Here is a 144,179-nt window from a genome sequence, read left to right as displayed (position 1 = left end):
TCCAATGGAAATCTATTTACGTTAGGATACTATCGTTACGATTTTGTCCTTTTTTTTCTCGATCATGTTTCATTGTTACTTTTTCTTGAAGGAAGAATTAACCATTAATCATAATTGGTTTTTCTTTTACTAAAAAAATGTATACATTTTCTATATTTAGCTACGTAAATTTGAATTTTTATATTGAGGTCCTTCCTTCTTTCAGTTGCTTTCTACCTATCCCCACCATATTTCCGAAAAAATCAATAGTGCATCTACCTCTTTATATGTATGTAACACTGTTCGCTTATTTTTTTAAGTATTGCTAAACTAGTAATTCGTTTTTCTTTTTGATTTTTTTCTGACAGAGGAGTTTCCATTCTAGTTACTACACTACTAGAAATAAGGGAAAAACCGACCAAGCTATACCGATCAACGTTGGTTGGTCAAACAAAGCGACCAAAAAATCGTCCAACACGGACGGAAACAAAAAAAAAAATTATATTTTTTTAAAATTAAATACCAACCAAAGTTGGTCGGTATAATGGTCAAAAAGTTGACCGAAGTGGTCAGACTTACTTAGTCAAAGCAACTTTTTGATTACCGACCAACTTTGGTCGGTAATGTGGACCCAATTTTTTAAATTTTAATAATTATATTATTATTCAAAATATTTTATAAAATTTAAAGAATTTATATTTAAGATTACCGACCAAAGTTGGTCGGTTATTGCAGGGGAAGCATTTACCGACCAACTTTGGTGTGTATATTTTATTTTCTGGAAAGTAACCGACCAAAGTTGGTCAGTTATTAGGTCAAACATGGTCAAACTTTTGAATCACTTTAATATTTACTATCTAAATAATATAAATGTAATTCGTTAACACTTTATTTTGTAATACAAATAATGAATACACTAACATATACTATAACAAGCTATATATAGTTAAAGTAGTATAACGAAGTGTGTGTGTGTGTGTGTATATATAGGTATAGCCGTATATATATAAGAACACGAAGCGCTAGGACCACATGGTCGACCCATATCGATTAACCTATGTCATGCATTATTAGTGATGAATTAATGAAATATAGAAGAATTAATACTAAACATCTTTGACATATATATATATATATATATATATATATATATATATATATATATATATATATGGATTACAAATTAAAGAAACGAAAGAAATTATTAGCATTAAGTAAACGAGTTAATAGGTCAAACATGGTCAAACATTTAATTTGAATCACATTAATATTTACTATCTAAATCATATAAATGTAATCTGTTAACACTTTATTTTGTAATATAAATAATGAATACACTAACATATACTATAACATGCTATTTGTAAATTGATTCATCAACTTATAACTTACTTAGATGCATCGATAAATATTAAAAATAAAATATTTCCACCTATATCGATGAATATTAAAAACAAAACGTCTCGACCTATTTCGATTAATTTATGTCATGCATTATTAGTGATGAATTAATGAAATATAGAAGAATTAATACTAAACATCTTTGACATGTGTGTGTGTATATATATATATATATATATATATATATATATATATATATATATATATATATATATATATATATATATGGATTATAAATTAAAAAAATGAAAAAAGTTATTAGCATTAAGTAAATGAGTTAATAGGTCAAATTAACGACTAAACGTATTTAAAATAGAATAATATTGGTTTATCAATTGATAAATTTTTCGTACGTAGTAATGTATGCGATTGATCATCAATTACAATATAGTGTGTGTGTGTGTGTGTGTGTGTGAAAGTACTCATATACTTAATTATAACTTAGAAAATTTACTTAGATAGATGCTATTATAATTTATTAAAAGTGATTAGTTAATTTAATTATTTATAAAGATTATACTTATAGTTTATAATTATTTATAATAATTGTATATATGAATAAAATAAATGTTTATAGTTTATAATAATTTTTTTATAGTTTATAATATTTTAAGAAATAAAAATACACAAAAAAATAATAATTTAGTAGTCAATAGTCAAACGGTCAACACTTAATGTACCGACCAACTTTGGTCGGTAATTCTAATATTAGATCTGAAATACAGGATTTTTCCTCATTTCTCTTACCTCTCTTCTCCAAATTTTCATACTCCTCACTCAATACCCTTCCCCTCTCCTTCTCTATTTCCTTCACACAAATCCCATTCCCCACCCCACGTAGCCACTGCCCCGCATCGCCACTTCCCCGCCGTCGCTGTCGTCGTTGCTAGCCACTGCCAAGCTGCCACCCCTTCTTCTCCACCTCCTAAATATTCTAGGTTTGAATTACAACTTATTTCTTTTGTGTATAAATTTAATGTTTTGTTAATTAGTTATGAATTAGTTAATTAGTGTTTCAATTGATTGTTTAACTTTGTATTTTATTGAAATCTAGGGTTTAGGTCTTGTTTTAATTGAATTGATTACATATGGTGTAAATTGAATGTTTAAGTTTGTATTGTTTTGAATAGTTTAGTTACAATTGAATTATTAACTTTGAATTGAATTTAGTTTTTAGGATTTGTTCTTGTGAATTGAACTTTTAGGGTATGAGTTGAACTTTAAGGATATGAATTAAACTTTTTAGATATGAATTGAACTTTTAGGATATAAATTGAACTTTTAGTTTATGTTTAAACTCTTAGGATATGAATTGAATTGAGTTTTTAGGATTTGTTCTTGTGAATTGAACTTTTAGGGTATGGGTTGAACTTTTAGGATATGAATTAAACTTTTTGGATATGAATTGAACTTTTAGGATATAAATTGAACTTTTTGGATATGAATTGGATTTTTAGGATATAAATTGAACTTTTAGTTTATGTTTAAACTCTTAGGATATGAATTGATGTCACGACCCGAAATTCCCATCTTCGGACCGTGATGACGCTAAACATTTCACTTGCTAGGCAAGCTAACGTTAGAATAATATTATCTATTTTTAAAATAATATTTAAATTTATTAATAATCAAAGAACAAATGTGGAATTAAAGTCTGAAATGTAGTGAATAATCCATAAAAATAACGGTGTCTAAATACCATCCCAGAATTGGTGTCACAAGTGCACGAGCTTCTAGAATAATACAAATAAAGGTTTGAATAAAATAAAGCTGTCTGGAAATAAACACACAGCTAAAGTAAAATAGACGGGGACTTCAGAACTGCAGACGCCATGCAGTTATACCTCAAGTCTCCTCCGAGTAGCTGAAATCCGAGCAAGTCTATGGCACGCCGCTGGGACCAACTCTAAAACCTGCACAAGCAGTGCAGAGTGTAGTATCAGTACAACCGACCCCATGTACTGTAAGTGCATAGCCTAACCTCGATGAAGTAGTGACGAGGCTAAGGCGGGTCACTTATATTACCTGTACGCAATATTAGTAACAACAACAATAATAGAAATAAATGAGGTAACTCATTTATAATAATTGAAGCCAACTCAGCAGTCATAACCAATTATTATTTCCATTAATTCTGTTGCAGCGTGCAACCCACTCTCACAATATATTCACATTCAATTCTATTGCAGCGTGCAACCCGCTCTCACAATATATTCACATTCAGTTCTGTTGCGGCGTGCAACCCGCTCCTCCAATATATTTATTTTAATCAAGTCTGTTGCGGCGTGCAACCCGATCCCCAATATATATATATATATATATATATATATATATATATATATATATATATATATATATATATATATATATATATATATATATATATATATATATATATATATATATATATATATATATATATGTATGTATGTATGTATGTCGACTCTTAAATAAGTCTGTTGCGGCGTGCAACTCGATCCTCCAATATGGACTTTTAATAAGTCTGTTGCGGCGTGTAACCCGATCCTCCAATATATTGATTATAATTAATTCTGTTGCGGTGTGCAACCCGATCCTCCAATATATTCATTATAATTAATTATGTTGCGGTGTGCAACCCGCTCCTCCAATATTTTTATTTACCAATTCTTATAGAAGAAATTTCCCCAATAAATACAATAATTAATATAAAATTATAAGACAACAAGCATACAATAATTATGATTTAATTATGAAACAAACAAAGGCAAATAGCAAATTAATATGAAAATCAGAGAGAAAATACGCAGTTTAATATTTAATATACTAAATGTCAAATAGCAATTAAGGCACATAATTCAAATAGCATGTAAAAATTAATGCAGGAATTCAATAATTAATATTTGACAAAGAATAGGAGAGAAACAATTATTATAATAATTAATTCGTGATTTAAAATAATTTATTATTTTTCAAGTAAGAATGCAAACAATTAATTTGACGACGTATAGACACTTGTCACCTCGCCTATACGTCGTTCACATGCAATTCACATAACAAATAATTTGAGGATTCTATTCCCTCAAGTCAAGGTTAACCACGACACTTACCTTAATTTCGCAGGCCACTCACTGCTCAAGTACCGCTTTCCCTTTAGAATTCACCTCCAACCCACTAGTATCTAATCATAATTAGTTTAATATCATCAATTATCGCTAAAGGAATCAACTTTAATGCATAATTACAGTTTTCCTAACTTTTTCCAACAAAAGTCAAAAACGGACCTTGGGCCTGCTTGGTCCAAACTCGAGGTTCGGACCAAAATCCGTTTACCCATTCTCCCCCGAGCCCGGATATACAATTGGTTTTGGAATCCGACCTCAATTCGAGGTCTAAAGCCCCAAATCTCGAAATTCCTAAGTTCTACCTAAAAATTCTAATTTCATCATAAAATTTCTAGATTCTAGGTTGAAATCTTGTTATAAGATGTAAAAGATTGAAAGAAAAGAGTTAGGAATCACTTACCTATGATTTGGGGAAGATTTGGTCTTTGAAAAATCGCCTCTTGAGGTTTAGGGTTCGAAAAATTAAAGAATGAATGAAAAATCCCGTCTAAGTCCAAAGTTATCAGTTGCGGACGTCACATTTGCGACCTGAGCTTCGCAAATGCGAGATCCTTCACATTTCCGCTGCCTTCGCATTTGTGAAGAATATGTCGTATTTGCGACAATTGGCCCATCGCATTTGCGGGCAAAAATTTGCATTTGCGAACATACCCTTCCCCAGACCCTCATCGCAATTGCGAAGAAACTCTCGCAATTGTGAGAATATGCTGGCCCAGGCCTTCTTCGCAATTGCGATAGATACCTCGCAGTTGCCAGGCCTGCTTAGTTCGCAATTGTGAAGCCTGATCTCGCAATTGCGAAGCCCAATCTCGCAATTGCGAGATCAGAGGCCTGCTACAGACACCAGTTACACCAGCAATTCTCTAAGTTCTAAAATCATTCCGTAGCCTATCCGAAACTCACCCGAGCCCTTGGGGCTCCAAACCAAACATGCACGTTTCAATAACACCTAAAACTATGGATTTAGCACCAAAACTCATGAATTCCTCAAGAACATTTCAAAACTACTATCTTCTCAACCGGACGTCTGAATCACGTCAAATCTACTCCGATTTCTATCAAATTTTACAGACATGACTTATATATTATATTAAACCTGTAACGGGCTCCGGAACCAAAATACGGGCCCGATACCAACGAGATCAAACATTAATCAATTTCTTTAAATCCATAGAATTTCAGTGTTACAATTTTCATCAAAAATTCATTTCTCGAGCTAGGGACCTCGGAATTCGATTCCGGGCATACGCCCAAGTCCCATATTTTACTACGGACCTTTAGGGACCGTCGAAACACGGGTCCGGGTCTATTTACTCAAAACATTGACCAAAGTCAACTACAAATTAATTTTAAATACCAAAAATTATTACTTCATAAATTTCCACATAAAGGCTTTTCGGATTTACGCCCGGACTGCGCACCCAAATCGAGGTAAGTAAAAATAAGGTTTTTAAGGCTAACAAGCCCAAAATAGAGTCTTAATTTACAAGATGAACCTTTGGGTCATCACAATCTCCACCTCTAAAATAAACGTTCGTCCTCGAACGGACATAGAAAAGTGCCTGAACTGGCAAACAAGTGGGGATATCTACTCCGCATGTCCGACTTGGACTCCCAAGTAGCTGCCTCAATAGGCTGACCTCTCCACTGCACTCGAACTGAAGGGTAACTCTTTGACCTCAACTGACGAACCTGCCGGTCTAGAATGGCTACCGGCTCCTCCTCATAAGTCAAATCCTTGTTCAATTGGATTGAGCTGAAAGCTAACACATGGAACACCGGATGAACCGCTGATAAACTAGGTGGTAATGCAAGCATGTAGGCTACTTCACCCACCCTTTCAAGAATTTCAAAGGGTCCGATATACCTAGGGCTCAACTTGCCCTTCTTTCTGAACCTCATTACACCTTTCATAGGTGAAACCCAGAGCAATATTCTTTCTCCAACCATGAATGCAATATCACGAACTTTTCGGCCGGCATAACTCTTTTGTCTAGACTGAGTTGTGCGAAGTCGATCCTGAATAATCTTGACCTTATCCAAGGCATCCTGTACCAAATCGGTACCCAACAACCGAGCCTCTCCCGATTCAAACCAACCAACTGGCGATCGGCATCGCCTTCCGTATAATGCCTCATATGGAGCCATCTGAATACTCGACTGGTAGCTATTATTATAAGCAAACTCCGCAAGTGGCAAGAAATGATCCCAAGAACCTCCAAAGTCTATAGCACAAGCGCGGAGCATATCTTCCAATATCTGAATAGTGCGCTCTGACTATCCGTCTATCTATGGATGAAATGTTGTACTCAACTCCACCCACGTGCCTAACTCATGTTGTACAACCCTCAAGAAATGTGAGGTAAACTGTGTACCTCGATCTGAAATAATAGACACGGGCACACCGTGAAGGCGGACAATCTCACGAATGTAAATTTCAGCTAACCTCTCTGAAGAATAGGTAACTGCCATTGGAATGAAATGTGCTGACTTGGTCAACCTGTCCACAATGACCCAAACTGCGTCAAATTTTCTTTGAGTCCGTGGAAGCTCAACAACAAAATCCATAGTGATACGCTCCCACTTCCACTCATGAATTTCTAACTTCTGAAGCAAACCACCAGGTCTCTGATGCTCGTACTTAACTTGCTGACAATTCAGACACCGAGCTACATATGCAACTATATCCTTTTTCATTCTCCTCCACCAATAATGTTGCCGCAAATCTTGATACATTTTGGCGGTACTTGGATGAATAGAATACCTGAAACTGTGTGCTTCTTCAAGAATTAATTCATGAAGCCCATCCACATTAGGCACATAAATACGACCCTGCATTCGCAGAACCCCATCTTCCCCCACAGCAACTTGGAATCACCGTGCCGCACCGTGTCCTTAAGGACAAGTAAATGAGGATCATCATACTGTCTCTCTCTCTCTGATGCGCTCATATAAAGAAGACCGAGCGACTGTGCAAGCTAGAACCCAACTGGGTTCTGAAACATCTAACCTCACAAACTGATTAGCCAAAGTCTGAACATCTGAAGCTAATGGCCTCTCACCAACCGGAATATACGCAAGACTGTCCATACTCACAACCTTTCTACTCAAAGCATCGGCCACCACATTGGCCTTTTCGGGATGATACAAAATGGTGATATCATAGTCTTTCAACAACTCCAACCATCTTCTCTGCCTCAAATTAAGATCCTTTTGTTTGAACAGATACTGAAGTCTACGATGATCAGTAAATACCTCACACGAGACACCGTAGAGGTACTGCCTCCAAATCTTCAGCGCATGAACAATGGCTGCCAATTCTAAGTCATGAACAGGATAATTCTTCTCGTGAACTTTTAACTGCCGCGACGCATATGCAATTACCTTGCCATCTTGCATTAATACTGCACCAAGCCCAATGTGAGATGTGTCACAATATACCGTATACGATCCTGAACCTGTGGGTAATACCAACACTGGCGCCGTAGTCAAAGCAGTCTTGAGCTTCGAAAGCTCAACTCACACTCATCTGACCATCTGAATGGGACACCTTTCTGGGGCAATCTGGTCAATGGGCTTGCTATAGATGAAAACCCTTCCACGAACCGATGATAATAACCTGCTAAACCCAGGAAACTCCGGATTTCTGTAACTGAAGTAGGTCTAAGCCAACTCTGAACAACCTCAATCTTCTTAGGATCCACCTTTATGCCTTCTGCCGATACAATATGCCCCAAAAAAGGCAACTGAGTCTAACCAAAACTCACATTTTGAAAACTTGGCATATAACTGATTATTCTTCAAGGTGTGAAGCACACTTCGAAGATGCTGCTCATGTTCCTCTCTACTACTGGAGTAAATCAAGATATCATCAATGAATACAACCATAAAAGAATCTAAATAAGGCTTGAACACCCGATTCATCAAATCCATAAATGTTGCTGGGGCATTTGTCAACCCAAATGACATCACTAGGAATTTGTAATGCCCATACCGAGTTCGAAAAGCTGTTTTAGGGACATCAGATGCCTTAATCTTCAACTGATGGTAACCAGACCTCAAATCGATCTTCGAAAATACCTTAGCACCCTGAAGCTGATCAAATAAATCACCAATTCTTGGCAGCGGATATTTGTTTTTGATAGTGGCTTTGTTCAACTGCCGATAATCTATATACATCCGCATAGAGCCATCTTTTTTCTTTACAAATAATACTGGTGCACCCCAGGGCGAGACACTGGGTCTAATGAATCCCTGATCAAGCAAGTCTTGTAACTGCTCTTTCAATTCTTTCAACTCTAGCGGGACCATACGGTATGGTGGAATAGAAATGGGCTGAGTGTCCGGAGTCAAATCAGTACAGAAGTCAATATCTCTGTCGGGTGGCATCCCCAGCAAATCTGCAGGAAATACTTTTGAAAATTCACGAACAACTGGTACTGAGTCCATAGAAGGAGCATCCGCATTGGGATCGCGAATATAAGCCAAATAGGCTAGACACACTTTCTCTACCATACCCCGAGCTTTCATATAAGAAATAACCCTACTGGCAGAATAACCAGGAGTTCCTTTCCACTCTAACCGAGGTAACCCCGGCATAGCTAGGGTCACTATCTTGGCATGACAATCCAATATAGCATGATAAGGGGACAGCCAATCCATACCCAAGATGACATCAAAATCTACCATATCAAGAAGTAGAAGATCCACACTAGTCTCAAGATTATCAATAGTAACCACACACGAATGATAGACATGATCTACTACAACAGAATCTCCTACCGGTGTAGATACACACACAGAAGCACTCAGACAATCACAAGGCACAACCAAATATGAAGCAAAATATTAGGACACATAGGAATAAGTAGATCTTGGATCAAATAGAACTGAAGCATCTCTATAAAAAAAAACTGGAATAATACCTGTGATCACAGCATCAAATGACTCGGCCTCAGGCCTAGCTGGAAAAGCATAAAATAGGGGCTGGGCCCCACCACTCTGAACTGCGTCTCTGGGACGGCCTCTAACTGGTTGGCCACCACCTCTAACGGTCTTACCTCCACCTCTAATGGCCGGACCTCCCCCTCTAGCCACATGACCCCTACCTCTAGCTGACTGAGCAGGCGGTGAAGCAATCGGTGCCGGTATGATGGCACGAGAATCTTGCCAAGATCTATTACTCGCCAATCTAGGGCAATACCTCCTGATGTGACCAATGTTTCCACACTCATAACACCCATCCTGATGCCGTGGCTGCTGAAGCTGAAGCTGACCTAAATGGGCCGGATAATCGTTGTAGTAACTCTGGAGTGGTGATGCACTGATAGGAGCTGAATGTGCACTGAATACTGGCTGCCCAAAGTAAGGCACAATAGGACCGTGACTCCCTGAAGCACCGGGAGATACATGAAGTGTTGAATGAAACGGTCTGGGAGGATGACCCCTACCAAAATTACCTCTGCCTCCAGACGAGGCACCACTAAAACCACCGAACTGATGAGGCCTCTTATCGGACTTCTGCCCTCTCTCCTGTGCAAGAACCATCTCGATCCTCCTTGCGACATTAGCAGCCGCCTGAAAAGAAATCTCACTTCTGGTCTCCTTGGCCATCTGAAGTCTGATAGGGTGAGTGAGTCCCTCAATAAACCTCCTCACTCTCTCTCCCTCCGTAGGTAGTAAAAGGAGAGCATGGCGAGTCAAATCTATAAAACGTGACTCATACTGAGTAACAGTCATACTGTCCTGCTGTAGACATTCAAATTGCTTGCGAAATTCCTCTCTCAGTGTGATAGGGAGGAACTTTTCCAGAAATAGCTGAGAGAACTGCTCCCTTGTAAGTGCAGGTGATCCGACTGGTCGGGTCAATGTATAATCTCTCCACCACATCTTGGTAGAACCCGTCATCTGAAATACAGCAAAATCAACCCCATTGGTCTTAACTATACCCATGTTCTGCAGCACCTCACGGCAGCGTTCAAGATAATCATGTGGGTCCTCAGAAGGTGTACCACTGAAGTGAACTGGAAAGAGCTTGGTAAACTTATCCAGTCTCAATAAGGCCTTAAAAGACATGGTGGGCCTATCACCGATCTGTGCCGCAGCAACTGGCTGAACTACCTCAACTGGCGGGGCTGCTGGAGCCTGATTCTGGGGAGCCATCTGCTCCGGAGCGGGAGTAGTGGGAGTTTGTGCTCCTCCCCCAGCCTGTGAGACGGCTGGTGCCACTGGAAATGTACCATTCTGGGCCACGCCCTCCATAAGACTTACCAAACAGACTAGAGCGTCCTGAAGTACTGGAGTGGCTATAAATCCTTTCGGGACCTGAACTGGTCCAACTGGTACATTCTGAACTGGAGCCTCCTCCTGAAGGTCCACCTGAGGTTCTTCAACATGTGCAGCTGCTCGAGCTCTGGACTGAGCTCTACCTCGGCCTCTGCCTCGGCCTTTAGCATGACCTCGGCCTCGACCTCTACCCCTGGCCATAGTTGCCACCGGGGGTTCTGGTCCCTGACCATCGGTAGAGGTATTACGTGTTCTCACCATCTGCGAGAGAATAAGAGTAGAATGGTTCAATCATCAATGATAGAATAAAATTGCACGACAGAATAAGAAAGAAGTGATATTGTTCCTAAACTTCATAGCCTCTAAGAGACAAGTACAGACGTCTCCGTACCGATCCTTCAGACTCTACTAAGCTTGCTCGTGACTCGTGAGACCTATGTAACCTAGAACTTTGATACCAACTGTCACGACCAGAAATTTCCACCTTCGGACCGTGATGGCGCCTAATATTTCACTTGCTAGGCAAGCCAACGTTAGAATAATATTATCTATTTTTAAAACAATTTTTAAATTTATTAATAATGAAAGAACAAATGAGGAAGTAAAGTCTAAAATATAGTGAATAATCCATAAAAATAACAGTGTCTAAATACCATCCCAGAATTGGTGTCACAAGTGCACGAGCTTCTAGAATAATACAAATAAAGGTCTGAATAAAATAAAGCTGTCTGAAAATAAACACACAGCTAAAGTAAAATAGGCGGGGACTTCAGAACTGCGGACGCCATGCAAATATACCTCAAGTCTCCTCCGAGTAGCTGAAATCCGAGCAAGTCTATGGCACGCCGTTGGGACCAACTCCGAAATCTGTACAAGAAGTGCAGAGTGTAGTATCAGTACAATCGACCCCATGTACTGGTAGGGGCGGACCCACATGGAGTCAAGAGAGTTCATATGAACCCACTTCGTCGAAAAATAATACTGTGTATGTAGGTATATTTTTTCTGTCTTCAAAAACGTAATGCTATAAAGATTATTTTGAACCAAGTTCAAACAAGTAAATCGCCTAGCCTGCTGGTAAAGAGGATTCAAATTTTTCACATGGTCCTGAGTTAGAAACCAGTTAGTCGCATATGCCCTATATTTTTGGTTTTTTTAATATAGGTCTCTTTTCCCATAAAAACGACGCCGTTTATGTCTTTTTAAAATATTCCCCAATTTCCCAAATCAGAAAACGATCAGAATCTCTAATCCCAAGCCCTTCGGTGCCCCTCTCTCTCTCAATTTCAAAGAGAATCGCTTCCATAGTCACCACTCACCTCCTCCGTTAGTTAGCCCCTGCCGAGAAGGTCATCTCCCTCAAAGACAAAGGGCTTCATCTTGGTATCTAACTAAAAGTTCACGTGATCAATAACAATAAGAACCAATTCTAGTTTTCCAATTTCTAGTATTTATTCCTCTTTTGTATAAAGATTTAATCCCAATAAATTTCCTTCGCCTCTATGTGATTTCTTCTCTTTGTTGTAGTTCAATTTCAAAGAACATTGCTTCATAGTCGTCTCCTCCATTAGCCATAAGCCACTGCCGCTTCTCGAATCTCGTTGGGTCGCCACTCTCCGTCTCTCGCCGTCAGCCCGTCAATTGTCACTATCAGGTTTCTCACTTGCTTATATTGCAGATTTTTGTAATTTATGCTTTGGAAAAAAATTCAGATTATTTTAATGGGTTTTGGCTGAGAAACTCAATTTCAATTTGAGATATACCATGTTAAATATTTTTTTAATATAATTTTTAATCTTAATGGAAAATGGGGAAAGGTGAGAAATTGATAGTAATAAACTTGCTTATATTAAGAAGTTAAGCACCTTTTCTCTTTAGTTATGAAAAATCTCAGACTGTTGCTGTTGGTTTTGAGTGAGAAATCCTACGTACACATGATATTTTTTTGGGTGTGTGTACTTTTGATATGGTCATATGGAATGGAAATCAGTAATGTTTCTTTGATGCAGTCAAGGACATTTTCCTTGGCTCGTTGTTGAATCAACAGATTTCCCTTTATAAAATAATATTTAGCATGTTGTTATCCATAAATGAAAGTTTCATTGCAATAGTTTTGTAATCTGATGAGTGATCGTTACTTGGGTTGTCTTCGACCACATTATTTCTTCTAGTTTAAATTTAAGGTTAAACATATACAAAATTATTCTTCTAATTCTAATTCTAATTTGGTAATCCGGTTTGTGTTACAATGAAGAGATTTTACCCTCCAGTATCTTCCAAGTTGCCACAACCAAGTTCATTCTTTCCAATTACTACTCCCGTGGAACAAAATTTGAACCAATTAGAAGAGCAACCTCAATCCTCTAAAAGATAAAAACAAGGAATAGATCTTGATTCTTTACCGGCTGATCCAAAGGAGAGAATACCCATTAGATATTATCATCCAAATGAGCGTGATGAGATTAGAAGAGAATATCTCTGAAGAGGTCCTTACCAACCCCGATATCATAAGTTTCCTCAAAGAGATTTTTCGGGCTTAAAGCATCATTTCAATCCTAAATGGTTTGATGAATATCGTAAGTGGTTGGAGTACAGTGTGATAGAAGATGCAACTTATTATTTGTGTTGTTACTTGTTTCAAGATGAAGACATTCATCAAGGTGGAGGCAATGTATTTTCAAGTTTAGGATTTAAGAGTTGGCAAAAAAAGAAGAGATTCGGTATTCATGTTGGTAAGTCGAGCAGTATTCATAATCATGCAAAAAGGAAATGTAAAGATCTCTTAAAACAAAAACAGTCAATTCAAACTTCATTTGATAGGCAATCCAGTCAAACCAAGCTCGAATACAAAATTCGCTTGAAGGCTTCAATTGAGGTTGTTAGAAATTTGGATATTACTGCTATGGATGGTCCGATACTGAATAAACGAGTATCTCCTGTGAGACTCCTATTGACTCAAGGGTTGGAATTTCGTGGACATCGTGAAGATGAATTATCATTAAACAAGGGTAACTTTCTTGAGATTCTTTCATGGTATGCAGAGAGGTGCGATAAAATTTGTGATCTTGTGTTGAAAAAGGCTCCAAAGAATGATCAGTTGACCTCTCATAAAATTCAAAAAGACATTATCATTGCATGTAAAATTGAAACAGTTAAAGCAATTATGGACGATCTAAATGGAGACTTTTTTGCATTGCTAGTTGATGAATCATGTGATGTATTATGCAAAGAGCAATTACCTATTGTCTTGCGATATGTTAATAGATGTGGATCTATGGTGGAGCATTTTATTGCGATCGTTCATGTTCGTAATACTAGTACTTTATGTTTAAAGGAAGTAATTGTTGATTACCTTGCTCAACATTCTTTGAGTTTATCTTATGTGCATGGGCAGTGCTATGATGGAGCAAGCAACATGCAAGGGGATTTACGTGGCCTCAAAACTTTGATTCAACAAGAAAGTAAATCTTCTTATTTCATTCATTGTTTTGCACACCAACTTCAATTGACTCTTGTTGCGGTATCCAAAAAGTGTCTTGAAATGGGAGAACTTGTATTGTTGGTTTCTAATGTATTAAATATAGTGGGAGGTTCTTTTAAATGTATGGATGATCTTCGAGAATCTCAAGCAGAAAAAGTTCAAGAGGCATTAGACATGGGTGAACTTGAAACTGATAAGGGTTTGAATCAAGAACTTGGTCTTGCCAGAGCTGCCGATACTCGTTGGGGTTCGCACTACAAATCTTTTAAGAACTTTATTTCTATGTTTGGCTCAATTATTAATGTTCTTGATACTATCGTTGTTGATGCCCGAGCTTTAGAAGAAAGAGCTAAGGCAAAGGGATATCTTAACACTTGTCAAACATTTGAGGTTGCTTTCATGTTGCACCTAATGAGAGACGTTTTGGGGATCACAAATGAGCTTAATACATCCTTACAAAAAAAGGAGCAAGATATTGCAAATGCTATTCTACTTGTTGAAGTGGCAAAGAAACGGTTGCAAAAGCTAAGAGAAGAAGAATGTGATTCACTTATTGATAAGGTGTCTGCATTTTGTGTCAAGTATAATATTTTGATACCAAACTTTGATGACTTCTATGTTAACTCCGGAAGATCTCGACGTAAAGTTGCTAATTATACTATTTTACATCACTATCGTGTTGGTATATTTTTTAAGATTATTGATTGGCAAGTTCAAGAACTCAATGCTCGTTTTAATGAGGTGACAATGAACTTGCTTGTTGGAGTAGCTTGCTTAAATCCAGTTGATTCATTTTCTAATTTTGACATAAACAAGATATTGATAATGGCTGAATTGTATCCTGACGATTTTGATGAGAATATAATGGTTACACTCAAGAATCAACTTGAAACTTATATTGTTGATGTTCGTGATGTTGATGAAAGGTTCTCAAATCTACAAGGACTTGTTGATCTTTTTGAAACACTAGTTAAGACAAAGAAGCATTTGAATTATCCATTTGTGTTTCGCCTTGTGAAATTTGCTTTGCTTCTACCAGTTGCCACTGCTACAGTTGAAAGAACTTTCTCGGCGATCAAGTTGATCAAGAGTGAATTGCGAAACTGAATGAATGACGAATTCATGAGCGGTTGTTTGGTACCTTATGTAGAAAGAAAAATATTTAACACCATTTCTGATGAGACTATTATGAATACGTTTCAGGAAATGAAAACTCGTAGAGGACAGTTGTAATAATATATTTTATTAATATATAGTTTTTGTTGACCTCTTTGTATATTTGCTTCTTTGCATTTTGAACCCGCTTGATAAAAATCCTGGATTCGCCACTGTGTACTGGTAAGTGCTAAGCCTAACCTCGACGAAGTAGTGACGAGGCTAAGGCGGGTCACTTACATTACCTGTACGCAATATTAGTAACAACAACAATAATAGAAATAAATGAGGTAACTCATTTATAATAATTGAAGCCAACTCAGCAGTCATAACCAATCATCATTTCCATCAATTCTGTTGCAGCGTGCAACCCGCTCTCACAATATATTCACATCCAATTATGTTGCAGCGTGCAACCCACTCTCACAATATATTCACATTCAGTTCTGTTGTGGCGTACAACTCGCTCCTCCAATATATTCATTTTAATCAAGTCTGTTGCGGCATACAACCCGATCCCCCAATATATATATATATATATATATATATATATATATATATATATGTATGTATGTCTACTTTTAAATAAGTCTATTGCGGCGTACAACCCGATCCTCCAATATATTCATTATAATTAATTCCGTTGCGGTGTACAACCCGATCCTCCAATATATTTATTATAATCAATCATGTTGCGGTGTGCAACTTGCTCCTCCAACATTTTCATTTACCAATTCTTATAGAAGAAATTTCCCCAATAAATGCAACAATTAATATAAAATTATAAGACAACAAGCATACAATAATTATGATTTAATTATGAAACAAACAAAGGCAAATAGCAAATTAATATGGAAATCAGAGAGAAAATATGCAGTTTAATATTTAATATGCTAAATATCAAATAACAATTAATGTACAAAATTCAAATAGCATGTAACAGTTAATACATGAATTCAAGAATTAATATTTGATAAAGAATAGGAGAGAAATAATTATTATAATAATTAATTCGTGATTTAAAATAATTTATGATTTTTCAAGTAAGCAGGCAAACAATTAATTTGATGACGTATAGACACTCGTCACCTCACCTATACGTCGTTCACATGCAATTCACATAACAAATAATTTGAGGATTCTATTCCCTCAAGTCAAGGTTAACCACGATACTTACCTTAATTTCGCAGGCCACTCACTGCTCAAGTACCGCTTTCCCTTTAGAATTCACCTCCAACCCACTCGTATCTAATCATAATTAATTTAATATCATCAATTATCGCTAAAGGAATCAACTTTAATGCATAATTATAGTTTTTCTAAGTTTTCCCAACAAAAGTCAAAAACCGACACCGGGCCCGCTTGGTCCAAACTCGAGGTTCAGACCAAAATCCGTTTACCCATTCTCCCCGAGCCCGGATATACAATTGGTTTTGGAATCCGACCTCAATTCGAGTTCTAAATCCCCGAATTTTGAAATTCCTAAGTTCTACCGCGAAATCCTAATTTCATCATAAAAATTCTAGATTCTAGGTTGAAATCTTATTATAAGATGTAAAAGATTGAAAGAAAAGAATTAGGAATCACTTACCTATGATTTGGAAAGATTTGGTCTTTGGAAAATTGCCTCTTGAGGTTTAGGGTTCGAAAAATTGAAGAATGAATGAAAAGTCCCGTCTAAGTCCAAAGTTATCAGCTGCGGACGTCGCATTTGCGACCTGAGCTTCGCAATTGCGAAGCTCGCAAATGAGAAGGGGTCATCGCAAATGCGAGATCCTTCACATTTCCGCTGCCTTTGCATTTGCGAAGAATATGTCGCATTTGCGACAATTGGCCCATCGCATTTGCGGGCAGAAATTCGCATTTGCGAACATACCCTTCCCCAGACCCCCATCGGAATTGCGAAGAAATTCTCGCAATTGCGGGAACATGCTAGCCCAGGTCTTCTTCGCAATTGCGAGGCTTGCTTAGTTCGCAATTGCGAAGCCTGATCTCGCAATTGCGAGATCAGAGGCCTGCTACAGACACCAGTTACACCAGCAATTCTCTAAGTTCTAAAATCACTCCGTAGCCTATCCGAAACTCACCTGAGCCCTCGGGGCTCCAAACCAAACATGCACGCAAGTCTAAAAATATCATACGAACTTGCTCGTGCGATCAAATCACAAAAATAACACCTAAAACTATGGATTTATCACCAAAACTCATGAATTCCTCAAGAACATTTCAAAACTACTATCTTCTCAACCGGACGTCCGAATCACGTCAAATCAACTCCGATTTCTACCAAATTTTACAGACATGACTTATATATTATATTAAACCTGTACCAGACTCCAAAACCAAAATACGGGTCTGATACCAACGAGGTCAAACATTAATCAATTTCTTTAAATCCATAGAATTTTAGTCTTACAATTTTCATAAAAAATTTATTTCTCGATCTAGGGACCTCGGAATTCGATTCCGGGCATACGCCCAAGTCCTATATTTTACTACGGACCTTCCGCGACCATCCGAACATGGGTCCGAGTCCGTTTACTCAAAACATTGACCAAAGTCAACTAAAAATTAATTTTAAATTCCAAAAATTATTACTTCATAAATTTCCACATAAAGGCTTTCCGGATTTATGCCCAAACTGTGCACGCCAATCGAGGTGAGTAAAAATAAGCTTTTTAAGGCTAACGGGCCCGGAATAGAGTCTTAATTCACAAGATGACCCTTTGGGTCATCACAATTGAACTTATAGTTTATAATTAATTATTTTTACTATAATTTAATTTTGGTATAATTAGGAAAAATTAATTATATTAATTAACTAAAAAGATTTAATTAATTTATAATTATAGAATAAATTAATTTATTCTTATTTTATTTGTATAGATGGAAAATCGTACTTGGATGTATAATAGGAATTATCCTTGGGGATTGCAGGAGAATTTTGTAGAAGGGGTTGATGACTTTATTAGACATGCAATGTCACTTTCACCATACCAAATTGAAGGAGTAATTAGGTGCCCTTGTGTCTCGTGCGATTGTGTGAAGTTTAAAAAATCGGAGAAAGTTAAGCTTCATCTTTATAGGAAGGGGTTTATATAGAATTACTTTGTGTGGACTAATCATGGAGTGATCAATGGTAACCGTGAAATATTTTATAACATGGTTGTTGGTGAAAGTAGTAGGTCGATGGAGAATACAAATCATGATTCTAGAATTCAGGATATGGTTGCGGATGCTTTTGGGATGCACTTCGGGGGTGGGCCCAATGAAAATGTTGAACAAACTCCTAATGATGATGCAAAATATTTTTATGAAAAGTTAGATGAAGCTAGTTGTCCACTACCTGAAGGAAGTCTGCACTTTGAGTTGTCTGTTGCAGTTAGATTACTAAGTATCAAATCTGATTGGAATATTTCTCAAGCAACCATGGACTCTTTCATTGACCTTATGACTGAACTAGTTGACCCAAATATCAACTTACCTGGTGATTTCTATAAGGCAAAGAGATTGGTTTCTACGTTAGGACTTTCGTCAATGAGAATTAATTGTTGTGAAGATGGTTGCTTGTTATATTATAAAGATGATGCAAATTTAGAAAGTTGTAAATTTTGCGAAAAGCCTCGTTTCAAGAGGCTTTCCAGCGAGAATATGGTCGTTGTAAAGGCGATGCATTATTTACCTCTTATACCTAGGTTAAAGAGGTTATATACGTCGATAAGTTCTGTACCTCATATGAGATGGCACTTTGAAAATAGAATACCACCTGGTGTTATGTGTCATCCTTCAGATGGAGAAGCTTAGAAGCACTTTGATAGGACATCCATATTTTGCTAGTAAACCAAGGAACATTCGGTTAGGTTTGTGTGCGGATGGCTTCACGCCTTTTTCTATATCTGTGATACCATATTCATGCTGGCCTATCTTTCTTACACCTTATAACCTGAGTTGTGTATGACTAGTCCATATATATTTTTAAATTGTATTATCCCTGGTCCACGTAATCCAAAAAGTTTGATTGATGTATATTTCCAACCTTTGATTGATGAGCTAAAACAGCTGTGTTATGATGGTGTTGAAACATATGACATATCAACCAAGCAGAATTTCAATTTGCATACTAATTTAATGTAGACTATTAACGATTTTCCTGCGTATGGAATGTTGTCTGGGTGGATGACTGCTGGGAAGCTAGCTTGTCCTTACTGCATGGAAAATGGTAAAGCATTCACTTTGAAACATAGCCGAAAGCAATCATGGTTTGATTGTCACCGTCAATTCTTGCCTGATGATCATGAGTTTAGAAGGATGAAAAATGCATTCAAAAAGAATAAAGTGGAATATGATTCTCCACCTACGATACTTTCAGGTGAGGAAATTTGGGAGAGGGTCCAGAACTTCAGTAAAGTTACTGAGGCTCCACCTTATAGATTCCCCGGATATGGTGTTACTCATAATTGGACGAAATAGAGTATATTTTGGGAGTTGCCTTATTGGAAGGATAATCTTCTCCAACACAACCTTGATGTCATGCATATTGAGAAGAATTATTTTGACAATTTGTTCAGCACAATGATGGATGTTAAAGGTAAGACAAAAGATAACTCGAAGGCTAGAATGGACTTATAAGAATATTGCAGGCGACCTGAATTACACTTGCAGACAGCAAACAATGGTAAGGTATTCAAGCCCAAAGCAAGTTACACATTCACTTTGGAGGAAAGACGATAAAATTTGTGATTGGGTTACGAAATTGAAGATGCCTGAGGGTTATGCGTCGAATCTAGGAAAAAAAGTTAGATATGGAGGTAGGGAAATTGAGCCATTTGAAAAGTCATGACTGTCATGTTTTCATGGAGAACTTAGTGACTATTGAATTTTGTGGTTTGCCTGAAAGAATTTGCAAACCCATCACACAGATTAGTTTGTTTTTCAAAGACTTGTGTTCTACCACATTAAGGGAAGAAAACCTACTTCGAATGGATCAGAACATTCGTGTAACTTCTAATAAAATGCAAAAAAAATATTTCCATGTGGTTTCTTTAATATGATGGAACACCTTCCAATCCACCTTGTACACGAGGCACGACTTGGAGGGCATGTTCAATGCCGATGGATGTATCCCTTTAAGAGGTAATATTATAAGTTTGATGTAATATTTTATTTTATTTAAATGTTCTTGGCTAACATGACATTATGTAGGACAATTGGCAAATGCAAACAATTTGTTAAGCAGAGGAATAGGATTGAAGGATCTATATGTGAAGCCTATCTTGCAAAGGAAACTGTTTATTTTTGTTCTTATTATTTTGAGAGTAACGTGCCATGTTCTAGGAATAGGCCCAATAGGCACACCGTCGAATGTGTGAATGATCCATTATATCCATTAATGTCCATATTCAATCAACCAGGCCGATGTTTTAAGGATGTTAGAAAGAGAAGTTTGAGTGATATGGAATACAAGTCAGCTACAACTCATGTGTTGCTAAATTGTCCCGAATTGTACCATTTCTCAAGTAAGTTTTGATTTATTAGTTATCAAAATGTAATTACATATTGATGCAACTACTAAAAATATTTGATGTGTCACAGTCACTTCGTGGGTCAATTTGGCCATGATGTTGTATATACCAGATTTGATACGTGGTTCAAACAGTTTGTAAGTTTATCCTGCTAATATTCTTCTGAAGTTTCCGCTATATATATATATATATTCGGTTATGCTAACTTATGAATTTGTTTAACACTATATAGGTAAATAATCCAAATAATGGTGTAAATCAATTTTTGAAAGATATATCTTGGGGCCTGGGCTTCAGGTCACAACAATGTCTAAGTACGTAGTGAATGGTTATAAGTTTCATACAGAGGATTGCTCTAAAAATAAAAATAGCAACAATAGCGGGGTGTGGGTTCAAGGTGGTGATGGCAACCAAGTTGGAGATATAGATTATTATGGTGTTGTAACGACCCGGCCAGTCGTTTTAAAAGTTGTAGCCTCATTCCCCTATTTACTGCTCATTCTGTGCTTTATAACTATTATGTGACTTGCTGGGGTAGTCGGATCAGGTCCGGAGAGATTTTAGAATGAATTGGAACACTTAGTTCCAAAGTTTTAAAGCTTAAGTTCAAATAGTGACCGGATGTCGACTTATGTGTAAATGACCCCAGAATAGAATTTTGATGATTCCAACAGCTCTGTATGGTGATTTTGGACTTAGAACGTAATCGGAGTTTTATTTGGAAGTCCGTAGTAAAAATAGGCTTGAAATAGCTAAAATAGGAATTTAAGTTTGGAAGTTTGACCAGGGAGTTGACTTTTTGATATCGGGGTCGGAATCTAGTTCTGAAAATTTTTATAGCTCCGTTATATCATTTATGACTTGTGTGAAAAATTTGAGGTCAATCAGACTTGATTTGATAGGTTTCGTCATCGAATGTAGAAGTTTGAAATTCTTAAGTTTCATAAAGCTTGAATTGGGATGTGATTGTGATTTTAGCGTTATTTGATGTGATTTGAGGCTTCGACTAACTCCGTATGATATTTTTGGACTTGTTTGTGTATTCGGTTGGGGTCCCGAGGGCCTCGGGTGAGTTTCGGATGGTTAACGGATCAAAAGTGGGACCTAAACGGCTGCTGCAAATTTTCTTCTGCCAGGAATCAAGCCGAGGATCGAAGGCCAGACTCGAGGGTCATGATCGAAGGCAAGGCTCGAGGGCCATGATCGAAGGCCAAGGCTCGAGGACCATGATCGAAGACACGATCGAGGGCCATGATCGAATCCGTGATCGATGCCCAGGATGAAGGCTCCCTAAGCAGTTTTATAAAACTGGGGACTTCGTCCCATTTGCCATTTTTGACGAATTGGAGCTTGAGGAGAGGTGATTTTTGATAGATTTTCAAGGAAAAATATTGGGATAAGTAATTTTAACTCGGATTTGGTCAATATACACGAATATATCATTATTTTCACTAGTTAATTAGTGTTTTGAGATTGATATTTGGGAAAATTTTAGAAATCTCATAGAAACGAATTTTTGAAACTTCGGTGTCGATTCGGAGTCGGATTTGAGTGAAACTGGTAAGGTTGGACTCATAATTGAATGGGTTATCAGATTTTGTAAGTTTCGCCAGATTCCGAGACGTGGGCCCCACGGACATTTTTGAGCTAATTTCGGATTTTATTGAAAAAATATAGTATTTTCTTATGAAATTGATTTCTATAATTTTTGTTGACTATATCAAATTATTTTGGCTAGATTCGAGCCATTCAGAGTTGGATAATCGAGGAAAAGGCCTACTAGTGGATTAAATTAGAGCAAGTCGAGGTAAGTGACTTGTCTAACCTTGTATGGGGAAATTCCCCTAGGATTGGTATTGATGTGATAATTATAATGTGTTGAAAGTTGTGTACACGAGGTGACGACTTTGTACACGGGCTAAATGTGAAAGGTTATATTTTTAAATTGTGTAGATCACTGTTGCATATTAATTAAATTATTTTATCTTGTTATATTCTTCATCACTGATCTGATTTATATACTTTAAATTTGCTTGACCTTCTCCTTCTAATTGTTTTTACCTGTTTAGCTGAAACTTGGGTTCTTTTATTCTGTGCATTATTTAAAGGTAGAATTTCTTTAATTTAAATATTATTAAAAATGAAGTATTTTACATTTTAAAAAAAATTGATATTTAGACAAGGTGTTAAATTTGTGAAATATTATTTTTGCCGAATATTTTGTGAGATTTTCGTACTCATTGTGATGGAGCCGTGAGCTCTTTATTGTGAAAATATATTGTTGTTGATTTATTTTGGCAAGTTGAATTATTTGGGCACTTGAGGTGCAAATTGTGATATATTGTGATATTGATACGCATGCGGTGGTATAAGGTCTGGGTGTTGAAACGCACGCGGTGAGATAAGGGTGGCTTGATACGCGTGGCTAGTAGGGAAAGTACTAGAAATCATGCGGTGTAATAAGGATGGCTAAAACGCGGGATGCTATTTCGGGAAAAATATTTTCTTTAAAATAAATTGTGAAGGCTCCCGCGGTGATATAAGGAAATGAGATATTGTGAATTTATTTATAATTTGGGACTACGAGGCGATACCTCGAGAGTACCCTTGTTGATATTGATTTATGGCCGTAGTTGCCTTTGATTATTGTTGTGATTTTCTTAAAGTTGAAAAGAATTCTATTTTGTTTCCACGAGGTATTATTTGCTATTATTTTGTGTAATTAAATGGTGACATACTATTTGATTCATTTCCATTGTTATTTTATTTTATTATATTGTTAAACATTTTACCATGCCATTATTATTTTCCAGTAGGGTCTGACCTGACCTCGTCATTACTCTACCGAGGTTAGGCTTGGCACTTACTGGGTACCACCGTGGTGTACTCATACTACGCTTCTGCACATCTTTTTATGCAGATCCAGGTATATCCTACCAATCCAGACATCAGTGAGCTACCTGTGTACGGAGACTTCGAGGTATATCTGCCAGCGTCCGCAAACTCTGGAGTCCCCTTCTATCATTACTATGTTGCTTCCTTATTTTCTTTTAGACCTTGACATATAGAGACATTGAGGATAAATTCTTATAAGCTTGTGACTTATTTCTGCCGGGTTTTGGGAGTTGTAATTATTTGAATTGCAGTTTCATTTATTTTAGATTTCTATTGTAAATTCCGCATTGATAGGCTTACCTAGTCTTAGAGACTAGGTGTCATCACGACCTCCTACGGAGGGAATTTGGGGTCTTGACAGGTGTGGTCAAAGACATATTACAACTAGAATATACAAGTTGGCCATATAAGAAATTGATACTCTTTAGATGCAAGTGGTTTGACCCAAATCCAACAAGAGGTACAAGAGTACACTACCAATAAAACATAATTGAGGTTAATCATATGAGAGAGTATGATCGCTATGATACTTTCATTATTGCACATAACATTAGGCAAGTGTATTATGCTCCTTATCCATTACGGCGGAATAAGTCCGATTGGTGGGTTGTTATAAAAACTAATCATGTAGGTAAGGTGGAAGTCGAGAATGTGTTAGATATTGCATATCAAAACGATATCTCCAGTTTTCACCAAATAGCAGACGATCAGTTAGAAAATGATTTGGAACATCCTGAACGCATATTGGAAGAAGTTGATATAAATGAAGTAACAATTATAGAAAATGAGGACAAAGAATCAACTGATGAAATTCAAACAAGTGAGGACGAGGAACAATACGTCGACGATGATTAAAAAGTTAGTTTTTTAAAGCACTCTCATTTTATAACTAGTTTCTTATATGTTTCAATCTAAATATGTATTATATTATGCAGATGGCAGGCAAGGGTCAAGGTAACAATGACCCTAACAGTACTCGGGGTCGAGAAAAGGCTTGGAAGGGAAAGAGGAGAGTAGATAATAATACTCCCTCTTTTCCATCCTCTTCAGATGCCTATGTCTTATCCTCCACCGCACGGCTATACTGAGCTGCCACAACATCACGAGGCCTACACCTTCATCCAGACACTAGGTCTTCCATCACAGGGCCATAAGACTATACGTCCGACATATAGTCCAGTTGCCTCACAACCACATGGATCGCAGCCACGTGGATCGCAGCCATCTGCATCACATCCACGTGGATCGCATCTCTACATATCACAGCCACATGGATCACATCCATCCATGTCACAGCCACGGGGGTCACAACCATCAGTATCACAACCACATGGATCACATCCATCCATATCACAGCCACTCGGGTCACGGCCATGTCACGACCCCAAATTCCCTCCGTAGGATGTCGTGATGGCACCTAGTCTCTAAGACTAGGTGAGCCTATCAATGCGGAATAATAATAAATATCTTAAATAAATAAACTACAATTCAAACAATTTTAACTCCCAAAACCCGGTAGAAATAAGTCACAAGCTTCTAAGAATTTATTCTTTATGTCTCTGTACATCAGAGTCTAAAGCAAATAAGGAAGACAACATAGTAAGATAGAAGGGGACTCCGGAGTCTGCGGACGCTGGCAGATATACCTCGAAGTCTCCTCGTATAGCTAGTTTACTGATGCGTGGTCTGATAAGATGTACCTGGATTTGCACAAAAAGATGTGCAGAAGTGTAGTATGAGTACACCACAGCGGTACCTAGTAAGTGCCAAGCCTAACCTCGGTAGAGTAGTGACGAGGTCAGGTCAGGCCCTGCTGGAGAATAAATAATGGCATGGTAAAATGTTTAAACAATATTATAAGATAAAATGACAATGAAAATGAATCAAGTAGTATGTCACATTTAATTACATCAAATAATGGCAAATAAATACCTCGTTGAAACAAAACAGAATTCTTTTCAACTTTAAGAAAATCACAACAATAATCAAAGAAAACTACAGCCATAAATCAATATCAATAAGGGCACTCCCGAGGTACCGCCTCGTAGTCCCAAATCATAAATAAATTCACAATATCTCATTTTCTTATATCACCGCGGGATCCTTCACAATTTATTTAAAGAAAACATTTTTTTCCAAAATAGCATCCCGCGTTTTAGCCACCCTTATCACACCGCATGACTTCTAGTAGTCACCCCTACTAGCCACGCGTATCAAGCCACCCTTATCTCACCGCATGCGTTTCAACACCCAGACCTTATACCACCGCATGCGTATCAATATCACAATATATCACAATTTGCACCTCAAGTGCTCAAATAATTTAACTTGCCAAAATAATTCAACAACAATATTTTTTCACAATAAAGAGTTCATGGCTCATGCCAAAATAAATCATCAATAATAGTTTTTCACAATAAAGAGCTCACGGCTCATGTCAAAATAATTCATCAATAATAGTTTTCCACAATAAAGAGCTCACGGCTCATGTCAAAATAATTCAACAATAATATTTTTTCACAATAAAGAGCTCACGGCTCATGTCAAAATAATTTAACAATAATATTCTTCCACAATAAAGAGCCCACGGCTCCCTCACAATGAGTATAAAAATATTCAGGAGTAAATAATTTAGGAAAATAATATTTCAAAATCTTTACTACATTGCTTCAATATCAAGTTTTAAAATGTCAAATACTTCATATTAATAATATTTAATTTAAAGAAAATCAACCTTCAAACAATGCACAGAATAAAAGAAACCAAGTTTCAACTAAACAGGTAAAGCAATTAGTAAGAAAAGATCAAACAAATTTGAAGTATATATATCTCAGATCAATGATGAAGAATATAACAAGATAAAATAATTTAATAAATGCGCAACAGTGATCTACACAATTTAAAAATATAATCTTCGCAATTTAGCCCGTGTACACACTCGTCACCTCGTGCACACGACTTTCAACACATTTCAATAATCACATCAATACCAATCCTAGGGGAAATTTCCCCCACACAAGGTTAGACAAGTCACTTATCTCGACTTGCTCCAATTTAACCAAGTATTATGCTTTTTCCTCGATTTTTCGACTCCGATCGACTCGTATCTAGTCATAATTAATTCGATATAGTCAACAAAAATTATAGTAATCAATTTCATAAGAAAATATTATATTTTCATTAAAATCCGAAATTAGCTCAAAATTTGCCCGTGGGGCCCACATCTCGGAATCCGGCGAAACTTATAAAATCCGACAACCCATTCAATTACGAGCCCACCCATACCAATTTTACCAAAATCCGATAACAACTCGACCTCCAAATCTGAAATTTTTATTTTTGGAAGATTTTGCAAAAATGTTGATTTTTCTTCCATAAATTCACGGATTCATGATGTAAATGAGTATGGAATCATTAAATATAATCAATATAGGATAAGAAACACTTACCCCAATGTTTTCCCATGAAAATCACCCAAAAATCGCCCAAGAACCGTGCTCCAAAAATCTAAAATGAAATGAATGAAAGGACCATTTTTGGTCCTTAAGTTTCTGCCAATCCGTCACTAAAAGTCCATTTTCCGTCACTAAAAGTCCATTTTTCGTCACTAAAAGTCCACCAAAAACTGCTCTACCAGCCTTCCTTCAATACATCATAACTTTATATACAAATGTCCAAATGATGCATGGTTTAACTTTCTGAAAACTAGAATCTAACGACTACAACTTTTATGTTTTGAACCTTCTCTGATTCCTTATGAATTGCGAGATATAAGCTCCCAAATTCGGCTCCATGCATCAGAATTTCTGGCGAAACTACTCTACTAGCCTTCATTCAATCCGTCATAACTTTCTGTACAAATATCAAAATAATGAATGGTTTAACTTTATGGAAACTAGAATCCAACGACTACAACTTTCATGTTTTGTAACTTTTCTGATTCCTTATGAATTGCGAGATATAAGCTCCCAAAGTCGGCTCCACGCATCAGAATTTCTGGCGAAACTGCTCTACTAGCCTTCATTCAATCTATCATAACTTTCTGTACAAATGTCCAAATAATGAATGGTTTAACTTTCTGAAAACTATAATCAAACGACTACAACTTTTATATTTTGAAAATATTCTGATTCCTTATGAATAGCGAGATATAAGCTTCCAAACTTGGCTCCACGCACAAAATTTCTGCAACAGAAATTTCCGGCACTCTTTGTCCGAAATCCATTCCGTTTACCTTCCGAAATCCACCCGAGACCCTCGGGACCTTAACCAATTATTCCAATATGTCCCAAAATACCATACGAATTTAGTCGAGGCTTCAAACTACATCAAACAACATCAAAACGACAAATCGCACCTCAAATCAAAATCAATAAACTTTGAACTATCAAATTATATATCTTGTGTCGAAACACATCAAATCAATTCGGAATGACTTCAATTTTTGTACACAAGTCATAAATGACATAACTGAGCTATAAAAATTTTCAGAATCAGATTTCGACCCCGATATCAAAAAGTCAACCCCTCGGTCAAACTTCCCAAAAATTCAACTTTCAGCATTTCAAGCCTATTTCCACTACGGACTTCCAAATAAAATTTCGATCACGTTCCTAAGTTCAAAATCACTATACGGAGCTGTTGGAATCATCAAAATTCTATTCCGGGGTCATTTGCACATAATTCGACGTCTGGTCACTATTTGAACTTAAACTTTAAATTTTTCATCAAAATTCCATATCTCGGGCTAGGGACCTCGGAATTTGATTCCGGACATACGCTCAAGTCCCATTTCACGATACGGACCTACCGGAACTGTCAAAATACTGATCCAAGTCCTTTTGCTCAAAATATTGACCAAAGTCAACTAAGTTGTATTTTAAACATCTAATTCATATTTTAATCCATTTTTCACCTGAAAACTTTTCGGAAACTTTTTACGGACTGCACACGCAAGTCGAGTAATAATAAATAGTGCTTTTCGAGGTCTTAGAACATAGAATTAATTATTAAATTTAAAGATGACATTTTGGGTCATCACAGGCCATTAGTATCACAGCCACATGGGTCGCATCCAGCTATGTCGCAGTCACAGGGATCGCAGCCATCTTCATCATCGACTCCATCTATTTCAGGCCTTCGCCTGCGAGAAAGTAGCTCTGAGCCCCCTACACCGTCTACACATGCCTCTGATACACATGCTGAGGATGATGATCTAGAGGTAGTGCATTATGATCGTTATGGCAGGATCATCATAGTCCTTGAGGGTGACGGGTAAGAGTTATTTGTTATTTTTACGTCTATTGTTCTATAATGTTTTTACTAATATATTCATGTATTTTTATTGTTAAATTACATGTTCAGGCCGGGTAAGAAGACTACGAAGATAATCACCAATGCCATCAAAAAGCTTTATGATGGCCCTTATGCGACTTGGACTAATTTCCCATTCTCGCTGAAGGAGCAAATTTTCGATCAGTTTAAGGTATAAATGTTCTTTTAAGCAGTTTAATAATTTATATTTATGATATTTCCATCTAATATTTAACTTTTGAAATGCAGAGAAAGTGTGTATGGGAAGATCGCTATAGCGCGAAAGTGACTGTAAATTTTTATCATAAAGCTCGCAAGAGATTGGCGGATCATTTCTCGGATGCTAGAAAGAAGAACAAGAGGCCTAACTGGTGTCTTGAGCATTTATGGAATGATTTGTTAAGGCAATGGCTTACCGCGAATTTCTTAGAAAGGAGCAAAAAAGGAAAGAAAGCTCGCTCATACGAAAAAGGAGGCTCCTTGTACACTGGAGTGCTATCAGCCTGGGGACAATAAAAAGAAGATTGGTAATTGCTTAATTAAATTAAAATTATTTTACTTTTCTAAGTATATAAATTCTATTTATTAACTAAATTAATTTGTTTCAAGAAAAGAAGTATGGGCGTCCAATGAGCCATGATGAGCTATTCAAGAAAACGCATATTGTAAAGAAGAAGAAAGAGGGAGATGAAGATAAATGGGTCGAGGACCGGGCCTCGACTGCATATGTAAGCTTTCAATTTTCTTTAAGTGTTATATTTTACTTTTATAAGAATTTTTAAATACTAATTTAATTTAAAATAATGTAGGATCGCTACCAAAGTAACGTGGAGGACTTCATTCGTAGTCAGCCAGCTGGTGAATCGGGCGAGCCAACCCAACCTTCGGACGAGGATGCTGAAAGAATATGGTTAGAGGCTGTTGGCGGTCCAAAATTGGGGAAGGTATACGGGCTTCCTACTAAAATATTTCATCACGATAGGTGTGGAATGCAAGGAATAGGGACTTCCTCGCAAGGCGAGGAACTTAATAGGGAGAGCCTCTCGGCTATGCGGGAAACAGTGACAAAGCTCACATCCGAGCTAGAAGCGGCCAAGGAAAGAGAAAGGCTTAGATATGCTCAATTCCTTGGCATGCAAGCTCAGATCAGAACTCTCCTATCTACTGGAGCTTTTTCGTTGCCCCGGTATCGTGAGTTATCGCCAGAGGCTCGACCTCCACGTGATCGTTCCTCTCGTCCTCCTCGTGATCGTTCCTCCCGTCCTCCCCGTGATCGTTCTTCCCGTCCTCCACAAGACCGTTCTCTATATCGTCTTGTAGATGAAAGTTCATCAGACGGTGACGATGATGTTGTAGAAAACACCCATTGACAATTACTTTGATATACTTTGAACTAGACTAATAGAACCAGTTTTGGATTAGATTGAACAATTTTGAATTTGTTGTAATTAGTATTTGCTTGGTTTTAGATTGTGATGTTTAATTGAACTTTAATTTATTAGTTTTAAAGTATTAATTGGATGTTTGGTTGGATTTGTAGTGATTTAGTGGTATTAGTATGCTGTTTATATTTGACAGGTGGTGTAGCTACCTAAATAGGCATATTCTGCCAAAATTAAAATCAGAAAACCGACCAACCTTGGTCGGTTACTAATAAAAAAATTAAATTGCACATTACTGATCAATGTTGGTCGGTTAATGTACAATGAATTCCCAGAATTTAACATTACCGACTATCTTTGGTCGGTTTTCTGCCGGCCCAGTCCAAATTAGTCGGTATTTTTATATTTTAATTATTTAAAATAAAATATATTTTAAAATACCAACCAAAGTTTGTCGGTTTTTTTAAATTTTAATAATTTATACAAAAAATATATTTTTCAATACCGACCAAAGTTGGTCGGTAGGAAAGATTAATAAACTTAATACACCGACTAAGTTTGGTAGGTAAAATTAAATTAATAAAATAATATTCCGACCAAAAAATCGATACTTTTTTGGTTTGGTTTGATTTTGGTTTTGAATTTTAAAAACCGATCAAATTTGATTTGGTTCTGGTTTTAATCACAAAAATCCGAACCAAATCGACTATAGAAGTAACTATTTAAAATTTATTATTACACCTATATATATGTGTGTGTGTGTGTGTGTTCTTTGATATTATAATACTCTAGTCATTTGCCTTTCAATTCTAGTTTGATTGGTAGTTTTTTTTTTTTGCTAAGCACAAGAATCTATTTCATGTAAAAAATAATTTATTTTTAACTGAGTCCCTAAAGTATTCATCACTATTTGAGTCAACTATCATCAACATATCTTGGTAAATAATAGATTTTTCAAAGAGCAATTGGTTTGATAGTGTTACGTTGAAAATGTAGTTGCTGGAAAATGTGTTTGGTAGTGTATATCTCATATTTAAGAAAAAATCGATAAATAACAAAAAAAACTAAAAAAATCGACAAAAACCGATACAAATCGAATGGATAAAAATCCGATTTAATTGGTTTAATTTGGTTCCAATATTTAAAAAATCAACTTGCTTGATCTGAGTTTCTTTTTAGGGAAAAATTGATCCAGATCGAACCATAAACATTTTTATGTCGGGGAAGAAGTACTTTCTACTTTATAGATCAAAACCCTAGAACTTGACAATCAAAATCTATGAGAAACCCCAACTTGTTTTCGTATGTAAAGTGATTATTCACTCCATATAATATGTTCCGTTCCAATTTATTATTTCATAACCCACAGATCAAATTGAGATTTGAAGTAGGAAGATTAAAATTACTTTATAATCGGTCTGAAGTCAAATATATATTTTCATATCTTTTGAAACAAAATTATATATATAATAATTACTGATCACGGATCAATGTATATAAAAAATAATGTAGAACTTTTGTGGTCAAAGAAATTTTCATGCACTTCCAAATAGTAACAATATCACATAGAATAGAGTAGAGAAATTGGCAAGTAATCCATATATTCCCGAAGACGAAGATGGACATAAATAACCATGCCTAGCTAGAACATAACCAGGAAAGGAGTGACTTTGAACCTACTTAATTTTCAAGGTTTCAGTCACCACCACAACCGCCACCACAACTGCTACCTCCGCCGCCGCCGACTTCACAACCGTTGCCACCTTCAGAACCACCGGCACCTCCAGAATCGAGGCCACCTTCAGGACGGTGACTGGTGTGTAGACTGACATAGCTATCACTAAGGTTGTCGATGGTGTAATAATGGACAGTGTCGTCACGGCGTTTGATTTTTTTGCAATTTCTAGGAGGAGGAGGTCTGGGCTTGTTGATTTTCGTTATCTTTGCCACCTCTTTTATCCTTGATAAGCGTGAACCCATTGCTTATATATGAAGGAAATAAAACAATATATTACTGTACGAGAAACTGGTGCGTACGTAGACGAAGAAGATATAATGATTGGTCCCAGGGGTAATATTTTTCATATTTGTTTCTTGCTGTAGATAGATATAACTGAAAATCTTGTAGAACAAGAAAGCTTTAGCGAAAAGTTCAAGGAAGATTTTTGGTCATCCTCCTCCAACCCAAAACTCGGATATCTAGTTGTGTAGGATTCTATATGCATGATTCACCTACTTCTATTCATTATTTAATATTTTTAGTTGATCTAAAATTTTATTATTTCCTTATATGACTACATTAGAAAGCCAGTAAATTCCCTTTACCAACTTTTAGTTCTTTTTTTATTAATTTATATTTCAAGTTTTTAAGGTACTGACTTTTTTATTACTACTTAATGTTCAAAAATTCATTATCTTTTGTATTGTGGCATGCTCCACTATTTTACTAATGGAATATCCTTCACTATTTTACTAAAAATGGAACGAAATGATCTTGTTTTGTTTTTCGGTTGAAAAAAGATGTCTGGAGCAATCAGAGAAGCACTTTGATAAACAGATTTGATCTTGACCGATTCAATTAAGATATTAGTGTTTATTCTATACAATAAAGATTGTATTTTTTTCACTTCATTCAAATAATAGTTGTACCCTTACCGAATTCTTTTGTTTCTCAATATGATCTCTATCATCATCTCTATTCCCCTTATCAATTCTCCTATCCAATATAGGTCAATGAATTTCTCTTCCATTATCTTATCCTTATCCATGAGGTTCCAACATTTTATCCTTAATTGACCTAGGAGTTGTTCCCGGGCATCCTAAAAAAAACGTTTATTATACAACCCAACCCCATCCCTTGAAAATAAAGATAGCACCGAAGAAAGGAAAGAGCGAGATGATGATTTTTGTTGTTCCCGTGAAGCGAAGATCATTCGCTTGGCGAATAAAGTGGGTCACCCTCTTTTTGTCTTCGGCCAAACACTTTTTCTCGCTGGTCGAGCTTTCTATAAAAAGCGATGCAAGAACGTATTCTTTTATCTAAGCTTCTCCCATGTGCATTAACTCCCCCCATCGTAGATGGTTCAGCCATGCCCGGTGCCACGAAATGATTGAGAACTACGACGGGGTGGGTCGAAATGCATTTTGTTCTTTGTATTCAATAAGTATTGCCTGACCAAGCACCAGGGACGGCTCTAACGGTGTATGGGGTAAGGCAAGTTGGGGGCCGCATTTTTTAGGAATAATATATATTTTATAGGTTTATAGGTTTTTCTTTTTAAAAAAATTAAATAATATATATATATATAGTACTTTTGGACTTTTTATATATAAAAAAAAGATTTTTTTATATATATATATTAATAAAGTAAAACTTAAAATAGTAGAAAAATAGTTGTCACTTTGATTTGATTTGACAACTCTATTTTTTACTCTTCTTCCCAAGTAATCCCAATCCAATGTTTCAATTTCATTTCATTCTTCATATTCCAGAAGACATATCTTCTTCATTCCTCTTTATTCATGCTCATCTTCTTAGTTATTTCTATTAGATTTTTTTCTTTCTCCAAAACTCCAACAAACCAACTAGATATTTTGGAATCAAAGTCTTCAAACTTTTTGAATCAGTCAGTCATTGGGTAATATCATTCTAACTTTCTCTAGTGTTATTTTTATTTTTATTTATTATTTTATTAATTTTACTCTGTACATATTATTTATTTAAAAAATATATATATAAATATGCATCCGGTTATTCAAAACCATCTTGGCACCAATAGCTAGATTCTAGAAGAATAAATTTTAAATAAAAATATATACTATAACATTCCTATAAATGCTTAGGCCCCATATTAAACTTTCGTCTTAGGCCCCACATGCGCTTGAGCCGCCCCTGCCAATCACCATCGATAAAGAAGAATCTTTCTAAATTACTTCATGTCAGCGGGGTTTTCAGGCATCCGAAATACTCCGGGATTGAAAATGACATAGCGTTCCTGATAGAAAATGACGACTCATTCAGAAAAACAAACTTATTCAAGTTCTTTTTTCTAAAGAAGTCCCGCTCCGACCGCCTGACGAATCATCTACTTTACGAAGCAACTTACTATCATTCAGAACGGAGTTCGTACAACATGATGTTATTATCAAAAAATATAGTGGAATAAACTAAATTGGTAGATCAACTCGGGTACATTTAATCAGAAGTTTCAAGCTCAAGTATTAAAAATAAATAAATTGCTAGTAGGAAGTGTTTTTACGATAATTTGCGCCTCCTCATGGCCGGTTTGAGCACAAGCAGAAACACAGTGAAATGTTGCTTCTTTTTCACTTCACCTTTTGCGTTGACGTTTCGGTTAACTTTATTAAAATTCTGTTAGCCTTAGACTAAAACTGACTAACTTTGTAAACGTAAAGGACTATTAGTGTCTATGATTATAACATAAGGGACCAAATTACGTCTATCCCCATATTTAAAGGACTATATGTTATCTTTTTTCTCACATAAAGAGATTGCTCCACCAAGAGTATCGATGGCTGACAAAGAAATGGACGAAAATAGCTCAACACCAACTCTTCTGAACAGCAAAAACACAGTAATCTCCAAAGATTTGTCTGCAGAGTCAATTTCTAAGCTCAATGGATTCTTAAAAATTATGGGGGTCTTCAACCTTACTTTTCCTGCCCAGTATGATACTAAGGACTCTTTCTCTGAACTCACCCGTTGCTGCCTCAAGGTCCAACACATCCACCGTGGCAAGATTTCCTGTTTTCTCTCTGTTAAACCTCCTATAATGGTAAATAATAGTATAATTTTTTACTATTGGGTCTTTATTACATATGGTATTTGGTTGAAAAATTTGAGTCTTTTTTTTAATATTGTTTCGGTTCCTATTTTCTTGAAATACGTCAGATGTTTGTATTACATGTTGTTTTAGCTTTTGGGATCCTTTTCCTTTTCAGCTTCTTTAGATTCCCAGTTCAGTAGAGGAAAGGATTTCTCTACTATTGTTATCCAAAATTGATTACTAGGAGTATTAATATAGATGATACCGCCTTGATCGGATTAAGAATTCTTATATTAGGTCCGGTGTTTTTGCAATTTAGAGGAGCTCTAACTTTAGAAACCCCTAATTTGTCTTAAAATAACTAATTATTCTCTAGTTTTGGAATGATTCACCCAAATGGAGCAAAATGATTACATAGGATTCATACCACCAATCCCAACTAGTTCTGGATTGAGCCATAGTTGATTGATCTATTGATGACAATGTTAGTTCCTAAATTTCTGAATGTTACTATCAAATCATAATTTATGGACAAAACATCCCCAAAGAGTGAATTCCTTAGTGATTGAGGTGTAGTTAATTGATTGATTAGTGCGTCGAAGACTATCCGTGTTCAAAATAAAGATTTTAATTTTTCTGGTGGGTGGACAGCAGCATCTGCTAAATGCTGACACTACTATGCCAGTATCTGATTTTCGATAGGTTAGGTATTGAATAGGATTGAGAAAGATGATGAGGTTAATGGGATCCTAGTTTTCTGGGGAAGGTGTATTAGAACAGAGACTGGTTGTATGGACATATTGGTTCTATTCAATGGCTTCAAAAAAATTGTCTATTCCGCATGTCTAATTATCTCAGTTCATTCTGTTTCATTTTTCGTGGAGGGTTGGAAGTGTAAAGGGAGAGGTTAGGGGAGAGATATTATTTTGATGATATTTAAGTGAGACTTAAGGAGATACTTGAAGTTGAGAGGCTTCAGGACTTGCCTTTGGATTTTTGTTATCAGATAGCATATGCATTTTATTTAGCATGGCACTGATATTACCATTTGATCTATTCTGTCAAACGGAGTTTAACTCATTTACCTTGGTATTGAAACAACTGCTTCTATTCCACTTAATTGGCTAAGACGGGAAGCCTAAGAGTTTCATCTGTACTTTTATAGCATTGCCAGCCAAAACAAAAAGGGAAAAAGGGGGCAGGGTTTAGGGGGGGGGGGAGGATAAGATTCAAGAGGAAAAAAAAGAAGTGATTTCAAACCATTTCCATTGTTTAATAGACTTGACATCTCTATCTGACCTCCTTCACGATCCATGTATACTTTCTACCTTGTGGAATGCTGCAGAGAAGTTTTACTGGATACAATTAACAACTCCCAAGTTGCATCATATACCATTGCATCAAGTGTATACTATGTTCTCTTTGGTATTTAGTTGTTTCTGACAAATTAAGAGTGCTGAAACACATGGGTTTTTCCTTGCAGAATATCTATGGTTCACTGCACGGAGGAGCTGTTGGAGATGTAACAGTAAGGATAGCAACTGCCTGTGCCCGAACTATTGTTGGAAAGGATAAAGAGCTCTTTCTTGGAGAATTGAGCATATCTTATCTCTCTGGTGCTCCTCGAAATGTGAGTCTCGTGGTATTTGTTTTTTCCTGTCAGCGTTCTCTGTGTTAACGCAATGCTTGTAGTTTAAGCATCAAGGAAGATCATATCGAGATTTGTATGGGGTTCAACTTTTGTTTACACCTGTGACCTGCCACAGTGCTGAGTGTTTCTGAATCTCCTTACAATTTTATAAAAACTGCACAGGTGTTATTTGTTAACAGCAAACATGGCGAACCCCTGTAGAAATATTGGATGAGTAGGGACATGGCTGTCATGTTGAATTATCTTGTTTTACCATTCTATTTGCTTGCTGAGATCTGAAAATATATTTGTCAACAGAACAAGTTAGTTACTGTCTGCAATATTTCATTTCTTGTTGTATAATCCGCGTCCTGCCTTTTCTCTAATTATCCTCCTTTTGTATTGGAGGTACCCACAGGCAGAAGTAATAGTTAATGCAACCGTTATTAGAAGTGGAAGAAACTTGACTGTAGTTGCAGTGGATTTTAGACTTAAGGATTCTGAGAAACTGAGTTACATCTCTCATGCAACGTTCTATCACATGCCTGTAGCAAGTTTATGAACTAGACTTGATCCAACACATTAAGTCAAGACATCCTGGTACGTGTGTTCTTCAATATGTCTCCTGAAACTTTTCTGACCTCCCAATGTGCAAAGTTGCCTATTTTTTTACTGAATCTAGTTATAGTAAGTAGTTTCCAGGTATCTGATAATGCCAATCCAATTTCTTCTCATTGACAAGGTTTGGAGCTGAACAACATTACTTAGCTACTCAAATTGTTTATTGAAGAACTTCTAACTTGAGGAGTTTACTCAGATTAAAGCATACTATTTTTTTCACCTACCCTGATGACCTTAATCAGCTCGGTTCCAAAACTTATGTTTCGTTTGCTGTTGTTCACATGTAATTGTGTTCTGGTGTTCAACAACCCTTTTAACACCTTAAAAGTAATGATATGTATTTAAACATTTTGCACTCGCATGTACTTTTCTTTCATATAAAGTACCTAAGCAAAATCTCTCTGTCTACAAAACAGGTTGAAGTCACAACGTTGAGGGCTTACAAGAGTTTCACGATTTTATCAGAACTGGGAAAAGTTCAGCTGTGTTGCTGGAGCAAAAGATATTTCTGTTTCCCTGTTTGCGGTGCTTAGAAACGATTGTGTAAATAAAGTTGTGTGCCAAATAGTGATAATCTGTGGGCAGAGGCAGATAACTGATGGCATCATAGTCCTGTTACAAACTCAGTAATGCAATAACACTCTTGTTGAGAACTGAGCATTGACAAGCAAAAGGTCCAAAGACAATTTCAGTTAAACATCTTAACCAGCATTTTCAGCATTTGTTCTTAAAAAGAGCTGGAAAACCAATTTGAAAAATTACCTTTAAGAATTGCAAAAAAATTGAATTCCGAAATCTTCAAAGTTTTTCTATCCTTTTTGCGCAATATAAAAATCAAACAATTTGAAACATGAGTTTGAAAAGCCAGCATGGTATCAGAGGCGGATCCAGGATTTAAATCTTATGTTGCAACTTTTAAGTATTTTAGTATTGAATCCATTATATTGTTAAAGTTATGGGTTCATATCTAATACTCCCTCCGTTCCAGTTTATGTGAACATTTCCTTTTTGGTCCGTTCTAAAAAAAAATCTCTTTTTAAATTTGGAAACAATTTAGTTTAAACTTACAATTCTACCATTAATATGAAATTTTTATAACCACACAAATACTCTGGCCCTTTTTTTTGATTTGTTTAGGAATACAAATTTCAAAAGTCTTTATTTTTTCTTAAATTTCGTGTCCAATCAAACATGTTCATATAAATTGAAACGGAGGGAGTAGTATTTTTATAATTTTAATGAATTTTTACTTTGCGTTGAAAAATTATGAATTCAATTGAACTCGTCGAATTAACGCCACATTAGCCATGACTGTTGTAATATGGACATGGGATCTATCGCTCTAAGGGGATCAGAAGGAAATTGGTGAAGAGAAAAAGGCTACCGAATGTGTTTAGCCATAAAGCCAATTTATTATTACTGATTAAGCATGATGTCAGGCCACGAGGGTTCCAAGCCAAGTTAGTCAATTAATTGGTGTACCCATATAATTGGTGTAAAACTTAGAATAGTTGATGCTCGCCTTATTTTACTCTCCTTGCCTTCCAAATTAATAGTCTTGCCAAGTTTCTTTTTAGTTAAAAGTGTTTTTGCATTTTCTTTTGAATGTTATTTTTTACTTCCTCCGTTCCAATTTATCTGAACATGTTTGATTGGACAAGAAATTTAAAAAAAATTGGAAATTTTTTAAATTTGTGGTCCTAAACAAGTCAAAAAGGGGTCCAGAATATTTGTGTGGTTATAAAAGCATCTCATTAAGGGTAAAATTGGAAGTTTAAACTAAATTGTTTCCAAATTTAGAAAGGGGTCATTCTTTTTGGAACGGATCAAAAAGGAAATAGGTTTACATAAACCGGAACGGAGGGAGTTAAAGTTAAAGTGTTTGGCCAAATTTTTAGAAGGACAAAAATATTTTTGAGTAGAAGCCAAAAAAGGGTTTTGAAAATAATACACTTAAAAGTATTTTTTAAAATCATGGCCAAATATTAATTGGTGTTCAAAAATACTGTTTAAATTAAAAATGCTTCCCCTAAAATAAAATAAATATATATTTTTGGGCTATAGGTACGGTGAAAAAGAGGTCAATGAAATGAATAGATAGTCAGAATTTTAGTATTCTTAAACATACGTTTGAAATTTGTTGATGAGATAGCAAAAATCTTTATGAGAGCGGGAGTTGGTGGGCAGAGAGTGAAGAAAGCAAAAGAGATGGGGGAAGAAAGTTCAAAACCCAACGATTTCTACACAAAAGACACAATTATCTCCGAAGAATTATCAGAGGAGGCGGCTTCGTTTGTGGATCATATCTTCCGCCATGTGTCACTCAACGCACCCAACTTTCCGCCCCAACATGATGCTAAAGACTCCTTCTCTGAACTAACTCGCGGCTGCCTCAAAGTCCATAGCATCCACCCTGGGAAAGTCTCCTGCATTCTTTCTGTCAAACCTGCTATCTCGGTATTTCATTTCTAAAGTTTCAACTTTTATAGCATCTTTTTTCTCTTTTCTTTTCAGAAGATGGAATCTTCAATTTTATTCAGTTTTGGGTTAAGTTCTAGGAAAAACCCTTACAAAATTGTAGCTTCCCAGTTCAATGGAATAAAGAATTTCGCAAATTATTGGAAGGGTTGAGAGCATTGACATTCTGGGGTGCATAAAGCATACACCTCTTTATACAATTTATTGAGGTATTGAAGGATCATCCTGTTTGGAACTTATATATTAGTTGCTTCAGTCTGCTTTTTTTTTTTCGGGGTGGGGGAGTGGGGGTGAGGGGGTAGAGGATTACTGAGAATGTCTGGTTGAAGCTACCCTAATAAGAATATAAACACCACATACAACTCTCTCATTTTTTCCCCTCCGAAATTGCGGACATATAGGTGAGGTTGTAACGAACAGGACAAGAAGAAAAGGAATAAAAATTTAACAAGGAAAAGGATAAAATTTTGGTAATTCCAATGATAGTAAATTCTGTTACAGCCCAGAATCTAAATAGGCAACGTTTCTATTGAACAACTGTCCTTAATTTCTACAGACCAAGAACCTTCTAGAATAAAGCCACGTGGCTATTAATTGCAAACCTGTCCCTAGGGACTTAATTGAAATAAACTAAACTTACAGACCAGAATAGAGATACCATGACTCTAATAAAAATAGACGACCAACTGCTCACTTCTATTTCCTATATTTGACTGCTTGTTCGTTACAATTCCTTCCTCCTTCAAAGAACCTTGATCCTTCAAGGTTTAAATTCTGGAAATTGCGACTTCAGAAAATTATAATCCTCCCAAGTAGCTTCTTCAGGAGATAAATTTGCCCACTGGACCAACACTTTGGCAGCAGCTCGATTTCCTTTCTTTACCATTCTGCGTTCCAGGATTGCCACTGGTTCAACTCTGATTTGGCCATTATCGGAACAATATGGAGGATCAATGGATGGTACTATTCTGTCGCCCACCTTCTTTTTAAGCTGAGAGACATGGAAGACGGGATGGATACGTGATCCTGGTGGCAATTCTAGTTCGTATGCAACAGCCCCAATTTTTCGAATCACCTTATATGGTCCATAGAACTTTGCTGCAAGCTTCAAACTTTTCCGCACAACTACAGATATTTGACGGTATGGTTGAAGCTTTAAATACACCATATCCCCAACTTCAAAACTCCTTTCGCTCCTTTTTGAATCAGCTTGCTGCTTCATCCTTGATTGAGCCTTCAACAGATTCTCCCTTAAGGCCTTTACCATCAACTGGCGATTCTTCAACATTTGATCTACAGATTCGACCTTGGATTGGCAAATCAATTCAAATGTGGGCAATGGTGGATCATACCCATATAGTGCCTTAAATGGTGTCATACCAATCGTTGAATGGAAATTGGTGTTATACCAAAATTCGGCTAAAGGCAGCCATTTACTCCAATCCGTTGGTTTGTGGCCGGTCATACAACGGAGGTAAGTCTCTAAGCACCTATTCAACCTCTCAGATTGACCATCCGACTGAGGATGATAAGCACTGCTGAACCTCAATTTCACCTGTAACTGACTGAATAATTCCTTCCAAAAGAAACTAGTAAAGAGAGGATCTCTGTCGGACACAATTGAACAAGGAACCCCATGAAGCTTACAAATGTTGTCAACAAAAACTTGAGCTATTTGTGAGGCCGAATAAGGATGAGTAAGTGCAAAGAAATGGGAATACTTGGTGTACCTGTCAATCACAACCAAGATCACTTCCTTCCCCTGGGATTTAGGTAAGCCCTCGATAAAGTCCATAGCAAGATGTTCCCAAGCTTTCTCTGGTAATGGTAATGGCTGGAGCAGGCCTGGGTAGGCCACCTGTTCTCCTTTATTCCTTTGGCAAACTTCACACGTTTGAACATAGCTTTTGACATCCTTAGCTAATGAAGGCCAGTGAAACAATGCCCTCAGTCTCTGTTGAGTTGCGTAAATTCCAGAATGCCCACCCCAAGAAGTATCATGCATAGAATGGATCAGCTTCCCTCTAAGTTCTCCCTGATTGCCCACCCAAACCTTACCATTGAAACGTATAATCCCTTGTTGCAGAGTAAAATTTGGCAAGGCATTAGGATCTACTTGTAATTTAGTCAGCATCTTTTGGGCCTCCTCATCATTATTATAACTATTAAGAACTTCTTGAACCAATGCAGGCTGCACCACTGTAAGCCCATTACAGATAGCCTGGGTCTCGAACCTTCTTGAGAGAGCATCAACTGCTAAGTTTCAGCTCCTTTTTTGTATTGGATTTCGTAGCTTAGGCCCAACAGCTTAGTAATCCCTTTCTGTTGTAAGGATGTAGTAATACGCTGCTCACTCAAATATTTCAAGCTAAAGTGATCAGTTTTGATCACAAAATGATTTGATTGCAAGTAATGGCGCCACTTTTCCACTGCCATCAAAAGAGCAATTAATTCTTTCTCATAAGTGGAAAGTCCCAAATGTCGAGGACTAAGGGCCTGACTCAAGAATGCAATAGGTCTGCCATTTTGGGAAAGCACAGCCCCAACTCCCAATCCAGATGCGTCTACTTCAACGACAAAAGGCTCACTGAAGTTTGGCAATGCAAGAACAGGGGCTTGGGTCATCGCAGTCTTCAACTCTTCAAAGGATTTAGTAGAATTTTCGTTCCATTCAAAGGCTCCTTTCTTAAGTAAATGAGTCAAAGGCTGACTGATTAAAGCAAAGTTCTTAATGAACCTTCGATAGTAGCCCGTTAATCCCAAAAAAACCCTTAACTCTTTGATAGACTTGGGCGGAGGCCTGTTAATCATAGCTGCTACCTTGGCCCTATCTGTTCTCACCCCTTTACCAGAAATAACATGGCCCAGATACTCTATACTGGCCTGAGCAAACCTGCACTTTGATTGTTTAGCAAATAACCTGTTAGCCCTCAGGACATCAAACACAATTTGTAGATGATTCACATGATCTTCCAGTGACACACTATAAATTAATATGTCATCGAAGAAGACTAAAACAAACTTCCGCAAATATGGGCCAAAAACAGTGTGCATAAGGGCTTGAAATGTTGCCGGTGCATTTGTCAGTCCAAAAGGCATCACTCTAAACTCCCATAACCCATGGTGAGTTTTAAAAGCAGTTTTATACTCATCCCCTTACTTCATACGTACTTGGTGATAGCCTGAACGAAGGTCCAATTTAGAGTAATACTGAGCTCCCGACAATTCGTCCAATAAGTCCTCAACCACTGGTATTGGGTACTTATTCTTAATTGTGGCCTCATTTAGCTTCCTATAATCCACACACATGCGCCAAGTATCATCTTTTTTCTTAACAAGAATGACTGGCGAGGCAAAGGGTGACGAACTAGGGGTGACTGTTTGAGCTTCCAGCATCTCATTAACTATTTTCTCAATGGCATTCTTTTGTTCAAAAGAATACCTATATGGCATCAAATTAACTGGTTTAGTTCCAGGAACTAACACAACTGAATGATCACAATCCCTAGAAGGGGGCAGTTCTGTGGGCTCCTTGAAAATGTCACCATAGTTTTGAATTAATTCCTCCACCGGAATTGGCATCTGCACCACCTCTTTACTGTCCTCCAAAGAACACCACAATCCCACATAATTATCAATCCCTTCACTTAGTAATTTGTGGAATGCCTTGGCCGCCACCTCAACATCACTGAAAGAGTTCTGATTGCCTAACAAGGTAATCAGCTTAGCATCCTTTATAAAAGAAATGCGGCCTGGTATGCAGTAAAATTGGTGTCGATGAATCCAACCAATCTATCCCCAACACAATGTCACAACCTCCAGCTCTTAATACTCTAAGATCAAATTCAAAGAGTTCACCCTGCATCTCCCATTTAAAACCTCTACAAATCTACCCACACCTCATAGTTTGCCTGTTTGCTACTCGAACAATCATGCTCCTTTTGATGGGCTCGGCCGTTAAACCCAAGTGCTTAATTAGCCAAGGATCCACGAAACTATGAGTTGCTCCACTATCTATTAACACTGTAACATGCTTTTTTTTTACCATTCCCGAGATTCGGATAGTAGTGTGACGAGAATCAGAATGACCCCATATGGTTTTATTACTGCCTCTTCAGGACCTCCTGTCTCAACTGGATCTCCCTGGGCTTCGAAAAATTCTTCTTCTTCCGACCCCTCCAGACTATTCAATGCCTTGGTCTTGCACTGATGTCCCAGGAAATACCTCTCCTTACATCGAAAACATAACTTCTTCTCAAGTAACTCCTCTAAGGTTTGATTTCTGGAGGTTGAGGCCCTAGTGTTTATAGGAGGAAGGGCCTTCAAGGGTATGTTATGAGAGGTGTTGTGAGGGGTATTAGTGATGGCTAAAGGAGCATTGTGAGGGGTATTTGTGATGGCTAAGGGGGCATGAGTATTGGATCGAGGGCTTGGAGAAAAGGTGATTCTAGGCTGTGACGATGAAGATCTGGGCTGAAGGTTCCTATAAATTGAAGCAAGGGTCTTCTCGTGTAACTTAGCAATTTCAAAAGCTGCTAACATGGCTAAAGGAGCATTGTGAGGGGTATTTGTGATGGCTAAGGGGGCATGAGTATTGGATCGAGGGCTTGGAGGAAAGGTGATTCTAGGCTGTGACGATGAAGATCTGGGCTGAAGGTTCCTATAAATTGAAGCAAGGGTCTTCTCGTGTAACTTAGCAATTTCAAAAGCTGCTAACATAGTTTGAGGATCGGAAGCCCTCACCAGTGATTGTAAATCAGGTTTCAATCCTCCAATAAAACAGTAAACAAAATAAATTTCAGTGAGTGTGGGATTGATCAGTAACACATAGAAACGCATTTCTTCAAACTTGTTGAAGAAACTCTCAACATCGGCCCACTGTTGTAGCCTATTAAATTCCATAACCACGTCCATTGGCCTTATGTTACCATACCTACGACAAACATCCAAGCAAAACTTTTCCCAAGTTACTACACCCCCATTCTCCATGACATACACATCAAACCAAGTGTCCAATTTATCTTTAATGTGTATAGCAACATAGGACATCCTGGATTCTGGAGCAATTTGGTACAGCTCAAAAAATCGTTCACATCTTCTTAACCACCCACGAGGATTATTGGTGTCAAACTCAGGAAAAGCCAGTTTAATTTTGGGTAATTTGTTTTGACTATGATTGTTGGCAGGTGTCAGGATATTGGGTTGAAAACTGGGCTGCACAATGGCTTGAAACAAAGAACCCGACCCTGGATTTTGGTGAGCATAAGGTTGGTTATAGGTTGAGTTTACAGGAGCTGCAGCAACAGAGGGTTGAAGTCGGTAGTTAAGCTGAGGTGTGGAGAAACTGGTGTGTATTGTGGGTTGAGCAAAAGAAGGAGGAGAGGAGTAGTTCATTGTGGTGGTGCTAGGTTGGAAAAGTGAAACAGGTGCCGGAGGATATAAAGAAGTGGGTGTATAGTGTGTTATAGGGATGGGAGCACAGAAATTTGAAGGATTGAAGGGAGCTAACGATGTTGACATTACCCGACTGACTTGAGGAAGCATCGAGGTGTGTACGCTCGCCGGAGTGACCGGGGATGAAATTGGCTTTTGAAGTCCAACAACAGAGGACTCTCCCTTGTCCCCAATAGAACTTCCACCTTCCATGGCTAGTCGGGAACGCGCAAATACAGCTGATTCGCCTCTTTGCTCACCGTCCAAATGACCAAGCAGCGCTTCAAAACGACGATTGCTTTCTGCTTGTCGTTGAGTTGCTTCCGAGCTGATCCTAGCTTGGTTCAATTCGATCTGTTCTAGACGTTTCTGATTTTCTCCCATGTAAGCTTGAAGCTGAGCTTCAATACGCTTCCACCTTCATCGGTTTCTTTGAATTCTGGAGTTTCTACCATGATTGGAACTCACAGCCGCCGGAACGCCGGCTCTGATACCACTATTGTAACGAACAGGACAAGAAGAAAAGGAATAAAAATTTAACAAGGAAAAGGATAAAATTTTGGTAATTCCAATGATAGTAAATTCTGTTACAGCCTAGAATCTAAATAGGCAACGTTCCTATTGAACAACTGTCCTTAATTTCTACAGACCAAGAACCTTCTAGAATAAAGCCACGTGGCTATTAATTGCAAACATGTCCCTAGGGACTTAATTGAAATAAACTAAACTTACAGACCAGAATAGAGATACCATGACTCTAATAAAAATAGACGACCAACTGCTCACTTCTATTTCCTATATTTGACTGCTTGTTCGTTACAGAGGTTGAGCCTTAGAGCAAGGAGAAAGTTGCTCTTTTGATGACGTCTTCTTAACATGAGAGTCAAACCCTTTCCTAGTCTTGGATTACCCAATGTTGGATTATCATATTCATGTTATATAGTCCACGATTCAAATGTCTCATCCTGAGCTTGTGGAGATATTTAGAGTCGCATGTAGTTGAGGGTATAAGTTGTTGTCTCCTTGTATGGTTTTGGTCAATCTTTAACTCATGAGTTAACTTTTGGGGTTGAATTAGAGAAATATTGTATACGGAATGTCTGTTCTCTCTTTAAACCTGTACTAGCCAGGATCACTTCGTGGATAAGCCCTTTGAGTTGCAGACATATGGATATTTTTGGAATATTACATTCCAATAATTTTTGCAAGATAATAGAACAGTTATCTTTGATTTATATTTTTATCTTCTTCTAGTTGCTCTACAAAGTTGGAGGGTGACCTCAGTCTTGAGTGTTGCACTTGATTCCTTTCTCTGCCATCTGATCTGCTCACCTTCATTGAGAGCTTGAGAGTAATAAGGATTGATGAAGATATTTTTTCATGCATAAGGGTCTAAAGGATGAAAAGAAATCAAAAATCATATCCCTTCTATGTTGATGCTTTCTCCAATTTCAATCAGATATCATCTCAGTGATCTCAACATGCACTTATGAAGTGTCAAATATTCTTGAGTAATGACGATAATGCAACCCCGTTATCTGTATTTTAGAATGTTTATCAAAGCATGCATGGAGGAGCAGTTGGAGCTGTGGCAGAGAGGGTGTCAATTGCATGCGCCAGAACTGTTGTGGGAAAGGATAAGGAACTCTTTCTTGGAGAACTGAGCATGTCATATGTATCTGCTGCTCCGAGCAACGTGAGTAGTAAAGCTTTCATTGAATGTCCTCTTACCTCAATGTGGCAATGTCAATGGGTTTTATTGTATAGGAATTTTGTAAGAGCAAATGCACATCATGTTGTGTACCCCTCCCCTCCCTCACCAACAAAAAACAAAAACAAAAAACAAAAAATCTCATTCTGTTATCTTTTCCTGATTGTATTGTCTCCTTTTGTGTTTTGAGTCGTTGCTAGTCAGAGGTGGTAGTAGATGGATCTGTCATTCGGAGTGGAAGGAACCTGACTGTAGTTGCAGTTGATTTTCGGCTCAAGGACTCACGGAAATTGGTTTATACCTCTAATGCAACATTCTATCACATGCCTGTTGCAAGTTTATGAGCTCAAACTCAACACATTAAGTAAATACATTTGCTAAAAGCGTTCAGCAGCTCCAGCTAATGTACAATAACAAATCATGGATACAGGCATCACTAGACGAATTTGAGACTGAGACTCTTTATCTGTATCACCACAGCAACATTTACATCTCGAATTATCTGAGATTCCCTCATTTTTCTTGTCTACACAATTGAAGCTCTGATTTATTGAAAGAGAATGAAGAGAACAGTCGTGTACATCAATCTTGTATTAGCTGTGTGTCCAATGAAACTCCAATTTAACTGCAGTGCTGTATTACTACTTATACTGCGACAATGACAAGGAGATACAACTCACATCCTCAATGGAATAAGAGAGGTCTAGACAAATAAAGGAGGCACTCTTGTTGTGAGAATACACAAGTTTTTAATTCTAACATTCTCATCTTATTTTGGAGTAACAACTCTTTGTAAGAATGAGAGGGCATTTTTGGTATGTTATTATATACCTTTAGTTTAAGATCACATGGCTAAAGAAAATAAAGCTGTATGATGATTAGTGTGGTATATACCTCTAAATTTTACTCTCCCTAACTTCTAAATTTAGCATGATGGAGAATGATTAATGAAAGTTGTTTCTTAGATAACTAGAATTGGTAGTTTCTTCTTTAACAAACATTAAATTTGTCGATTAGATAGCAAAGTGCTTGGCTATATACCTCTATTAGTATGAGGATGGGTAGATAGTGAAGAAGGTAAAAGAGATGGGTGAACAAAGTTTTAAACCCAACGATTTCTACACAAAAGACACAATCATCTCCGAAAAGTTATCAGAGGCGGCGGCTTCTTTGGTGCTAAGGACTCCTTCTCGGAACTCATTCGCGGCTGCCTCAAGGTCCACAGCATCTTCCCTGGGAAAATATCCTGCATTCTTTCTGTAAAACCTGCTATCTCCGTAAATTCATACAACACATTCTTCAAAGTTATATCTTTTATTGAATCTTCTTTTCCGAAGATGAGCTCTACGGTTTCATTGAATCTTAGTTATAATATTTTCTTGCATAAAGATCTAAACAAGTAAAAGAAAGTGAAGACAAAAATAAATGGTTTATTCGTATAATTGACCCCTAACGTGTTTTTTGAGACTGAGGCATAGTAGCTGTTATATTGAAAAATCACGTCCCTTCTATGTAATGCTTTCTCTAATTTCCATCAGAACATGCACTTCTGGAATGTGTAATAGTATTTTATGTACTGACCGTTATTGTAGAATGTTTATGGAGGAGCAGTTGGAGCTGTAGCAGAGAGGGTATCAATTGCCTGTGCCACAACTGTTGTGGGAAAGGATAAGGAACTTTTTCTTGGAGAATTGAGTATGCCTTATGTTTCTGCTGCTCCAAGCAATGTAAGTATTAAAGCTTTCATTTAAGCTCCTCTTATCTCAATCTCACTGGATTTTATAGGTATAAGAATTTGTACCACATTATGTGTACCCCTCCTCCCTTTCCCCCCTTCCCTCAACAACGACACTGACACTCATTCTGCTCTTGTTCTCTGATTATATTTGTCTCCCTTTGTATCTGAATCGTTTATAGGCAGAGGTGGTAGTAGATGGGTCTATCATTCGGAGTGGAAGAAACCTTACTGCAGTTGCAGTTGATTTTCGGCTCAAGGACTCTGGGAAATTGGTCTACGCCTCTAATGCGACATTCTATCACATGCCTGTCGCAAATTTATGAGATCAAGACTCAAACCACTTTAAGTAGATACATTTAATAAACATGTTCAGCGGCTCCGGCTAATGTACGATGACAAATCATGAATATAGGCACAACTAGACGAATTTGAGACTGATAGCCTGTTTGGCTTCAAAAATCAGCTTGAGAAATGTTTTTTTTCAAAAGTACTTTTGGTGAAACGCAGTTTGTGTTTGACTAATTTACTTAAAAAACACTTTTGAGCAAGAATTAGTGTTTGGCCAATCTTTCAAAACTGTTTCTGCTTCTACTCAAAAGAACTTTTTTTTTCCTCTAAAAGCTTGGCCAAACACTTAACTTTGGGAAAAAAAAATGCTTTTGGTTTGGAGAAGCTAGGCCAAACAGGCTATGAGACTCTTATCTGTATCACCAAAGCAACAATTTACATCTCGAATTATCTCAAATTCCCTCATTATTAGGTTTGTTTGTGTTTCGTTTCAGTCCTTGTAACTAAATTTTGCTTGATGAAATACACAATTGAACCTCTGATTTATTGAAAGAGAATGAAGTGCAAATTCGTGTACATCAATCCTGTATTAGTTGTGTCCAACTGCTGTACCACTATTTGTACTGCAATAATGACAAGGAGATGACATAAAGTTACTTGGATTCAAAACGAGTGATGCAACTAATGGCATCCTTTACATAGGATACCTGATAGCAGTAAATGTCTCTTCTGATGAACACAGACTCAAGCCATGCCGCAATCATTTTGTCAAAGACCAAATCCCAAATGTTTCATTACTCCTCACACTCCAAAATATTTATATGCGTCTCTTCACCCCCGATATCTGGAGTTTACCCGGTACCTACAGTTCCGGTATCTGGAGTTTACCTGGTACCTATAGTTTGAAGTGTTAGATATATGAAATTTTACATTGGAAACCAAATGTCGAATTAGTAAAGCAGAATTTATAACAGAAACCAAACGTTGTATTTATAGTGCAGAGTTTCTACAATAAGACTATTTACAGCAACAGAACTACTTCTTAGTGATAACCATACAGAGAGTTGATTGGTCCAAATTCAATCTAATTTTCCAAAATCTAACATAGCCCAACATGAAGTCTTACCTTGGTTAAGTAGGATCTGGCAAAATTCATTCATTCTGGGCCACCTCCCTCGAGGATCAAACAAAATACAAGTTGAACCTAGTTAGATGACCCCTAATTATAGTGACTAATTTTGATCTTACCATAGGGAAAATTTTCAGATTAACCCCACCTTGATTCTATAGGTACCAGGTTAACTCTAATCACCAAAATTTGATAGATAAAAGATCACATTGAACCCTAATCTCCTATCGACCAATAAGCCACACCCTTGGATGCTCCTGATTTTAACCTAAACAGCTAAACTGAAGTGAGAATATCTCTAACTCAAGTAAATTTAAATTCCATACTTGACCTACTAGGACTGTTTAGGCTCTCATGCTTGATAAGCTAATTTGAACTTGCACAAATAATAAATGAATGTTTCCAGAATCTTATAAACTGATCTTCATTATATTGTGACATCAAGAACGACGAACAACGTTACCACAAGAAACGTGTTCTGATTTTCCCTATAGCCATACTAGTTCCTAGCTTCACTATCAGGTTGAGATTCCAAGAATATTGATTACTTTTGTGATTTAAATCTTGTATCACCTAAGAGACTCGAACTAAATACGGGTTGAAAGACCATAACAGCTTAACCACCATCATATGCCGTAAAATTAAAAAGAGTCACGTACTTCTTAGAATCTGGGAGAAACTGTCACTGGATCATGCCTCATGGGAAGATAGCATTAACAAATTCCTCAGCATTGAACGGTTGGAGGTCATCTACACCTTCCCCAACACCTACAAACTTTACAGGAATACCAAGCTCATCAACCACACTGACCTGCAAACATAAAAGAATGAGATCGTTTAACTAACTGCAATTTGTCAGATATTTGGAGAGAAAAATTAACCACAACAACAACAACAAAATCATAAAAAGTAAAACGAGCCAAGTTTGGAGAATTCAAATTATACCACACAGCCACCTCGAGCAGAACCATCAAGTTTAGTCAATATTAGGCCAGTGACTCCAACAACCTAGAGAAGAAGGCAATTTCATAAAGAACCTTGAACTAAGGTAACTTATAAAGGTTCAAAACAACAAGCTGACAAGTGTCATTACGTCATTAAACTCTCTCGCTTGAGGAAGCATATTTAAACCAGTAGTTCCATCCAGAACAAGCAAGATTTCCTGCAAAATTGCGATAAGTTTCTTGAAGTTATATAGTAGGTCTAGAAAGAATATTAGCACGGTAAATAGACTGAGACTGGATATAGATACATGGGATCTTCTAAAGAGAACTTATAAATTAATAACAATAACTAATAGAACTTAAGATAACTGGGAATAAAGTACTAAGTAGAATCTGCCAAATAAAATCTTATTTGTGAATGTTGAATATTCAGAAGAAAGAGTAGCAAGATGCTAATCTTATGTTCTCTACTGCTCCTCTGCATAAAATTATGCGAATTACGCCAATATTAGCTTACAGACCTGCTCCACTCAAGACACCTTTCGTGATCTCCAATGTGAGACACATTTAAAGGTTCCCTCATGCAACACCCTAAAGGAAACAGAGAAGACAGACAAATACATAGCAAAATGAAACAACGAATATTATCTATAGATATCACTATTAAGGGACAAATGTCATTTTAATGAGATGAACTATATTATGTAGAAACAAAACAATGTCAAGGTGCGAATGCGGATAGTCTCAACACTTGAACCCTTTTCTGCAGACACTAGTTTGCATGGAAGTGCATTGCACATGGACAACTATTTAGGAATAAATTATTCAAAATAATTAGCAAAAAGTTCTTGAAAGCATTTCCGAATGTTTTTATACTTAAAATGGTTGAATAAGGAGCTGCATAGTAAGAAATTTGTTCAAATAATTGAAGGACTAGGACAATATAGACCAAAACCCCCACTGGTACTTCATTACATGCTATATGTTTTTTCAAATATGCATATACAATTGGTTACATCAGTTCAAAGTCTATTTACTGAAGAGGTAATAGGGACTCTATTGTACGCTTAAACACAAGTTTTCCAAAAGATGGGACAAGTCATAATGGAAGCTTGACAGTATAATTAAGAAAAGCGAAGCTGAAAAATTCAAGTGTAGTGTAACATACATTAGGTGCACCAGTAACAATTTTACTGACAACTTTCTTGCATGCCACCAATTCCTCCATCAAGCTATAGTTGGTGTGCAGACCTGGTGCAAAGTTTAATCTTCGTTACTCAGAGATACTCTCCAAGTGTGAATAAGAAAGCTGTTTTCATGTTCACAAAACTTACGGCCAGATGTGTCGCATAAAACAATATCGAAACCCTCTTCCTTTCCTCTTTTAACAGCCTGTGAAAGAACTACTCAGGAAGAACTTCAAGATCATTTAGTGAGAATATTTTAAAGTTTACATTGTCATTTGTATTTGGTTATATCTAGCATTGCAAACACTTGCGGATTAAACATTGTAGTTTAGTACCTGATGATGCCTTAGCTTTCTCTTTTTCAGCAACAACAATCTCACAACCAGTCCTTTCAGCCCAAATTTCTAACTGATCACTAGCAGCTGCTCTAAATGTATCACCAGCTGCTAATAGTATCTACAAAGTTCACAGAAAGAAAGTGTGAGATGCAGGAGCTATCCTATCATGAGTAGAAGAAGAAAGATAATGCATCTAATTCAAATTACTTGACAAAGAGAAGAATGTTTGAGTGAGTTACTAGGAGTGCATAACAAATACGAATTTCCTTTGTGACTAAATATCAAAGGAGGGTAAAATAATGAGACTTACACAATAAGAAAACATAAAGATGAATGGATCATAAGAAAACTAATTCCAACGCTGTCTTCAAGGCAGAGGGGAAGGATCATGAAATGTTTTAAGTGGTCAAAGTTAAATAGCTGAAAGCTTATCCCAAGATATATTTATTTGTAATGTGATGAAGGTCTGCACAAGGTTTGAAGGGAGTCATAGGAATGTATGCCTTCTTTCCGTCTTAACCAAGGTCTCCACAACTACTCCACTGAAATAATAAAGTTGGTTGCCCAAACCAACTCAACAACAACAACAAACCCAATCCCACAAGTGGGGTCTGGGGAGGGTAGTGCGTACGCAACCTTACCTCTACCTTGTGAAGGTAGAGAAAGTGAGAGACTGTTTCCGATAGACCAACATAAAAGCTTTCAACAATCTCTAGAGTTTAAGCTTGCCACAAAGATATACTTAAAATGCAATGCAAAACCTTGACCAACAAGAATATTGGTTATTATTGTTTCAAGCATAAAACTAATGCTCAGTGGAGAAATTTAACTGCAAATTTGTGTTAACTATGCAGTATTGGTCAATTCTAGTGATATGGGAAAATGGCTAGCACTAATAGATCCGCAGCACAGCAGACAGAAACGAGATAACAGCTTGCCTCACCTTAGCCCCTTCTTTCTTCAATCTATTCGCCAGCTTTCCTGCATTAGGAGAACAAGAGAAAAGCTCACAAGTTACTGCCACTGTTTCAATTCTTGAATTGGTGATGGACATACCAGAAATCTTTGATCCTTTTACAAGCGTTATCACTATAAATGTTTTCTAGAGGATTATGGAAAAAAAATTTACAAGAAGTCTCAAACTATTTGACAAAAATGGATCTTGGAGAAATTACACTGCTGCCACAAACATACAACAGCTTGTCTACTTTTCCAACCAACAAACCATGATTATACAAAAATTACTTCCCTTACCAAGAGATGTTGTCTTTCCACCTCCATTGACGCCCACAATCATGATCACAGCTGGTTTCCTAGTACAGAAAAGCAAGTTCTAAATCTAAGTTCAGTCTACTAAAAAACAAGCATAAAATAAATGTAAAATTAAAATCTGTATTCTATAAAGCAGTTGAAACCTGAAGCCCAGACGGAGTTCTGTTTTAGGTGCCTTGCTAGTCAATAGATCCAAGATACTCTTCTTAAGAGCACTCTTCATACCGATACAATTGCAATCCACAATGTCAATGCGTCGATAAGCCAAGAAAAATGGTAAGTTAACAAACTAGCATTAAAATAAATGTGTAAAACTGCTTATTTTTTGTATAGAATTAGTTGTTATTAACAGTGGCGAAGCCAGAATTTTCGTTAAGGGGTGTCAAAATATATAAAAGTAAACATACCAGGAAATTAAGGGGAGTCAATACATAGTATATATACATATAATTTATTTTTTTACCTAGCTACACAGTTTATTTTTCCCGCAAAGCCCTTCCTATAAAGTGGCTCCGCCACTGGTCATTAATCTTTATGGTATTATACATATATCAGTGTGTTACAACAAAAATGAAAATATCAGCATAATTACTTTTATCTCACTTCCTGATTTGATTTTCCCCCCATATATATCCTCTCGCAAGCTCTCCACAATCTTTATGGTAATCTTCGGGCCAAAATCAGACACCAACAGAACCTGAAACCACAGTTAAAGATTGTCTCAAACCTCAATAGTTGATGTGCCGGAATAATGATCCACTTACCTTAAATAATTGCACAGATTAGTATTTGGACATAAGTATATTTCGTAATGTGATACACCAAATAGTGGCATTAATCTCAGAATAAGGATCAGCAACATTCTTTTGAGATTAGTTTCTTCCCAATGAAATTCATATATAAAGAGGTAGAATACATGCAATTGTAATTCAATCTACACATAATTGCAACATTCCCACCTTCTGCAGCATTTATAGTCAGTTAAAGGCAGCAATAAACTAAGGCTACGCTGCGCTAAGTATCAAAAACATTATTAAATTCCCATTTCAAACAAGACTCTAAAAAAATTCTTCTGCAGCAATAAAGTTTAGTTTTAACATTGTAAACTCGTAGTTAGTCAAACCAGTTTAATTTAATATTTTAAACCCGTATCCAATCAAATATCATCTTGTATAAAATAAAACACTTTCTGTAGTGGCTAAGATGTGAGACTTTAATTTTACAAAAATTCACCTCTTCAAGTTCATCAAGAACACGGTCAGTGTCAGAAAGGTTCCAGTAAAGGAGGAGTTCATCTATAACTGCTAAATTGTCTCTCGTTTTTGAGAATCCTGAGAACAGTTTCTCCACGTCGCTCTTTGCTTTCTCTTTGAGCAAACGACCCAACTTAGTGAAGAACCCAGTTCCACCAGCTGAGCATTTGAACCGGGATTGGTCGAACCGGGTTTTATATGTGAAGTTGTGGAGGAGAATTGAACCGGAGCTTGATGGTGGAAGCACCGGTTTATTAGAGGGACGTTGATGTGGGAGACGAGAAGATAGTAGAGAAGCCATTTTGTTTTAGCTCAGAAGCAGCAGCAATGGAGAAGATAATGCTGCTCCGCACGACGTCGTTTATTGTTTTCCAATCTATTCTTCTTCTCTTTTTTCTTTTTTTCAGTATTCATAATTGGGTTAATCTTGTAGAAATGACACCAAGGAGCCATTTGTTGCACCCCTATTCTTTCAAAATTTACAAGGTATTTAAATACTATTTAAAGTTTAACTAATTTTGATAAACTATAATGAAAATTATGTGATTCCTTTTTTTTGTCCCTAAAAGAAAGATATTTTTCTATATTTAAAAATAATTTAACTTTAAAAATTTTGTTTTACTTTTAATGAGATGATTTATAACTGCACAGATATTTTAAAATTATTTTAAATCATAAGTTTCAAAAAAAAAAAATCTTTCTTAATTATCATATCCACTTAAAATGCATCACAAAAATTTGAGTGAAGGGAATATTGTAATAAAGTAATTGATAATAACGAATAATATGTTAACAGGTAGAAACCAAAACTGGATTTGTAAGGCATTTCTAAGACTTGCAGAGTGCATTACTGAGAAAATTAATGGAGATGACTACTCAAAAAAAAAAAGATAGTCTGATCTTGACTGAAGATTTGTTCATTTTGACAAAGTCGCATAAAATTAATAGAGACAAAACTAAGAACAAGAGGAATTAGAAGTAAGATGCATAGATTCGGTTGGAGCATATGCTAACGCAAGAATATGATGTAAGATTTTGGAACCAATATGACACTATCCTAATGACTAGGACCATATAAAAAGAAAGCGTCATCCTAAAGAATTAATTTAGGAGTCCTTGGCTAATTTTGAGAGGATTAATTTAAAATTTATAATTTGAAAATTGAAAGGTTTTTGTGGGGCTTGTAGCTTAGGGGATCAATCGAGTTCATAATTTCGAAATACAATGAATTTAATGCTAACGATTAACCATCAATTCTAAATTTATGAGTCTATCTCTTTTTATCTATATATAACATGTTTGGATAAATGTAGTTTTAAAAAAAATTGTATAATATTCTGTGAGTCGAGGAAGAAACTTCCTTTGCAACACACACTCAAATCAACAACAACAACATACCATTATAGTTTCACAAATGCTGTTTGGGGAGGGTAGAGTATACACAGACTTTACCCCTTCCTTTACAGCTTGTTTGGAGGGTTGTTACATATCGTTTCATAATGTATCGTATCGTATTGTATTGTATTATACGGTATTGTTTGATGAATACAATATTTGGATAGATTGTGTCGTTTGTCGTCGTTTTATGATATCACACACCAGCAATATGAATAATAAACTTGCAATATTATTAAAAATAAATTATGATACGGTATATAAAAAGGTAGGATAAATGATAAAATAAAATTATTTAATAATAATGAAGGGTGAGATTGAGAGAAAAAGACAAGGTAACGACGCGACCACACCAAATCAGTCGTTACATAAAGTGGCACATTTCGTCGTTACGTAACGACGGATTTAACGATGCAATACAATAAAATTTAAGTAACAATCTAAACAAACATCGTATTTAAAGTAACAATATTATACAATACAATAGATAACAACCCTCCAAACAAGCTGTTAGAAGGCAGCGCGGCTGTTTTCGGTAGATCCTCGTCAACACACACTCAAATCTCTTTATGGAAATCTTTTTGGAATATCTTTTCACAAATACTTCCTGGAAAAGAATTTAAACTAATAAGTTTTGTGAAGAATTATTATGGGATTTGTAAGTGTTGCATAATATGTCACCTTAAGCATTTGCATAATCTAAATTTATAAAGTTTACTGTCTATATGGGTGCCTGAATGTTCTTGTGCCTATAGCTTCTGATTCTATATTCTGGTTTGTAATAAAAGAAAATTATTAAATAGTACTTTGCGTCTATTTTAATTTTAAATGTTGGGTTTTCCTTCCTCAATAATTTCATAGTTAAACACCAGACCCTACAATTAAAATATAATTTGGGAACCACAAGGGCTGGCGTCTCTCTTCAGTCTAGTCAACCATTAATATATGGGCTGGTGCACCGTGGTATGTTGGAAGTGAGGCAATTTTTCTCCTTTTTTGTTTTTTTAATAAAATTTTCCAATCATATAGAGTTGTTTCCGACAAATCGTGCAGAATTTTTCTTGATATGTAACTGTCAAGCCTATAGAAGAACATTGTGGTGGCCACGGACTACACGGCAAAATACAGAAATCTATTTAAAGTTTTTATATACTTTTATAGTACTGTTTTTAATCCGTATAATTTGTGATTTAAGATACTGCCTGTCATACATTTGATATCTTTAATTATAAGAATTTTGGCCTAAATTCGTTTTCATTAATCCTTAAACATCTCACTTAGTCAACACTCCATTAATCAGAACAATAAGGTAGATTTGGAACTTTAAAAAATATGATAAATGACTTCTTATGAATTATTTTTAAATGTCAAATACTTTGAAATATATTTACTCTGGCAAACGGTTTAAATTTGGCCAGAAATTTTTTTATGTCATAACTATATATAGTAAATCGCGTTTCTAGGGTAACCGTGGTAAAAGTTATTACCTAATTGCTAATTATGGGTTAGGAAGCATTTTCATAGAAATTTCTCAAGCTTTAGCTGAAGGACTTGAATGAAATAAATATCATAATCTCAGTGGACTTGTGATTTGTATAAACTGATTATATCATTGTTGTTATTTCACAAGAAGAAATATAAAAGTAATCAAGAAAGAAAAGTCTTTTCTGATTAGCATTTGATTATAACTATAGCAGTGGACTGATGGTTGAGACATTCTCTCTCTCTCTCTCTCTATATATATATATATATATATATATATATATATATATATATAAATATATATAATATTGATGCATTTAACTTAATTGAAAATTAAAGCTGGAAACATGGCAAAATGAAAAACAGATAAAGAACTTCGACTAATCCTTCTTCGACAGAGTTGTTAGCCATTCCCTTATCCACGTCGCAAGGTTAATCACTTTGTTACTTGTGATGACCCAAAAGGTCATCTTATGTTTTAGAACTCGAATATGTGCTCTTAAACCTTAAAAATTTTATTTTTATTCTCTTCGATTTACGTGCGCAGTCCGGGCATGTTTTCGGAAAGTTTTTATGTTGAAAACTAATGAAAATAAGAATTTATGCCTTAAAAGTTGATTTTAGTTGACTTCGGTCAACATTATTGGTAAACGGGCCTGAATCTGTGTTTTGACAGTTCTGGTGGGTCCGCATCGAATTATGGGACCTGGGCGTATGCCCGGAATCGAATTCGGAGGTCCCTAACTCAAGTTATGAATTTTTTATGAAAATTTAAAAGTTTGAAAATTAATTATTTTTAAGAATTGATTGATATTTGGCATTGTTAGTGCCGGGTCCGTATTCTGGTTCCGAAGCCCGATACAAGTTCATTATGATATTTAAGACTTGTCTGTAAAATTTGGTGAAACGGAGTTGATTTGACATGATTCGGGCGTCCAGTTGAAAAGATATGAACTTTAATTTAAAGTGTTCTTGAGAATTTCATTTGATTTGGTGCTAAATTTAGAGTTCTAGGTGTTATTTTGGCAATTTGATCGCGCGAGCAAGTTCGTATGATATTTTTAGACTTGTGTGCATGTTTGGTTTGGAGCCCCGAGGGCTCGGGTGAGTTTCGGATAGGCCACCAGATGCTTTGGACTTTGAAAATCTAGTATTTTGCTACAGCATGTCCTTCTTCGCGTTCGCGAAGGTACTCTCGCGAACGCGAAGAGTAAACTGGGCAGCTAAAGTTTTCTTCTTCGCAAACGCGAAGGCTTCGTCGCGAACGCGAAGCGATGGGGGCGTTACCCTTCGCGAACGCGACAAGCTCCTCGCGAACGCGTAGTGTTAGGCACACCTGGGGGAGGGTTGGTCGTTCCTTCATCGCGAACGCGAGCAATGCCTCGCGAACGTGAAGACCATGGAGAGTAGCCATCGCGAACGCGAGCAGGATCTCATGAACGCGAAGGCTTGGCAGCCAGTACCCTTCGCGAACGCGATGCACACTGTTGCCCAGTGCATAAAACAGAATCAAACACGGGTTTAAGCCATTTCTTCAATATTTTTCAAGAACCAAACGAGTAGAGGCGATTTTCAAGAGTCCTTTTCTTCCCCAAAGTATTGGTAAGTGATTCTAAACCATTTTCTTTCAATTACCCATTACATTTCTTGAATTATCAACCTAAAATCTAGAGTTTTCATCGTAGAATTAGGGGTTGTGGTAGAAACTAGAAATTTCAAAAATTTGGGGATTTATACCTCAATTTGAGGTCGGATTCCAAAACTAATTATATATTCGAGCTCGGGGGTGAATGGGTAAATGAATTTTGGTCCGAACCTCGGGTTTTTATCAAGCGAGCCCGGGGTCGATTTTTTGATTTTTTGGAGGAAAATTTGGGGAATTTAATTTATGCAATATAATTGATTCCTTTAGCAGTATTTGATATTATTGAGTCATTTTTAAATAGATACGAGTGGTTTGGAGGTAAATTCCAGAGGAAAAGCTATGATTGAGAATCAAGTGGCCTTCGGAGCGAGGTAAGTGTTGTGTCTAACCCTGACTTGAGGGAATTAGGAACCTTGGATTACTTGCTAAGTGAAATTCATGTGAGCGGCGTATATGTGAAGTGGTGAGTACTTATGCGCTGCCAATTTACCTGTTTTCTATGTTTCTCTATTTTTCCTATATTGTCTCATTCCTATGCCTAATTGCAATGTGTTATAAGTGTTGTGTCTAACCCTTATAACACTGACTTGAGGGAATTAGGAACCTTGGATTACTTGCTAAGTGAAATTCATGTGAGCGGCGTATATGTGAGGTAACGAGTACTTATGCGCTGCCAATTTACCTGTGTTTCTATGTTTCTCTATTTTTCCTATATTGTCTCATTCCTATGCCTAATTGCAATGTGTTATACTAATGTTGTTCAATTTATCGTTCTTATCACGTTTAAGGATTTTCTAGTGATAATTGAGTTTTTATTTCAAAGTTGAGATTGATGTTATGGAACCAAATATTAAAGTAAGGTTTGTACTTGTTATTCTATCTCCCTATTATTATTTATGCATTGAATTATGGTAAGGGAGAGTGTTAATGCACGAAGGGTGATGCCATGCCATATTGTGAGTGTTAATGGTGATGTCGTGCCATATTGTGAGTGTTAATGCACGAAGGGTGATGTCGTGCCATGATATGTGAGTTAATGCACGAAGGGTGATGCCGTGCCGTTTTCTATTAATTTTATGGTGAGATTGAGAGTAAAAGCACGAAGGGTGATGCCGTGCATTTTTCCTTACTGTATTCACTATTCCTGTTGATTCATGGTATATTGACTACTCCGGTGATCGTTCTGTTGTAGTTCTTTATCTTCCATTTCCCTCAGTATGTTCCTCTCCCGACATTTCCTGTTTAGTTCTTCATTTTTGTTATTTGTACATACACTGTTAAATTGTACAGGTTGATTTGTAGGTACCTTGCCTTAGCCTCATCACTACTTCGTCGAGGTTAGGCTCGACACTTACCAGTACATAGAGTCGGTTGTACTGATACTGCACTATGCACTTTCTGTGCAGATTTTGATACCGGCTCGGGTTGATCAAAATTTTGCTATTGGTCCGCTGTCCGGAGACTCAAGGTAGATCTGTCGGCGTTCAAAGACCTTGAAGTCCCCGTCTATATTTTCTGTTCTACTGTTTCTTTCATTCAGACAGTTGTATTTCTTTCAGACTATTACTTGTAGTAAATTCTATAATGCTCGTGAATTGTGACTCCAGATCCGGGTGATAGTAATTAATACAATTTTATGATATTCCGCACTTATTATATTTTAACTTAGTTAATTATTATTAATTCCTGAATGGAAATTAATAAAAAATTGGTTTAATGATTCTCTAACGTTGGCTTGCCTAGCAAGTGAAATGTTAGGCGCCATCACAGTCCCGTCTGTGGGAAATTTCGGATCGTGACATTACTAACACTTAATTGAGTGACTCAAAAAAAATTACCCCCAACCTAATGATCAATATATATAGTTTAACCAATTACAACATGTTACTTATATATATCTTATTTGTAGACAAGCAATCCACGTTATGTAATTTTTATTTTGTTTGTAGTTGAATATTTATAAACTTAACAGTAAAACGTTATTCACATCATCAGTAATAACACTTAAAACTCTATCTGTTTAAATGTCCATCTATAACATTTTATATGATATCTTGCTAGTCTACAGATAAGCATTACACCGTAACCTTTCCAACAAACATTTATTTTAGCACCAAAAGTTACGGTGGGTTGGTAATTATCCCTTTCTCCTTAATCAAATAAAAGGTGTCGAGCTATTAGAATGAAGTCGCTATTAATAGGAAGCGCTAGCGCTTTTACTCTAGAGTGGAATTTTCGGCGTGAAGCTATGGACTTTATATTTGTGCAAATCTCTCTAAATTATATACATATATACTGAGTACTGACAGTGACATATGTTTTCACATAATAAATATAATTTAACATGTAATAATAGATTAGTAACAATTTTTACATGTTACCAATATAATTGATGTTCATTATAAAAAGTTGAAATTAAGTTGTATGCCTTGATAGTTGATATAGTGTAAAAATAGCTAACAATCTATGTAGCTTAAACCCTTTATAACATGTTAGTCCAAGTAATGTTTGTCAATGCATAAAAACGTAAACGTCAATGTTAGTCCTGTGATTAACCTTTTAAATTGATTTTCTTGCCGCCCTTTTAAACTATTTTTCTCCTTCGGATATTGGCAAGCAATTTGTTATTGACCAAAATTAGGAGAAATAGTCAGTTTTACCATGTCAAATATTACGGAAGCAGCATTCCTCTTTCTGTCTCCTTTCTCCCCTCCCTTCCTCTAACTTCTCTATATATACACCACCATCTCTACCATTTTTTCTTCCATCTTTTACATAAGTTTCAAATAGTATTCTGATTTTCTTGATTACGATGAAGCCATCGTCCTATTTAGCGTCGCGAGTGTTAGAAATCACAGTGATATCTGGGGAGAATCTCCGAGAAAGCAGGAAGCAATGGGTGAAGAAGAACGCTTTCGTAAATATCAGAACAACAGATTCATGCAACAAAACAACTAAAATGGATAAAGACGGCGGAAGTTACCCTGTATGGAACGAAAAACTGATCGTTGATTTGCCCATGCATGCAATAAATCTGACGGTGGAGGTTCAATGCAAGACTTCTTACGGGATCAAAACCATTGGGATTGCAAGAGTTCTGACGTCGGATTTCATTGGTGGATTCTTGCCAGAAGATTATCTGCACTTCTTGAGTTATAGGCTTAGGGATGAAAAGGGTGAGAAGAATGGGATTATCAATTTCTCCGTCAAGGTGAAGAATGCACCGCCCCACACTACCGGTTGCGCCTCTGCTTATTCCCAGCAGTGGACGGCAGCTCCGGTGGCTGTGAGAAGCAAAGGTTCTTGTGAAGTTGTAACCGGTATTCCCTTTTACCCTAGTTATTAGGTTTAATTTGGAGAATTTCTTTTAATTGATGAATTGAATTGTATATATAGATAGGTTTTAGATGAATTTGATTGCCAAGAAAGGATTCTGATTTTTTCATTGAATGAAATATATATATGTTACTTTTACATTTGTACTTATCTTCAGTTGTAATACTATCTAAAATACGGTTGCTTGGGCAACCAACAAACAGTTTATAGTGGCAAGATCAAGCACAGAAGCTTCATCGATTTCATCAGCCTAGCAACTGCTAGTTGAAGTTTGGTCGCAGTTTTGTTTACTAGATTTTGGTGTTTTTATTTCAATCACATTCAATGAATGTGGAGTGCGACAATTTTGGTGCCGTACATCTTGCCAATAATCCAGTTTTCATTAGGCAGAGTTGGATTATAATTTCATTTATGAGACTGTTAACCAAGGTGCATGCTTTATGTATCATGTGCATACATCACAAAAAAATGACTGATATTTTTACCAAGATTCTCTCCAGATGCACGTACATCTCAAAGAATTGATTAACAATTATCATATTCGTTCTTTCAAATCTAGATTTTTACTAATGAAATATAAAGAAGTAGATGTACAAAAAAAAGTAAAAAAGATTCAACACAGTGTAATATATTAATGTAACATGTCAATTGACTCTCCTCGGACAAGTGTAGCTCTACCGCTTCAATCATACTTTTCATTCATTAAGGCATTTGCAAGAGTGCATAACTGAGAAAATTACTGGGAAAGACTTTAAAAAACGGTCCATCTTCTGGACTAGAACTTTAGTCCACTTTAATAAAAACAAAAATTAGAACAAAAAGGAATTAGAAGACAAGTAAGATGTGCGCTTGGGCACGCATGCTAACATAAGAGAATATGATGTATGATTCCCGAAGCAATATGACACTAATTATCCAGCCTGGCGTCTCTATTCAGTCTAGTCAACACAATTAAGCGTAATCATGGAATGTTGGAAGCGGAGGCGATTTCTTTTCTATTTTGTACTTTTTTTGTTTTAAATCAAACAAGAAAAATCTCAACTGTTTTTCTTGATTTTTGGCTGTCAGGACTAAAAGAAACAATTTTTTTGGGGTGACCACGGACTACACGGCAAAATAGAATTTCTCATTCACAGCTCATTTCTATTAATTCCGATATAGTAATAATAACAAGTCGTGCTTCTATGGTAATCGTGGAGAAAAAGTTGATGTACCTAACTACAGTTAATTAGGAAGCATTTTCAATGAAATTTCTCAAGCTTTAGTTTAAGGACTTAATTAAATAAATATTATAATCCCTTCAGCAAAAAAAAAAAACAATATCATAATCCCTGTGGATCTGTGATTTGTATCACTCATATATGTCACTGCTGCTCCTTCACAGCAAGAAATATAGCATAAACAAAAAAAAAAAAAAAAAATTGTGGTTAACATTTATAACTATATAAGTGGACTGACCGATACTCATTTTTTTTATAAAAAAAAATTAATCTATATATATATATATATAAAGCAGGGAAAAAGAATGCTGACTTGGCACCTCTCTTTGGCCAAAAAAAGTACTTATCTTTTCTCTCATTTTTTTGCATTTTTCTCTTATTTTTCTACTAAATATATGTTTTCTTCTTTCCAAGAGAAAAAGTGAAACAGCTGCAATTAAAGTTGTAACATATGCAATAATACATACTGCTAATTATACTACAATAATTGCTCAAATACGTTACTATCCCTTCCTATTACTCAAGTTATCAATTGTATTGGTTAGTTTTTTTTTTCTTTTGGTTACTATAAATACTAAGTAATATCTTCTCAATCACATAACTCTCTTCTCTTCATCTATAATCATTCATTTTCATTCTCTTATTTTTGTTTGAAGCTCTCTCTATAGAAAAAATCTTTTTTTTCCCTCCCGAAGGTTCTTTCATTTTTAAATCTTTTGGTTGTTCATTAAGGAATGAGGAATAGAAGAACATATGTCGCTACAAATCACAGTATTGAGGAGTCAAATACAAGCTTGATGAAGAAGCTATCATCAATAATGTGTGCATATTTTGTTACTCTTAATCTTTTGCAGGCTTGTAATTATAGAATGAGTGCATATGTAATAGTTTTGCCTTTTTTTGGGTGTAAAAATGCCTTATTTTTGAATATTAGGAATGATTATACTAAGGGGGAAAAAGGCAGATTTGTCCCTCTACTTTAGTAAATTATCCACGTTTGTGCCTAGTTCTACTATCCGTCCAAAGACGTCCCTACCGTTAAGAAAGTAGACAAAATCGCCCCTAACCCTAACAGAGATCCAACGTGGCACCGGGGCCTTTCTCTTTGACTGCCAACTAGGCAAATTAAAAACCCCATACCCATTCAAATAACCCACTACCCGGTCGAACCAATTTTCCCTCTTAAAACAAGTTTCTTCTTCCACCCCACCCAAAACGACACCATCACAATCCTAAAGCAAATGATTTTCCATCAATGTAAAGCTTACTCAACAACTTCAATGCCTACCCAAACACACAACTCAGCATCTGTGCATTCAGGAACCTACACCAAAAGCAAAATCTCCAAAGTCAGGTTCACGCACTTAAGAGAGATAAGGATAGAGCCTTCATTGTTTATTCTTGTTAGTCCCGCCAATATTGTTGTATTTGTAAATAATAATTCTGCAAAATATAAGTTATCGTAATGAAACAGTAATTAATTCGAGCCCACTGAATTCACAGTATTTCCTTAAGGAATTTAATCCTCTCCTAGTACCCAAGGTTATGGATTATTTCCTTCCAGGATAGAACGAATCATACACTGGTGTAGCGGCACTTCAAACCCCAGTGTTTCAGCGAACACAAAGTTCGGTAACAAATCACACTTACAGTTGCTTTGTTTGAAGTTAAAACAATGAAGAACAAAGGAGTAGAAACTCAGAAAATCATATGAAAATGCTGAGAGGAAGGAGTGCAATGTATAGCCAAATCTGTTGAGCGATTTCAGTTTTGTGTCTTGTGTGTGTCTTTCTTCAACAGCTGCTGCACATATATATAGCAGCCAGTGTTGAAGAAGAACGACCGTCCACCCTCCATGGTGGAGCATGCATTAGCATGTTTGCGGAGCAAGCACTTGGCCATGGTGGGAAGAGCATTAGGCGGCTTGTTGTCGCAGCTGGTGGTCAGTACACAGATTGAAACATATCTGTTACAAATACAGATAATCTTACGTTAATATTTACTATTAACAAATAAATTTGGTCCAAAAAATTAATCAATCAATCGATCATTTGGCCAAATTCAAATCCAAATCCAAATCCAAATCCGAATCCGAATCCAAATCCGAAGCCGAAGCCGTAGCCGTAGCCGAGCCGAGCGAGCGAGCGACGACGACGGCTCGAGGCTTACTTTCTTCTTAACTCTTTAAGAGCTACAAGAAGAGCAATTATATATATACCCACCAAAAATCTTTTCCTCTTCCAATATGGGATAATGTCTCATTGTCAAGAGGGAAAACTTAAAATTTTACTCAAAAATTTTATTTTCCCTCCATTTCCCATTCACCCTCATTTTAAGACTATTTCATCTTAAAAACAAAACCTCAACAATCCCCCACATGAATGGGGAATGGCTATATCACGGAAGTATGCATGGAAAAACTGTATGACTTGCAAGCAAGAAATAATCGCATCTGGATAAGTAGATTTTTCTTTGAACTTTCCGTAGTAAACTTATGTCGGATATACTCGATCAATCGGTAGATTTGATATCTTTGAACCGTCGATCTTTGGTGTATACCTAGACAACCATAAGTCACACAATCAACCCTTAACCGTCTATGGTTCTCATTGTTGTGTTCGTTTCAGCCATGAACACCGCCTGGTTTCATAAGTGCGTAGAGAACTGGCCTTACAAAGTTCTCCTTGAAGCGGCTAACACTTCACACTTACATAGGTGATTCCTAAACGTGTCATCCTGTAGATACACTATTTGATATACCCCGTATCAAATTTAGAAATTATTAAAAAGCCTTAATGCTTTATCCTTGGTACTGAACATTGTCTCATCACGAGAACGGACTAAAATTTTATTTGACAATGTTGAACCGTCATTAATGACTTTGTTTGATCTCCTTGAACCTAGATCTTGGGATCTCCAGTCTTCTAGGTAGAGTTACCGCCACAATGACTTGTTCTCGGCCATAGCTCCATTCCCCTTGATGATTTCTCAACTAACTCTCTAGTTAGGCCTTTTGTAAGTGGATCCGACACATTATCACTTGACTTTACATAGTCAATCGTGATAATTTCTCTAGAGAGTAATTGCCTAACGGTTTTATGTATTCGTCGTATATGACGAGATTTACCGTTATACATAACGCTCCCAGCCCTTCCAATTGCCGCTTGACTATCACAATGTATGCATATTGGTGCCAACGGTTTAGGCCAAAATGGAATGTCTTCCAAGAAATTCCGGAGCCATTCAGCTTCTTCACCGGCTTTATCTAAGGCTATGAATTCAACCTCCATTGTAGAGCGGGCAATACATGTTTGTTTGGACGACTTCCAAGATACCGCTCCTCCACCAATAGTGAATACATACCCACTCGTGGACTTAGAATCAGTTGAACCGGTGATCCAATTTGTATCACAGTATCCCTCAATCACCGCAGGGAATTTACTGTAGTGCAAGTCAAAGTTCTGGGTATATTCTAAATATCCCAAAACTCGTTTCATTGCCATCCAATGAGATTGTCCTGGATTGCTCGTATATCGACTCAGTTTACTTATAGCACAAGCTATATCTGGTTGTGTACAATTCATGATATACATTAAGCATCCCAACACACGAGCATAATCCAATTGTGATATGCTTTGGCCTTTATACTTTGCTAATGCAAGATTTACGTCAATTGGAGTCTTTGCAACTTTAAAGCCCAAGTGCTTGAATTTTTCAAGTACTGTCTTAATATAATGAGATTGTGACAATGCCAGACCTTGAGGAGTCTTATGGATCTTAATTCTCAGAATTAAATCAGCAACTCCCAAGTCTTTTATATCAAACTTGCTATTGAGCATACGCTTAGTAGCATTTATGTTGGCAATGTCATTACTCATTATCAGCATATCATCCACATATAGGCAAACAATGACTATGTGATTTGGAATATTTTTAATGTACACACATTTATCACATTCATTTATCTTAAAACCATTTGACAACATTGTTTGGTCAAATTTCGCATGCCATTATTTGGGTGCTTGTTTTAGTCCGTAAAGAGACTTAACAAGTCTACATACCTTCTTTTCTTTACTTGAAATCACAAACCCTTCAGGTTGTTCCATGTAAATTTCTTCCTCCAACTCTCCATTTAAGAAGGCCGTCTTAACATCCATTTGATGAATTTCAAGACCATACACTGCAGCTAATGCTATTAACATCTGTATGGACGTAATTCTTGTAACTAGAGAGTATGTATCAAAGTAGTCTAGACCTTCTCGTTGTCTATACCCTTTGACTACGAGTCTTGCTTTGAATTTATCAATAGTGCCATCATCTTTGATTTTTCTCTTAAAAATCCATTTAGAACCCAAAGGTTTATTTCCAGGAGGAAGATCAACCAATTCCCATGTATGGTTGTTCAATATGGATTCTATTTCACTATTGACTGCCTCTTTCCAAAACAATGATTCCGAAGAAGTCATAGCTTCTTTAAATGTTTGAGGCTCATTCTCCAATAAGAAAGTCACAAAATCTGGTCCAAATGAAGTAGACGTTCTTTGACGTTTACTACGTCTTGGATTCTCCTGATTACATGTACTTTCTTTTGTTTCTTCCCGAGGTCGTTTAGATCCTTCACCAAACGACTCACATTCCTTTTTATACGGATATATATTTTCAAAGAACTCGGCATTATCTGATTCTATAACCGTATTATTATGAATGTCGGGATTTTCTGATTTATGAACCAGAAATCGATATGCTTTACTATTTGTCGTATATCCTATGAAAACACAATCAACGGTTTTCGGTCCTATCTTTACCCTTTTGGGTTTAGGAACTTGCACTTTTGCCAAACACCCCCACACTTTAAAATAATTTAAGTTGGGCTTCCTTCCTTTCCATTTTTCATATGGAATGGATTGTGTTTTGCTATGGGGCACTCGATTTAATATTCGATTAGCCGTAAGAATGGCTTCCCCCCACAAGTTCTGTGGCAACCCAGAACTTATCAACAACGCGTTCATCATCTCCTTTAAGGTACGATTCTTTCTTTCAGCAATCCCATTAGATTAGGGCGTGTAAGGGGCTGTTGTTTGATGAATAATTCCATATTCTAAACATATTTCTTCAAAAAGAGATTCATATTCACCACCCATATCACTTCTTATCATTTTTACTTTCTTGTTAAGTTGCGTTTCAACTTCATTTTTGTATTACCTGAATGCGTCTATTGCTTCATCTTTACTATTCAGTAAGTAAACATAGCAATATCGAGTACCGTCGTCAATAAAAGTTATGAAATACTTCTTTCCATCGCGAGATGGTATTGACTTCATGTCACAAATATCTGTGTGAATTAAGTCTAAAGGATTTGAATTCCTTTCAACTGACTTATAAGGATGTTTAACATACTTAGATTCCACACATGTTTGACATTTTAATTTTTTCGCATTCAAACTTAGGCAGTACTTCCAAGTTAATCATTTTTCGCAAGGTTTTATAATTGACATGACCCAAACGTACATGCCATAAATCATTTGACTCAAGTAAGTAAGAAGAAGCTGAAATATTATTATTGTTTTCCACAACCATTACATTCAGATTGAAAAGGCCCTCGGTGAGGTAACCTTTTCCTACAAATATTTTATTCTTACTTATAACAACCTTGTCGGACACAAAAACGCACTTAAAACCGTGCTTAACAAGAAGTCCAGTAGAGACTAAATTCTTTCTCATTTCGGGAACATGAAGGACATTGTTCAAAGTCATGACCTTACTAGAAGTCATTTTCAGAAATATCTTCCCATATCCTTCAACTTTTGCTGTTGAAGCATTTTCCATATAAACTGTCTCTCCGGGTCCAGCAGGAGCATAAGTAGCAAAAGCTTCTCTAACTGCACAAATATGGCGAGTGGCTCCTGAATCAAACCACCACAGTTTAGGATTTCCCACCAAGTTACATTCAGAAAGTATGACACACAAGTTATCAACATCATCATGCTTTACTACCATATTTGCTTGACCCCATTTCTTGTCTTTATTCGGAGTACGACATTCCGTAGATTTGTGTCCGTTTTTCCCACAGTTGTAGCAGTTTCCGCTGAACTGCTTCTTGCTTGGGTTGTATTTCGGACCAGAAGCCTTCTTCCTCTTTTTGTTAGCTTCAACAATATTTGCTCCCATTATTGTTGAATTTTCACGGCCTCTCCTTTCAGCAGCTTTATTGTCCTCTTCGATTCTCAACCGAACAATGAGATCTTCAAGGGACATTTCCTTTCGTTTGTGTTTCAAATAATTTTTGAAGTCCTTCCACAACGGAGGTAACTTCTCAATCATTGCTGCTACTTGGAATGCTTCATTGATGACAAGACCTTCAACAAGTAGATCATGAATAATCACTTGCAATTCCTGGACTTGGGTAATAACAGACTTGCTATCTATCATTTTGTAGTCCAATAATTTTGCGGCAATAAATTTCTTCATCCCGGCATCTTTAGTTTTATATTTCTTTTCAAGCTAATTCCACAATTCTTTTGACGTCTCCACGCCACTGTATACATTATACAGATTATCATCCAGTCCGCTAAGAATATAATTCTTGCATAAAAAATCAAAATGCTTCCACGCTTCAATCACGATAAAGCGTTCATTCTCTGGAGTTTTATCTGGCAGATCAGGAACATCTTCCTTGATGAACTTCTGTAGACATAACGTAGTTAAGTAGAAGAACATCTTCTGCTGCCAGCGCTTGAAATCAATCCCGAAAAATTTTCCGGGTTTTTCTGCCGGTACCAATGCCGGTGTTCGGCTTGTCGATGCGTTGGCAGTCACCATCGGAACAGCTTGGTTTTCGCTTTCAGTCATCATTTTTTTCTGTAAAAGAATGACGCAAACAAATATTAAATAAACGTTTTCAAATTGGAGTAAAAATCACGTAGATTTTAATCTCCAACAAAATGTCACGAAGGCTTTTACTCTCCAAAACAGGAGTACACAAAACCACAAAGGTTTTAGTTTGCAGAATAAGAAGAATAACACAAATACAGAAATAAATATTAAATTCCTTAAGATTATTAGTCCCGCCAATATTGCTGTATTTGTAAATAATAATTCTGCAAAATATAAGTTATCGTAATAAAACAGTAATTAATTCGAGCCCACTGAATTCACAGTGTTTCCTTAAGGAATTTAATCCCCTCCTAGTACCCAAGGTTATGAATTATTTCCTCCCAGGATAGAACGAATCACACACTGGTGTAGCGACACTTCAAACCCCAGTGTTTCAGCGAACACAAAGTTCGGTAGCAAATCACACTTACAGTTGCTTTGTTTGAAGTTAAAACAATGCAGAATAAAGGAGTAGAAACTCAAAAAATCGTATGGAAATGCTGAGTCAGTACACGGATTGGAACATATCCGTTACAAATGCGGATAATCTTACGTTAATATTTACTATTAACAAATAAATTTGGTCCAAAAAATTAATCAATCAATCAATCATTTGACCAAATCCAAATCCGAATCCGAATCCGAATCCGAAGCCGAAGCCGAAGCCGAAGCCGAAGCCGTAGCCGTAGTCGTAGCCGAGCTGAGCGAGCGAGCGACGACGACGGTGCGAGGCTTGCTTTCTTCTTAACTCTTTAAGAGCTACAAGAAGAGCAATTATACATATACCCACCAAAAATCTTTTCCTCTTCCAATATGGGACAATGTTTCATTGTCAAGAGGGGGAAACTTAAAATTTTATTTTCCCTTCATTTCCCATTCACCCTCATTTTAAGACTATTTCATCTTAAAAATAAAACCTCAACAATCCCCCACATGAATGGGGAATGGCTATATCACGGAAGTATGCATGGAAAAACTGTGTGATTTACAAGCAAGGAATAATCGCATCTGGATAAGTAGGTTTCCCTTTGAACTTTCCGTAGTAAACTTATGTCGGATATACTCGGTCAATCGGTAGATTTGATATCTTTGAACCGTCGATCTTTGGTGTATACCTAGACAACCATAAGTCACACAATCAACCCTTAACCGTCTTTGGTTCTCATTGTTGTGTTCGTTTTAGCCATGAACACCGCCTGGTTTCATAAGTGCGTAGAGAACTGGCCTTACAAAGTTCTCCTTGAAGCAGCTAACACTTCACACTTACATAGGTGATTCCTAAACGTGTCATCCTGTAGATACACTATTTGATATACCCCATATAAAATTTAGAAATCATTAAAAAACCTTAATGCTTTATCCTTGGTACTGAACAATGTCTCATCACGAGAACGGACTAAAATTTTATTTGACAATGTTGAACCGTCATTAATGACTTTGTTTGATCTCCTTGAACCTAGATCTTGGGATCTCCAGTCTTCTAGGTAGAGTTACCGCCACAATGACTTGTTCTCGGCCATAGCTCCATTCCCCTTGATGATTTCTCAACTACCTCTCTAGTTAGGCCTTTTGTAAGTGGATCCGACACATTATCACTTGACTTTACATAGTCAATCGTGATAATTCCTCTAGAGAGTAATTGCCTAACGGTTTTATGTCTTCGTCGTATATGACGAGATTTACCGTTATACATAACGCTCCCAGCCCTTCCAATTGCCGCTTGACTATCACAATGTATGCATATTGGTGCCAACGGTTTGGGCCAAAATGGAATGTCTTCCAAGAAATTCCGGAGCCATTCAGCTTCTTCACCGGCTTTATCTAAGGCTATGAATTCAACCTCCATTGTAGAGCGGGCAATACATGTTTGTTTGGACGACTTCCAAGATACCGCTCCTCCACCAATAGTGAATACATATCCACTTGTGGACTTAGAATCAGTTGAACCGGTGATCCAATTTGTATCACAGTATCCCTCAATCACCGCAAGGAATTTACTGTAGTGCAAGTCAAAGTTCTGGGTATGTTCTAAATATCCCAAAACTCGTTTCATTGCCATCCAATGAGATTGTCCTGGATTGCTCGTATATCGACTCAGTTTACTTATAGCACAAGTTATATCTGGTCGTGTACAATTCATGATATACATTAAGCATCCCAACACACGAGCATAATCCAATTGTGATATGCTTTGGCCGAGGCCGAGGCCGTAGCCGAGCGAGCGACGACGACGACGGCGCGAGGCTTGCTTTCTTCTTAACTCTTTAAGAGCTACAAGAAGAGCAATTATATATATACCCACCAAAAATCTTTTCCTCTTCCAATATGGGACAATGTCTCATTATCAAGAGGGAGAAACTTAAAATTTTTTACTCAAAAATTTTATTTTTCCTCCATTTCCCATTCACCCTCATTTTAAGACTATTTCATCTTAAAAACAAAACCTCAACAATTCTAACCGAATTTCTGTGACAACAGAGAGCGAGTTTGGTGATAAAATCGAAACAAGAGAAGATAGCGGGTAAAACCGGGATTATTTCAGCCTTTGCGTTGAGGGAGTCTTTTATGATTTTTTCCCTCCAACTGAAAGCCATCTCCGGCAGACAAAGGAGCATTTTCTACGGTCACCGGAGGTTAAGTACTGAAAAATTCTGGCTAAACATTTATTGGGGAGAACGTCAGTGAAATCTCGATGTTTATAGGGCTCTAAAATCGGGCTGTGAGTAGAGGAAGATTGGTCCATTCAGACTGTAAAAAAGTTTTTGAAAAAATGACGTTGAATTGTGCCAACAGAATTTTTAACAACACCGTGGAGAATATATAGAGATTAGAGTGGATATATTGCGGAGGTGATAATTAATTCTAATGGAACTTTTTTGAAATGAGATGGAAAATTGGACAGGTTTAATATTGAGGAGGAAGAGTGGCCTCTAGGCCTTTTTGGGGTTCTTAGTAATCTTGGGTTAAAAAATTAATTTTTTTGTGCTATTGATTTTTCATAGAAACAAAGGTTTTGGCTAATCATGTCAGATAACATGTCTTTTGAATTTGGGTTTTTTAATGTGCCTAGTTGGCAGTCAAATAGAAGGGTCCCGGTGCCACATTAGATCTCTGTTAGGGTTAGGGGCGATTTTGTCTACTTTCTTAACGGTAGGGACATCTTTGGACGAATAGTAGAACTAGGCACAAACATAAATAATTTACTAAAGTAAAGGGACAAATCTGGCCCTTTTCCCTATACTAAATGAACTCTCTCTTTCTCTCTCTATATATATATATCTAAATGGTAGCAGTAATCTAAGAGAGTACTAAGTTTTTGAAATTTTTCATAAGATTGTTAAGAAGGGAATTGTTGATTTGGTTATTTAAGGAAGGATAATTATTTCTGGTTTTATACAAGAATTAAAGAGTGTGAAATATTAGGAAAAAAATGAAACAAGAAAAAAAAATGTATTCTGGATACAACTTATATTATATTTTGTTAAATATTTAAATGTCTAACTTTTATTTTTAATATCAGACTACTTTTATAAAGAGATGTGTGGGAGAGGGGGGATGAGAGGGAGGTATAACTAAGATTATTTAAAAAGTGATTTTTGACTTTTAGTATATAGTACAAAATATAATATACGAAAAAATTGATCAAGAAAGAAAATGACTTAATTAGTAAGAGGAGAAAGGGGAATTGACTTAGATTATTTAAGGAAGGATATCGATTTTTTTATTTTAGTGGAGGAATTGAATGATATGAGTATGAGAAAAAAGGAAGAACAAAAATAAAAAAGGAAAAAATGGTGGAAAAAAAAAAACTGAAGACAGGTGGGAACGGGTAGATAATGTTGGAATGAATTAAAAAAATATAAGGTAGGTATACATGGAGATAATTATCAAAATAAAAAACGATAGAAAAAAAATTAAAAAACCAAAGGATAGATTATCAACAAGAAAATGACAAAAACGGGAGATGGGGAATTCAAAAATGTTATCGGAGAAAAAACAAATCAAAATGTCAAGGTAATGGGAAGTAGTAAATGATAAACTATTTTTTGCATTGGTATTTCGAGACTTATAAAAAAAAAAATTCTTTTTATAAAGGTAAAGAAAAGTAAAATATTACTTGAATATAGATCTATTAAATTCTTAAATTGTGAAAATAGAAGTATTTTACTTAAACGTATCAACTAGAAATTTTTAGAAAATAGTTGAGATGGAAGTACAAAATTAAGTGTCTACTATCGACAACTCTTTTAATATTTCGGTATTAAAAAAAATATCATATCGTTAATTTAATCATGCGAAGCGCGAACATATTTACTAGTTGAAATATAAAGCTAAACATAATGCGAAAAGAAGAGTGGATAAGTACTTCTGATGCTATCCCCTTCTCCAACAGAGTTGTTAGTCATTCCCTTATCCATTAAGTATCCTTCCTTACTTATGTGATGTATACACCAAATCAATAAACGTAAATATTTATTTTTTATATAAGTATTTATCATAAATTCTTACCGGAATATACATGAAGCTTAAAAGAAAAGTAACTTAGTTGTTATAGTATGTACAATATTACCAGAAGAGTAATTATTGTAATAGATTAGTTATAATTATCTAACAAGTAATTTAATTGTATAAATATTTTTTCTATTGTCAAGACATAAAACCCAAAACTCTAATAATTAATGTATGTAATTACTTTTAAAGTAACTTAATTATATGGAGTAATTCTTTTACTGGAACTTAAACTCTCTCTCTTTTTCCTTTCTGATTTCAATTGTTGACCAAAATTAGAAAGAAAGAGTCCCCGTTTTACCCCGTCAAACGCGTGCGGCAAAATTGAACCGTAAGGGACTAGGAAAGCATTATGGGAAGCAACACTACTCTTTCTATCTCCTTTCTCTCCCCCTTCCTCTAACTTCTCCTATATATATACACAGCCACCTCTCCATTCTCTATTCCAACCTTCTACTACTTTAATTTCCTTCTTCCAAGTTACACATAGAAGTTCATAAGCTTCTTACTATTTTCCTTAACACAATGAAGCCATTGTCGCGGGCATTAGAAATCACGGTGATATCCGGGGAGAATCTCCGAGAGAGCCGGACGCAATGGGTGAAGAAGAACGTTTTCGTAAATATCAAAACAGAGTCGAGCAGCAACATTCAAACAACAAGGATGGATAAAGAAGGTGGAAGTTTTCCTGTGTGGAACGAGAAATTGATCGTTGATATGCCCATGCATGCTCGTTATCTGACGGTGGAGGTTCAATGCAAGACTTCTTCAGGTATCAAAACAATTGGAATTGCAAGAGTTCCGACGTCGGATTTCATTGGTGGATACTTGCCGGAAAATTATCTGCACTTGTTGAGTTATAGGCTTAGGGATGAAAAGGGTGAGAAGAACGGGATTATCAATTTCTCCGTCAAGGTCAAGAATGTACAGCCGTACAGTAGTACCGGTTGTGCCACTGCTTATTCGCAGCAGTGGACGGCAGCTCCGGTGGCTATGGGAAGTAATGCTTCTGGTGGGGTTGTGACGGGTATTCCCGTTTATCCTAGTAGTTACAATTAGGTTTAATTTGTATCGATCGGAGAACTTTAATTCTTTCTTTTATTTCTTTTAATTGGTCGAATTTGAATTTGTATATATATACATGTTTTAGATGAATTTGATTTCCAAGATAGGATGCAAATATTTTTTTTATGGAAAGAATAATTTGATTACGAATAATTATGGCATATATTGTTTACATGTCGTATAATCCTAATGATCAAATTTTCATTGGTTTGCCTTTGAACCTTTAATTTAACACGTACTCCGTAATCCGTATTAACCGTGCTTGCCCATAACCAGAGTCCAGAGACAGCTACATTCGTGTTTTAGATTTGAATTTCGTATTCTACATTTGCACTTATCTTCAGTTTATATATCCATAAATTTGGTTGCTTGGGTAACAAAGAAACAATGATCAGTGGCGCTAGAATGTCCTTTAAATAGCTTGTTCGTTCAGTCTAGAACATATATGCTTAGTTACTCGCTGAGAGTTTGTCATGATGGATGAGGAATTTGGGCTCAAAGAGGATATTGGGCTGTCCGAAGATGCAAGAATGGGCCAACTAGGAGAAGCAGAAGAACTAAAAGATCACCACAAAGGCTTTTGGGCTATATCTGGGATCCGGGCTGACGGGTCGGGTGCATTGTAATAAATAGTTAAATAGGAAAATAGCACCAGTAGTAGAGTACGCTGAATATTGTTAGAACTTCCCCTCTCTAGTCTCTCTGTCCCTCGTCTATTTCTCTCCGTGACTCTGCCTCTCACCCTATCTTTCTTTCTGTTACTATTTCCTTTGTTTATGACCCTATCCTTTGCATTTCCATTGTAATTAGTTTATGGAAGTTTAATCAAGGAATCGTTTCCTGTATGTGTTGAATTGAGTTCATAACATTGGTGCTTTCATTGATTTGGACTTTATGGATCTCTACTCTTCTACTATTATCAACTATCACCTCGACGCCATCCAGGGATTGATGATGGCAATGATGGACAATAACAATCGTATGCTGAGAATTCTCGACAACATTAAGAACAAGCATTCTGCCTCTTCCAAGACGATCCCCGAAACTTCTGTACATCGGGATGTGGTTGTGTCTTTGGACCATAATTGTGCACCAGAGGATATATCAACAACAGAGGTTGACTCTGATTTGTATAATGGACGTTCCAGCCCTGCGGATGATTCCGAATTACTTATTGAGATGGTGTAAACTAAAAATGACGAGGAGAAAAATTCAGAAAGCTATGCCTGCAAGGTATTTGCTGAAATACCCAATTGAAAAATTGACATGAAAGTTGAAGATTCAGTGAAGAATGATTCAGCCTAAACCTGAAACCCAGGTGTTTGACAAAATATTTCAAACAATTTCTGCAGTAAAGTGCGATTACAGTGACCATGTCATAATTGACGATCAACTAGCACTGCCTTTTGTGCTTTCTGCTCGCAGTCACGCTTAACGTCACGACAAAGGTACATTTGATTACTTAAGTGGACTCGATCATACTAGACTTATCTTATCCTTGCATCAATTTACACTTGATCAATTCGGATTTGAGTTCCCATTTGATCCTGGCTCTAGTTTGCTTACCATATTTCTTAGAGTTACAAGAAATTGTGCTATTTATTCTGCTTCGAGCGACTTGGGTCTTGATAAGTTAATAACGTCAACCTTGTGGAATTCTTGCATTACACCCTTGAAACTTCAGATGTGAAATACTGTTGGTGCATACAATTGGGTGGATACAAACTGTGCGGGTAAAAGTGTTTTCATAAAAAATGTTATGGGTGGTTATTATGCTAAGCATTCCATTACTGTTGAAATTCTTAGGAAACTTATGCAGATACGTGTATGCAACATCACTTTTTGGGCTATTATCAAGTTCGGTCTTGTGTTGGATAGTAATTGTCCCTCTACTGTCCAATTCCTTATTGGCACAAGGAAAAAGGTGGGTTGCACTATTATAAACATGGATGTGAATTCTCCATTTGGTGTCACAAATGTTATTTTACAACTTGCAAGTGGACTTGTTATTTTCGATGTCGTTATTCTAGTTCTTCGATTTGAAGTCGTTTCTAGTAAATTCAGCGACCCAACAGATACTAGTGTAATTGTAGCTTTAGATGAAACTTTCAGTGATATTTCTGTTTTTGGAGGTATGGCTTCTCTGGTTCGAGGTTCTTATGCATACCACTATTACATCTATGAAGGACTTGATGATTCGGGGTGGAACTGTGCTTATGAGTACATCCAAATACTTACTACATGGTTCACAATGCAAAGTTACATTTCGATTGATATTCTACCACATGGGGAAATCCAACAGGCATTTGTAGAGATTGGCAACAAGGACCCTTTATTTATAAGGTCATGTGAATAGAGTGGAGCAAGTGAACTCAATCTTGTTTTAGATAAGCTGAATGGTTGTAAAATCATTAACGTAATAATTGTAGTTCCAACAGGGGAAGGGTGGCTACTGCTTGTGGATATGATTGGATATAAGAATATCGAACAAGCTGATAAAACTGGGCAGAAAATAAAGATGTGGGATGCACAAATCTATCAAGGAAACATTACACCACAAAGGGTGGTTTTATCCATTCATGATGATGACTTTTCTATACCATTCCAAGACAAGTTAATAATGTTCTTACAAGGTTCTTTTGAAGATACCAACTACAAAGTTCTTATGATATAGTGCACCAACCCATATAGTGAGGGAGATAAAGAAAATCTTCTCGTTTCTACGATTAACGAAGCTAAAAGATTCTATTCCTTGTTTGGCCTTAGAGCAATTGTTGCTCTAATAATCTCTGGTCATATTATGACGTACTTCTATACTATGAGATCAATCTAGGATCTTGGAGTTGATGGTTTGAAGATCTATTTGTTTAACCCTTGCAAAGAATTGGCCTACATTTCTTGGGGTGAGGCTGCCAAGGTTAAAGGGAAGGTAACAATTGGAGTTGTCTGCAATCCACTACAAGATCATGAAGGAGATCTTGCTTCCTATTTGACTCTTCATAAGCTCACCACTATGATATCAATGTTGCTCTACTCGAACCTTGATGACAAGGTTCTTATTGAGGATGGGGGTAATGTCATGATGGATGAGAAATTTGGGCTTAAAGAGGATATTGGGATGTCCGAAGATGCAAGAATTAGGCCAGCTAGGAGAAGCAGAAGAACTAAAAGATCACCACAAAGGCTTTTGGATTATATCTGGGATCTGGGCTGATGGGTCGGGTACATTATAATGAATAGTTAAATAGGAAAATAGCACCAGTAGTAGAGTACGCTGAATATTGTTAGAACTTCCCCTCTCTAGTCTCTCTTTCCCTTGTCTATTTCTCTGTGTGACTCTGCCTCTCACCCTATTTTTCTTTCTGTTACTATTTCCTTAGTTTATGACCCTATCATTTGCATTTCCATTGTAATTAGTTTATGGAAGTTTAATCAAGGAATTGTTTCCTGTATGCGTTGAGTTGAGTTCATAACAGAGTTCTTTGTAACTTTTGTTAGATTTGCATGCAGATTGTAACCTTATAATTTTGCCAGTTAAGATTTGTATTTATTGCATCACAATTTGATCTCACCAATACTGGATACTACTTGTATATTCATCGACTTACTAAAGAAATAAAGAAAGGAAATCATCCAAAACCCTGCGCATCGGGCGAGGGTAACGGTGGATGCCCTAAACAGGGTCTTGGCAACCTTTGGCCCAAGCCTATGGAAAGCGATGACAAGCAATGGCAACATGCAACTCAGTCTGGACCCACCAATGCTCAACACCCTCATCTCCCAAGCGTTCCAGTCAATCCCCTTCTTCCCAGACTCGGGAATGGAGGACCCAGCAACGTCTCCAGTGTTTGTGACTATCGAGCCCCAATCCCATCAAACTCCATCACCTTCTGCTCCAGTAGAGAAGAACCAGTCCCCACCACTGGGAAACATCACAAGGGAGATCGACAAATCCCTAGAGCTTCTGAAAAGGAAAAGCCCACCGAAAATGGAAGGAACAGCCAACAGCCTCTACGTAGAGACTCTCTCCTACTAGACTCAGTCATAGCAATCGAGCTTAGTGTAGAGAGTAGCGAAGTGCTTGTGATATTGTGTCCCATAGCCACGACCAAGTGTAGTCTGAGCCTGGTCTCTCACCACACCCAGGGTGTGATCAAATCACTCCTCAATCTGACCCCAGTCCTAAGCATGAAGAAAAGGAACCAAAAGAAACCAATGAGGTCTCCTCAGGGAATGGAGAAGCCTCACAGAAACCAGTCCCCCAACCGCTAACCACCCTTGATGAACTACATCATATGGAATGTTAGGGTGGAAACAACGCGGAGTTCAGGAGACACTGCCTCGACATGGTTCAGCTTCACTAGCCAGCACTGCTTGTTATGTTAGAAACTAAGATGGTTGATCATAAAAAGCTGACGAAGGAACTACACTTTGATATGCTTATCCAATCTCCGGCAGTAGGCTTGTCTAGTGGAATAGTTATGATGCGGAAGGAGGACTGTGTCACTGTTGATGAGGTATCTACTAACCCTCAGGGCATCCATGCCATGGTGAGGGTACTCCCATACCACACTCCTAGGTTATTTTCAGTCATTTATGCTAGCAACGTATTAGCTGATAGAAAATTATTATGGGAAAGTCTGGTTACTATCTCTAAAAGCAATACTAGGAACTGGTTTGTAGGTGGAGACTTCAATGAAGTCTTAAAATCTAGGGATAAATTTGGTGGTAACCCCATTAACTCAAGTCGTACCAACCTATTTTGGAACTGCCTTAATGAATGCAAACTAGTTGACTTAGGTTACAAAGGCAGTAAATTCACCTGGACCAACAAAAGATACAAAAATAGGAGTAGTCTAATATTAGAAAGGATAGATAGGTGATTTGCTAACGATTGTTGGATTTCTCAGTACCCTGAGGCTACTGTTAATCATCTCCCTAGGACACACTCAGATCACTGCCCTATTCAAATAATGCTAAAGGGTGTTTTTTTCAATAATTCTAACAGAACCTTTAGGTTTGAATCAATGTGGACTAGCCACCCCTCCTTCCCTAATATCATCAATGAGGCCTTCACTAATAACTCCCCCCTAATCCAATCAACTGAAACCTTCAAAAGCCTTGTGACCCAGTAGAACATGCACGCATTTGGTAACATCTTCCATAAAAGTGAAGGATCCTGGCCAGAATTGCTGGGATCTAAAAATTACCAAATTACCAGTTCAACAATTACCTGCTAAATCTGGAAAGTAACCTGATCAGAGAGCTTGACTCCATCCTCAAGAATGAGGAAGACTTCTGGAAACTCAAGTCAAGGGTCAATTGGCTAACTGAAGCTGATGCCAATACTAGATTTTTCCATACTTCCACCCATAATAGGAGAAGAAGGAACATGATCCTGTCACTCAAAGAGGACAGTGGAAACCGGCTCCATGACCAAGGGGACATTAGGGCCTCTATAATGCATTTCTTCAGAAGCCTCTACACTTCCTCTCACACACAAGCTCCTATTTCCACTACCAGTCATCTGGACATGACCCATATCCTCTCATACTGTCAAAGAGACAGCTTGGATAGGCCCCTTGAGGTGAGTGAAATCAAAATGGCCATCTTCTCCTTTAAGCCTTTCAAGGCACCATGTCCGGATGGGCTTCACCCATTTTTTACCAAAGGTACTGGAGCATTATGGGGAACTCAGTAGTTGACTTCTGCAAGTTATACTTTGACATACACTCCATGGATCAGACCATGAACCAAACTCTCCGCTGTCTCATTCCCAAGTGTCCCCAAGCCTATATGCTCAAAAACTTCAGACCAATAGGGCTTTGTAACACCATCTACAAGACCATCACTAAGATCATTGTCAATAGGATAAAGCCCTTTCTATTTGCTATAATTGGCCCTAGCCAGGCTAGATTCCTATCCAATAGAAGGGCATCTGATAATGACATCATTGTCCAGGAATACATCACCCATTTTGGAAAAATGAAAGGGAACCAGGCTCATATGATTCTCAAAATTGACTCAGAGAAAACTTTTGACTGACTGGAGTGGTCCTTCATTAAGGACACACTGCATGCATTCAACTTCTTTCCTGGGTTAACTAAATTAATCATGTCTTGCATTAACTCATCAAACATCTCCATCCTAGTGAATGGGGGCAAAACAAACACCTTCAAGCTTTCTAGGGGCATCAGACAAGGGGGTCCAATCTCCCATTACCTGTCCATTCTGTATATGGAGAGGCTCTCCAGGTCAATTGATAAAGCTATCCAGGACAAACAATGGCTCCTTATCAGTGTCTGGCCCAAAACTTTCTCACATCTTCTTTGCTGATGACCTTACTCTCTTTGCAAAAGCAAATACTAGGAACTACACCGCAATCTACTCTATCTTGCAGGTCTTCAATGGGGTTTCTGAAAAAAAAAAATCAATCTCACCAAGTCCAGGGTTCTCTTCTCCTCTAACACAAAGCATGATACAATGGAATGCCTAACAAATACCCCGTCAATCCAAGATACTACATCCTTTGTGAAATACCTAGGATTCCCTATGTTCCATATGAGACCTACTAGTACTGACTTCCAATTCATAATAGACTATATGCAATCCAAACTGGCTGGCTGGAAGATAAATTGTCTAAATATAACTGGAAGAATCATCCTTTCCAAGGCCTCCCTCAGTAGTATCCCAAGCCATGTTATGCATTACATCAAATTTTCCACCAAGACTACCAAACAAATTGATAGAATTCATTTTATATGAGGCACAACTCCAAACAAGAAAAAATTATACCTGGTTAGCTGGGACAAAGTCACTAGACAGAAGTCTCATGGTGGGCTGAGTTTGTAGAAAGCTGAGCTTAAAAATAAATTCACCCATGCTAGGATGGCTTGGAGGATTTACCATAATACCTCCAGCTTACGGGCTAGAGTCCTGATCTCTAAGCATTGTAACTGGAACCATACCCATAAGAAGCCAAAATCTCTAATCTGGCAATGTATCCTCAAAGCTTGGGATACATGCAATAAAGCCAGTAGATGGGTTGTCCACAAGGGAAACATGGTGAGTTTCATCAATGATGCATGGATCCCAAACTAACCAGCAATTAGGGACATTATTGAGGGCCCTTTAACTCCTAATGACATAACTATCAAAGTGGATACTGTCTACAATTTCGGGAATTAGGATATCTCATCCATCTCTATAGACATCCCTGAAAATATTACTAACCTGATCAAATCAACTTGCATCCCTACTAACTATGTCAAGGAAGACATGCTAATATGGGGGTTGACTCCAAATGGGTCTTTCACCACCAAATCAGCATATACCTTCCTTAGCAGTAATAAAGAGATTTTGTGGAAAGGGGAGGAAGATAACTTAAATTGGATATGGAATTTAAAAGTTTTTAACAAAATCAAAAACTTTATCTAGCTACTTGTCTAAGATAGGCTACCTACTAGAGCTTTTCTACACAAAATTGGGGTTAATTGCAACCCTCAATGCTGTTTTTGCTCAGCATGTCCTGAAACTAGTGACCACATCTTCTTTGAATGCACCAATGTAATCCACTTCTAGTATGAAATACTAGCCAATTGATCTACTGAAAGTCAGCAACTGAATCCCATATTCTCAGCTCAGCTCTGGCCAATAACATGGAACAAGCTAAAGAAGCTTTCTTTTAACAATATTATCCCATGGGAGAACATCATTCCTTTTTGCTTTTGGCATATCTGGCTAGAAAAAAAACCATAACCTTTTCAATAATAAAAGATAACATCTCAGCAAATAACACCATCTCCAAAGCAATAGAGTATTATATGTTGGCACAAAAAAGTACTATCAGGATGCCATTCCATACTAGAGTTAAATGGAAACCCCCCAGGATGGGGCACTATAAACTCAATACAGATGGGGTTGCCAAGGGCAATCCAGGCATTGGGAAAATTGGTGGAGTATTCATGAATCATAGAGGGGATTGGATTATGGGGTATATGGAAAATATACCACATACCACCAACACCATGGCAGAACTAAAATCACTGATAAAAGGCCTCCAATTAGCAGAACAAAATGGCTGAGTTCCACTAGACATAGCTACAGATTCGGCTGAAATAATAAAAATACTACTCACAGGCAATACAACTTACGATTATATGATTTGTGAATGCAGCTTATTAATGCAAAGGATGGACAAGATGATCGTGAGACACAACTATAGGGAACATAATAGGGGTGGTCGATGCACTGGCAAAGGAGACAACAAATTTAATTTTTTTGGGTAGAACTACCATGCTAAGAGTTCCTCCGATGTTTACAAATGATGTATTTTGGGCAGACATTCTAGGAACTGAAGTAGGAATTTTTGGGCATGTAACATTGATACAGTTGAACAAAATATGGCCGTCTTAGGGGAACTGCAGTACCCCAATTTACACAGTAATCTGCAATGTAATACTTAGTTTTTCTTATATATATATATATATATATATATATATATATATATATATATATCCCTTTAACAAAAAAAAAGTACATCATGACCCTAGAAATTCTTTAGAACACAAATTCTTTTTCCAAGTCATCGGCACCTAGGTAATCAAAGATGCGAGTAAGTATGAATGTGAATACTCTTAATAAAAACTACCTAAGTAGTACTTAATTAAGCTTTAATACTATCACGTTTAATTGAGTAGTACTATTAAAGCAAGTGTCGCGGACCTATAAGTTGCCTCTGACTCATTACTTAATGGACCCAGTTTGGCCCTGACTGGACCACTTAACATGTCTAGTGTAAGTTTTTTTTTTATTTAAATTTTTTAATTTTTTTTTAGTGTAAGCTTGCACACTTGTGAGCTGTGATAAAAAGAATCTACTCCCTCTGCTTCAATTTTAGCTATTCACTTTTGATTTTGCATTCTCTAAGAAAAAATAATTGAAGTATGTATTTTACAATTTTACCCATAATAATGATAGAATTTCAAAAGATCTTGGGATTATTTGAGAAGTAAGTAATTAATGATAAGGGTAAAACAAGAAAATAATATTGTTTTTCTCTCAATTTGCTAAAATGGACAAGTAAAAGTGAATATGTATTTTTAGTATAATGGATAAGTAAAAGTGAACGGAGAGAGTACTTGTCATTGAAGTTTGCACCATCAATGCTAATTATGAATTAAAGTACACACTTGAAGGTTGTACAAAACCATTAGAATCCGAGCGTTTCCAGGGATGGATTTTGTGAAAGCTATATTGGAAATATGCTGATTTGGAGTTGGGGTCTGGTGATCGGATACCTTTTGTTCATCCACTTCCAGCTCAATGATGTTAAGGTGCTACATCCTTTGCTCTAATTCTGCCTTTGTTAGTACTGTTTTTTTAATTTTTTTGCAGTGTTTATCTCGGTACTAGGATAGGCATGTGTTATATTTGCATGAATAGTTTCTCTTTTTACTCGTTTAATGTTTCATTAGGCACTTGCTCTTGGTTTGTAGTGTTCATTGCTTTACTAAAGGTTTCACTTAACTATTTATATTACTGAAGGCTGAAGCGATTATCACTTGTGGAGTGTAATATCTTCTTAAACCAGGAGATATTGGGGTTTGTTGATATAAGTCCTTACGATTATGTTTACAACAAAAGGATTAACAAGAAGTAATATCTCATTGGTTCAAATAATGGTCAGATTCTAGTTGAGCTGCAATAGAGAACCGCTTCATGATCTAATTAACAGCAACTATGCAAGTTCTATGCCTGAATAATCAAGAATTGGAGAAAGATGAGAGAGTTTGGTTGAACATTTCCTATTTGTTAGTGCAAAAGATTTTTCTTAAAGAAAATTATTCTATTTTGTGGAGAAAAATCAAATCAAGGGATCAACAAACTGCTTATGGTTGTTAAATCTAAAAAGCAAAATTTTGGGCAGAACCGCAGAAGATATCACAAGGAGGAAACTGCACCTTTTATCGGTCAATCAAGCAGTCTTTGGACTCCATTAGAGGAAAATTAAAAGAAATAAAATGCATAAAAGGTTCAGCTAACTGAAAATAGGTCTCCCATAATTCCATCCATTTAATGATAATCAACAGAACTATAGCTTTAAGAATGAAGGACAAATTAATATCTAAGGAAATTAACCAAAAGAAAAAAGAAAAAGAAAGAAAATCAATCAACAAGAGAAAAAACCACCGCTATGTTACTGGCGAACATAACATCACGGCTATTTACATTGGATGAAATTAGATGAGAGACATCTTTGTTGAGACTAAATGACTGGAGAAAATCTGAAGTTTGAAAAGCATCTAATATGATTCTTACCAACCTTTGCCTATAAGCCACAACCAGTCTAGAGTTACACCAGCAAATATGCCTCCTAAAAGAAACAACACTAGAAGATTTCCCAGTGCATTCTGCTCTGGTCCCTATAAGATCATAAGTCCAAAAACTTTGCTATTAATCACTGTATGATATACAAGAATGTAGTAGCTTTAAAGATAACTAGTTAGAGAATTAACAAACCTTGTAACCTTTTGGTGCAGAAGTGAGGACACAGACTGTGAGGTAGCCATTACTTAGTCCCAAGAAGGATGTGAGCATAATCATCCAACCCTGATCACCATATTTGGCTGTGAAGTAGAAGGCAGGGATAAGTAGGAAACGCGAGAGAATCACCAACATGAGTCCTTTCCGCGATTCCAGTTTTAAGCATTTGATTAGTGGCACGTATCTTCCTATGAGATCCCACACGTTATACATCGCAATAAGGACAAGTGCATACCTAAATATCACGATGGATTGAAAATAGATACAAATGTTAAAATGAGTTTCATGCAAATATTAGACAGTAAATGAGTCATTGCACATTTATCAAGTACAATAGCTTGAACTGAGTGGGAAACCAACCATGATCCTAAGCTGTGAGATCCAGTATCCTCAGACAAGAATCCCGGGAAAATTGACAATGTTAGAGCGTATATGAGAAACAAATCTATTGCGTAGTCTATGTTCTGCAATAACAATTGTTTGTTGTTAAGTCGCTCCACATGTTCAGGACCATGCTTACTCTACAATGGAGTTAACACAAGATCAAAAGTGTTAGCACCGTGTTGATAGCACTAAACACAAGGTACAATGCCCAATAGATTTCAGAAAAGTAAAATACCTTTGTTTCTGATCCTTCTTGCTTGTAAACTCCCCCTGCAGCAAGGTCACCAGCAACAGTCTTTGATCCCTCTGAAGCTGCTTTTGCACGATAGTACTTCACTATCGGCAGCTTTGGGAAGACAAATGCATATAGGAGGACACAAAGCAGCTCAAAGAATGTAGATACAGAGAAGAACAGAACTGCAGCAGATAGTTGTAGAATATTTATGATGCTTATTAGGGGATAGAGAACACATAGCATGTTACAATCTAAAGGTCCAAAATCTTAACAAACGGTAGAAATCAATTTACTGGAGGAAATGAGTAGATGATCGAAATGCTGGCAATAGACTGAATCTGTGGTGATTCAAAATAATATTAACGGCAGCTAGCAGAATATAAGCACACGTCTGTCTTTAGAAATTTGGATCATTTGCAACAAGCAAAATAGATTTAAAAGAAAAAACCTATAATTGTATCAAGATAAGAATAAGACATACTTGCACCATTTCGAAGACCATCCTTTGAATTCTCGAATGCTGCTTTGGTAATTAACCTCAACACGGATGTTAGAGCGCCAGATGCAGCCAGTCCGGCGAGGAAAGACTGAAAATCTCACACCAGAATAACCTTTTTTGGACAATTCTTAAAATCGTAGCACGAATAAAGGATTGCAAAAGGTGAAATATATCAGTAGGTAGAAAATAAACCTGCATGAATTCAGGTAACATATATGCAAGGTCCCCAATCATTCCACCTTGAACATGGGCATCTGCAACTCCAAAGGCACCACTGATAGCACATATTCCAATAAAAGTTCCTAGCCCTCCCTTACCAGATGTAGCTAAATCCAACTGCCAATTCATGGAACACATAAACCAAATTAGATCGTTCATGGTTATGACACTCTATTACCTTAATGAAGATAAAGTCAACTATCATTATACTCGATAATTAAGACAAAACAGATATAGTACTTACAACAAGAACTAAGAGAGTACTGATGAAGAAAAGACTATATCCAAAAAGATTTCTTTTCCTCGTATTCATTTTCGCCTCATTGTAAGCCAGTATTGCAAGTGTTCCTAGTGCAAATGGTTGATAAATGAGGGTAAGGACCCTGGAGGGGTGGTAATCCTGTGTAAAAACCAAATCTCAATAAAATTAAATGCCAAAACTTAATGTTTAGGTAACCACAGGCAGTGTCATAAAAATCTAAATGGAACATGGATGACAAATTGACAAAAGATATTCATTCTAATACGAAGCACCAAACCGTATTCCAGTATTATGGCACATGAAAAATCTTGACTAAGAACAAGAGGACAAATTAAATAACTAACAACAACAACAACTCCGACTCAATCCCAAGGAAGTTGGTGTCGGCTAAAAATACATGGTTTTATTACTCCTAAGTTCATAGTGGTTGTTGTCCTAAACTCGAGAAGAACTCTGATGCACAAACAAGATTAAATACTCCACTATGTTGAATGCTCAGAAAAGTTAAGCTAAATTTGTGCTTGGCTTACTTGTTGATCTTAGCAAATTCAAATTGTTACTGAGTAATACGAGTAAGTCAACATACAGAGTTTTGGAATAAGTTAACTGTAAATAAATTCCATAATTAGAAGATACAATTTGATAGGACTAAAGGTTACCGGAAATAGGTAGACATAATAGTCCTCAATAGTTAACATACTATTCCAAGAAAAGAGGCATCCATTGCCCAAAAGCCAACACACTAGCATTGCAGCATACTTGCCCTGCAAAATTTTACCGAAGTTGTAGTTAAGTAACTTAATACAAGAAACAGAGAATTCATTTTCAGTCACATGTTACCAAATACAGTTGTAAAGAGAAAACCACGAACCTCAAGCCTAACTGGAACTTTATTATCCTCAGCCATTGGGGGATAGTATTATGAAGAGCTTCTTGTAGCTAATAACAACATTAAGACATAATCATGAACTATTCAGAAGAAATAGTTGTAAGTGATAAAATTTCTTTAAGTAAAATTTGTCAAGTTATGAAAGAAGGTTTATAAGGAAACCTCCTAAACCAAAAACATATTGGCAGAAATCTAAAAAGAAAAGGGAGGCCCCTCGGTGAGAGAGTGGGGCGAAGAAAACATTCTCATACATACGACACTATACACAACGTAATACATATACCATAGACATCAAAGCAAAACATCTCCCACCATTTGTATAACAGAGAGAGAGAATGGGGCTTTACCGAACAAGAAGGGGTGGAAATTGGAAGAGAGGAGTTGACTTGAGCAAAATAGAGAGTTCGTTGGTTTTATTTACGTAACCACGCCGTAGGATTCGGAGACTGCGTTGGCACAGATGGCGCTGCTGCTATTTGCTTTTTAGTCCGTGTCAAAAAGAATGACCTCTTTTTTTATTTGGAAACAAATATACGTGACTCATTTTTACACTACAAGTTTAAAAGTCTTCTCTTCTCTTTTTTCTTAAACTCCGTGCCCAGTCAAATGAGTTCACATAAATTAAAACGCAGGGAGTATTTAAGTATAGCAAAGAGCAAATAAAGCGGATCACATATTAGTCTCCTATTCCATTTCATAAGCAAATGGCTACCTTTTAATAATGTAAATCAATTCATTATAGCGTAAAATAGAAATTCTAAAGATAAATAATTTCTAAATAAGTAAAAGTGATATTTTTTTGGAAAGAAAAAAGTGTGGACCGAGAGAATACATAAAATCAAAATCCAATTTATGTACTAACGAATTTGAATTAGAAAACTAGCAGTAAGTAAACGTATCTCGCAGTCGAGAAAAAAGAAAAAGAAGCAAAAGGGAATAATTGATCTTACTGTAAAATCTGAGGACTCTTTTCCCCAGATCGACCAATAGGAGGGAGGTTTCGACTTAGGTTGTGATGTTGGAAACAACAAAACCCAAACGGAGGGTCACTTTAGCGAATAATTGGTGATTGGAGAGGTGATGGATTCAACGTTGTTATTGGTGCAAAAGATTGGGGAAAAAAACAAGGGAAGTTGTAGGTTTTTTTTCTTTTGTCGCTGAAATAAAAGGTGCAACCGTGCAAGCATAAAAGTGTCTTGTGAGTCGAAATGTAAATTCTTGAAAGGATGTTCTTCATTGAAAAAGATAATAACAAAATAATTCCAAATGTTAAAAGGGTTAAATTTCAAGATTTTAAGTTATGACGGTGATATATATTTCACTCATTCAATATTGTATACGGTCAAAATCGAGCATGTCTTTCACGTGACACATCGAGAGTAGAACATGACTGTGCAAAGTTCGACCTCGTGTAATATCGAGCCATAATGCAAAATTCGATTGTCGAGCTCGTGACCCGGAGACCAATCAAGATAGAGATCGGCCAAGATTGAGGAGAGCTTATCGAGCCAAAAAACAGAAAGTCGAAATATCCGCAATTGGGCGAGAATCTCGGCGAAAATCTCGGCGCATATCAAGGAGAGGCCAATTAATTAATCTATTATGGATTTCTTGCTATGTTTAGAAATTATATTAAGAATATGACTTCCCTACTATATAAATGGAGTCTAATAATTTGTAGAAGGCATTCATTGATAGAATATAAAGCAATATACTGTATTTTCTTCTGGTTTTCAATATTCAGTCATTTTGTTCTTGTATCAGTTTACCCTCCATTCAGTTTGAGGGTGATCAAACTTGAGGGCCTAGGCTAATTGATTCATTCGGTTTGCATTTATTTCGTTTACAGCTAATTTCGATACCAATATTTATCTTTTCTCTATTTGTACAAGCTATAAATCACGTATCCTTAAAACCACATACAAATTCAATTGTTATCCATTTTTCGAGTAAATTGTTTGGCGCCCACCGTGGGGCTAAGGATAATAGTGGTTATTTGGTACAAATCTCTATAAAATAGACAATTTTACACTTGCTCTTTGAAGTATCTTTGATTTCAGGATAAAGATGACGAACTCTCAATTACTACCCGTGCATATCGACAACGGATGTGGCTATAAAGGTGAGAATAACAACGTGACGCCCGGTGACGTAAGGTCACCCGCTGAACCCGTTGGGACTCAGGTCGTGGATCCAATTGACGTTAATTCACATGTGGCCATCGACGCGAACCAGCATACTGGTCCCGAAAACAGCGTCCATGGTGGAACCCGATCTGCAGCTCGAAATACCCAAAATATCGGAGAAGACGGGATCAACCTACGAATGATCTTCGAAATGTTGCAAGCTCAACGGGTGAAAATAGCTCAGTTGCAGAGACAAACTCAGGTACCGAGAAGGGCTGAGCCCGGTCTACCTCAAGAGGTCATCCACAGAATGGGGCCAACCGTGGTATGATCAAATGAACATGAATCGGGGACTAACCCCGAAATCATAAAAATGCTCGAGGAATTGACAAAGCAGATAAAGTCAGGAGAAAAGAAGATCGAAGCAAACGATAAAAAGGTCGAAACCTATAATTCCAGGGTAGACCAAATCCCTGGGGCGCCCCAGATACTGAAGGGACTGGATTCAAAAACGTTCGTGCAAAAGCCTTTTCCTCAGAGCGCGGCCCCAAAACCGATCCCTAAAAAATTTCGTATGCCCAAAATATCAAAGTACAATGGAACGACCAATCCAAACGAGCGTGTAACCTCTTATACGTGTGTTATCAAAGGGAACGACTTGGAAGACGATGAGATCGAGTCTGTTTTGCTGAAAAAATTTGGGGAGACCCTGTCAAAGAGAGCGATGATATGGTACCATAATTTACCACCTAACTCTATCGATTCTTTTGCCATGCTTGCAGATTCTTTTGTAAAAGTACACGTCGGAGCCATAAAGGTCAAGATTAGGAAGTCAGATCTTTTCAAGGTAAAGCAGAAAGATAACGAGATGCTCAGAGAGTTTGTGTCTCATTTTCAAATAGAATGAATGGATCTACCACCGGTCACAGATGATTGAGCCGTTCAAGATTTTACTCAAGGACTAAATGAATGGAGCTCAGTGGCTTCACAACAGTTGAAACATAACTTGATTGAGTACGCGGCTGTTACCTGGGCCGATGTGCATAATCGATATCAATCGAAGATTAGAGTCGAAGACGACCAGTTGGGGGCTCCATCCGGGTCTGTTTATTCTATTAGACCCATTGACAGAACCAAAAGGGATATTGATCGGGAGCCAAGATTGAATAGGAATCGATACCAGCCATATAACGAAGATCATAGGGGCAACGGATCCGGGCGCAACCCTGTACGAGGTGAAAGGAGAAATGATCGAGGCCAGAGCTCTCGAAGGCTCATGAGCAAGAATAGTTTCGATCGGCAGATCAGACCTAAAAAAGCACCACGATTGTCAGAATATAACTTCAATGTTGATGCACCCGCTATCGTATCGGCTATCGGACGCATCAAAGATACTAAATGGCCTCGACCTCTACAGACTGATCCGTCCCGGAGAAATCCCAACCAAATGTGCAAGTATCATGGCACCCATGGCCACAAAACTGAAGATTACAGGCAGTTGAGAGAAGAAGTAGCCCGGTTATTCAATGAAGGGCATCTTCGAGAATTTCTAAGTGATCGGGCCATGAATCATTTCAATAGAAAGTTCAATAGATAAAACGATCTAGAAGAACCGCAACACGTTATTCACATGATTGTTGGAGGGATCGATGTTCCCCAAGGGCCAGTGCTAAAACGCACTAAGGTGCCAATCGTAAGCGAGAAACGATCTCGGACTCAAGATTACATACTGAAAGGAACCTTGTCCTTCAACGACAAAGACGCAGAAGGGATCATGCAGCCCCATAACGATGCGCTGGTAATATCTGTACTCATGAATAAGACTCAAGTTAAACGTGTGTTAATTGATCCAGGTAGTTCGTCCAATATCATTCGATCGAGGGTCGTAGAACAACTCGGCCTACAAGACCGGATTGTGCCCGCGGCCCTAGTGCTAAACGGATTCAACATGGCATGTGAAACTACTAAGGGCGAGATAACTTTGCTAGTAAAAGTGGCCGGGACCATCCAAGAGACGAAGTTCCATGTGATCGAGGGTGACATGAGGTATAACACCTTGTTCGGGAGACCATGGATCTACAACATGAGAGCAGTGCCCTTGACCCTTCACCAAGTTCTAAAATTTCCAACACCCGAGGGAATCAAAACAATCTACGGGAAGCAACCCGCCGCAAGAGAAATGTTTGCCATCGAAGAAGTGACCCCGATATCGTCACTCTCATCGACGAAGGAGTCAAATTCGAAGGGTAAACAGGAGGCCAAATAGCAATCACAAACACCCGTCTCGACCCAACTAGAGAAGCAGGGGACTGACGAAGATGATGATTATGGGGTCCCTCTATCATTCATAGTCCCCGATGACTCCGACACTACCAAGTCAATGGTCGAAGTGCTAGAGAAAATCATACTAATCGAACATCTCCCCGAAGAAAAGGTATACCTGGGCACGGGGCTAAATCCTGAGCTCAGGAAAAAACTTATTCAGTTTCTTATAGCTAACATGGATTGTTTCGCTTGGTCCCATCTCGACATGACAGGGATCTTACCGGAAATCACCACCCGTAAACTAACCTTGGACCCGAAGTTCCATCTGGTAAAGCAGAAAAGAGACCCCAGTCTGAGGTCAAACATGCTTTCGTCAAAGACGAGGTAACCAAGCTTCTTAAAAAGGGTCTATCCGCGAGGTAAAATACCCCGAATGGTTAGCAAACGTAGTAGTAGTCCCTAAGAAAGGAAACAAACTTAGAATGTGCGTAGATTACAAAGATCTAAATAAAGCATGCCCCAATGATTCTTTTCCTTTGCCTAATATCGATCGCATGATCGATGCCACGGCCGGCCACGAGATCCTCAATTTTCTATATTCCTATTTCGGGTACAACCAAATACAGATGAACCCTAATGATCAGGAAAAGACCTCATTCATCACTAAGTATGGTACCTACTGCTATAATGTAATGCCATTTGGATTAAAAAATGTTGGTGCCACTTATCAACGCATAGTAAATAGGATATTCGAAGAACAAATAGTGAAATCTATGGAAGTTTACATTGATGATATGTTGGTTAAATCCCTGCGAGCAGAGGACCATTTGAAACACTTGCAGGAAACTCTCAGTATATTGAAGAGATACAACATGAAGTTGAACCCGGAAAAATGAGCATTCGGGGTCGGGTCAGGAAAATTTCTCGGATTCATGGTATCCAACCGAGGAATCGAGATAAATCCCGACAAAATCAAAGCTATCAATGGCATCATGGTAGTAGACAGCGTAAAGGTCATACAGAGATTAACCGGGCGCATGGCCGCCCTGGGGCGATTCATCTCGAGGTCCTCCGATAAGGGTCACCGATTTTTCTCGTTACTGAAGAAGAAAAATAACTTCACATGGACCCCGGAATGCTAGCATGCCTTGTAAGAGCTTAAACGATACTTATCGAGCCCACCACTGCTTCACACGCCAAAGGCGGACGAACAACATTACTTGTATTTGGCAGTATCGGAGGTAGCGGTAAGTGGAGTCCTGGTCTGAGAAGAACGAGGTACGCAATTTCCTATTTATTATGTCATCCGAACCTTAGGTGAGGCCGAAACTAGATATCCCCACCTAGAAAAATTGGCGTTCGCTTTGATAAGCGCCTCTAGAAAACTGAAACCATACTTTTAAAGTCACCCCATATGTGTTGTAACAACTTATCCACTTTGAAATATTTTGCATAAACCCGAGCTTTTGGTACGGTTGGCCAAATGTGTCGTACAAACCAGCGGGTATGATATCGAATATTGACCCCGAACAACAATTAAGTCTCAAATTTTGGCTGACTTCGTAGTTGACTTCACGCCGGCCCTAGTACCCGAGATTGAAAGAGAGCTATTGATAAACTCGGGTACGTCCTCAGGTATCTGGACCCTCTTCAGGGACGGTACTTCGAATGCAAGAGGGTTCGGACTCGGCATCGTACTAAAACCACCCACAGGCAACGTGGTTAGACAATCTATTAGAACTGTGAAATTGACTAATAATGAGGCTGAATATGAGGCCATGATTGCATGGCTCGAACTGGCAAAAGGCTTGGGAGCGGAGGTGATCGAAGCCAAATGCGACTCTCTCCTCGTGGTGAATCAGATTAACAGAACCTTCAAGGTTAGGGAAGAACGAATGCAAAGGTACCTAGATAAGTTACAAGTAACTTTGCATCAGTTTAAAGAATGGACTTTGCTACATGTGCCTCGAGATCAGAATAGTGAGGCCGACGCCCTCGCAAACTTAGGGTCATCGGTCAAGGACAACGAGCTCAATTCGGGGGCCGTCGTGCAACTCATAAAGTCAGTAGTCGAAGAAGGCCACGCCGAGATAAATTCCACAAGCTTGACCTGGGATTGGAGAAATAAGTACATAGAATATTTAAAATCCGGAAAGCTTCCCTCAGATCCGAAAGAATCGAGGGCCCTGCGCACGAAGGCAGCACGATTCACTTTGTCCGAAGATGGAACCCTGTTCAGAAGAATGTTCGATGGTCCGTTAACGATATGTCTGGGACCGGGAGACACCGAGTATGTTCTAAGGGAAGTTCACGAGGGCACTTGCGAAAATCACTCGGGTGCTGATTCATTGGTTCAAAAGGTAATCAAAGTCGGCTATTACTGGATCGACATGGAAAAAGATGCGAAAGAGTTTGTTCGAAAATACGACAAATACCAAAAGCATGCACCAATGATTCACCAACCCGGAGAACTGCTCCATTCGGTCTTGTCACCATGGCCATTCATGAAGTGGGGAATGGACATCGTTGGCCCCCTTCCATTGGCACCAGGTAAAGCTCAATTTATTTTATTTATGACTGATTATTTTTCTAAGTAGGTTGAAGCGCAAGCTTTCGATAAAGTTAGGGAGAAGGAAGTCATCGACTTCATTTGGGATCACATCATATGTCGATTTGGGATGCCATCCGAAATTTTGTGTGATAGCGGGAAACAATTCATTGGCAGCAAAGTGACCAAATTCCTCGAAGATCATAAGATCAAAAGGATCCTATCAACACCTTATCATTCTAGCGGGAACGGGCAAGCCGAATCAACCAACAAAACCATCATCCAAAACCTTCAGAAGAGGCTAACCAACGCCAAAGGATAGTGGAAGGAAATTATACCTGAAGTTCTTTGGGCATACCGCACAACCTCGAAGTCCAGCACCGGGGCTACCCCATTCTCGTTAATTTATGGCACCGAAACTCTAATACCGGTTGAAGTCGGAGAGCCGAGTATCCGATTCCGATATGCAACAAAGAAATCAAATGACGAGGCCATGAATACGAGTCTAGAACTATTGGATGAAAGGCGTGAAACCGCCCTCATCCTATTAGCCGCCCAAAAGCAATATGTTGAGAGATACTACAATCGAAGAACCAATCTTCGATATTTTAACGTCGGGGACTTGGTGCTAAGAAAAGTCACCCCCAACACCAGAAATCCCAATGAAGGGAAATTGAGTCCAAATTGGGAAGGACCGTACCAAATTCTCGATGTCACCGGAAAAGGATCCTACAAGCTTGGAACAATGAATGGGGAAAAACTACAAAGCAATTAGAACATATCTCACCTAAAAGGATACTACTGCTAAGGTACGCCCCTTTTTCATTCCTCTTTAGACTAACACTCGTAGGTGGCCGACAAGGAACAATGATCAGCAAGTCTTTAGGTCTGAAATTACGTGTTGCACTCTTTTTTCCCTCAGACCGATTTTTGTCTCAAATGGGGTTTTTCAGCAAGGTTTTTAACGAGGCAATGATGAATCGTGCTAACTTAGAATCAAGCCCGATTATGAATCGGCATCGAAGATCAGTTCAACAAATATCTGAGGTTCATTTACAATCAACCTCGAATACTGAGGGGCTACCCTCGAATATACATTTATCTTCCAATATAAACTCTAGCGAGGAAACTACTTCATAAAGGGAGGGTCTCGATAGACATGATTTATTGTAAGGGCCAAATGGTCAAAACGAGTCGTGCCCACGTAGATAGTCCGAACTCTGACGTAAAATATGTACGCATGTATGATTGTCTCGATCGAGAATAAAGAGAAGTACTTTTCTTGCAATCATCTTATGTTTTTTTCTCTTTACACATCAATGAGCTTCCTACTTCCGAAAATAACAAGCCCAAGGGCAATACATAACCGGAATACGAACGATCACTCCCTCACTCGGGGACTACCGTCTGACTTAGATAGCCCAAGTCATTGGGCCTCGGGATCAAAAGACCTAATAGGCAACGCCCCGATTTTTGAAGCTCACGGCCACCCCACTTGGGGACTATGATCTCGGGCAAGCCTAGATAAAACGTGAAAACAACCCCAATGGGCAGCTCCCGAATAAAAAGGCTACGACTAACTTAACACGGTTCGGAGATGTCCGAAACCCGTAAAAGATTCTTTCACAACCGGTTCTAAAGGCTACCATCGGGAAAAAATCTCAAAACTTAAGATGTTTTCGGGAAATAACTTTTGTAACATCGTCCATTAACGCCTTAACCCAGAAAGGCAATAAAGGCAAAGGCTTGTTCGAACCCTCGAACACAACCTTATTCCATGCTAAAATATTTTTTACCTTTGTAAATGCAAATGACAAAACAATGGAAAAATATGAGAGCTGAAAGGGAAAGAAAAGCCTTAAATTAATATACAATAATTTTTTACAAAGGCCAAATCGGCCTAATACAAAAAATTTACAATGGCCAAAAACAACCTCAGAAAAAATGCAAAAGAAAAACAAAAAACCTAAAGTCCTAAGTGGCTTGGTCGTCATCGGAGGTTGCATCTCCATCCACGGGATCTTCTCCGTCTTCGGATTCACTTGAGCTCTCGGAGTCTTCTTCAGGGAAGGCCAGCCTTCGGGCCCTGGTTTCCTCTACTTTGGCATTTTCAATTTCGGCCATTACGTGGAAGCCCTGGGCATTAACTCCCTCGAGAGCTTCCCTTCGAGCTTGCCATTTTGCATGATCCACCATGCCCTTGGCCTTGGCCTGAATGGCCTCAACGTCGACCCTAAACTTGGTCATTTTAGCATCAACGTTTGTGTTGGCCACTACCACCTCGGATCTAGCCACTTTGAGATCGTTGGCCAAGTTTGCCTTGTCAGAAACGACCGAATCCAACCGAGACTTAAGCTTTTTGATCTTCTCGACTTGCACCGAGGCTTTCTCTTTTGCAGCTCGAAGCTGGGTCTCGGCCAACTCCAATTGCGCTTGGATGGTCTCCTTTTTCGAGGCTAGGATCTCCATGTTCTTTTTGAATTCTTCCGCCTCGCCCTGTATCGCATCTACCTGCGTCTGGAGCCGTCTGATTTGTTTGAGCCTCTGTCGCACCTGCAGAATTGGATCGTTAGTGGTTATCTCCAATTCATCTCCATTATCATGAAGAACTCAGATTACCTGCTCGGCCATCTCGGCATGTTCATCCCGAGCCGTCACTAAAACGGCCTGAAGCTTCTTGCTAAGAAGCTTGTAAGTATCATTTTTTCAGTGAGATCCCGAACTTCAGCCTTGTGCTCCTCCCGGATTCGGAGGAAAGCCTCATGATGCAACACCAAAGCCTACAAACAAGGAAGAAGATGTTAGAGTTATCTACAACTCCGAGTTTAAAAGAAATAATGGAGAGACCCTCAAAGTTACCCGATTCAGAGCATATTGGGCCTCATTAAAAAGGCAAGCGGCCCCCACCGCGTTCATCACGACTTGGTCTTCCTCGATCACCAAGGATCTGAGGTAGCTAGCAATCCCCGCGGGAGGAGAGAAAATCCGGGCATCCACCAGGATAGAAAGCACTATATTCTGCCTACGGTCGGGATTAACACTTGGGCCGGGAATTGGTCCACCAGTTGTGGGCTCGATGAAGAACCGGTAGCGCCCGATGACGGTACTTTTTTCGATACCGATAAACCACCAAACCTGGTGACATCCTCCGAAACAGCAGACTAAAACCCATCCAAAAAGCCATGGATATCGGTCGCCCCGTGAATACCTTCGTAAGAGCGACCTTCCAACATATTGGCCTCTTGGATCATAGCATCCTAAATCTGAGGGGATCCAGAAATATCAATCACTCCATCCAAGCACGCTTTGAGTACGACCTCTGTAACACGAGGCCTTCGACGCATTTTATAAGATCCGAAATTGGGTCTGGCATCTGGGCCACGTCTGCAACGCTAGAAAATATCAATAAAAAAGAAATAAGAAAAAAAGCAACGAGATTAAAACCTTCTGAGCAAAGTGCTACTTACGTTTCATGTTCCATTTCTCGGGAAATGGCATGTATTCAGCAGGGATCAGATCCGAAGTCCTAACTCGAACAAATCGACCCATTCAACCTCGGTCCCGACCTTCATCTATGCTCGAGAACGGAGCCTTATTGGCTCGGCGAGCAAACTTGATCAACCCCCCTTGATAGAGTCGGGGACTATAGAGGCACACAAGGTGGTCGAGGGTAAAAGGACATCCCTCGATTTTGCTTACAAAAAATCGGAGGAGAATTACTATTCTCCAGAAAGAGGGGTGAATTTGGTCGAGGGTCACATCATACCTTTTACAAAAGGCAATAATGATGGGATCTAAGGGACCCAATGTAAAGGGGTAAGTGTAAACACTTAGAAGCCCCTCCACGAAGGTAGTGATCGACTCCTCGGGCGAAGAAACCACCACATGCTTATCGACCCAGTTGCATTCCTGTTTAACCCTACATAGGAGTTTTTCAGTGATGGTAGATATGTACCTCGAGACCGGTTCACATCGGCCCGCTACCAAAGAGGCCTTTTCGACCCTAAAATCAGTAACAGTCGGGCACCCTGCCGGAACGAATTTCTCAGGGTGAGGTTCCGCCGCAGCCTCACTGCCGGCGGGCCATGATGAAGAATCAACTTCCTTTTGCAGTACGGTTTTGGAAGTTTTCGCCATATTTGAGCAAAGCAAAAGAGAATTAGGATGATATGCTGTTTGACCAGAGTTCTAGAAATTTTGGTGTAAGAATTGTGGAGCAAAGGGATTTTTTCTGAAGAAGAAGCAAGAGTAGAAAGAGCTTTTTAGTGTGAAAGTTTGAATACTTATAGCTTGGTGATGACGGTTCAGAACTGGTGGTGGCCGACCAACGACTGACAAGCATTTAATGCCTTGGTAACTGGACCGACGGGACGTTTTGTCACATACGTCATAATCGGGCTCGTCGCTGACGTCATTACCCATCTAGTCGGAGTTCGAAAATTCATATCGTTCCTCGCCATCTTCTTTCCGAGAAACGAGGACTATCTGTATACGGTTAAAATCGAGCATGCCTTTCACGTGACTTATCGAGAGTAGAACAAGACTGTGCAAAGTTCGACTTCATGTAATATCGAGCCATAATACGAAGTTAGGTTGCCGAGCTCGTGACCCGGAGACCGATCAAGATCGAGATCGGCCAAGATCGAGATCGAGCAAAATAGAGACCGATCAAGATCGAGATCGGCCAAGATTTAGGAGAGCTTATCGAGCCAAAAAACAGAAAGCTGAAATATCCGCAATTGGGCGAGAATCTCGGCGGAAATCCCGGCGCATATCAAGGAGGGGCCAATTAATTAATCTATCATGGGATTCCTTACTGTATTTAGAAATTATATTAAGAATAGGACATCCCTGGTACTTAAAGGGGGTCTGATCATTTGTAGAAGACATTCATTGATAGAATATAAAGCAATATACTGCCTTTTCTTCTGGTTTTCAATATTCAGTCATTTTGTTCTTGTATCAGTTTACCCTCCATTCAGTTTGAGGGTGATCAAACTTGAGGACCTAGACTAATTGATTCATTCGGTTTGCATTCATTTCGTTTACAGCTAATTTCGATACTAATATTTATCTTTTCTCTATTTGTACCAAGCTATAAATCACGTATCCTTAAAACCACGTACAAATTCAATTGTTATCCATTTTTCGGGTAAATTATTTGGCGCCCACCATGGGGCTAAGGATAATAGTGGTTATTTGGTACAAATCTCTATAAAATACGCAATTTTACACTTGCTCTTTGAAATATTTTGATTTCAGGATAAAGATGACAGAACTCTCAATTACTACCCGTGCATATCGACAACGGATCTGGCTATCAAGGTGAGAATAACAACGTGACGCCCGGTGACGTAAGGTCACCCGCTGAACCCGTTGAGACTCGGGCCGTGAATCCAATTGACGTTAATTCACATGTGACCATCGACGCAAACCAGCATACTGGTCCCGAAAATAGCGTCCATGGTGGAACCAGGTCTGCAATGTCCATAGTTATTTTATTTGCGGGGTGAGTTGGGCAGTTAGTTGCTACATGCAGTGAAATACATCACTATTTGGTAATATCGTAGTAAGTACTAAGAAAAAGCAAGATGTGGTCGATAGCCAATTGCAATACAAACACAATTGCACAATTGCAGGATGGACAGTAGTAGAACCTGTCCTAATAGGGGAAAAAGGAAAAAATGGTCTGATTACCATTCACATTATGATTGTGTGAGCCATGTCAAACATCAAGATGATGAGAATTCGTACATGTAATTCAGATTAAATTAAATATCTACATATGATACAGGACAAGAAATGTTTTACAAACATGTAAACCTACCAAAATACACGCTACAACATGACAAAAGCGAGCGCTAGGATTTGTGAATAAATAAGCACCTACTAGAGGTTGAACCTGGTACCAACACCCAGAAGTACAAGAAGATCTTCATTGTGATGGCTGCATAGCATTAAGCTGATTTATGCGTCTTCGCCACTACTTTGATTGCCATTTTTAAGAATATTGAACTTGCAAAGAGGGCAGGTGGCATTTATGAACAACCACTTGTCTATGCAGGCAGAGTGAAAATGGTGACGACAAGGGAGCTCACGCAGCTCAGTTCCATCTTCATAGGGACAAAGGCAAATGCAACATTCCTGCAACAGACAAGAATGAACGAAATCAACTTCTTGAAGGATTGGGAAGTTCCCTAGGTTTTGTGAAATTTTCTAATCAAAGAACAAAGAATGTATAGAACATACGGCATCTTCCAATGTGAGAACATGCTCAATGGGTGTATCAGTGTCACATTCAGTCATTACTCCTCCAAATGATTCTTGAATCTCGCCATTTTGTTTTTCAAAATCACCAAGTTTTCGAAACTTGTATTTAGGCAGCCTCTCAACATCTTCCTTGGTTGCTCCTTCCTATCTCACGAAAAAAGCAAAATTGAGAAAGATGTTCAGACAATTGATGCAAAAAGAGAGAATCTTCAGAAAGCAAGAGACACAACCAATAGCATAAAATAGAAAATAAAGGCAGTTTTTTTATTTATTTATTCAAGACTATATCAATCAAAAGCAGGAACACTATTCAGTTACATCCTCCAATTCCTCTCTGTGATGGAATTGCATAATGTAAACATAAATTATCTCATTTTGTGAAACTCGACAGAAAGAGCGAATAATAAAACAAAGATAAGACCCTATGATATTAAATTTAAATTACCAAAAATATCAAGTAATTGGAAATATCATTTTACCACTAATTACAATTATCAGGCACATCATTTCCACCATGTTAACCAATACCATTTGGTAAATTATAGGGCTTTTTTCGCATAAATCACAAGATCCTAAAGCAATTGCAACACATAAGTTGAAGCAAATTGCTACCATAATAATATGAAGGATGATATCTACATTCTTCTAGGTATCAATTTCCGCAATTTGCTTCTATTTGGAGAATCTCTTTCGTTCCTCTTAGTGCTATGCTTTAACTACTGGTTATTGTTTTACTTTTCACTTATTTTCTGATTCTGGTGATGTTGTTCTTTGTTCTATGGTTTCTATTGATGATACTGATATATTGCCTCTTTTCGTCTTTCTTTTGTCTTCTTGAGCCGAGGGTCTTTCGGAAACAGCATCTCTACCCTCTCGGGGTAGGGGTAAGGTCTGCGTACACACTACCCTCCCCAGACCCCACTAGTGAGATTTCACTGGGTCGTTGTTGTTGTTGTTGTTGCTGCTGCTTCTATTTGGAGAATCAGCCACAGAAGGGAATCTGGGGAAAACGAGTATTATTACTAGTGAACTGGATAAAAGGGTGAAAACGGGTTGGTAAGCATATTCAGTCCCCAAAGAGTACAGACCAGACTTGAGTTTTGGTGGATGCACAATTTATACTCAACTGATCGGAGCGGTTTGAGGAGAGGTAGAGGTAGGCCAAAGAAGTATTCACACTACCCTCCCCAAACCCCACTTGTGAGATTATACTGGGTTTGTTGTTGTTGTTGTTGATCGGAGCAACGAATGGAAAAGGCAGTTAAAACACGAATGTTAGATGCATGTTTCAAAGATAATGGATGCTCGTCTACAAACATTTTCTAGATTAGCCTAGGAGGATTTCAAAGGAAAAGTCAAAGGACCCAATTACTAAATTATACAGGTCTTAGAATAATGTGAATCCAAATTAGAACTAGAAAAATGTGGATAGATTATTCCCTCTGTTTCATTGGAAGCTGCCTTTTTCTAAAAGTACTTGTGAGAAGGCACGGGAGAAAATATGTTATTGATATTGGATGAACAATACAATACAAGAGGTCCTTATTTATAACTATACTATACAAGGACATACTACTCTTCTACCAATGTGGGACAATACTACAATATATACATGCTGTAAACTAACACTCCCCCTCAAGCAGGTGCATACAAATCATATGTACCGAGCTTGTTACATATATAACCAATACGAGGACCAGTGAGAGACTTGGTGAAAATATCTGCAAGTTGATCATTCGACCTCACAAACTTTGTAGCAATCTCTCCTGAAAGTATCTTTTCTCTGACGAAGTGACAATCAATCTCAATGTGTTTAGTTCTCTCATGGAACACCGGATTTGATGCAATATGAAGGGCAGCTTGATTATCGCACACAAGTTCCATCCGACTGATTTCACCAAATTTCAACTCCTTGAGCAATTGTTTGGTCCAGACTAGCTCACATGTTGCCATAGCCATTGCTCGATATTCTGCTTCTGCACTAGACCGAGCAACTACATTCTGTTTCTTGCTCTTCCAGGACACCAAATTTCCTCCTACTAAAACACAATATCCAGACGTAGAACGTCTATCAGAAGGTGATCCTGCCCAATCAGCATCTGAGTATCCAATGATTTGCTCATGACCTCGATCCTCAAAGAGTAACCCTTTGCCTGGAGCCGATTTTATATATCGAATAATGCGGACAACTGCATCCCAATGACTATCACAGGGAGAATTCATAAACTGACTTACAACACTCACGGGATAAGAAATGTCGGGTCTAGTCACTGTGAGATAATTTAATTTTCCAACCAGCCGCCTATAGCTTGCAGGATCGCTAAGCGGCTCCCCCTATCTTGGCATAAGTTTAGAATTCGGATCCATCGGAGTGTCAACAGGTCTGCAACCTATCATCCCCGTCTCCTCAAGAATGTCTAAAGCATATTTTCTTTGAGAAATAACAATACCTAAGCTAAACTGGGCAACCTCAATACCTAGAAAGTACTTCAATCTGCCTAGATCCTTAGTTTGGAAGTGCTGGAAGAGATGCTGCTTCATATTGGTAATACCATCCTGATCATTGCCAGTAATAACAATATCATCAACATAGACTACCAGATAAATACAGAGACTTGAAGCAGAGTGCCGATAAAACACAGAGTGATCAGCTTCACTACGAATCATGCCAAACTCTTGGATAACCGTGCTGAACTTACCAAACCAGGCTCGAGGAGACTACTTTAGACTATAAAGTGACCGACGCAAGCGACATACAAGGCCACGAGACTCCCCCTGAGCAACAAAACCAGGTGGTTGCTCCATATAAACCTCATCCTCAAGATCACCGTGAATAAAGGCATTTTTAATGTCCAGCTGATAGAGGGGCCAATGACGAACGGCAGCCATGGATAGAAAAAGGCGAACTGAAGCCACTTTAGCCACGGGAGAGAAGGTATCACTGTAATCGAGCCCAAATATCTGAGTATATCCTTTGGCAACAAGACGGGCCTTAAGTCGATCAATCTGTCCATCGGGACCAACTTTGACTGTATAAACCCAACGACAACCAACAGTAGATTTACCTGAGGGAAGAGGAACAAGCTCCTAAGTACCACTTGTATGTAAAGCAGACATCTCGTCACTCATAGCCTGTCGCCATCCTGGATGAGACAACGCTTCACCTGTAGACTTAGGGATGGAAACCGAGGACAAAGAAGATATAAAAATATAATGGGGAGATGACAGACGATGATAGCTCAAACCGACATAATGAGGATTAGGGTTAAGTGTGGTCCGTATACCTTTCCGAAGTGCAATCGGTGTACTAGGAGCAGGGTCAGGTGCAGGACGAGAACCAGTTGGGCCTGATGGAAGACGCAAACGACGATGATAAGTCAAGAGTGGTGTTCCTGTGGCTGGGGAACTAGGGGGAACAACACTAGACTCCTCAACGGTTGGTATGGATGAAACCTCTGTGGTCGAAGGTGGAGGAGGAGCTATAGTAAACTCCTCAAAGGTCGGTACAGGTAAGACCTCAGATATATCATGGTGGTCAGCAGAGGTAAAGAAAGGTTTAGACTCAAAAAATGTGACGTCAGCTGACATAAGGTACCTACGAAGATCTGGAGAACAACGATATCCCTTCTGAACACGAGAATAACCAAGGAAGACACACTTGAGAGCACGAGGAGCTAACTAATCTTTCCCAGGGGCTAAGTTATGAACAAAACACGTGCTCCCAAAAACACGAGGTGGAAGAGAGCATAAGGGTGACTGGGGAAACAATACTGAATGCGGAATCTGATTCTTGATGGGAGATGAAGGCATCCTTAATCAAATAACAAGTTGTGAGAACTGCATCACCCCAAAAACGCAACGGAATACGAGATTCAATTAGAAGTGTGCGAGCAGTCTCAATAAGGTGCCTATTCTTTCTCTCAGCAACCCCATTTTGCTGAGGGGTATAAGGACAAGATGTCTGATGAATAATTCCTTGAGAAGTCATAAACTGCTGAAATTGAGAATATAAATATTCTAAGGCATTATCACTGCGAAAAATGCGAATAGAAACACCAAATTGGTTTTTGATTTCAGCACAGAAACTCTGGAATATAGAAAATAACTCAGAACGATCTTTCATTAAGAAAAGCCAAGTACATCTTGAATAATCATCAATGAAACTGACAAAATAACGAAATCCCAAGGATGAACTGACTCTACTAGGACCCCATATATCAGAATGAACTAAGGAGAAGACAGACTCTGCATGACTCTCAACACTACGCGAAAAGGAGGTTCGGGTATGTTTCCCAAGTTGACACGACTCACAATCTAATGTAGACAAACTAGATAAACTAGGCACCATCTTCTGAAGTTTGGATAAACTCGAATGTCCTAAACGTCTGTGGATTAGATCTGGAGGATCTGTACCTAGACATGTTGTGGAAGGAATGAGTGAGTTAAGGTAGTAAAGGCCTTCTGATTCACGTCATGTACCAATTGTCTGTCCCGTACTGCGGTCCTGCATAATAAAAGAATCGTCAATAAAATATATACCATAATGGAGGGCACGAGTCAAACGACTAACAGATGCAAGACTAAAAGGACAGCCAGGGACATAAAGAACAGAATCTAGGGTGATAGAAGACAAGGGATTACCTTGTCCAACTCCTTTTGCCTTAGTTTGACATCCATTGGCTAAAGTAACAGTGGGAAGAGACTGTGAATATACAATATTTGACAAAAGTGATATATTACCAGAGATGTGATCAGAAGCGCCGGAGTCCATGACCCATGGGCCAAGAGTGCTAGATTGGGAAACACAAGCAAAAGAATTACCAGAAACAGAAGTATCAGTCTGAGCAACTGAGGCTACTTGTGGAGATGTCTGCTTACTTACTCGATACTGAAGGAGCTCATTATATTCTTCTTTAGATAAAGAAAATCCTTGGTTACCTGGAGTCTCGGTCTGAGCAATGTAAGCATTTTTGGGTGGACGACCATGTAAGGAATAGCACATTTCACGAGTGTGTCCAAGTTTGTGACAATAAGAACACTTGGGTCTAGATCTTCCAAAACGACCTCCTCGTCTATGCTCCATAGTTTGAGATGCCCGAACATCCATTATCTGGGATGCAAGAACAGAGGAATCAAGTATATGTGATGAGATTACTGGTAGACTTGGTGCTGCAGCAAGGCGGAGTAATCGAGAGAATAATTCATCAACTGTCGGGACAGACGGACTAGCCAAAATCTGATCGCGTACTGAATCAAGATCATTAGGAAGTCCAGCGAGGGTAAGAACGAGAAACATCTTCTGTCGCTGCTCTTGTTGTTTTTACACACTAGCAGAAACTGGCATCAACTTCTCAAATTCCTCCATGACTGCCTGTACTTGACCCAAGTAAGTAGACATATCCAATTCCTGCTTCTTTAAGTTTGTCATCCGTGATATCACATTATAGAAGCGAGATATGTCATTAGTGTATAAGGTGCGTGTGCCTTTGCCCAAACCAAATAACATGTCTGGAATGGACGAAACAAGGGCATCAACTTGGAATCAATAGATCGCCACAAGATGCTACATAACTGAACATCGATTTTTGCCCAAAGTGCTATTGCCTTTTCATCTCCATCGCTAGACTGTTTGATTAGATGATCTTGAACACCTTGACCTCTACACCATAACTCGACAGATGAAGCCCAAGCTAAGTAGTTTGAACCTCTCATTAAAGGTTCCGAGGTAATAATACCACTAGAGCTTCCAGAACTCATGTTTCTAGACCCAAAAGCATCAAATCCCAAAGACATTGTTGCAAATTATTACCAAATAGGAGAAAGAATCAACTGTAATCCACTGAAACAGTGTACGGAAACACAGAAACGGAATACTGAAATACTGTAGCTGCCGGAATCTACTGTAGCTGTCGGAATAGTACTGTAGCTGCCGGAAAAAACTCAAAGTTGTCGGAATGAAATGAAAACAGTAGGGGGGTAGGATCGGAATTATCAGGCGACCCAACTGTTCTGAAGGAAGATTTTCAAAACATGGCCGGAAGTGGTCGTACGCGCCGGCGCGTGAGGAGGCTGCTGCCGGAATTTTTCACTGGGGTTTGGTCGCCGGACAGTGACGACTCTTGTGGTAGTGTTGGATTTTGCACAACACTGACAGAAATGAAGCAGATAGAAAACAGCCTTAAAAAAGTACTGATTTCTCTTTCCCGGAATCGCTGGAATTTATGCAAAGCGATTTCTCTTTCCCGGAATCGCTGGAATTTATGCACAGCGATAAGTATCTCACAATTGCTCTGATACCATGTGAGAAGGCACGGGAGAAAATATGTTATTGATATTGGATGAACAATACAATACAAGAGGTCCTTATTTATAGCTATACTATACAAGGACATACTACTCTTCTACCAATGTGGGACAATACTACACTATATACATGCTGTAAACTAACAGTACTGAAGTAAACTCTAGCTTTGCAAGCTAAGCAGGCTGGACAATAAGGAGGATGATAGGAGACACAGACCAACTTCTGAATTCTACAGGGCACCAGGCTTTAAAACTGGGCAACATATAATTTAAGGGGGCAATTGAAAGGGGGAAATATGCGGCCCGCCATACCTGTCCCAGACATACTAAACATGTGCGGCTAATGGTATAGTTGAAACATGGCTTTGGAACTTGATACGGAAAACTAAACTTCCAACCAAAGCAATACACTTCAGCTGGACAAAACGAACTGAAGCATGTTTGACCCAGGACAGTCTCAACAAGAGAGAGACTAGACTCTGTAAGAGATGCTACATGTGCCACCAAAATGCAGAAGCACAAATCATCTATTTCTCCAGTGTAAGTCGTTGTTAATATCTGGAGCATGTTCTACTCAATTTTTGGAGTAAACTGGATTAATATAGTATTAAGGAAGCGTATGAAAACTGAATTTCATGGAAAGTTGGAAAATCCATCAAAAGAGTCTCAAAAATAGTCCCCGTAGGTATTTTTTGGTATGTATGGACCGCAGATGATTTTATGGGATCTCAACTCCCAACACTCCCTCAAAGCTAAATGTCTTCTCAACCTCTTTTGCTGGAGTAATTCGACTTTCGTAAATAATACTGATTTTTTTATTCTTTTTGAATTTTGTTAGCTCATTGATCTTAATTTAGGACACATGTATAGGAGCTAACACTCTTCTGTAGTTGCTGCATTTTCTTGAAGCCTATCAGTGAATCACTTCATGAAAAAGGAGGTCTCTACTGTCTACTACAAAAGCAAACGCCAAAGTGCACCAACGTAATATCTGTCTTTTTTTGGGGGGGTGGGGGGGAGCATAGGTAAGAGTACATCTTTGGGACTTCTTGTTCTACTGTCCTTTGGATTTACTAATTTAATTGACATTTCCATCCATGAGAGAAAGACACATGAACATCCCTAAAAAAGAACATCTACGTTAAGTCGTTAACCACGAGATCAAAAGAGAGGTTCTAATTAGAACCATAATCAAACACAAAGGGATGAAACAAAAGATATAATATCAAAGAACATATTTCCATGATCTATTGCTTACCCTAGCAAGACTGTTTTTGAGCTGACAATTGGAACTAGATCCCAAAAAAGTAGTTTTTATATGTACCTTGTGACTATATAAGGTAAAAAATATTACAGAACTACCTGGTCCGCCACTGCATATAAAATAGCAATGATACACGGTAGGCAGCAACAAACAGCAATTCCAATGAGACAAGCCACGGCAACACATATAACAACAAAGATCACATCGAATGCTAGAAATGTGAGACAAAGCCTGCAAAAGAACCCAAATAAGCATCACTCCAAAGTATATCACAACAATTACAGAGATCAAAGACACGTTTGGTACAAACCAGTAAAGTTGAGGTGCATCATGAGTCAAACTTTCGCCACCAGCGGATATCCAATAGAACCCAATTATCCACCAAATGAAAGAAAACATGGTATTTGCAGATTCCAGATGCTTAGCAACACTGAAACAATAAATTAAGAATCATTAAAACATTCTGAGGCACAGGCATACAATTCTAGTCTTTTAGAAACACAGAGCTATTGATACGAAATAACTAACAAGAGAAGAACTCTGTTTCAGGAATTTTGACACTCATTGGCAACAAACTTTTTTTTTTTTGGTTGGTTTCCTTATACGATTAAGGACAAGCTTTAATTATCCACGACAGGCATCAATTTCAACAGCGTCAAGCCTCATAGTTACATATTCAGCAGCCTAGAGAACCTTTCTCCCACCTAACAGACCAGTACCTATGTCTTTCAAATGCACTCGTAACATGAGTTTCCAATTCTCCACATGATAACTCTGAAAGGCAGCACATGAGTATACTAATTCATTTACAACAATCTGAGCCACTAATACCTTGACCAAGAAACTACACATACTACTATTCAACTTAAAATGCCTGTTCTAACCTAACAAGTAAATCAATGAAATGAATAAGCAACAGCAAAAGCAACAACTACACGAACTATGAATAATAAGAAGAATTTACTTTTTCAATCATTAAGAATATATTCATCAAATCACATGCTTCAAAATAGAGATTATACCTAGTTTCATCCTCATTCTGACGGCTCTCAGTGTGATAATCGCCAGCTTCCCCTCCGTCACTTCCCGAACTTGAACCGTTCCAACCTCCAGCAACGCTACTCTGCTCAGAATTCAAACTTGTAGCAGGATTACTAAGCTGAATTCGGCGTCTATACTCAACGCAAACACAAACCATGTGAAGCAAACACTGTAAAGCGTATCCAACAATCCAAAGCCTCAATGGCATAGAAGGTGACTCGTCAAGGCTCAAAATCAACACAGAAACTGAGACAATCACGAAAGCTAAGTTCCAGATAAGATCCAGTATCACTATAGGTTTAGAGTACGCCCAATCGCTCTGCCGTTCCTCGATTTGCTCCGCTGCAGCTTCCCTCACGCGCCTCGACGGCTCTCGCATCATTCGCCGGCTACTTGCTCGCCGGAGAAATCGAGCCGCTCCTCTTAGGCTCGGGGCACGGCGCGCTAACCGTCGGCTCCTAAAGAGCTGATCGGTGAGCAACGGCGTCGTATCAACTCTGTTAGAACTGTCATCGTTACCGGCTCTCGCCGTCGACATCGTCGCCGGAAAATGAAATTAACGGAGATATTTGAAACGATTGACGGTGAAATATTGGAAAATTGGAATTTGGATGAGGAACAAGAAATTCAAATATTCTGGATTTTCAGATATAAACTGTAATAACACTGTTTATGTAATGATTGGATTTATGGACTTAACTCGCTAGGAGTATAGAAATGAATGTACTCTCCAGGACATGCACCGTTTTTGACTTTCACCTGTCGAGCTGCGATTTGCAAAAATAAACAATTATTAAAAGAAAAAAAAAACCTTACGCACCACGTTTTTCTTTCTTTTTTCGCCCCTTTTATTTTTGACTTTTTGGTGTATCCTCTCGATATTCTGTTCAGCAATCGATCTTGATTAATATTTTCTCCCATTACCAAAAACAAAAAAGATTACTTTCTCCATTTTATTTTCGACAATGGTATTTGACTAATTACAAAATAAAAATAAAAAGAATGTTCCAACACACAAATTGCAAGATTCAAATCTTGATGTATGATTTTGCTCGCTCCAAAATTAGTCATGTTTATTTCTATCTCCATATTTAGATCTTTAAGAATGGTCATATGTGTGTAAAGGAGTCTGAGACAAATGAAGGTTTTTGACTATGCGAACGAGGATCTGAAGATGGTGCATTCTGAAGACAGTTGTATTTTAGTTATCTCTACTTCGAGTGATAGTAGCGTCAGACGTGGTACAATATGTGGCGGAACAAGAAAATGAAGTGGAAGAGAAAGAAGACTAAAGCAGAGTTGGTTCCACAGGGCACAATGGATGTGATCATAAGGAGAAAATTAAGTATTTAGGGTTGGTTAAATTTGAGAGGAGAGAGAGAGACGGTGAATTTGCAGATAAATTAACAAAGAGAATAAAGTAAGAAAAAGGATGGGAAGAGTTTGGAAAGGAATTGGGATGTTTCTTTTTGTCGTCATGGTAGGATAAAGATTAATTATTTTCCTTTTTCAATATTCATTTATTTTTCTTTTCCATTCAATTCTTGAACTATGCGTAAATTAAGAATTTCCCTTTTTCATGGTTTATTATCCATGATTTAAGTTTCGCAAATCTTACAAATTTGAACGAATCAACGGCAATCGTGTCCGCTTAACAAGTTATAAGGTATGTTTAACGAAAAACGGATATAGTTAAATTTGTACGTAGTTTTAAGGGTATGTGGTATAACTTGACACAAATCGTAAGAGTAAAATGGAAATATCGAATATTGATTGCAAAGAATGAAAAATAAGCAAAGTTGGAAAGAAGATGATTTATGGATTAAGCAAGATGAATCAATCTATATAGCTAAAAAGGATAACTCTTCAATATATGAGTGTATGATCTTTCCGTTACAATGTATGTAGAAACTTGGTCCCCTACTGAAATAATAACCAACCCCTTTTATAGTGGAGAGATCCTACTTTAAATATAATTAAAAATATATAGTGGGAGACCCATGATAAATCAACTTTTCCATTATTCCTGCCAGGATTCTCTCCCCTAGTGCGGTTGCAACGACTCTTGTCTATGAGCTCGAAATTGACTCGAGCTCGATATCGACTCGAGCTCGATTCTGATTCGGAGCCTTGTATTGATTCGGGGACAGTGTTGGTCAGTATCTGCCTCGTAAGCTCGATAACTTCATCATAGTTCGATTTGGATTCGAGCTCGATAATGATATCGAGCTCGACATTGATCGGTCCCTAAGGCTTGAAGCTTGATGACCTGACTTCGGACCTCAACCTGATCTTCGATCCAATGCATTACCATTTCGACCAGTTCATACGAAGGACTAACCGGTTTTAACCGTATACAGATAGCCCCCTCGTTTCTTAGGAAGGATGTAGCGAGAAACGACATGATTTTTCAACGGTATGATTAGATATATACTGACGTTTGCATCGAGTCCGATCATGACGTGCGTGATAGTTGTCCCGTCGATTCAGTTTACCTAGGCATTTAATGCGTGTCAGACGATGGTCGGCCATTATCGAAATTGAACCGCCATTGCTCTACCTATAAATAACCCATTTTTTCACTTTTAATCACTTTTACATCTCCAAACTCTAAATTTTCTAACTTATTTCTCATACCTTCTGAATTCATTCGCAAATCTGTGATTCTTCTCTGCAAAATCTTTCTTCAAAATACCAAATCTTTGTTATCTCCTTCTATTCTCGATCTTTAAATCCAAAAATGGCAAAAACATCAAAAATCATCCCTCAGAAAGAGAAAGCTTCTTCTTCACAGCTCGTCGCCGACAAAACACCGGTGGAGCCACAGCCTGAGGAGTGCGTTCCTGGGGCGTGTGTTCTTACCTCTGATTTTAAGGGCGATAAAGGCTCATCGGTTCCCAGCCGATGTGAGCCAGTATCGAGGTATATGTGTTCGATAACCGAAAGGCACCTTGAACAGCTAAAGAAAGATTGCAATTAGGAGAACAAAGAAATAGTAATCTCGTCTTATGAAAAAGATATCACCACTTACGTGAAAAGGTTAAGTGTGTGTACTTACCCCTTCACGCTAGGTCCCCTCGACCCTGTTATTATTGATTTCTGCCGTCAATACAAAAATAACCCTAGGCCAGATCCATCCTTCTTTTTGGCGGATCGTTATTTTGATTTGTTACTTCGTGAACAAAATCGAGGGGATGCCTTTCACCCTCGACCATCTTATCCGATTATACTGTCCTCGCCTCTTTCGAGGCGGGTTAATAAAATTTCAGCATCGGGCTACCAAGGTTCTGTTCTCGAGCATAGACGAGGACAAGGATCGAGGCTGGATGGGCAGGTTCATTCGAGTAAAGACTTCGGACCTGATTCCGACTGAAAAGATGCCTTTTCCCGAGGAGTAGAACATGAAGCATAAGTATAATTCTGCTGTTATCTCCTACTAATTTGCCCCTTCATTTCTTTTCTCACCGATATTCCCTTTTTGTGATGCAGCGGTTCCTTGGATGCCCGCTGCAGTTCTCGACCTCAAGAACTGGGTACAGGATCTAGCTTCGACCTCCACCTATGCCGAGCGCTCATGGCGTGATTTGTCAAAGGGCCGATGGGAGGCCAAAAATCATGGTGAGCCTATTTCTCGTATCTTTGGTAGTTCGAACGAGATGTTTTCCATATACTTAAATCAATTTCCATGTATGTAGGTGTGGGCAAAGATGCGGTTTTGAGGCCCTCACCCGTCGAGGAAGAGGCTTCGGCCTCTGTTCCAAAGCAGGTGAAAATAAGAGAAAAAGGGCCTCCGCTTACGAGGATCCAAAACTGAAGACAAGGATGGCTCGTAAGCCAAGGAAGAATACCATTCCTTTGACCGTAGAATCAGTTCTGCGTCTAAGGGATGAAGACGAAGAAGAAGAAGAAAAAAATGACGGGTCCGTGCTAGTGGCCCGAATGAAGAAAACCATCGATGCCCCAAAGGCAGCTGAATCGATGGTGATTTATAAGGCTCTGCCTCGGACTGAGGAGATATCGGAGGAAGATTCGGGCAGAGTCCCCGAATCATTAGAGATCGAGGATGCTTCCCACCGAAGTCAACAAATGGTGGGTATATCGGAAGGGGTCGGTCCTGAAGCTCTCCGAACTGAGGAGACCGCCCCAAGCGAGTCGCTTGGGGCAATAGTAATTGGAGACTCGCCCACTCTCACTGCCTTTTCCGAAGGGGCGATTCGGGAAGCCCAAGCTTTGGGGGCCCTCGAGATGAGTCAGTCTCATGAAGGGGAGGACCTCTTCTGTGATTTGTTTACTGGGGTCGAGGACGCTGCTGGCCCTAGTGATGTGTCAGGCCTTTTCTGCGAAGTGCAGCAAGCTCTGGATCGGGTAAGCTTTAACTCTCTTCGTTGATATTACTTTTATGTTTGCTATTCTTTTCTAACTTTTTTTCTTCTTTCTTCGCAGGCTGTGGCGGTTCATCAAGAAGCATGTTCTCGGTCTCGAGCTGAGCTGCATCGGTTCGAGGCCGACCTCTGACAGGTTGCGGAGGAGAGGAACACCCTTAAACTCCTTTTCGGGGAAAAGGAAGAGGAAATCAAAGGCCTTCGAGCCGAGTTGGCCAAGGCTCATCAAGACCAGTCTAACCTGACCGAGCAGGTAATGGTAATATTAAGAACTCATGGGCTTGATTCAGGATTGGAGGCTAATATTTCGATCTCACATTTGCAGCAGAAACTAGAGATGATCGGGCAGCTTCGTGAAGAAGTTGATATAATAAGGGCGGAGACCATGGGATGGAAAGATGGCGTGGACCGTCTTGCTGCAGAAAAGAAAACCGTTCGGTCCCAATTTTCATCGACTGCAAGCCAACTTCAAGGCATGAAGGAGAAGAGTTTGGTTCAAACGAGAAGAATAGAGGAACTCGAGGCTGGGTTGGCCTCCGAACTTGCCAAGGCCAAATCTGATGCCTAAAAAGCAAAGTCCTATGCGGATGCATTAGTGACCGTTTATCAGTTGGATACTGAAGCTGCTCAGGTACAAGCAAGAGAGGCAGTCGAGATCGCTAACACTCGAGCACATTGGGTTGCTGAACTTGCTAAATTCTGATCTCGGAGGGAGACCCTCGAAGATATCCATGCTCGAGGTTTCGATCTCACAGAAGAGATAAAAAGAGCTAAAGAGCTTGAAGCCAATGCTGAAGCCTTGGCTTCCAATGATGATGATGGTGATGATGATAATGATGGCGATGATGGGAGCAAGAGTGGGTCCGAGAGCAGGGAGGAGCCCGATGGAGAAGAGACTGCCCCGTAGATAACCAAGAAACTTAGCCCTTAGTTTTTATTTTGGTTTTTTGTGTAGCGTCCTGTTCGAACATTGTAAATATTTGTGTATATATAAAGATCGTTTCTTTTCCTGGCTCGCCTCTATTTTATTCTCTGCCTTGAGAAGATTTTGTTTCATTCATGCCTTATGAAGGTTTTTATAAGGCTTTAGGCAATTTGATCGAATTTGGATCTTGTAGCCTTTATAATCGAGTGAGTGCTTGCTCAAACTCGAAATAAGGTAGCCTATAGGCTTTAGTAGTCGAGTTGAGTGATTGCTTGAACTTGAAGTAATGTAGCATGTAGGCTTATTAGTCGAGTGAGTGGTTCAAACTCGAAGTAATATAGCCCGTAGGTTTAATGGTCGAGTGAGTGATTGCTCAAACTCGAGATGATGTAGCTCGTAGGCTTATTAATCGAGTGAGTGATTCGAACTCGAAGTAATATAGGCCATAGGCTTAATGGTCGAGTGAGTGTTTGCTCGAACTCAAAATAAGAGTAGCTCGTAGGCTTAGTAGTCGAGTGAGTGCTTGCTCGAACTCGAAGTCATGTAGCCCGTAGGCTTATTAGTCGAGTGAGTGATTCGAGCTCGAAGTAATGTAGCTCGTAGGCTTAATGGTCGAGTGAGTGTTTGCTCGAACTCGAAATAAGAGTAGTCCGTAGGCTTAATGGTTGAGTGAATGTTTGCTCGAACTTGAAATAAGAGTAGCCCGTTAGCTTAGTAGTCGAGTGAGTGATTCGAACTCGAAGTAATATAGCCCGTAGGCTTAATGGTCGAGTGAATGTGTGCTCGAACTCGAAATAAGAGTAGCCCGTAGGCTTAGTAGTCGAGTGGGTGCTTGCTCGAACTCGAAGTGACGTAGCCCGTAGGCTTATTAGCCGAGTGAGTGATTCGAAATCGAAGTAATATAGCCTGTAGGCTTAATGGTCGAGTGAGTGTTTGCTCGAACTCAAAATAAGAGTAGCCCGTAGGCTTAATGGTCGAGTGAATATTTCCTCGAACTCGAAATAAGAGTATCCCGTATGCTTAGTAGTCAAGTGAGTACTTTCTCGAACTCGAAGTGACGTAGCCCATAGGCTTATTAGTCGAGTGAGTGATTCGAACTCGAAGTAATGTAGCCCGTAGGCTTAATGGTCGAGTGAGTGTTTGCTCGAACTCGAAATAAGAGTAGCCCGTAGGCTTAGTGGTCGAGTGAGTGATTCGAACTCGAAGTAATGTAGCCCGTAGGCTTAATAGTTGAGTGAATGTTTGCTCGAACTCGAAATAAGAGTAGCCCGTAGGCTTAGTAGTCGAGTGAGTGATTCAAACTTGAAGTAATGTAGCCCGTAGGCTTAATGGTCGAGAGAGTGCTTTCTCAAACTCGAAGTAATGGTCGGCCCTTGAGCCTGTTTGCATAATAAATCTCGAAATAAAGGAATTTTTCTTGGATATAAGATATCGGAAAAGAAGAAATTTTTCTTTGTAAGTCATTATACATATGTTCATGTTTTGTGTCAGGGCTCGGGCCAACTACATGAGCATGGTTCGTTTTGACCATTTGGCTTTTACAATTTTTCTTATCGGAGCCATGTTGTTATGAAGTAACTTTCTTGCATCAAACTTGATATATTTGAGGGGTAATGCCCCCCCCCCCCAGTTTTCGAGGTCGATTGTAAAGAGGCCTCAGATACTGTTAAATTGTTCTAAGTTAGCACGATAAATGGTTGTCTTATTAAAAACCTTGCCGAAAAACTTATTTGGGATAAAACCAGTCTAAGGGGAAAAGAGTGCAACGCGTGCTTTCGGACCTAGGGCTCCGTGTTGAATGATCCATCCTTGTTCCTGATCGAACTCCTGCAAGGGTTAGTTTCGAAATATCAACCAACATGGGAGGGTCGTACCTTAGCAGTAGTATCGTTTTAGGTGCGACACATTCCAATTTCTTGGTAGTTGTTTGTCGTTTATAATACCGAGCTTGTAGGATCATTTACAGACGTTTTCGAGAACCTGATACGGTCCTTCCCAGTTTGGACCCAATTTTCCTTCATTTGGATTTTGGGCGCTGAGGGTGACTTTACTTAGCACTAAGTCCCCAATTTTAAAATGGCGAAGATTGGTTCTTCGATTATAGTATCTTTCGATCCGCTGCTTTTGGGTGGCCAATTGGACAAGAGCAATTTCTCGTTTTTAATCCAATAATTCGAGGCTAGTATTCATAGCCTCGTGATTTGACTCTTCTGTTGTATATCGTAACCTGGCGCTGGGTTCCCCGACTTCGACTGGGATCAAGGCTTCGGAGCCATATACTAAGGAGAACGGGGTTGCCGTTGTACTAGATTTTGACATTGTTCGATATGCCCAAAGAACTTCGGGTAGAATTTCTCTCCATTTTCCCTTAGCGTCGTTCAACCTTTTCTTTAGGTTTTGAATGATAGTCTTATTTGTCGATTCGACTTGTCCGTTCCCACTAGGGTGATATGGTGTTGATAATATCCTTTTTTTGTGGTTTTCGAGGAATTTCGTCACTTTGCTGCCGATAAATTGTTTACCATTGTCACACACTATTTCGGCGGGTATCCCAAATCGACATACGATATGATCCCAGATGAAGTCTATAACCTATTTCTCCCTTATTTTTTCGAACGCCTGTGCCTTGACCCATTTAGAGAAATAGTCAGTCATAAATAAAATGAACTTAGCTTTACCTGGGGCCGACGGCAGAGGGCCGGCGATATCTATTCCCCATTTCATGAATGGCCATGGGGATAGGACTGGGTGAAGTTGCTCTCCGGGCTGATGGATCATCGGTGCAAACCTTTGACATTTGTCACATTTTCGAACAAACTCCTTTGCATCTTTGTCCATATCGATCCAAATAATATCCTGCTCTGATTATTTTTCGGACTAATGAATCGGCACCGGAATGATTTCCATAAGTACCCTCGTGAATATCACGTAGGATGTAGTCAGTGTCTCCTGGACCTAAGCATACTGCCAATGGTCCATCGAATGTCCTTCGATATAATGTTCCATCTGCAGTCAATGTGTATCAAGCATCTTTGGTTCGTAGGGCCCTCGAATATTTAGGGTACGATGGGAGTTTTTCGTTCTCCAAATATTCAATATACTTATTCCTCCGATCCCAGGTTAAGCTTGAAGAATTTATCTCGGCATGACCTTCCTCGATCACGGATCTCGAGAGTTGAACGATAGTCCCCGAGCTTATCTCATCTTCCTCGATCGATGATCCCAAATTTGCAAGTACACCGGCCTTACTGTTTCATTCTCGAGGTACATGTTATAAAGTCCACTCTTTGAAACGGTGCAAAGTTACATGTAGTTTGTCCAAATACCTTTGCATTCTATCCTCTCGAACTTCGAAGGTTTTGTTTACTTGATTTACCACCAGTAAAGAGTCACACTTGGCTTCAACGACTTCTGCTCCCAAGCTTTTAGCTAGCTCGAGACCTGCAATCATGACCTCATACTCGGCCTCGTTATTAGTCAACCTAGTAGTTTTGATAGATTGCCTAATAGTGCTACCCGTAGGCAGCTTTAAGACGATGCCTAGCCCGAATCCCTTCACGTTCGAAGCCCCGTGAAGCCGTCAAACTTTGTTCGTTCAAACCTTGAGTGAAAGCCTGAATAGCCCAATCGTCTGTGACTGGTGGCAGATCCATTAGTTCTATTTGAAAATGAGATACAAACTCCCTTAGCATCTCGTTATCCTTTTGTCTTACCTTGAACAGGTCCGACTTCCTGGTCTCGACCTCTATGGCCCCGGCGTGTGCTTTTACGAAGGAATCTGCAAGCATAGCAAAATAATCGATAGAATTAGATGGTAAATTATGATACCATATCATTGCTCCCTTTGACAGGGTTTCACCGAATTTCTTCAATAATACGGATTTGATTTCATCGTCCTCTTGGTCGTTCCCTTTGATGGCACATGTGTAAGAGGTGACATGTTCGTTGGGGTCAGTAGTTCCGTTATATTTAGGAATCTCGGCCATTCGGAATTTCTTTGGGATCAATTTAGGAGCCGCATTTGGGGGGGGAAAGGCTTTTGTACGATTTTTTTGGAATCTAAGACCTTCAATATCGGTGGTGCTCCCGGGATCTGATCAACCCTGGAGTTATATGTTTCCACCTTTTTGTCGTTTGCCTCGATCCTCCTTTCACCTGGTTCTATTCGTTTGGTCAGTTCTTCGAACATCTTAGTAATTTCGGGATTAGTCCCCAACTCTTGCTCATTTGATCTTACTATAGCTGGTTCCATTCTGTGGGCGATTTCTCGGGGTGGACTGGGCTCCGGCCTGCTCGGTATCTGGGTTTGACTCTATAACTGAGCTATTGCTGCCTGTTGAGCTTGCAACATTTTGAAAATCATGCGCAAGCTGACGCCATTTTTTTCGACGTTATGGGTATCTCGAGCTGCAGATCGAGTGCCACCATGAATGCTATTTTCAGGTTCAGAATGTAGGTTTGCCTCAATGACCACATGCGAATTAATGTCTAATGGAACTTCGACTCGAGCTTCAACAACGTCGACAAGCGGCCTTTCGGTCCTGGGCGTCAAGTTATTGTTCTCACCTTGAAGACCAGCTTCGTTGTCGATAGGTAAGGCCATTTAATTGATAGCTCGTCGTTGCTAATCCGAAATCAAAGTCGCTTCCGGAAACAAGTGTAAAATGGCGTATTTTGCGAATTTGTACCAAATAACCACTGTTATCCTTATCCCCACGGTGGGCGTTAAACGGTTTACCCGAAAAACGGATAGAGTTGAACTTGTACGTAATTCTAAGGGTATGTGGTATAACTTGACACAAATCGTAAGAGTAAAATAGAAATATCGAATATTGATTGCAAAGAATGAAAAATAAGCAAAGTTGGAAAGAAGATGATTTATGGATTAAGCAAGATGAATCAATCTATGTAGCTAAAAAAAGGATAACTTTTCAATATAGGAGTGTATGATCTTTCCGTTACAATGTATGTAGAAACTTGGTCCCCTACAGAAATAATAACTAACCCCTTTTATAGTGGAGAGATCCTACTTTAAATACAATTAAAAATACATAGTGGGAGACCCATGATAAATCAACTTTTCCATTATTCCTGCCAGGATTCTCTCCCCTAGTGCGGTTGCAACGACTCTTGTCTATGAGCTCGAAATTGACTCGAGCTCGATATCGACTCGAGCTCTCTATCTTGACTCGAGCTCGATTCTGATTCGAAGCCTTGTATTGATTCGGGGACAGTGTTGGTCGGTCTCTGCCTTGTAAGCTCGATAACTTCATCATAGTTCGATTTGGATTCGAGCTCGATAATGATATCGAGCTCGACATTGATCGGTCCCTAGGGCTCGAAGCTTGATGACCTGACTTCAGACCTCAACCTGATCTTCGATCCAATGCATTACTATTTCGACCAGTTCGTACGAAGGACTAACCGGTTTTGACTGTATACAAGGTAAGTTACCTTACGTAACATTTTCTTTCTATATATGAACTCTATTGTAAGTCTGTAATGTTTATTTTTTTATATGTTTGCTCCCTTTCCTTTTATTGTTTTCAAATTTAAGATACCTAGAATTAAATGCAAGAGAGTCAAGATGAATGTGTAACGACTGAAGATTTGATTCTATACTAAACTAAGGGATTAACGCCATTCCTTTTACCTTTAAAAACAAATACATATTAGCCATCATCAGTAATTTTACATCATTATTTCATCAGTTTTTAGCTTTTGTCTTTAGTTCAAATATGCTAATTTAAACGGGTTGTTCCATAATGAAGTATTTCCTCAAAATATTTCAGTCAAAGAGATATTAAAAGTATCATTAAGAGGTGATAGAATCATAAAAGAATATTTGATTAGTATTTTTCCTATGTTGAAAATATGATATTCTAAATTATTTAGCTATATTTTGGTCTCAGATAACATGGCACTACAGTCTCCTCTTTTGAATATATAGAGAAGAAAAATAAATAGAATTGTCTGATACTTAAATGGAATCATGGGAGGAAAGATATATAGAAAGTAACAGAAAAAGAAAAAAAAAGTGGAGAAATAAAGGGTTAATACATAGAAGGCTGGTGGATATTTAAAAATGGTAAAAATAGCTAACAAAAGAAAGAATATAAATTTTGGAATTTGACAGAAAATAAGGAGGACAAATAAAGGAGTTATTTATCTGGTTGAAAGTGGAATTGATGTAAGTAAAGAGAGATAAATTAAAGGAATAAAAAATACTAATAAAATGCAAAATACAGAATGCCTTAAAAGAAGAAGAAAAAAAGGAATAACGCTTTGAGTTCACATCCTCCAAATTTTTAAATTAAAATTTGTTCTCTTTTTTATTATTACTTTTGTTTACCCGAAAAATGGATAGAGTTGAATTTAGACGTAGTTCCGAGGATATGCGGCGTAACTTAACACAAATTTTAAGGATAAATAGAAATGTAAATATGGATTGCAGAGAATGCGAAATAGATAAGGTTGTAAGGAACAATGAATCTTAGGACTCAACAAATAGAATCAATCAAAGAAATCTGAAATAACGATTCTTTACTGTAGAAGAATATAGCGTTTTTATTACAATGTAAGCTTGAGGAAAAAACTGTCATACAGAAATGGTAATCAAGCCCTTTTATAGCGGAGGAATTTGGCTCTAAGCATAATAAAATAAACATTCAGTGGGAGACCCATGATAAGTCAGCATTTTCACAATTTTTGCCAAGATTCTATCTAGTGGGATTGCAACGGCTTTTGTCTGCGAGCTCGATCTTGCTTAGAGCCCTCGATTTTGGTTTGAGCTTGATTTCGACTCGAGCTCTTGATCTTGGTTCGAGCCCGATCCTGGTTCGAGCCCTCGAATTGATTCGAGGTCAATGTTGGTTGGTCTCTAGATTATCAGCATAATAGATCTACTCTGCATCATGGTTCGATTTCGATTCGAGCTTGATAATGATATCGAACTCGACACGGATCGCCCCCCACCCCCGAGTTCGAGGTTAGTTTGTTTCACCTTCGGGATCTTACTTCGATAGATCATCGTTCGAACTCGATCGGATGTGCGAAGGCCGAAATCTATTTCGACCGTATACAGATAGTCCCCTCGTTTCTTAGAAAGAATTTGGTGAGAAACGATATAATTTTTTAACGGCTCGATCGGATTATAACCTGACGTTTCCATCGGGTTCGACCATGATGCATTTGGTAGTTGTTCCATCGGTTTAGTCTTTCAAGGCATTTAATGCATGTCAGGCGGTGGTCGGCCACCGCTGATACTGAACCGCCATCACTTGAACCTATAAATAACCCTTTCTTTTATCCTTTACCACTTTTACATCTTCTATCTTCCAAATTTCTCAAGTTCTTCTTCGTACTCTCCAACTTACCAGTTAATCTGTGATTTCTTTCTGCAAAAGTCCCTCTTCAATTTTACCAAATCTTTGTCACTTTTCTCTATTCCTTACTTCTGAACTCAAAAATGGCGAAAACGTGACAAACCATCTCTCAGAAAGAGTCCCTCAGAAAGAGAAAGCTTCATCTTCATAGTGTGCCGCCGATGATTCGCCGGCAGAACCACGGCATGAGTAGTGCGTTCCCGGGGCATGCGTCCTTACTTCTAATTTCAAGGTCGATAAAGGCTCATCGATCCCTGGTCGATGTGAACCGGTATCGAGGTATATATGTTCGATAACCGAGAAGCACCTCCAACAGCTAAAGAAAGATTGCAATTGGGATAAAAAAGAAATAATGATTCCTTATTCTGACGAAGATATCACTTCGCACGTGAGATGGTTTTTTAATGTGTATTCTTATCCTTTCACGTTGAGTCCCCTCGATTCTGTTATCATTGATTTCTGTCGTCAATACCAAATAACCCTAGGTCAGGTCCACCCTTCTTTTTGGCGGATCGTTATCCTGATCCGATATTTCGTGAGCAAAATCGAGGGGATGCCGTTCACCCTTGACCATCTTATCCGATTATACCGTCCTTGACCTTTTCGAGGAGGGTTAATAAAACTTCAGCGTCGGGCTACCAAGGCTCTGTTCTCGAGTATTAATGAGGACAGGGACCGGGGTTGGATAGGCAGGTTCGTTTGAGTAAGGACTTCGGACCTGATTCCGACTGAAAAGATGCCCTTTCCCTAGGAGTGGAATATGAAACGTAAGTGTGATCCTGCTGTTACTTCTACTTTGTTATTTCATTTCTTTTCTCATCGACACTCCTCCTTTTGTGATGTAGCTGTTCCCTAGATGCCCGGAGCAGTTCCCGATCTCAAGAACTGGGTACGAGCTCTTGTTTCGACCTCCACATACGCCGAGCGCTCATGGCATGATTTGTCAAAGGGTCGGTGGGAGGCCAAAAATCACGGTAAGCCCATTTCTCGTACTATTTGATAATCCGAACGAGGTGGTTTTCAAAATATTTTATTAAGGTTTTCCATATGCAGGTTTGGGTAAAGACGCAGTTTTGAGGCCCTTGTCCAACGAGGAGGAAATTTCGGCCTCTGTCCCAAAATCGGTGAAGGAAAATAAAAGGAAAAGAGCCTCCGTTCCGAAGATCCAAAACCGAAGAAGAGGATGGCTTATAAGCCGAACAAGAATGTCATTCCTTTGATCGTGGAATCCGTTCTGCGTCTAAGGGATGAAGATGAAGAAGAAGAAAACGATGATTCCATACTGGCGGTCCGAATGAAGAGAACCACTGATGCCTCATCGGCGGCTGGATCGATGATCCTCCATGAGGCTCCACCTCGAACTGAGGATATACCGGAGAAATATTTGGGTAGAGTCCCCGAACTATCGGATATCGAAGACGTATCTCATCGGAGTCAACGGGCAGGGGATATGACCGAAGGGGCCCTTGAACCCTTTCGAACCGAGGAGAATGCTCTAGGCGATTCATTTGGGGCAGCAGCAATCGAGGATTCGCCTACCTTTCCCGCTTTTTCCGCAGGGGTGATTCGGGAAGCCCAAGCTCTGGGAGCCCTCGATCTAGACAGGCCTCACAAAGAAGAAGATCCCTTTCGTGACCTGTTTACCGGCATTGAGGACGTTGCCGGTGCTGGTGATGAATCAGAACTTTTTCACGATTTGCGGCAGGCTTTGAATTAGGTGAGCTTTTAAAATTATTTTGTCGGTACTATCTTTATGTTCATTTTTCGTTAACTTCGCTTTTTGTTTCTTTGTAGGCAGCGGCAGTTCATCGAGAACAATGTTCTCAATCCCAAAATGAGCTGCATCGATACGAGGCCGACCTACAACGGGCTACTGATGAGAGGAACTCCCTTAGACTTTCCTTAGGACAGAGAGAAGAGGAAATAAAAGACCTCCGAGCTGAGCTGGCCAAGGCTTATCGAGATCAGACCGATTTGTCTGAGCAGGTAATGATACTTTTGAAAGCCTATGGGCTTGATACCGGAACGATAGCTAACATTTCGGTCTCACAGTTGCAGCAAAAAATCGAGATGATCAGGAAGCTTCGTGAGGAGGTCGACGTGATAAAAATGGGGTCTTTGCAGTGGAAAGAAGGTATGGACCGCTTTGCTGCAGAGAAAGAAACTACTCGAGCCCAGTTATCATCGTCCGAAACCCAACTTCAGAAAATGAAGGAAAAAGGCATGGTTCAAGCGAAAAGAATAGAGGAGCTTGAGGCTCGGTTGGCCTCTGTACTTGCAAAGGCCGAATCTGATGCCAAAAAGGCAAAGGCCAATGCGGATGCACTCGTGGCCGTCTATCGGGCCGATGCTGAAGCTGCCCAAGTCCAAGAAAGAGAGGCAACCGAGTCTACCGATACTCGAGCACATTGGGTTGCTGAACTTGCTAAGTGTCGATCCCGAGGGAAACCCTTGAGGAGATCCATGCTCGTGGTTTCGATCTCGCTAAAGAGATAAAAAGGGCCAAAGAACTCGAAGCCGATGCTGAAACTCTGGTTTCTGATGGCGATGATGATGCCAATGGCGATGACGATGACGATGGGAGCAAGAGCGGATCCGAAAACAGGGGGGAGCCTGATAAAGAAGAGACCGCTCATGACCGAGAAGTTTAGTTCTTAGTTTTTACGTTGTAATCAATCATGTAGATAAATTTGTATATAGATATATCCCCTTTTTTGCCTACTTGCTTCTGTTTTCTTTCCTGTCTTGTGAGGACTTTATTCACGCCTTATGAATGTTTTCACAAAAATAACTTAATCAAATTTGGACTTCGTAGCCTCTGTAACCGAGAGAGTGCTTACTCAAACTTGGAGTGATGTAGCCCTTTGGCTTATTAGTTGAGTGAATGATTCAAACTCGAAGTAATGTAGCCCGTAGGCGTAATGGTCGAGTGAGTATTTGCTCGAACTCTAAATAAAAGTAGCCCATAGGCTTAGTCGAGTGAATGATTCAAACTCGAAGTAATGTAGCCCATAGGCGTAATGGTCGAGTGAGTATTTTCTCGAACTCGAAATAAAAGTAGCTCGTAGGCTTAGTCGAGTGAATGATTCGAACTCGAAGTAATGTAGCCCGTAGGCGTAATGAACGAGTGAGTGTTTGCTCGAACTCGAAATAAAGGTAGCCTGTAGGCATAGTCGAGTGAATGATTCGAACTCGAAGTAATGTAGGCCGTAGGCGTAATGGTCGAGTGAGTGTTTGCTCGAACTTTAAATAAAAGTAGCCCGTAGGCTTAGTCGAGTGAATGATTCAAACTCGAAGTAATGTAGCCCGTTGGAGTAATGGTCGAGTGAGTGTTTGCTCGAACTCTAAATAAAAGTAGCCCATAGGCTTAATCGAGTGAATGATTCGAACTCGAAGTAATGTAACCCGTAGGCGTAATGGTCGAGTGAGTGTTTGCTCGAACTCGAAATAAAAGTAGCCCGTAGGCTTAGTCGAGTGAATGATTCGAAATCAAAGTAATGTATCCCATAGGCGTAATGGTCGAGTGAGTGTTTGCTCGAACTCGAAATAAAAGTAGCCCGTAGGCTTAGTCGAGTGAATAATTCAAACTCGAAGTAATGTAGCCCGTAGGCATAATGGTCGAGTGAGTGTTTGCTCGAACTCGAAATAAAATTAGCCCATAGGCTTAGTGGTCAAGTTTATCTTAATTCTGATTGCATAATAAATCTCCAAATAGAGGATTGTTTCTTGGATATAAGATATCGGTAAAGAGGAGGACTTTCTTTGCAAGTCATTATACATGTGTTCATGTTTCGCGTCTGGGTTCGGGCCAACTACATGAGCATGGTTCGTTTTGACCATTTTGGCTCTTACAACTTTTCCTACTGGAACCCCGTTGTTGCGAAATAACTTTCTTGCATCAGAACTTGATATATTTGAGCGCCAATGCCCCCCCAGTATTCGAGGCCGATTGTACAGAGGCCTCGGATACTGTTGTAAGTGAAGCACGATCATTGGTTTCCTCATTAAAAACGTTGCTGAAAAACCCATTTGGGATAAAACCGGTCTAAGGAAAAAAGAGTGCAACGCGTGCTTTCAGGCGAAGGATCCATCTTACCTCTTGTTTGAACTTCTGCAAGGGTCAGTTTTGAAATGTAAATGAATATGGAAGGGTCGTACCTTAGCAGTAGTATCATTTTAGATGTGACACATTCCAATTGCTTAATAGCTGTTTTCCGTTTATAATGCCGAGCCTGTATGATCCCTTTCCAACGTTCTCAAGAACCTGATATGGTCCTTCCCAATTTGGTCCTAGTTTTCCTTCGTTCAGATTTCGGGTATTGATGGTGACTTTCCTTAATACTAAGTTCCTGGGCTTGAAATGGCAGATCTTGGTTCTTCGATTATAATATCTTTCGATTCGCTGCTTTTGGACGGCCAATTGGACGAGAGCAGCTTTTCATCTTTCGTCTGGTAATTCGAGGCTGGTATTCATAGCCTCGTTATTTGATTCTTCCATCGTGAATCGAAATCTAGTACTGGGTTCGCCGACTTTGACTGGTATCAATGCTTCAGACCCATATACTAAGGAGAATGGGGTCGCCTCCGTACTGGATTTTGACGTTGTCCGATATGCCCAAAGGACTTCGGGAAGGATTTCTCTCCACTTTCCTTTAGCGTCGTTCAACCTCTTCTTTAGGTTTTGAATGATAGTTTTGTTCGTTAATTTGGCCTATCCGTTCCCACTGGGGTGGTATGGTGTTGATAATATCCTTCTTATTTTGTGATCTTCGAAGAATTTTGTCACTTTGCTGCCGACGAATTGTTTCCCATTGTCACAATACTATTTCGGCGGGTATCCCGAATCGGCATACGATATGATCCCAGATAAAGTCTATAACTTCTTTCTCTCTTATTTTCTCGAACGTCTGTGCTTCAACCCATTTAGAAAAATAACCAGTCATAAATAAAATGAATTTGGCTTTACCTGGGGTCGATGGCAGAGGGCCGACGATATCCATTCCCCATTTCGTGAACGGCCATGGGGATAGGACTGAGTGAATTTGCTCTCTGGGTTGATGGATCATTGGCGCAAACCTTTGACGTTTGTCACATTTTCGAACAACTTTCTTCGCATCTTTGCCCATATCGGTCCAATAATACCCTGCTCTGATTATTTTTCGAACTAATATATCAGCGCCGGAGTGATTCCCACAAGTGCCCTCGTGCACTTCCCGTAGGATGTAATCGGTATCTCCCGGACCCAAGCATACTGGCAACAGTCCGTCGAATGTCCTTCGATATAGCGTTCAATCTGAAGCCAACGTGAATCGAGTAGCTTTAGTTCGTAGGGCCCTAGAATTTTTAGGGTCCGATGGGAGCTTTCCGCTCTTTAAGTATTCAATATACTTATTTCTCCAATCCCAGGTTAAGCTTGTAGAATTTATCTCGGCGTGACCTTCTTCGATTACTGATCTTGAGAGTTGAACGACAGTCCCCGAGCTCAAGTCACCTTCCTCAACCGATGATCCCAAATTTGCAAGTGCATCAGCCTCACTGTTTTGCTCTCGTGGAATATGCTGTAAAGTCCATTGTTTGAAATGGTGCAAAGTGACATATAGTTTATCCAAATACCGTTGCATTCTATCCTCCAGAACTTCGAAGGTTTTGTTTACTTGACTTACCACCAGTAAGGAGTCACATTTGACTTCAATGGCTTCTGTTCCTAAGTTTTTAGCTAACTCGAGACCTGCAATCATGGCCTCATACTCAGCCTCGTTGTTGGTCAACCTGGTAGTTTTAATAGATTGCCTAATAGTGTTACCCGTGGGTGGTTTCAAAATTATGCCTAGCCCGGACCCCTTCACGTTCGAAGCCCTGTCCCTAAAAAGGATCCATACCCCCGATGATGTACCTGATTTCAACAGGAGTTCTTTTTTGACTTCAGGTACGAGGGTTGGCGTGAAATCGGCCACGAAGTCTGCTAAAATTTGAGACTTGATGGCCGTACGGGGTTGATATTCGATATCGTACCCACTGAGTTCGACGGACCATTTGGCCAATCGGCCTGATAGTTCGGGCTTGTGCAAAATATTACGAAGCGGGTAAGTGGTTAATACGCATATGGGGTGACATTAAAAGTACAGTCTTAACTTTCTAGAGGCGCTTATCAGTAAAAGTGCCAACTTTTCTAGGTGTGGATATCTAGTCTCTGCTTCTCCTAAGGTCCGACTTATATAATAAACGGGAAATTGTGTACCTTGCTCTTCTCGAACTAGGATGCCTCTTACGGCGATTTCCGATAGTGCCAAGTACAAGGAAAGTTTTTCGTCTATTTTTGGAGTGTGAAGTAGTGGCGGGCTCGATAGATATTGTTTTAGTTCCTCTAATGCTTGTTGGTATTCCGGGGTCCAAGCGAAATCGTTCTTCTTTTTTAGTAGAGAGAAAAATTTATGACTTCGATCTGATGATCTCGAAATGAATCGGCCTAAGGCTGCAATCCGTCCCGTTAGCCTTTGTACAACTTTCACACTGTCCACGATGGTGATGTCTTCGATGGCCTTGATTTTATCAGGGTTAATCTCGATTCCCTGATTTGACACCATGAAGTCGAGGGAATTGCCCGAACCGACCCCAAAAGCATATTTTTCGGGGTTGAGCTTCATGTTGTATTTCCTCAAAATCTCGAACGTTTCCTGCAAATGGGTTAAATGGTCCTCTGCGCACAGGGACTTAACTAGCATGTCATTAATATAAACTTCCATTGATTTACCTATTTGTTCTTCGAATATTTTATTTACTAGGCGTTGGTAAGTAGCCCCTGCATTTTTTAGCCCGAAGGGCATCACATTATAACAATATGTTCCATATTTGGTGATACATGAAGTCTTTTCCTGGTCCTCTGGGTTCATCTGGATTTGATTATACCCGGAATAGGCATCGAGAAAAGTGAGGTTCTCGTGGCCGGCCATGGCATCGATCATGCGATCGATGTTGGGCAGCGGAAAGGAATCTTTGGGGCATGCCTTGTTCAATTCCTTATAGTCCACACACATTCTAAGTTTATTCCCTTTTTTAGGCACTACAACTATATTGGCTAATCATTCGGGATATTTCACCTCCCGAATGAACCCTATCTTGAGAAGTTTGGTTACCTCATCCTTTATGAATGCGTGCTTTTCCTCGGACTGGGGTCTTCTCTTTTGCTTCACCGGTCTGAACCCAGGGTCCAAGCTTAGCCAATGCGTCGTTATGTCCGGTGGGATCCCTGTTATATCTAAATGGGACCAGGTAAAACAATCAATGTTATCGATAAGAAATTGAACAAGTTTCTTCCTGAGTTCGGGGCTCAACCCCGTTCCCAAGTATACCTTTCGCTCGGGCCAGTGCTCGATTAGTGTGACTTGCTCTAGTTCCTCAATTGTTGATTTAGTGGCGTCGGAGTCATCGGGAATCATGAAAGATCGAGGGACCCTTTGATCATCATCTTCTTCGATCTTCTAGTTATCTGGCTGGGTCGAAGCCGACATCTGTGATTGCTATTTGGTGTCTCGTTCTCCTTCTAAGCCCGATCCCTTTATCGGCGAAGGCGAGGATATTGATTTCGCTTCCTCGACGGCGAACATTTCTTTTGCAACTGGTTGTTCTCCGTACACTGTTTTGACACCTCTCGATGTTGGGAATTTGAGGACCTGGTGTAGGGTCGAAGGTACGACTCTCATGTTGTGGATCCATGGCCTTCCGAAAAGAGCGTTGTATCTCATGTCGCCTTCGATCACGTGAAACTTCATTTCCTGGATGGTTCCAGCCACGTTTATTGGTAGGATTATCTCACCTTTGGTGGTTTCACATGCCATATTGAATCCTTTTAGAAATAGGGTTGCGGGTACGATCTGGTCCTGCATGCCGAGGTGTTCTACGACCTTTAATATGATGATGTTGGCCGAGCTACCTGGATCGATTAACACACGCTTAACCTTGGTTTTATTCATGAGTACGGATATTACCAGTGCATCGTTTATGAGGTTGGATGACTCCTTATGCATCTTCATCATCGAAGGACAAAGTCCCTATGGGTGCGTAATCTTGAGTTCGAGATCGCTTTTCCCTCACAATCGATGTTTTAGTGCGTTTAATCACTGGTCCCTGAGGGGTATCGGCGTCGCCATTGATCATGTGAATGACGTGCTACGGTTATTCTTGCTCGTTTTGCTTGCCGAAATCCCTATTTTTAAAATTGTTCTTCGCCCTATCACTCAAAAATTTCCGAAGGTGCCCTTTGTTAAATAAGCGGGCTACTTCCTCTCTTAGTTGCCTGCAATCTTCCATTATGTGGCCATGGGTGCCATGATATTCGCACATTTGATTGGGATTTCTTTGGGTAGGATCGGTCTGCATGGGTCGAGGCCATTTAGTATCTTTGATGCGTCCGATAGCCGACACGATGGCGGATGCATCAACGCTGAAGTTATACTCTGATAACCGAGGTGCTAATATAGGATCGGCATATTTATCAAACCGCTCTTGCTCATAAGTCCCCGAGAATTTTGCCCTCGATCAATCCTTCGATTGTTCCAACTATATTGCGTGTTGAACTGTTGTTCATCCGATCTGCGACGTACGGTTGATATCGGTCTCTGTTCGACCTTTGTTCTCTGTCGATCTCCCTTTGGTTTTTAGTAGCTGTCCTGTTCTGATGCACGAGTCCATACGGAGCTCCCAACTGGTCATCTTCGACCCTAATTTTTGATTGATATCAGTTGTGTATATCTGCCCAAGTTATTGCTGGATACTCGATCAAATTTTGCTTCAGCCGACGTGATGCTGTCGAACTTTGCTCGTTCAACCCTTGGGTGAAAGCTTGTACGGCCCAATCGTCTGTGACCGGTGGCAATTCCATGTGTTCCATTTGAAATCGGGATACGAATTCCCTCAGCATTTCATTACTCTTTTGCTTTACTTTGAAGAGGTCTGATTTCCTTGTTGCAACCTTTATGGAACCAGCATGTGCCTTTACGAACGAATCTGCTAACATGGCAAAAGAATCGATGGAATTTGGCGGTAGATTGTGATACCAGATCATTGCTCCCTTCGAGAGGGTCTCCTCGAATATTTTCAACAACACGGATTCGATCTCATCGTCCTCCAAATCGTTACCCTTGATGGCACATGTATAAGAGGTGACGTGTTCGTTAGGATCGGTCGTACCGTTATATTTGGGAATTTCGGGCATACAGAATTTTTTGGGGATTGGTTTTGGGGCCGCACTTGAGGGAAAAGGCTTTTGTATGAATTTTTTTGAATCCAGCCCCTTTATCATTGGTGGAGCTCCCGGGATCTGATCGACCCTAGAATTATAAGTTTTTACTTTTTTATCGTTGGCCTCGACTCGCCTTGTGAGTTCCTCGAGCAATTTAGCAATTTCGGGAGTAGTCCCCGATTCTTGCTCATTTGACTTCACTATGGCTGGTTCCGTTCTGTGGGTGATTTTTCGGGGTGGATTGGGCTCCGGCCTGCTTTGTAGCTAGGTTTGGCTTTGCAACTGGGCTATTGCTGCCTGTTGGGCTTGCAATATTTCGAAAATCATACGCAAGCTAACACTATTTTTGTCGACGTTATGAGTATCTCGAACCGCAGACCGAGTTCCACCATGAATGCTATTCTCGGGTTCAGCATGTAGGTTCGCCTCAATGGCTACATGCGAATTGGTATCAATTAGAGCTCCGATTTGAGCTCCAACGGTGTTCACAAGTGGTCTTTCAGTACTGGGTGTCAAGTTGTTATTTTCGTCTCCGGCCCCGTTATCGATCGGTGAAGCCATTTGATTGATGGTTATTCGTAGCTGATCCGAAATTCAAGATGTTTTCGGAAATAAGATCAAAGCACAATGGCATGTTTTTTCAGATTTGTATCAAATAACCACTGTTATCCTCAGCCCCACGGTGGGCGGCAAACTGTTTACCCGAAAAATGGATAGAGTTGAATTTAGGCTTAGTTTCGAGGATATGCGGCGTAACTTAACACAAATTATAAGGATAAATAGAAATGTAAATATGGATTGCAGAGAATGCGAAATAGATAAGGTTGTAAGGAACAATGAATCTTAGGACTCAACAAATAGAATCAATCTAAGAAATCTGAAATAACGATTCTTTACTGTGGAAGAATATAGCGTTTTTATTACAATGTAAGCCTGAGGAAAAAACTGTCCTACAGAAATGGTAACCAATCCCTTTTATAGTGGAGAGATTTGGCTCTAAGCATAATAAAATATATATTCAGTGGGAGATCCATGATAAGTCAGCTTTTTCACAATTTCTGCCAAGATTCTCTCTAGTGGGATTGCAACGGCTTTTGTCTGCGAGCTCGATTTTGGTTTGAGCTTGATTTCGACTCGAGCTCTTGATCTTGGTTCGAGCCCGATCCTGGCTTGAGCCCTCGAATTGATTCGAGGTTAATGTTGGTTGGTCTCTGGATTATCAGCATGATAGATCTACTCTGCATCATGGTTCGATTTCGATTCGAGCTTGATAATGATATCGAACTCGACACGGATCGCCCTCCCCCTCCCTCCGGATTCGAGGTTAGTTTGTTCCACCTTCGGAATCTTACTTCGATAGATCATCGTTCGAACTCGATCAGATGTGCGAAGGTCGAAATCTATTTCGACCGTATACAATTTATTCTTTATGTTTTCTTATTCATGTTCCCAAATATTAATTTAGATGAGTTGTTCTTTGCATATTTAACCTTAAAAATTTCTCACATATGATTTCAAGACCGCGCAAAGAGTATACTAGTGGATATATAATTAGAAGTTAATGGATACTTTTGAGATATCCTAAGTTCCTAACAGAATTAGAAAACAACAAATAATATGAAGTAACTGCCTAATTTTAAGAAAAAGAGAATAGTAAAGGAAAGATAAATAGTTCTTCCATCCATGATCAATACTCCCTCCGTTCACTTTTAGTTGTCAAGTATGTTAAAAATATATTTTCATTTTTACTTGTCACTTTTCGTATATCAAGAGAAAAATAATTATTTTTTCTGTTTTTCCCTTAGCATTAATTACTCATTCCAAATCATTTTTCAAATCTATTAAGACTATACACCAATTAATATGGGTATCATGGTAAATTATGCACTTTATTTATTTTTTTCTTAAGGGATGTGCAAAGTCAATAGTGGACAAGTAAAAGTGAATTTATTAGATGACTTGGCTAATTCCATTAATTTGCATACTGATATTTGGCTTTTAGTCTTAAGATTCAGGAAAGATTAGTGAAAACTTGCTAAATTATGATAAAAACTTTTGTTAGTTAGTGAAATATTAGTTACTTGAAAATTAAGTTAATTACGAGTTTGTTGTGGTGGAAGAAGTATTTTAGAATTGGTGGTTGTTTTACCCTTATGAATCTAATCTTGAACTAAAATATTCTATAAATTGTCAATTAAATTAAAGTGCTCTAACTTATTTAAATTTTTCTTACTGATAATTCTAGCAAGATGTCAGTAGGGGGTGGGAGAAGGAGCAGTGACGTAAAGGCAAAAAGAACCAAGGAAGTGAAGCCAAGAAAGGGGAGCTCATCCCTCCACGTTAGGACTCTCTAATTGTAATTGATGCTCTTTTTAAGGAACTGAGGAAGTACGATAAGCCCATCATTAGGACAGGCGTATCCTTATTTCACTTATGTGTTCGTACATACCACAAACACGTTAACCTCTTTTTTTCGATGTTGTACTTCATGTCTGCATTGAGACTCCACTAATTAATTTGGAGTTCCATTAAAAAATTCCACATTTGAAGCATTAGAAAATTTTATGTCCGGAGGTAAAACGTAGACAATTTCATTTTAACGATCCGACTTGTCGCTTTAAGAATTTACTTTTCGTTCAGCGATTTAATACCCCGAGCAACTTCGTAATACGTATTATGACTTGTATGTGCGACCGAGTTTGATTTTTGGAAAGTTCGGAATTAAATTGGAAGAACAATCCCTAATATTTAACTCTTAAATGAAAAGAGTTGACCGGAGTTGGATTTTTGAGTAAACAACCCCGGAATAGAGTTTTGATGATTCCAATAGTTTCGTATGGTGATTTTGGACTTAGGAGTGTATCCGGAAAATTATTTGGAAGCCCGTAGTTAAATTAGGCTTGAAATGGCGAAAATAGGAAGTTTAAGTTGGAAGTTTGACCAAGGAATTGACTTTTTGATATCGGGGTCGGAATCCAGTTCTGAAAATTTTCATAGGTCTGTTATGTCATTTATGACTTGTGTGCAAAATTTGAGATCAATCGGACTTGATTTGATAGGTTTCGGCGTCGAATGTAGAAGTTGAAATTTCTTAGTTTCATTAAGCTTGAATTGGGGTATGATTCGTAGTTTTAGCGTTGTTTGATGTGATTTGAGGTTTCGACTAAGTCCATAATATGTTTTGAGACTTATTGGTATGTTCGGACGGGATCCCGAGTGGCTCAGGTGAGTTTCGGGGTGGCTTCAAACCATTTCTAGGCCATTTATAGCTGCTAGTTTTTTGCTACAGCAGTGTGCTATGCGATCGCGTGAAATTGGCCGCGATCGCGAAGCACAAAATGGGGAAAAATGGCCGGTGAATCGCGATCACGGAAGGCCTTTCGCAATCGCGTAGAGGAAATTTTCTGCTGCACTGACCCGACTTTGGAAGCTTATATCTCGCAATCTATAAGGAATTTGGAGATGATCCAAAAATGAAAGTTGTAGCCTTTGTGTCTAGTTTTTAGAAAATCAAACCAATTGTTATTTGGAGTTGTGTACCAAACGTTATGGTTGATATACTACAGGCTGTCCGGGAAGAGTTTGGAAATCGCGAAGAAGCAATTTGTGTTGCACAGGGCTGACTTTGGAAACTTATATCTCGAAATCTATAAGGAATTGGGAGATGACCAAAACGCCTTTTGGTGTATAGTTTTCAGAAAGTTAAACCAATCATTATTTGGAGATCTGTACAAAAAGTTATGACCGTTATACTAGAGGCTGTCCGGAAGAAGTTGGACAAGGCTGTTGGGGAATTTGTTCTTCGCGATCACGGGAGAATGGTCGCGATCGTATAGAGTAAAAAAGGGCAGGAAGAATTTTGTGCTTCGTGATTACGGGTGTTTTTCCGCGATCGCATAAAGGAAATGACTAGGCAGCAGATTTAAGTTCTAAAAATGGGATTTCGTCCTGTTTTTCATCTTTGACGATTTGGAGCTCGGGGAGAGGCGATTTTCTGGAGATTTTCAAGGAAAACATCGGGGTAAGAGTTCTTAACTCAAATTTGGTTAAATTATCCGAATCTATTGTTGTTTTATCATTAAATTAGTATTTTGGGTTGAAAATGGTAGAAATTTTATAGACTTTAAATTGAGGATTTGGAGGTCGATTCGTTATCGAAATTTGATAAAATTGGTATGGTTGAACTCGTATCGGAATGGATGTTCGGATTTTATAAAAATTCCGCCGAGTTCCGAGAGGTGGGCCCCGCATTGACTTTTGGTTGACTTTTAATTTTTAAGTCGACGTTATATTATCCAGAATTATTTCCGATGAATTTTAATGAAGTTATACAATTAATTTGAAAAGATTTGAACTGTCCGAAGGATTTATTCAAGCAAGACGGCTATTTTGGAATATCGGCATAACTTCAAAAAGGTAAGTATCTTGCCTAACCTTGAGTGGGGGAATTACCCCTTAGGCATTGAGTTTTATGTAAAAATTGTGTAGTTGAAAACCATGTACGCGAGGTGATGAGTACGTACTTGGTTTATATGTGCAAATTATATCGGTTACAATTTATGTATTAAATTAGAAATTGTTGGCACTTATTAAATCCTTTATGTGTCAAGCCTCGTTCCTTGTTTGTCGAAATTGTATCTTATATGATAATTTGATGTTATTATCTCTTGGATTTTTATGTGAATTCCGTGTGCTTGTTGATTTGATATTTTCTTGGAATAAAATTCATTATGGAAATCCTTTTATGCAAATAATTATTAAATAAGTTTAAAATGAGGCATTAATTTATATTTATTAAAATATGGATTAAAGAAGGCGTTGTCCTATGCTGAGTTACTTTTCCATCTCTGTTGATTGTTTTGAGGTTTTATATACGTTGTGTGGAGCCTTGGGCTATTTTTTAGAAATTTATTAATTTTACTATATCATTGGAATTGGTTGTGGTCATTAGGAAAATTGTGATAGGAATTGATTGTGTTGTGTTGTCATGATAATTGTAACGACCCGACTTGTCGTTTTAAGAATTAATGTTCCGTTCAACGACTTAAGGTCCCGGAAAACTTCATAATATATATTATGACCCACGGGTGTGGGCGAGTTTGATTTTCGGAAGATTTAGAATTTAATTGAAAGAGAAATTCTCATTTTGAAGCTTAAATGGAAGAGTTGGCCAAAGAGTTGACTTTTGAGCAAACGACCTCGGAATAGAATTTTGATGATGTTAATAGCTTCGTATGGTAATTTCGGATTTAGGCACGTGTTCGGATTTGGATTTGGAAGTCAGTAGGACAATTCGATGCATTTTGGCGAAAGTTGGAAAATAGACGATTTTCGGAAAGTTCGATCGAAGGTTGAATTTTTTATAACGAGGTCGGAATCCGATTCTGGAAATTTGAATAGGTCCGTTATATCACTTATGACTTGTGTGCAAAATTTGAGGTCAATCGGACTTGATTCGACAAGTTTCGACATCGAATGTTGAAGTTGGAAATTTCATAATAGACTAAAGTTTCAAGTGAGTTCTCACAAGACCTAACTTCAAACGAGCATACATCTCTTGATATGAAAAGTTATATGGTGTATTACCTATCAAAAGAAAGGTCTATGTGTCTCGTTTCCAACTATTCAAACCGTTCGTCATTTGGACTCTTACAAGAAGTTATGACCAAATTATCAAAGGCTGGAAAAATGCAATTCTACGACCAATTATGCGATCGCAAAACTGCTTCTGCGACCGCAAACTGGTCGCAAAATGGACCAGAAGAGCCCAGTTCTGGGCACCGATTTTGCGATCAATTTTGCGGCCCGCATACCCATTCTGCGGTCCATTATGCGACCGCAGACCTGCTTTCGGAGGATTAATTTTTTTATTTTCATAACCCGACCCCATTTTGATAAATAGGCTTTAGGGCTTATTTTGGGCTATTTTTTCTGAGGGTTTTAGAGAGAGGTAAAAGCATTTTAGAGAGACAAGGAGGGAACTTAACATTCTAATCATCCAATCTTCAAGAATCAAGGAAGCTAATCACAAGATTTTCATCAAAGAGATTGAAGTTGCTAGGATTTCCGGAACCTCGTAGTAATGTAAGGAAGGCTCAAGAAAGATTGGAGCCATCAGGAGGTCAATTCACGTGAGAAAGCTATTTTGGAATATCGACCTAACTTCAAAGAGGTAAGTGTCTTGCTTAACCTCGAGTGGGGGAATTTTTCCTTAGGCATTGAGTCTTATGTGCAATTTGTATAATTGAAAACCATGTACGCGAGGTGACGAGTACGTACTTGGTTTATATGTGCAAATTTTATTGAGTTAAAGTCTTGAGCATATTTTGTAGTAAATTGGATAATTGTTGGCATATATTTAATCATCTATTTGTCGTGCCTAAATCCTTGTTGTTGACTCTGTTGTTATATGACAAGTTGATGTGATTGTTATTTGATTATTTATGAAATTTCGTGAATTTGCTGGTTTGATAATTATTGGAATTTAATTTTATTTTGAATTTTTTTCTCTGCAAATAATTAATTAAATGAGCTTAAGAAGGGTGTTTATATAATTATTGAAAATTTGGAGTTAATAAAAACTTTGCTTTATGTTGAGTAATTTCTATCTCTGTTGATTGTTTTTGGGTGTTGTAAATATTGTGTGGAGCCTTCGACTATTTGTTATGAAATTAATTGACTTGGTTGTATCTTTGGAATTTTGGTTGTAGCCATTGGGAAAATTGAGATATGAATTGATTTTGTTATGTTGCCGTGATAATTTTCTGTGTAAATTGTTGTGTTGTGTTAATTATTATTTTGAAGATATAAGAGTGGCATTTCACCGTTGATATTATGTGAGTATAAGGGTAGCATTTCATTGTGGTTGTGTTTGTTGGAATATTGTCTGGCCGGAGCGATAAGAGTGGCAATAAGAGCGATAAGGGTATCTATTGATATTGTCTGGGCGGAGCGATAAGGGTGGCTATAGGAATGATAAGGGTGGTAATAGGAGCGATAAGGGTAGCTATTGTCAGGGACGATATGTGGGGTTGTGGGGTTGATGATTTTCATGTGATGTTGTGATATTCTTGTGTTTATTTTTATACCTTGTGAAATTTTTCTTGTTGTTGGTAAATTGATGACAATCTGATTTATGTTGAAATTGAGAGCCTGTGGCTATTGCCAGGAGGATTATAAAATGAAATGTGGGCATGAGGTGCCGTGAGTAAATAATGAGGATATTGGCACGTGAATTGTCCATGCAGTTGTGATATGAATTGTGGGCACGGGGTGCTGTGATTAAATGATAATGATATTTGGCACGTGAATTGTCCATGCAGTTGTGATATGAAATGAGGGCACGAGTTGCCGGGGAAAATATGATAATTTAATTATGGGCACGAGATGCCGTGGAAATATGAAGAATGGGTTGAGACCCGTGTTTACGAAAAATATGGAAATGGGCTGAGACCCGTATTTTTATGATTACGAAACGAGGTGTCACATGGTGACTTTTTAATTGAAAGAATTATATTCAAAATATTTATTTGAAAGAATTTTTATGTATAAGGTATTATATGAAAGAATTATATTTGAAAGGTAATTATTTGAGAAAATTATATTCGAAAGAGAGTTATTTGAAAGAATTATATGTGAAAGATATTTATTTGAAGGATTTGATTTATTGTGTGTAATTGTATTTATTAATTGTTAAGCGATATTAATGGTATTCTTGTTGTCTGTTGTGCATATTACTAGTTGTTTTATGTTGCCCTTATTGTTATCTGCTTTCTATTATTTTGTATATTATATTGCACAGGCTATTAGACTAGTGAGTGTCTTGACTGTACCTCGTCTCTACTCCACTGAGGTTAGTCTTTATACTTACTGGGTACCGATCGTGGTGTACTCATACTACACTTCTGCACATATTTGTGCAAAGCCAGGTATTGGAGTTATTGGGCTTGAGAAGAGTTAAAGCGCGATCGTAAGGATTCAAGGTAGAGCTGCTTAGTCGTCGCAGTCCCTTGGAGTCTTTTCATTTCATTGTATTGTTAATTTTTAATCAAACATTATTGTATATTCGATCCTCGTGATCATTCCATGTATTCAGTTAGAGTTCGTGACTTAGTACTACCAGTCTTGGGAGGTTGTACATTCATATTTGTTCCGCTTTTAGTTTTGGTTACTTATTTAATTAAAAAATAAATGGCTCCAAAAAAAAAAGTAATTGAAATCGGCTTACCTAGTCTTAGAGATTAGGTGCCATCACAACGCCTGTGGTGGGATTTTTGGGTCGTGACAATAATATTTCGTGTAAATTGTTGTACAATTTGAGTTATTATTATGAGGATATAAGGGTGGCATTTCACTGTTGATATTATGTGGGTATAAGGGTGGTATTTCACTGTGGTTATATGTGTTGGGATATTATCTGGGCGGAGTGATAAGGGTGGCTATTATACAGAGCGATAAGGGTGGCTATTAATATTGTCAGGGCGGGGGGATAAGAGAGGCTATTATAGGAGTGATAAGGGTGGCTATAGGAGAGATAATGGTGGCTATTGTCAGGGATGATACGTGATGATGTGGAGTTATTGTGTTGGTAATTTTTATGTGATGATGTGGGGTTATTGCGTTGGTAATTTTCATGTGATGTTGTGATTTTTCTTGTATTTATTTTTATATCTTGTGCAATTTGTCTTGTTGTTGGTAAATTGATAATAGTCTGATCTATGTTGAAATTGGGAGCATGTGGTTATTGCCCAGCGGATTATGAAATGAAATGTGGGCACGAGGTGCCGTGAGTAAATAAATGATGATATTTGCACGTGAATTGTCCGTGCAGTTGTGATATGAAATGTGAGAACGAGGTGCCGTGAGTAAATGATGATGATATTGGCACGTGAGTTGTCTGTGCGGTTGTGATAGAGAAATTGGCACGAGGTGGCGTGAAAATATAAAAGTGGGCTGAGACCCGTATTTTATAATTTTGAAATGAGGTGTCATTCGAAAGATATTTATTTGAAAGAATTATATTTGAAAGAGATTTATTTGAAAGATATTTATTTGAAGGAATTATATTTGAAAAAGATTTATTTGAAAGAATTATATTTGAAAGATATTTATTTGAAGGGAGTACATTCGAAATATATTTATTAAAAAATATTATATTTTGAAGATTTTTATTTGAAAAAGATATAGGCGAAAGATTTATATTTGAAGGACTTGATTAATTGATTGTACTTGTATTCATTATTTGTTGAGCAATATTTATAGTATTTTTGTTGCCATATCGTGTATATCACTGGTTGATTATTGTTGTCATCATTGTTATTTGTTTCCTATTATTTTTGTATACTATATTGCACGGGTTATTAGACTAGTGAATGTCTTGACTGTACCTCGTCACTACTCCACTGAGGTTAGTCTTGATACTTACTGGGTACCGACTGTGGTGTACTCATACTATACTTCTGCACATTTTTGTGCAGAGCCAGGTATTGGAGATATCGGACTCAGACAGAGTTAGAGTGATCGCAAGGATTCAAGGGAGAGCTGCTTGGTCGTCGCAGTCCCTTGGAGTCTTTCCATTTTATTGTATTGTTAATTATTAATCAAACAATATTGAGTATTCGATCCTTGAGATCATTTCGTGTATTTAGTTAGAGTTTGTCACTCAGTATATGGACATATGTATGATATGTGCGTAGGCACGAGTTGCTACAGCCGGTTGAGACTAATACCGTGTGTTGATCTGAAAAAACAGGCATTTGAAATTGATTGGAGTGTAAGAAATTGGCTTTAAAGCTTATAAGTGTGGATAAAAGAAATAACCTCCACTGAGATTGTCACGACCCAATTTCACCTATAGGTCGTGATGGCGCCCAACACTATAGCCAGGTAAGCCAACAAATAAATTAAACATATATCAATTATTTTCAGAATAATTTTCTAAAATTTTTTATTATTTTACTAGCAATATTAAAGAGAATATAAAAGATACCGATTAGTTTAAATTCCAGAAAATAATACCAATGTGTGTGCCAAGTCCTGGTGTCACAAGTGTATGAGCATCTAGTAGATTATACAAAACTCCAAATATTGTGTGAAATAAAATAGATAGAATGTAAATACAAGAAGAGACACTGGTAGCTGCAGAACGGCTCAGAAAGGCAGCTCACCACTACGCCTCTGGATAACGTGGGTGTAAGATGATAGGTTCCCCACTAGTACTTTCCTCAGGTCCTGCACAAAAAGTGCAGCAAGTGTAGTATGAGTACGTAAATAACGTGTACCTAGTAAGTATCAAGCCTAATTTCGAAGTGGTAGAGACGAGATGACCGACTTTGACACTCACTATGGGTCAATAATTATAATTGAAATAAAACTAGAATATCTAAATCAACATGATTCACAGAATATAACAATAATTTATTTAACTAGCCGAAGTAATTAAATTCCTTCAAATGCAACAATTCTCAATATATTAATTAACCTCGCTCACAATAATTTCTTAACAAGCAGAGATAATAATTCTTTAAATTCCAAAGATTTTCAATTTAT

At 38.4% G+C, this 144,179-nt stretch overlaps 9 protein-coding genes and 1 long non-coding RNA gene across 15 annotated transcripts; 7 read left to right on the top strand and 3 right to left on the bottom strand.

The window, feature by feature from the left end:
• The first annotated feature begins 12,576 nt into the window (after positions 1 to 12,576).
• On the top strand, positions 12,577 to 15,357 carry LOC104087332 (uncharacterized). The gene is made up of 2 exons (XM_070195529.1): positions 12,577 to 12,586; positions 13,412 to 15,357. Exons 1-2 carry the CDS (start codon positions 12,577 to 12,579, stop codon positions 15,355 to 15,357), a joined length of 1,956 nt encoding a protein of 651 aa, XP_070051630.1.
• Positions 15,358 to 35,025: 19,668 nt separating this feature from the next.
• LOC104116349 (uncharacterized) lies at positions 35,026 to 38,212 on the top strand. The gene is made up of 4 exons (XM_009627186.4): positions 35,026 to 35,313; positions 36,788 to 36,934; positions 37,353 to 37,534; positions 37,972 to 38,212. Exons 1-3 carry the CDS (start codon positions 35,050 to 35,052, stop codon positions 37,494 to 37,496), a joined length of 555 nt encoding a protein of 184 aa, XP_009625481.1. The 5' UTR covers positions 35,026 to 35,049; the 3' UTR covers positions 37,497 to 37,534; positions 37,972 to 38,212.
• A 1,454-nt stretch (positions 38,213 to 39,666) lies between these two features.
• LOC104092472 (uncharacterized) lies at positions 39,667 to 49,771 on the top strand. Its single transcript, XM_070183002.1, has 4 exons — positions 39,667 to 40,012; positions 47,016 to 47,162; positions 48,770 to 48,904; positions 49,095 to 49,771. The coding sequence occupies exons 1-4, from the start codon at positions 39,719 to 39,721 to the stop codon at positions 49,236 to 49,238; spliced, it is 720 nt and encodes a 239-aa protein (XP_070039103.1). The 5' UTR covers positions 39,667 to 39,718; the 3' UTR covers positions 49,239 to 49,771.
• On the bottom strand, positions 49,727 to 55,700 carry LOC104092473 (cell division protein FtsY homolog, chloroplastic). Of its 3 annotated transcripts, XR_011410718.1 has the most exons (13): positions 55,307 to 55,698; positions 54,666 to 54,770; positions 54,217 to 54,290; positions 54,056 to 54,114; positions 53,745 to 53,782; positions 52,799 to 52,919; positions 52,611 to 52,679; positions 52,445 to 52,527; positions 51,426 to 51,494; positions 51,278 to 51,340; positions 50,992 to 51,143; positions 49,911 to 50,098; positions 49,727 to 49,826 (listed from the first exon to the last, which is right to left on the bottom strand). XR_011410718.1 is itself a non-coding variant. In XM_009598083.4 (12 exons), exons 1-11 carry the CDS (start codon positions 55,625 to 55,627, stop codon positions 51,030 to 51,032), a joined length of 1,116 nt encoding a protein of 371 aa, XP_009596378.1. In that variant the 5' UTR covers positions 55,628 to 55,700; the 3' UTR covers positions 49,727 to 50,091; positions 50,992 to 51,029. The 3 variants fall into 3 exon arrangements, 2 of the variants coding, with proteins under 2 accessions (XP_009596378.1, XP_009596377.1); XM_009598083.4 differs by having other exon boundaries at positions 49,727 to 50,091; positions 55,307 to 55,700; XM_009598082.4 differs by having other exon boundaries at positions 49,727 to 50,098.
• Positions 55,701 to 62,660: 6,960 nt separating this feature from the next.
• On the top strand, positions 62,661 to 63,194 carry LOC104092475 (BON1-associated protein 2). Its single transcript, XM_009598084.4, has one exon. It carries the CDS (start codon positions 62,661 to 62,663, stop codon positions 63,192 to 63,194), a length of 534 nt encoding a protein of 177 aa, XP_009596379.1.
• A 13,117-nt stretch (positions 63,195 to 76,311) lies between these two features.
• LOC104117143 (BON1-associated protein 2) lies at positions 76,312 to 76,845 on the top strand. Its single transcript, XM_009628146.4, has one exon. It carries the CDS (start codon positions 76,312 to 76,314, stop codon positions 76,843 to 76,845), a length of 534 nt encoding a protein of 177 aa, XP_009626441.1.
• A 10,046-nt stretch (positions 76,846 to 86,891) lies between these two features.
• Positions 86,892 to 90,975, bottom strand: LOC104117144 (equilibrative nucleotide transporter 3-like). Of its 4 annotated transcripts, none has more exons than XM_009628147.4 (10): positions 90,835 to 90,975; positions 89,867 to 89,934; positions 89,655 to 89,759; positions 88,978 to 89,133; positions 88,707 to 88,850; positions 88,497 to 88,602; positions 88,016 to 88,197; positions 87,757 to 87,917; positions 87,373 to 87,631; positions 86,892 to 87,275 (listed from the first exon to the last, which is right to left on the bottom strand). In XM_009628147.4, exons 2-10 carry the CDS (start codon positions 89,900 to 89,902, stop codon positions 87,168 to 87,170), a joined length of 1,257 nt encoding a protein of 418 aa, XP_009626442.1. In that variant the 5' UTR covers positions 89,903 to 89,934; positions 90,835 to 90,975; the 3' UTR covers positions 86,892 to 87,167. The 4 variants fall into 4 exon arrangements, with proteins under 4 accessions (XP_009626442.1, XP_018633464.1, XP_009626443.1 ...); XM_018777948.3 differs by having other exon boundaries at positions 89,696 to 89,759; positions 90,835 to 90,905; XM_009628148.4 differs by lacking the exon at positions 90,835 to 90,975 and adding an exon at positions 90,232 to 90,333.
• Positions 90,232 to 90,940, top strand: LOC138897035 (uncharacterized). The gene is made up of 2 exons (XR_011410717.1): positions 90,232 to 90,334; positions 90,848 to 90,940. It is a non-coding gene; the product is annotated as an uncharacterized lncRNA (long non-coding RNA).
• An 11,514-nt stretch (positions 90,976 to 102,489) lies between the features above and the next one.
• On the bottom strand, positions 102,490 to 112,426 carry LOC104117145 (E3 ubiquitin-protein ligase At4g11680-like). Its single transcript, XM_009628150.4, has 5 exons — positions 111,683 to 112,426; positions 110,971 to 111,090; positions 110,759 to 110,891; positions 103,073 to 103,237; positions 102,490 to 102,967 (listed from the first exon to the last, which is right to left on the bottom strand). Exons 1-5 carry the CDS (start codon positions 112,237 to 112,239, stop codon positions 102,791 to 102,793), a joined length of 1,152 nt encoding a protein of 383 aa, XP_009626445.1. The 5' UTR covers positions 112,240 to 112,426; the 3' UTR covers positions 102,490 to 102,790.
• Positions 112,427 to 126,502: 14,076 nt separating this feature from the next.
• LOC138906531 (uncharacterized) lies at positions 126,503 to 127,044 on the top strand. The gene is made up of 2 exons (XM_070195523.1): positions 126,503 to 126,780; positions 126,837 to 127,044. Exons 1-2 carry the CDS (start codon positions 126,503 to 126,505, stop codon positions 127,042 to 127,044), a joined length of 486 nt encoding a protein of 161 aa, XP_070051624.1.
• The last annotated feature ends 17,135 nt before the right edge of the window (positions 127,045 to 144,179 follow it).

Source organism: Nicotiana tomentosiformis, chromosome 1 (assembly GCF_000390325.3).
Source record: "Nicotiana tomentosiformis chromosome 1, ASM39032v3, whole genome shotgun sequence".
NCBI classification, from domain to species: domain Eukaryota; kingdom Viridiplantae; phylum Streptophyta; class Magnoliopsida; order Solanales; family Solanaceae; genus Nicotiana; species Nicotiana tomentosiformis.
Note: the sequence above shows the minus strand (reverse complement) of the source record. Positions and strands in the feature narration are given on the sequence as shown.

Coding starts and splice junctions, on each gene's coding strand:
- LOC104092475 (XM_009598084.4), top strand. CDS start 62,661: ATGAAGCCATCGTCCTATTTAGCGTCGCGAGTGTTAGAAATCACAGTG.
- LOC104092472 (XM_070183002.1), top strand. CDS start 39,719: ATGAGAGCGGGAGTTGGTGGGCAGAGAGTGAAGAAAGCAAAAGAGATG. Junction 47,163..48,769: donor TATCTGCTGCTCCGAGCAAC/GTGAGTAGTAAA, acceptor CCGTTATTGTAG/AATGTTTATGGAGGAGCAGT. Junction 48,905..49,094: donor TTTCTGCTGCTCCAAGCAAT/GTAAGTATTAAA, acceptor AATCGTTTATAG/GCAGAGGTGGTAGTAGATGG.
- LOC104092473 (XM_009598083.4), bottom strand. CDS start 55,627: ATGGCTTCTCTACTATCTTCTCGTCTCCCACATCAACGTCCCTCTAAT. Junction 52,920..53,744: donor TGAAGAAAGAAGGGGCTAAG/GTGAGGCAAGCT, acceptor TGAACTTTGTAG/ATACTATTAGCAGCTGGTGA. Junction 52,528..52,610: donor TTTATGCGACACATCTGGCC/GTAAGTTTTGTG, acceptor ACTTTGCACCAG/GTCTGCACACCAACTATAGC.
- LOC104117144 (XM_009628147.4), bottom strand. CDS start 89,902: ATGGCTGAGGATAATAAAGTTCCAGTTAGGCTTGAG. Junction 89,134..89,654: donor ATTATGTCTACCTATTTCCG/GTAACCTTTAGT, acceptor GTTTTTACACAG/GATTACCACCCCTCCAGGGT. Junction 88,603..88,706: donor TGTTACCTGAATTCATGCAG/GTTTATTTTCTA, acceptor TGAGATTTTCAG/TCTTTCCTCGCCGGACTGGC.
- LOC138906531 (XM_070195523.1), top strand. CDS start 126,503: ATGGGGTCTTTGCAGTGGAAAGAAGGTATGGACCGCTTTGCTGCAGAG. Junction 126,781..126,836: donor CAAGAAAGAGAGGCAACCGA/GTCTACCGATAC, acceptor GTCGATCCCGAG/GGAAACCCTTGAGGAGATCC.
- LOC104117145 (XM_009628150.4), bottom strand. CDS start 112,239: ATGTCGACGGCGAGAGCCGGTAACGATGACAGTTCTAACAGAGTTGAT. Junction 111,091..111,682: donor CAGAATGAGGATGAAACTAG/GTATAATCTCTA, acceptor TTATTGTTTCAG/TGTTGCTAAGCATCTGGAAT. Junction 110,892..110,970: donor GATGCACCTCAACTTTACTG/GTTTGTACCAAA, acceptor GTTCTTTTGCAG/GCTTTGTCTCACATTTCTAG.
- LOC104117143 (XM_009628146.4), top strand. CDS start 76,312: ATGAAGCCATTGTCGCGGGCATTAGAAATCACGGTGATATCCGGGGAG.
- LOC104116349 (XM_009627186.4), top strand. CDS start 35,050: ATGGCTGACAAAGAAATGGACGAAAATAGCTCAACACCAACTCTTCTG. Junction 35,314..36,787: donor CTGTTAAACCTCCTATAATG/GTAAATAATAGT, acceptor TTTTCCTTGCAG/AATATCTATGGTTCACTGCA. Junction 36,935..37,352: donor TCTCTGGTGCTCCTCGAAAT/GTGAGTCTCGTG, acceptor AGGTACCCACAG/GCAGAAGTAATAGTTAATGC.